This window comes from Cnephaeus nilssonii (genome assembly GCF_951640355.1).
Source record: "Cnephaeus nilssonii genome assembly, chromosome: 22".
In the NCBI taxonomy this organism is placed as follows: Eukaryota; Metazoa; Chordata; class Mammalia; order Chiroptera; family Vespertilionidae; genus Cnephaeus; species Cnephaeus nilssonii.
The window spans coordinates 27,160,102-27,300,357 of record NC_137093.1 but is presented as its reverse complement, the minus strand read 5'-3'; the positions used below and the strand labels follow the sequence as shown (position 1 = coordinate 27,300,357).

Below are 140,256 nucleotides of genomic sequence, written 5' to 3'. Positions count from 1 at the left end.
GGTCCCAGGAGGGATGACCCTCAGGTTTTGGAAGCACAGAAGTCAAGGGAACAGGTGAAGGGGAGGTGCTGGAGGGGCTTAAAGGAAGAGGTGGTTCCCTTTGCTACCAGCAGGGGTTGGTGTGAGACCGTCTCTGGGGTTTGCTGGGCCTGGTCTCTTCCTGGAGGCAGCAGGGCTGGCTCAGGGCTTCCTGTGAGGCCTGGGCAGGCGTGTCCACTCTGGGGGTGTGGGCTCCCCTACCCCTGGCTGTGTGTGCCTCCAGCAGCTGCCTCCTCCCAGCCCCACCCATGGGGAAACCAGGGCACCAGGCTGCCCTCTCTGTACAAGGACCTCAGACCCTGTCAGCGCCCCTGGGGGAGGGAGGGGGGGGACACATTTGCATGAGCAGCCTCTGTCTGTGACCAGGGAGGCCATAAGAGGCCTGGGCAGCCCAGCCCCACTGTGGGCTCAGGGCTGTGAGCACCATGGCCTGGACTCCTCTGCTCCTCGCGCTCCTCTCTCACTGCACAGGTAGGGCCAGGCCTGGGACCAGGCTTCTTCCCTTCCTGCTCAGTCTCCTGGGAACCTGCCCCTGGTCCCTGCCCCTCACTGACCAGTGTCTGTGTCTGCAGGGTCCCTCTCCCAGCAGCTTGTGGTGACCCAGCCGCCCTCCCTCTCTGCATGTCTGGGAGGCACAGCCAGACTCACCTGCACCCTGAGCAGTGACATCAATGTTGGCGGGTACCATATACGCTGGTTCCAGCAGAAGCCGGGGAGCCGTCCCCGGTATCTCCTGAGATATAAATCAGACTCAGATAAGTACCAGGGCTCCGGGGTCCCCAGCCGCTTCTCTGGATCCAAAGACGCCTCGGCCAATGCGGGGCTCCTGCTCATCTCGGGGCTGCAGCCTGAGGACGAGGCTGACTATTACTGCAATGCAGATGAGGGCAGTGGGAGCAGCGACCGTTACCCACAGTGTCTCAGAGGACGAGGAAGTGAGACCAAAACCCCTGGTCCCTGAGGTGATGACTGTCTGCCCTTAGGTTTCAGTCACAGGAGCCCACCCAACGCCCTCATCAGCAACAGGCCCGCCCGGCCCCCAGGGAGTGACAAGGGTCTCAGGAGCCCTGTACTAGGGCCAGGGGCCGAGACCAGCGTGTGTCTCCTGTCATCTCACATCCTGTGTCTGCAACTACACATGGTCACCCAGAGAGCCATGCTCCCCCACAAATTCATGTCATGTGTGTGACCCCGTGTGACTCCGGACCCATCACATCTGACATGTTAGTGTTCACCCTGGTCATGGACACAGCCTCTCCTTTGAACAAACCCACAGAAGGTGGGTCCCAACCAGCACAGACTCTCAGTCACAACCTCCCTCCCCTCTTCCCTCCTCTGCTTCTGCCTCCCTCACCTCCTCTCTCCCTCGGGCTCCTCAGGTCCTAGGTCAGGATTCATCCTCACGTGACGGTTTCAGGAGAAAGTGACAAGTTCCTGCTGTGGTTTCCATTCAGTGAGGATGTGATGGTTTCTGCGTTCACCTGCCCAGACAGTCACGTAGTCTGCACACACATCACAATCTCACATTTGTCACAAAATAGAATAATGAGTCAGAAAGTACAGGTAGGTAAAGTTTTATTTAAAACTAGAGGCCTGGTGCACAAATTTTGTTCAATGGAGTGGGGTTTCTCAGCCCAGCCTTTCCCCTCTCACAGTCCGGGAGCCCTCAGGGGATGACCTACTGACAGCTTAGGCCTGCTCCCTGTGGGGAAGGAGCCTAGGCCGCAGTCTGGCCTCCCTCTGTGGGAGGTGACCGGCTGATCAGGGGAAGGAGTCACTCCCATCACCCCGCTGCTGCTGCCACTGCCAGCCGCCTCAGTCAGCAAGGTGTTTTCATCAACATGGACTCCAGTCCCTTCACCATGAAAAAATGACAACTTTCTTTAGGCATTTTCAAGATGTCTCTTTCATAGGATATGCATTTCTTTATTGTTTTTTTCCTAACCTGAGGATATGTTTGATATGTTTTCATTGGTTTTTAGAGAGCATGGAATAGAGAGGGAAAGACAGAGAGAAACATGAATGTGAGAGGGACACTTCGATGGATTGCCTCCTGCATGAGTCCTGACCTGGGCCCTGTCCCGGGAGGAGCCTACAACCTAGGTACATGCCCTTGACCAGAATCAAACCCGATCCTGCGGCCCTCAGGCTGAGGCTCTAGCCACTGAGCCAAACCGGCTAGGGCAGGATATGACATTCCTTAGCCCCTCCAGCAGCGGGACTTCGTTTTCCCCGCCAGGAGTGAGGTGGAATAAGCTTAGATAACCTTCTTGGATTCTTATTACCCAAGTTACCAAGAACACTGCGAGTGGCGTACGGGGAGCTTAGCCCATGAGCGGTCAGAAGAGGTGTTTCCTCTGCGGCTCACGCACAGGGCGGGACTGCGGGTGCGCCGTGGCTGGAGCAGACCGAGGCCCCTGTCAGGGTCCGCGCCGCGCCTCACCTGTGCCTGAAGCCTCGTCCTGACGGGTCATGACTGTTATGGTGTCAGGGCTAATTAGCATATTACCTTTTAATATCTATAGACCTAAAAACATTATAGGACAACTAAGAAAATCTTAGCAAGAAACACAGGACACAGATATGCAGATCACCACACACGTGATAAAAGCCAATTCCTGAATGAATGAGCTGTGACCCCTCCCACTGGCCAGTGTGAGGCCTGCAAACGCCATGATACTTATGCGTCAGTCGCATCAGATCTCTGTGAACCTGCATGTGCACCTCATGACGTGGGAGGTCTGGTGAAATGTCCTCCTTTGACCTTGGTCCTGAGTGTGTTCCCGGGAAATTCCCTGAACAGCCCTCTGAGTCCTGGTCACCAGATGGGGGTGTCCCTGGGCTGTGACGTGGCACATGAGGGTCCCTGTGCACGCACTTGTGCACCATCTTCACTGGAGGGGAAACCACATCCATCTGTCCTTTGTGTACCTGATGGCGCCTCCCACAGCCGGACTCCTCCTGGGAGTGAGGCTGCAGGGAGCGCTACAGCCCATCAGGTCACAGGACCTGGGACCCGGCCAGGGTGTGTGGCCAGACACAGTCCCCTCTGAGCTTCAGAGCCATCTGGGCTCTCAGGGCTTTGGGCCAAGGGCAGGTGTGTGCTGCCACCAGCAGGGGGCTCTGTGGGACCGCCCTGTGGTCCCAATGCAGCTGCCCATTAAGCACATTAACTAATAGGAGCCTGGGCCTGTGGCTGGGCCTGTGCTCAGTGATGTGCTGTCTCAGCAGGTGCTTCCTCCCAGGACTCCCAAGGCGGGGAGTCCACCTCCATGCCCCTCAGTCTGGGGTGTGAGCTGAGCTCCAGCCCCAGAGCCCAGGGAGGGGCTGGGCAGTCCCTGGAGGGACCCCCATTTGCATGGCAGCCCCTCCTCTGGCAGAGGGTGGGGAGAAAAGGAGGCCTGGGCAGCCCAGCCCCACTGTGGGCTCAGGGCTGTGAGCACCATGGCCTGGACTCCTCTGCTCCTCGCGCTCCTCTCTCACTGCACAGGTAGGGCCAGGCCTGGGACCAGGCTTCTTCCCTTCCTGCTCAGTCTCCTGGGAACCTGCCCCTGGTCCCTGCCCCTCACTGACCAGTGTCTGTGTCTGCAGGGTCCCTCTCCCAGCCGGTGCTGACCCAGCCGCCCTCCCTCTCTGCATCTCCGGGAGCCACAGCCAGACTCACCTGCACCCTTAGCAGTGGCTCCAATGTTGGCAGCTACTACATATCCTGGTACCAGCAGAAGCCAGGGAGCCGTCCCCGGTATTTCCTGTACTACTACACAGAGTCCATTAAAGGGCAGGGCTCCGGGGTCCCCAGCCGCTTCTCTGGATCCAAAGACGCCTCGGCCAATGCGGGGCTCCTGCTCATCTCGGGGCTGCAGCCTGAGGACGAGGCTGTCTATTACTGCGCTACACCTCATAGCAGTGCTCACAGTGGCTCAGATGACGAGGAAGTGAGACAAAAACCCCTGGGCCCAGAGCGGGTGGCTGCCTGCTCTTAAGTTGTCAATCAAAGGGAGCCCACCCAGCGTCCCCTCATCAGCAACAGGCCCGCCCGTCCCCCAGGGAGTGACAAGGGTCTCAGGAGCCTGTGCCGGGGCCAGGGGCCGAGACAAACGTATGTTTCCTGTCATCTCACATCCTGTGTCTGCAACTACACATGGTCACCCAGACAGCCATGCTCCCCCACACATTCATGTCATGTGTGTGAGCCTGTGTTACTCCTGACCCATCCCATCTGACATGTTAGTGCTCACCCTGGTCATGGACACAGCCTTCTCCTTCTCTGAACAAACCCACAGAAGGTGGGTCCCAACCAGCACAGACTCTCAGTCACACCCTCCCTCCTCTCCTCCCTCCTCTGCTGCTGCCTCCCTCACCTCCACCTCTCTCCCTCGGGCTCCTCAGGTCATAGATCAGGGTTCATCCTCACGTGAGAGTTTCAAGCAAAATTGACAAGTCCTTTCTATAATTGAAAAATTAATCAATATATAAAATAAAAAAAAGAAGAAGAGGAAAAGTTTCCTAACATAATCCACTCTGTTAACTCCCTGTCCATCCTAAATAGAGGGTTTCTCAGGGAACAGCTCAGTTCTCCAGCATCGATCCACTTGCTTCTTATTTATTGATGGAATTATTCCCCTAAGAGGTATCCGTGTCTACACCACAGTGAATGTTATAACATGAGTCACATTAGCCCCTAGCTGGTGTGGCTCAGTGGATAGAACGTCACCCTGGGGACTGAAGGGCCCTGGGTTTGATTCAAGTCAAGGGCATGTACCTCTACTGCAGGATGTTCCTTGGCCTGGCTCCTGTTTGAGGTTCCTCCAGGAGGTAACCAATCGATGTGTCTCTCTCACATCGATGTTTCTCTCTGTCTCTCCCTCTCCCTTCCACTCTCCCTAAAAATCCATGGGAAATACCCTCGGGTGAGGATCACCAAACAAACCCACACACACAGATCTGAGTCACCTTGGAAGAGGTCCCAGCATTGGACACAGGTTGTAAATCCCTGTTATCAGCCAGCGGCCAGGTCAGAGGTCAGGACGTCAGAGCCATGGAAAAGGCCAGAGCTTGACCGCGGCAGGAGAGGCAGGAGCGGAGGGGCCATGGAGGGGGGCTGAGGGGGGCCCCACGTGCGGGACTGTCAGGGCACCGCCGAGCTGGGGACTGAGCTCTGTGCTCACAGAGGGAGATGCTGGCCCAGAGCCTTCTGAGCAGAAGCTCCTGCTCCCACCTTCCCACAGGTGCTGGGCCCGAAGCTGCCCTCCCAGGCGGCTCCCAGGGGACAGCGGGGACAGCTGTGTGCCTCCTGCACCCACAGACGGAGCCCAGGCCCCTTATCCCTGCGCAGGGAGAGGTGGGGACAGAAGGAAGTGGGGGCCAGACCTCCACGACCAGCTCGTTATCGGGCAAAGCTGCCAGGGGGGCAGGGCTGCCCCAGTCCACTCTCCCCCTGGCTGTGCCCCTGGCCTGCACCCCTCTCCTCCTCAGGCTTCCCTTTCACTCCCCCAGGTCTGACCTGCGCCCTGTGTCCCCCAGGGGGCGCTGTGGTAGAGGCCCTGCTGGCTGCTCCCTGTTGCTCAGCTGTGCCCCTCCCCGCCCCGCCCAGCCTCAGGCAGGTCTTCTGTGGGAATGAGGTCCCATCTGCAGTCTCTTCTCTGGGGGAACCAAGGCCACGTGTGAAGGAGGAGCCTGAGCAGCTGCAGACAGGGGGGATTTGCATGGAGCCTCCCCCTGGGGGTCAGGCCTATAAGAAGGTGAGGGCTCAGGCCTGGCTGTGGGCTCAGGAAGCAGAGTGTGGGGCGTGTCCACCATGGATCTGGCTCCCCTGTTCCTCGCCCTCCTGGCTCACTGCACAGGTGGTGTCTGAGGGGTTCTGGGGGGCACCTGTTTGTCACCTGGGAGCACCCCCTCGCCTCCCTCCCTGGGCCCGGGGTCTGTGCTGTCCCCTCTGATGTCTGTGTCCCCCCTCCTTGCAGGGTCCTGGGCCCAGTTTGTGCTGACTCAGCCCCGCTCTGTGTCGGGGTCTCCGGGACAGAAGGCCGTCATCTCCTGCACCCGCAGCAGCGGCAGCATTGGGGGCAGCTATGTGCACTGGTACCAGCAGCGCCCGGGCAGTGCCCCCACCACCGTGATCTACAAAGATGACAAAAGACCCTCGGGGGTCCCAGGTCGGTTCTCGGGTTCCATCGACAGCTACTCCAATGCCGCCCACCTGACCATCTCGGGGCTGCAGCCCGAGGACGAGGCCGACTACTACTGTCAGTCCTATGATAGTAGCAATAAGCACAGTGATTCAGACTCATGGGGAAGTGAGACAAAAACCCCCCAGAGCCTCCACCCTGGGCTGCCCTCACCTGCCCCACCAGGGGGCGCTCTCTGCTGCCTCCTGCTGGCAGGTCTGTGTTGAGATGGAGGCTCTGAGTCCCTCTGTGTCATTCAGGTCCCCCCCTGACTTGATGGATGGCGCCCTGTGTCCTGTGCAGTCACTCCCTGGGGGTGGGGGGTTCAGAACAGGGTGCTGGGCCTGGGCACTCCTGACAATGGGGTGGGGCGAAGCCTGGGCGGGGGCTGCTCTGGGCTTTGGGACATCTGGAAGCTTCCTCTGGGCTCCACACGAGAGGCAGCAGCACCCTCTTCTCCAGGCTCTCACCTAGGAGCACCACCTGATGTCTCCAAATAGCCCCTGGGGGTGCCAAATCACCCCAGTTTGAGAAACACGTTGTTAAAAGCTCATGTTCTCAGCTTTTAGGCAGCCTTGGACCTTCAGGCCTGTTCATGCCCATCAGCTGGATGGAGACCAGATGTGGTCTCTCCCTGTGCCTCTGTGTTCCCACCTGTCAGACCAACAGTGACACAAACTCCCCTGAGGTCAGAGAGCCTGAACCCAGTCACGTGCCACAGTCATGTGCAATCTCCTCTCAACCAGAGTGGGGCGCCATGTCTGGCAGAACCAGGAGCCCACATAATAGTTAACATTGACCCAGTGCCCATCCCTGTACCTGCTCCGTCCTCCTTTATTCCCTCGGGGAGGAGGTGACAAGCATAACCCAGGACCAGGCCTCCCACCTGCGAGTCCCCATCTTCCTCCCAGAGAGCAGACAGGAGGGGCAGGCGTGTGAGGAGCCATCAGTGAGGATGGGGGACAGGACGCCCTCCTCGGGCACATGACCTGCCGATCACATGACAGACAATCGACTGTCTGCTCACATTTCACTGAACGTACAGTCTGTGAGGTCACCCGGTGTCACATGACACTCACACAGCCTAAGGTCTACCGTGGGAGCAATAACGGTTAGTATTCAATTCTTAAACCCCAAGTGCCACAGGGGAGCCTGGGGGTCGGGGATAGGGGAATTCATGAAGGGAAAAGGAGAGGCTTGAGGTCTGTGTGAATGAAGCAGGATCTCACACCGTGAGGCGTGGGAAGGAACCGGGTCAATGAGTGCTGAGGGCATAGGGGCCGGTCTGGCCTTTATTCTGCTCCCACACGTCACCCATCCCCCCCCAGCTCCACACCCAGGACGCCCTGTCCCCCCTTCAGTTTCCATCAGGACCACAGCCAGCTTCCTGTCCACGCTCAGATGACAGCTCATCAACAGCCCACAATTCCCCGCATCTGCACACACATCGCATCTCCCATTAGTCACAAAATAGGACACCGAGTCAGAAAGCACAGGAGGTAAGGTTTTATTTAAAATATAAACAAATGTCAGGAAACCTGAGAAAATCTTAACAAGAAACACAGGACACAGATATGCAGGTCACCACATACGTGATAAAAGCCAATTCCTAAATGAATGAGATGTGACCCCTCCCACTGGCCAATGTGAGGCCTGCAAACGCCATGATGCTTATGCGTCAGTCGCATCACATCTCTGTGACCCTGCACGTGCGCCTCATGACGTGGAAGGTCTGGGGAAACGTCCTCCTTTGACCTTGGTCCTGAGTGTGTTCCGGGAAATTCCCTGAACAGCCCTCTGAGTCCTGGTCACCAGATGGAGGTGTCCCTGGGCTGTGACGTGGGACATGAGGGTCCCTGTGCACTCACTTGTGCACCATCTTCACTGGAGGGGAAACCACATCCATCGGTCCTTTGTGTACCTGATGGCGCCTCCCACAGCCGGACTCCTCCTGGGAGTGAGGCTGCAGGGAGCGCTACAGCCCATCAGGTCACAGGACCTGGGACCCGGCCAGGGTGTGTGGCCAGAGACAGTCACCTCTGAGCTGCAGAGCCAGCTGGGCTCTCAGGGCTTTGGGCCAAGGGCAGGTGAGTGCTGCCACCAGCAGGGGGCGCTGTGGGACCGCCCTGTGGTCCCAATGCAGCTGCACATGAAGGACCTTCACTAATAGGAGCCTGGGCCTGTGGCTGGGCCTGTGCTCAGTGATGTGCTGTCTCAGCAGGTGCTTCCTCCCAGGGCCTCCAAAGGGGTGAGCCCACCTCCATGCCCCTCAGTCTGGGGTGTGAGCTGAGCTCCAGCCCCAGGGCCCAGGGAGGGGCTGGGCAGTCCCTGGAGGGACCCCCATTTGCATGGCAGCCCCTCCTCTGGCAGAGGGTGGGGAGAAAAGGAGGCCTGGGCAGCCCAGCCCCACTGTGGGCTCAGGGCTGTGAGCACCATGGCCTGGACTCCTCTGCTCCTCGCGCTCCTCTCTCTCTGCACAGGTAGGGCCAGACCTGGGACCAGGCTTATTCCCTTCCTGCTCAGTCTCCTGGGAACCTGCCCCTGGTCCCTGCCCATCACTGACAAGTGTCTGTGTCTGCAGGGTCCCTCTCCCAGCCTGTGCTGACCCAGCCGCCCTCCCTCTCTGCATCTCCGGGAGCAACGGCCAGACTCACCTGCACCCTGAGCAGCGACCTCAGTGTTGGTAGTCACTGGATACATTGGCACCAGCAGAAGCCAGGGAGCTCTCCCCGGTATCTCCTGAGATTCTACTCAGACTCAGATAAGCACCAGGGCTCCGGGGTCCCCAGCCGCTTCTCTGGATCCAAAGACGCCTCGGCCAATGCGGGGCTCCTGCTCATCTCGGGGCTGCAGCCTGAGGACGAGGCTGACTATTACTGTGCGATCTGGCACAATAATGCTTCCCCCAGTGACACACTCAGATGGGGAAGTGGGACAAAAACCTCGCCCTCCCAGAGTCTTATTTCACAACGTCTGACCCTGTTAACATAACTTCCCTGTGCAAACTTCACGGGGAAGAACCTTCTGGTTCCTAATGGGTCACCTTCCATGTTCGATCCCATGTCTCTGAGTCTCAGAAACACAGAACCAGCACCAACACTCACCGGTCAGTCCGTCCCTGAGAGGTGACCTGTCATCCATGGGTCATAGACCAGGTCCCGGGCGATGGCTGTTTCTGATGTGAAATAAGGAAACAGCTTTGTAACCTGTTCCCAGAGCCCAGGGCCCTCCCAGCAGGCGGCCCGGCCCCGGAGCAGGGACTCTGCGCCCAGAGGTCAGAGCAGTGACCCCTCACTCCCCGGCTCCTGCGCCCAAGGCTCCTGCCCAGCCCTGTGCACACTGACCAGGCCCTCAGCTGCGAGGGGCTGGGGGCCTCAGGCCCAGGAGGAAGCCCAGGCCCAGGGCTGGGGTCACCACTGCTGGGACCCTGACCTTCAGTGCCATCAGGGGAGAGGGGCTGTCACAGGGAAAGGGGGGGCCTGAGCCCAGGAAATCCTCTTTGGGTCTCAATGGGGGGAGCGAGCTGGACTGTGGCTGAGGAATGCTGAGCTGCTCCAGGAAGGATGCGGGTGCCTGGGTCTCTGGGGGAGACGCTCTTATAGCCGCCGCCACTCAGGCCCATGGGGCTCCCGGGAGTGGGGTTCCCTGAGCCACAGGCTCTGACTGTGTCTCTCCTCTCACCCACGGGGCTTTCCAACCACAAGGGTGTGGGTGGCTGTGGGACTTGGGGAGCAGGACCTCCCAACAGGTGCCTGTGTCACTGCCGCTGGGAAGCTGTTGATGAGCCCCGATCCCAGGTCACCTTCTCCTGAACCTGGGTCAACAGACACACTGACCGTTCCCATAGCAACCATCTCTACCGCTCCAGGCAGAGCCCCTACCCGACCTTGTGACCTAGGACACAGGTGATGGATAGTCCCCAGTCAGCCCTCTTCAGTGGCTCTTCATTTGTGCACATGGCATCTTTTTCTTTAATATATATTTTTATTTTGGTTTTTAGTGGGCCACCATCATTCCTACTAAATACCTCCCACTCCTGTTACTATTCTCTAAAGTGTCACCAGGCGGCGCTGTTGACCTTCTCAGAGCTGCCAGGCCTGAAGCCACCTCTAATGGTTCTAACTGAGTGGGCCCTGCGCCCATGCTCCTGGCCTGGGTGTGAGGTGACAGCAGGTGCTTCCCCTCAAGGGACAGACTCAGAACCCACAGCCTCCCCAGCCTCCTCCTCACAGTGAAGCTGCCAACGGGGCCCAGGACCCAGAACAGGAGGGTCCTGTGGGCGCACATTTGCATAATGACCAGCAAACACCCCTGTACCCAGGAGGCCGGGAGGAGATAAAGGGACACCCGAGCCCAGCACGTGCCAGAGACCCAGGCACCTTGGAACGTCTCCACCATGAGCTGGACTCCCCTCCTCCTCCTCCTCCTCGCTCTCTGCCCAGGTTCAGGGCCATTTCAGAGACCAGCCTGTGGGGTGTCCCTCTGCCTTCATTCTTCATTCCTGATTGTGTCTGTTTTGTTTCAGGGTCCAGGTCTTAGGCTGTGGTCACTCAGGAACCCTCAGCGACCGTGTCCCCAGGCGTGACGGTCACTCTCACCTGTGGCTCCAGCACAGGGGCTGTCACCAATGGTCACTATCCACACTGGATCCAGCAGAAGTCTGGTCAGGCGCCCACGGCCCTGATTTATGACACAAACAAGAAATTCTCCTGGACCCCGGCCCGGTTCTCAGGCTCCATCCAAGGGGACAAAGGTGCCCTGACCCTCGCAGGGGCGCAGCCTGAGGACGAGGCCGAGTACTACTGTGTTCTGTGGTTCAGCAGCCATCCCCACAGTGACAGGTGCCGGTGGGGAAGTGAGGCACAAACACAAGCTCAGTGCACCCTCTGCTTCTAGGGCCCCGTCTGCTGTGCACAGGGCTGCGTCCAGCTGGTGTGGGCTCTGAGGTTGTTCTCTGAGGCTCCAGACCAGGCAACCTCATCAATTATTCTAGGCTGTGATCTTTTATGTAAACAAGAGCCAATATAATCAATAGTCTCACAGGAAATGGACAGGAGCAGCAAAAGGAAAAGTTACACTCAGACTCACACTCACTGTCAAGTCTGAATTTCACTTGGCCAGCATTTAATAATCAAGATAAACTTAACAATCTTATCTAATCAAGAGGTAATATGCAAATTGCCCATCACACCTTAACAGTCAAAATGGCTGGGCCCACAGCTGAGGCCCAGTTCCCATAACAAGTCTTAACGAGCAATCAGCAGGGACCTGAGGCTGCATTCCCCACCTGGTGGGGATTGACGAGGGTGTGGCCGGCTGGGTGTGGATTTCACCCAATGGGGATGGGCCTGGCTGGTTCTGGGTCTTTCCTAATTTTCAGGCACCAGGGTGTGCAGGGACTTGAATTTGGATCGTTCAGTGTGCCCCAGGCTGACAGAAGGAAGATTTTCATATACATTTTTCTAATTTTCTTTCATCTCTGACACTTCTATTATAAAGGGCAGATTGCAATATTAAAATATTTTCTCTAATTAATCCCCTTTTAATGTGCACAATTTTATGCACCGGGCCACTGTTATAACAACAGTAGAAATGGAGCCACTTTAAAGCAAAGTTGGGGCATCCATCACAGCTGAATTTTTTCCCTGTCTTCCCTTCACAGATACCCTGTAGGGGGGGTCACAACACCTTGTCTTCCTAAACCGGGTCCCTCTGTCCCAGAGCAGGTTCCCACAGACTCCCTGAGGATTGGGCCCGTGTCCCTTGGGGCTCAGCTGTGAGGACAGAGTCGGGGACCGAACCCCAAGCTGAGATCATGACAAGGTTGGGCGGAGCTTCCCGACGCTGGAAAGAAACAAGAGAGGACCTACCCGGGGCCTCCCTGGGAGCACGGGGCTGCCAGCACCTTGAGCTCAGACTTGAACCCCACCCCTGAGAGGGACCATCTCTCTGGTGCTGAGGGGCGCAGTCTGTGGGACTTTGTGGCAGCGTCTCCAGGACACAGCCCATCAGGACAGTCCATCCTGCTCAGTGTGGGGTGAGCTGAGCCCCAGCACCAGGGCCCAGGGGCTGGGCAGTCCCTGGAGGAACCACATCAGCAGGGACGGCCCCTCCTCTGGCCGAGGGCGGGAGGGAGGAGGCCTGGGCAGCCTCAGCGCCTGGCCCGGGCTTGGGGACCCTCCTGGAGCTCGGCCACCGGCTCAGAGCAGGGATGTGCTCTTTCTCCTGAGAGGACATCGCCAGGGACCTCTGAGCCCCCAGGAGCTGGAATTGGGCTCCATCGCCTCCTGACCCCATGGCTGGGAGGTGTGGGTCCAGATCAGAGCAAACAGAGACGGGAAGGTTCCCTAATGGGCTACCTGGGCCTCCCTCTTCCCCACCCTCATCACTAGTGCATTTGGGTCTGGAAACCGATCAGGGAAACCCCAAGGAAGCTCCTTCCTCACCATGACCAGCTCTGACCCCTGACCTCCCCACTGTCCTGACACATTCAGGTCCAACAAAAGCCACAGCCACTCCCCTCATGGGGCCATGACCTGAGGTCCAGTTCCCCCAGGAAAGTGAGAAAGCAGCACCAACCCCACAGCCTGGCCTCCCTGTCCCAGAGGGAGGACCTGGGCAGCAGGCTCATGGCTGCCATGGAGACGCTGCCCCCCTCTCCTTGGAGCCTCAGCCTCCACCATACCTCCCTCAGGGGAGGACAGGCCCAGGGGTCCCGCACACGCCCTCTGACCCCACAGAGCACAGTGCATCTCCTTCTGCGTCCATCACCAAAATTGCTCCCCAAGCTCACCTTGATTCACCGCTGAGTATCCCCCCCTCACAAGGCCCTGGTCCCGGTGGTGCCATCACTGTCCCCTCCCCTTCCGTGTCCAGGGAGCTGGGATCACAGTGAGCCTCACTCAACAATCAGACACCAGACTCTCCTACGGATAGAAATAGACGAGTGGGAAATACTATATTCAGTTTCCTTATGAATGAGGATGCCAGGTACTAGGCAAATCTTGATCAAAAGTCATGTGTACAAATGCAATTATGTATTATCTACTGAACAAAAGGGAAGGACATTGACAGAATACTTTCTGTGATTACGAAAGAGAGTGATTAATTTCTAACAGGGCAGGAATCACATTAAAAAATAACACTGTGTCCTGAAAATTAAGGAATTCACCTCCTTGGCACAGTCGCTGCTCTAGACCTGATCCTGGGAAGAAAGTTCCATAAGTGACACCAGCTCAGGTCTGACCATGAACGGCCAGGGAGATGAGCCCCGACTCACAGGAGGAGGCGGAGTGGAGCAGAGAGAGTGTCCTGAGGGACGGGGAGGCCACCTCAGGGGGCACCTGGATGCCCTGAGCCAGGGGGTCAGTGCCCAGAGCAGTGGGGAGGCAGGACCTGTCCCTCCTGGGCCTTAGTCAGCAGGGGACACAGTGGTGCGTCCAGGCCTGGCCACCAGGGGGCGCGCAGGGGCCGCTGCTGAAGGGCTGGGCTCCTCAGAGCTGCAACCTGTTCCCTGGCCCTGCCTGGTGCCCTGTGCTCAGGGCTCACAGCTGTGACCTTGCCTCCCCCTGGGCCCCGCACAGCCCCACCCCTGCCCTCACCCTGCCATCCTCAGGCACAGGGACCCACCCAGAGCCCAGGGAGGGATCAAAACCAGGGGTCCTCATTTGCATGAGTGGGCCCTCCCTCCCGCAGACTATGAAGAGGGGAAGGGAGAGATGGGGGAGCTCGGCTTCAGCTGTGGGGCACAGGAGGCAGGACTCAGGGATGACCTCCACCATGGCCTGGGCCCCTCTCCTCCTCACCCTCCTGGCTCACTGCACAGGTGACTGGATAGGGGACAGGGGAAGGGGCCTTGGGAAGACACATGGGCCCTGCCTCCTCCTCTTGTCTCTACACCCAGACTCACCCTCTCTGTGTCTCCCCTCTTCCAGGATCCTGGGCCCAGCCTGTGCTGACTCAGCTGTCCTCAGTGTCGGGGGCCCCGGGCCAGAGGGTCACCATCTCCTGCACTGGAAGCAGCTCCAACATTGGGGATGGTTACTATGTGTACTGGTACCAGCAGCTCCCAGGAAAGGCCCCCAAACTCCTCCTCTATCAGGATAGCAACCGACCCTCAGGGGTCCCCGATCGATTCTCCGGCTCCAGGTCTGGGAATTCAGGCACCCTGACCATCACGGGGCTGCAGGCTGAGGACGAGGCCGATTATTTCTGCCAGTCCTATGACAGCAGTCTGGATGCTCCCACAATGCCCCAGGCCTGTGGGGAAGTGAGACAAAAACCCGCTGTCCCGCTGCAGAGGGACCCGGGGCAGTCCCATCCTCTGATAAGGTGGCTGTGCCTTTGCTGGGGGGCCCGAAACCGGGGTCTGAGGCCCCCCCAGGGGACTCTGTCTGCAAATCTGTCCTCACCCTGTGAACCTGCCCGTCCAGCCGCCCATGGCAGCAGCACACGGTGTGCGTGTCTCAGCCTGAGCAGACCTTCCTGTGCGTCAGGGGGCGGCTGCCTGGGCGGCCAGGACGGGGCAGGGCAGACCCAGGGCCCCGAGTCCAGCTGTGCCTGCGTCAGAGCCCCTCAGGGAGGCCCGTGTGTGTGCTGTGACCTGGGGCTCCCCTCACAGCCTGGGCCCCCCTCCAGCCGGAGAGCAGGCGCCTGTGTGTCCCTGATCTGCTCCCGGGGGCCAGTCTGGCAACTCGGGCTCCGGGCGCCCCGCTGGGCGGGCACTGAGGCCCAGGCTGCCTGTCCCCTCCTGTGCCCGCAGCCCCCGTGCCCACCCAGAGCCCGTCCTGTGGGGCTGAGGCCACAGGGAGCCCTTCTCACCTGCCAGGAGGGCGCCCAGCACCTGCCCCTCAGGCTCAGCCTGTGGCCTCTGCTTCTACAGCTCCCGCCCCCTCCACCCCCCACGGGCCAGGTCCCAGGGCAGCCCCTGGAGCTAAGGGGCTTCCTCCCTCTGCCCTCAGAGGCCTCCCAGCAGCCTCTTCCTGGACACAAGGCTGACACCTCACAGGAGCCCCTCCCCATCAGCGGGGACCTGAGCCTCTTTGCCCTGAAGCCCCGGGTCTGAGCTGGGGACCCTCTGTGGTCACTTCAGCCTGAACCCCGACGAGGGGACCTGCGTCTCTATCAGGGTCACTGACTTGTGTCCAGGCCCCCCCCCCCAGCCGTGCCCCCTCCTCTCGGATGCTCAGTAGGAGCGGCTGAGGCCTTTGTGCACAGAGAGGTCCCTCTGTCCCTGCTGCCCCGGCCCCGGGGTCTCAGGCTGCAGCGCCCAGGGGTCCCTGGGAACAGCCGCTGTCTACGCCCCTCAGTGCTGAGCTCTGACGTCACCTCCTCCTGGGAGCTCCCTGCTGCTCCTCCGGGGACCCTGAGCCAGGAGGGGTGAGGCCCCGTGTCTGCGCCTGGTCTCTGGGGACACACCCTCCTCCCGCCTCAGGGGCTCACCCGCTGCTGGGGGACGCGTCGTGCGTGTGGGTGAGAGTGTCCGTCCCACGTCTGCCAGCTCCTCCCCATCCCCGTTCAGCTTCTGCCTGAAAGGAGGGAATGTGGACGGACACAGGAGGGAATGTTTAACACTGTAAGCACATGTGAGGACACGAAGACAACATTGGTACACGGAGAGCAGAACATACAAATGTCGGAATACAAAGGCGTTTCCAAAACTTAAAAAACCCACGGGCTGCAGGCTCTACTGGTAACTGTGAAACCTATGAAGCCTTTTATGATTTTATAATGAATCACTAACTCAATCAGATCTCCATGGAAACCTTAAATGCCTCACATGGTGTGAAATGTTTGCTGAATGGTCCTCCTTTGAATACGACCCTGAGGTTGTTTCTGGAAAATTCCTCTCTCCGTCACTGACCTGCACAGCCCCCTGAGCTCCTCACACTGAGCAGCGCCCTCCCCTGTGACGTGGACAGAGGCTCACTGTGTGTTTATTGAGCAGCATCTTCACTGGAAGAGAAACCACATTCATGTGTCGTGTGTGCATGTGTAAGCACATCACACAGATGCACCCCTGAGAGTGCACTGCTACGGGGATCAACACAGAGAATCCCATCGCAGTGTCTGGGTTCAGACCTTGGGGGTGGGAAGAGGGACAGGGACCTGGGGAGCCCACAGCCAGCTGGGCTCTCAGGGCTTTGGGGTAGGGGAGGGTGTGTCCTCCCGCCAGCAGGGGGCGCTGTGGGACTGGAGGTGATCAGCACACAGATGTTCAGTGAGACCTTCACACACAGGCACCTGCACTGGGGGCTCTTTGCTGTCCTTGCAGGCCTGGCAGCGCCCCCTGAGCAGGCACCTGTGTGTGGTCTCAGCAGTTGCTTCCTCCCAGGGTCTTGTAAGGGGGGAGCCCACGTCCATGCCCCTCAGTCTGGGGTGTGAGCTGAGCTCCACCCCCAGGGCTCAGGGAGGGGCTGGGCAGTCCCTGGAGGGACCCCCATTTGCATGGCAGCCCCTCCTCTGGCAGAGGGTGGGGAGAAAAGGAGGCCTGGGCAGCCCAGCCCCACTGTGGGCTCAGGGCTGTGAGCACCATGGCCTGGACTCCTCTGCTCCTCGCGCTCCTCTCTCACTGCACAGGTAGGGCCAGGCCTGGGACCAGGCTTCTTCCCTTCCTGCTCAGCCTCCTGGGAACCTGCCCCTGGTCCCTGCCCATCACTGACCAGTGTCTGTGTCTTAGGGTCCCTCTCCCAGCCTGTGCTGACCCAGCTGCCCTCCCTCTCTGCATCTCTGGGAGCCACAGCCAGACTCACCTGCACCCTGAGCAGTGGCTACAATATTGGCACCTACCATATACGCTGGTTCCAGCAGAAGCCAGGGAGCCCTCCCAGATTTATCCTGAGATATAAATCAGACTCAGATAAGTACCACGTATCCGGGGTCCCCAGCCGCTTCTCTGGATCCAAAGACGCCTCGGCCAATGCGGGGCTACTGACCATCTCGGGACTGCAGCCTGAGGACGAGGCTGACTATTACTGTAACATATGGGACAGCAGCTATGAAACTTACACAGTGGTCCAGACCCACAGGGAAGTGAGACAAACCTCCTCTCCGCTCTCCTGGCCTGACCTTGGTCCTGCTGGCGGCTCTGCCCAGTTCTGGCTTAGCCCTGACTGTGCTGGTCGGTGTCCATCCGGTACCGGGTCATCCTTGGACCCGTGGTCCAGACACTGTCACAGCTGTGACGTCAGGTCACGTTTCCATGGATTTGTGGCTCATGTCATGTTTGCCATGCTCACGTTCTCACAGGGAACATTCCTCAGGGATAACGGTTCCCATGGAGACATGTGAGGAGGTGGAATCAGATCCATTCAGGCCAAGCTCAGCTCTGAGTGGAGGAGTGACTGAGGTAGGATCTGGGTCTGAGGGCTCACATCTGTATTTTGCATTAAAAACCAACATCCTATCCTATCTAATAAAGAGGGACAATGCTAATTGACCCTGATTATTTTGCAAAGATGGCGATGCCCACAGCCAATAAGGAGGGAATAAGCTAATTGGCTGCCTTGACCTCAACAGTGGCGGAGCTCACAGGCATTAGGAGGGAATATGCTAAATGAATGCCACCCCCTTCAAGATGGCGGGCCCAAAGTCACAAGATGGCGGCGCACAGTCCCCTCAGCCCTGTTGGGATGGCAGGCCTTGCAGCGTGCTTGCATCTGGAGCCCCCCAGTCCCCTCAGCCTCCCAGCAGCCCAGGACGCCCTGAGGAAGTCCATCTATTATCCTCTCTCATTGTTGATGTTTCTCTCTCTCTCTCTCTGCCTCTTCCTTCCTCTCTGACATCAATAAAAATACACTTTACAAAAGAAAGGAATGTTGGTTCTCATCTTGGGCTCCATGTCAGCTACAGCAGAGGCCCCTGGTCACAGCTGGAGGACGAGGCTGAGCATCACTGACCAGCCCACCCCCAGGCCCCGCCCTCCTCCCAGCACAGCCCGGGGATGAGGCCCTTCCTGGGCTCCCAGTCTCTCCCGGGAGGAGCTGACTCCAGGTTGAATTGTCACCATCACCATCGTCAGAGGTCAGAGTGTGTGTTCAGTGAGCACCAGAGGAATGAGTTGGGAGCTCATCTCCTTGCTGTCCTCCCACCCTCACCCCCGGGTCAGCAGGAGGTCACAGGTTCTGGCAGCTTCCCCGGGGGCAGCACAGACAGAGTGAGCACAGCTGAGTCCCTGGAGGAGTGAAGGTCACTGACCTCACCCCAAGGTCATGTCGCCCTCTGCAGCCTTGGGCGGGAGGGCCTGTGGGGCACTATGGTGGGTGCAGGCCCTGCTCTGAGGCGGGTCCATCCTGAACCAGAGGGAAGGTCATCGGGGCTTCCCCAGCGTTTTCTCCAGGGGCCTGGACAGGAAGGCTGGGTCTCAGGTCCAACCCACATCCCATGGCTGTGTTCTTAAAGGGCCAGACTGATGATCACATAAAATGCCCCCAAACAGGTATTGATGGTTTCCTGTGTGGCTTTTCCCCTCCTTCGATCTGCGATGTCCCACCCACACATGCACTCAATGTCCTCAGCTCTTTGTGTGGCAATTGCATGGTGACCAGGAAGATATTGCTCTCCCCAAAGCCACGCCCACCCTAAAGCCACGCCCACCTCAGCACAGAGGTCCCAGCCCAGAAGACACTGGGTTATCAGCCAGCACCCCCTTCATCAGAGGGATGAGCGCATCCACAGAGACAGGCTTAATGAGTGACTTGCATTTCAGGAGCCGCTCCCATCTGTGAATGGGGATGAGGCCCAGGGTGTGTCCCAACCTCATGTCCCTTCTCAGTTCCCAACACCCTTAGGCCCCTCAGCACCATAACATCTCACGTGAGGGCTCGCTCACAGCTCACTCTTTATGAACGTGGGAGGCAGCATTTCTAACTGTCCCCAGACCATCACCTCTCAGTTACGTCCATGCTGGCACCTCCCAGGACTGCAGAGAGCGCCAGCGTCTGTGCCAGTCAGAGCAGGAAGTGGGAACAGGGACAGTGACCTGGGGAGCAGCAGGCACCAGATGGGCTCAGGACTCTGAACCAGGGCGACGTAGTGTGTCCTGTGGCCAGCAGGGGGCGCTGTGGGATCGCCCTGTGGCCCCACACAGCTGCTCACTGAGGACTTTCCACTCACAGGAGCCTGGGCCTGGGGGCTGGGCCCTGTGCGCCCTGATGGGGACCAGCTGTGTCTGTGCTGGCAGCGCCCCCTGAGCAATAGCCTCTGTGTGGTCTCAGCAGGTGGTTCCTCCCAGGGCCCCCCAAGCGGGGAGCCCACCTCCATGCCCCTCAATCTGGGGTGTGAGCTGAGCTCCAGCCCCAGGGCCCAGGGAGGGGCTGGGCAGTCCCTGGAGGGACCCCCATTTGCATGGCAGCCCCTCCTCTGGCAGAGGGTGGGGAGAAAAGGAGGCCTGGGCAGCCCAGCCCCACTGTGGGCTCAGGGCTATGAGCACCATGGCCTGGACTCCTCTGCTCCTCGCGCTCCTCTCTCACTGCACAGGTAGGGCCAGGCCTGGGACCAGGCTCATTCCCTTCCTGCTTAGTCTCCTGGGAACCTGCCCCTGGTCCCTGCCCATCACTGACCAGTGTCTGTGTCTGCAGGGTCCCTCTCCCAGCCTGTGCTGACCCAGCCGCCCTCCCTCTCTGCATCTCCGGGAGCCACAGCCAGACTCACCTGCACCCTGAATAGTGGCTCCAATGTTGGCAGCTACTACATATCCTGGTACCAGCAGAAGCCAGGGAGCCCTCCCCGGTATCTCCTGTACTACCACACAGAGTCCATTAAAGGGCAGGGCTCCGGGGTCCCCAGCCGCTTCTCTGGATCCAAAGACGCCTCGGCCAATGCGGGGCTCCTGCTCATCTCGGGGCTGCAGCCTGAGGACGAAGCTGTCTATTACTGCGCTACACCTCATAGCAGTGCTCACAGTGCCTCAGATGACGAGGAAGTGAGACAAAAACCCCTGGGCCCAGAGCGGGTGGCTGCCTGCTCTTAAGTTGTCAATCAAAGGGAGCCCACCCAGCGCCCCCTCATCAGCAACAGGCCCGCCCGTCCCCCAGGGAGTGACAAGGGTCTCAGGAGCCTGTGCCGGGGCCAGGGGCCGAGACCAGCGTGTGTTTCCTGTCATCTCACATCCTGTGTCTGCAACTACACATGGTCACCCAGACAGCCCTGCTCCCCCACACATTCATGTCATGTGTGTGACCCTGTGTTACTCCTGACCCATCACCTCTGACATGTTCGTGTTCACCCTGGTCATGGACACAGCCTTCTCCTTCTCTGAACAAACCCACAGAAGGTGGGTCCCAACCAGCACAGACTCTCAGTCACACCCTCCCTCCCCTCCTCCCTCCTCTGCTGCTGCCTCCTTCACCTCCTCCTCCCTCGGGCTCCTCAGGTCATAGGTCAGGGTTCATCCTCACGTGAGGGTTTCAGGTAAAATTGACAAGTCCTTTCTATAATTGAAAAATTAATAAATATTCAAAGTAAAAAAAAAAAGAAGCAGAGGAAAAGTTGCCTAAAATAATCCACTCTGTTAACTCCCTGTTCATCCTAGATGGAGGGTTTCTCAGGCAACAGCTCACTCCTTCAGCATCGATCCACTTGCTTCTTCTTCATTGATGGAATTATTCCCCTAAGAGGTATCCGTGTCTACACCACAGTGAATGTTATAACATGAGTCACACTAGCCCCTAGCTGGTGTGGTCAGTGGATAGAACGTCACCCTGGGGACTGAAGGGTCCTGAGTTTGATTCAAGTCAAGGGCATGTACCTCCATTGCAGGATCCTCCTAGGCCTGGCTCCTGTTTGAGGTTCCTCCAGGAGGCAAACAATCGATGTGTCGCTCTCACATCGATGTTTCTCTCTGTCTCTCCCTCTCCCTTCCACTCTCCCTAAAAATCCATGGGAAATAACCTCGGGTGAGGATCACCAAACAAACCCACACACACAGATCTGAGTCACCTTGGAAGAGGTCCCAGCACTGGCCACACAGGTTGTAAATCCCTGTTATCAGCCAGAGGCCAGGTCAGAGGACAGGACGTCAGAGCCATGGAAGAGGCCAGAGCTTGACCGCGGCAGGAGAGGCAGGAGCCGAGGGGCCATGGAGGGGGATGAGGGGGGCCCCACGTGCGGGACTGTGAGGGCACCGCCGAGCTCGGGACTGAGCTCTGTGCTCACAGAGGGAGATGCTGGCCCAGAGCCTTCTGAGCAGAAGCTCCTGCTCCCACCTTCCCACAGGTGCTGGCCCCGCAGCTGCCCCTCCCAGGCGGCTCCCAGGGGACAGCGGGGACAGCTGTGCGCCTCCTGCACCCACAGACGGAGCCCAGGCCCCTTATCCCTGCGCAGGGAGAGGTGGGGACAGAAGGAAGTGGGGGCCAGACCTCCACGACCAGCCCGTTATTGGGCAAGGCTGCCGGGGGGCACAGGGCTGCCCCAGTCCACTCTCCCCCTGGCTGTGCCCCTGGCCTGCACCCCTCTCCCCCTCAGGCTTCCCTTTCACTCCCCCAGGTCTGACCTGCGCCCTGTGTCCCCCAGGGGGCGCTGTGGTAGAGACACCTGCTGGCTGCTCCCTGTTGCTCAGCTGTGCCCCTCCCCGCCCCACCCCCAGCCTCAGGCAGGTCTTCTGTGGGAATGAGGTCCCATCTGCAGTCTCTTCTCTGGGGGAACCAAGGCCACGTGTGAAGGAGGAGCCTGAGCAGCTGCAGACAGGGGGGATTTGCATGGAGCCTCCCCCTGGGGGTCAGGGCTATAAGAAGGTGAGGGCTCAGGCCTGGCTGTGGGCTCAGGAAGCAGAGTGTGGGGCGTGTCCACCATGGATCTGGCTCCCCTTCTCCTCGCCCTCCTGGCTCACTGCACAGGTGGTGCCTGAGGGGTTCTGGGGGGCACCTGTTAGTCACCTGGGAGCATCCCTTCGCCTCCCTCCCTGGGCCCGGGGTCTGTGCTGTCCCCTCTGATGTCTGTGTCCCCCCTCCTTGCAGGGTCCTGGGCCCAGTTTGTGCTGACTCAGCCCCGCTCTGTGTCGGGGTCTCCGGGACAGAAGGCCGTCATCTCCTGCACCCGCAGCAGCGGCAGCATTGGGAGCGACTATGTGTCCTGGTACCAGCAGCGCCCGGGCAGTGCCCCCACCTTGGTGATCTACAGACATAACCAAAGACCCTCGGGGGTCCCCGATCGGTTCTCGGGCTCCATCGACAGCTCCTCCAGTGCCGCCCACCTGACCATCTCGGGGCTGCAGCCCGAGGACGAGGCCGACTACCACTGTCAGGCCTACCATTATGATAGTACCAATTAGCACAGTGATTCAGACTCATGGGGAAGTGAGACAAAAACCCACCAGAGCCTCCACCCTGGGGCTGCCTTCACCTGCCCCACCAGGGGGCGCTCTCTGCTGCCTCCTGCTGGCAGGTCTGTGTTGAGGTGGAGGCTCTGAGTCCCTCTGTGTCACTCAGGTCCCCCCCTGACTGGATGGATGGCGCCCTGTGTCCTGTGCAGTCACTCCCTGGGAGCGGGGGGGATTCAGAACAGGGTGCTGGGCCTGGGCACTCCTGACAATGGGGTGGGGGCGAGGCCTGGGCGGGGGCTGCTCTGGGCTTTGGGACATCTGGAAGCTTCCTCTGGGCTCCACACAGGAGGCAGCAGCACCCTCTTCTCCAGGCTCTCACCTAGGAACACACCCCCTGACGTCTCCAATAGCCCCTGGGGGTGCCAAATCACCCCAGTCTGAGAAACACGTTGTTAAAAGCGCATGTTCTCAGCTCTTAGGCAGCCTTGGACCTTCAGGCCTGTTCATGCCCATCAGCTGGATGGAGAGGAGATGTGGCCTCTCCCTGTGCCTCTGTGTTCCCACCTGTCAGACCAACAGCGACACAAACTCCCCTGAGGTCAGAGAGCCTGAACCCAGTCACGTGCCACAGTCACGTGCAATCTCCTCTCAACCAGAGTGGGGCGCCATTTCTGGCCGAACTAGGAGCCCACTTAATAGTTAAAATTGACCCAGTGCCCATCCCTGTACCTGCTCCGTCCTCCTTCATTCTCTCGGGGAGGAGGAGACAAGCATGAGACAAAAGATGAATGAACCCAGGACCAGGCCTCCCACCTGCGAGTCCCCATGTGCGTCCCAGAGAGCAGACAGGAGGGGCAGGCGTGTGAGGAGCCAACAGTGAGGATGGGGGACAGGACGCCCTCCTCGGGCACATGACCTGCCGATCACATGGCAGACGATCCACTGTCTGCTCACATTTCACTGAACGTGCAGTCTGTGAGGTCACCGGGTGTCACATGACACTCACACAGCCTAAGGTCTACCGTGGGAGCAAGAACAGTTACTATTCAATTCTTGAACCTCAAGTGCCACAGAGGAGCCTGGGCGTCGGGGGGAATTCATGAAGGGAAAAGGAGAGGCTTTAGGTCTGTGTGAATCAAACAGGATCGCACACTGTGACGCGGGGGAAGAAAACGGGTAAATGAGTGCTTAGGGCATAGGGGCCGGTCTGGCCTTTATTCTGCTCCCACACGTCACCCATCCCCCCCAGCTCCACACACAGGACGCCCTGTCCCTCCTTCAGCTTCCATCAGCACCACAGCCAGCTTCCTGTCCACGCTCAGCACCACAGCCAGCTTCCTGTCCACGCTCTTCCTGTCCATGACAGCACAGCAACCGCCCACAATTCCCCGCATCTGCACACACATCGCAATCTCCCATTTGTCACAAAATAGGACACCGAGTCAGAAAGCACAGGAGGTAAGGCTTTATTTAAAATATAAACAAATGTCAGGACACCTGAGGAAATCTTAACAAGAAACACAGGACACAGATATGCAGGTCACCACACACGTGATAAAAGCCAGTTCCTAAATGAATGAGCTGTGACCCCTCCCACTGGCCAGTGTGAGGCCTGCAAATGCCATGATGCTTATGCGTCAGTCGCATCAGATCTCTGTGAACCTGCACGTGCGCCTCATGACGTGGAAGGTCTGGGGAAACGTCCTCCTTTGACCTTGGTCCTGAGTGTGTTCCCAGGAAATTCCCTGAGCAGCCCTCTGAGTCCTGGTCACCAGATGGAGGTGTCCCTGGGCTGTGACGTGGGACATGAGGGTCCCTGTGCACGCACTTGTGCACCATCTTCACTGGAGGGGAAACCACATCCATCTGTCCTTTGTGTACCTGATGGCGCCTCCCACAGCCGGACTCCTCCTGGGAGTGAGGCTGCAGGGAGCGCTACAGCCCATCAGGTCACAGGACCTGGGACCCGGCCAGCGTGTGTGGCCAGAGACAGTCCCCTCTGAGCTGCAGAGCCAGCTGGGCTCTCAGGGCTTTGGGCCAAGGGCAGGTGTGTGCTGCCACCAGCAGGGGGCGCTGTGGGACTGCCCTGTGGTCCCAATGCAGCTGCCCATTAAGGACCTTAACCAATAGGAGCCTGGGCCTGTGGCTGGGCCTGTGCTCAGTGATGTGCTGTCTGAGCAGGTGCTTCCTCCCAGGGCCCCCCAACGGGGGAGCCCACCTCCATGCCCCTCAATCTGTGGTGTGAGCTGAGCTCCAGCCCCAGGGCCCAGGGAGGGGCTGGGCAGTCCCTGGAGGGACCCCCATTTGCATGGCAGCCCCTCCTCTGGCAGAGGGTGGGGAGAAAAGGAGGCCTGGGCAGCCCAGCCCCACTGTGGGCTCAGGGCTGTGAGCACCATGGCCTGGACTCCTCTGCTCCTCGCGTTCCTCTCTCACTGCACAGGTAGGGCCAGGCCTGGGACCAGGCTTCTTCCCTTCCTGCTCAGTCTCCTGGGAACCGGCCCCTGGTCCCTGCCCATCACTGACCAGTGTCTGTGTCTGCAGGGTCCCTCTCCCAGCCTGTGCTGACCCAGTCGCCCTCCCTCTCTGCATCTCTGGGAGCCACAGCCAGACTCACCTGCACCCTGAGCAGTGGCTACAATGTTGGCAGCTACAGGATATACTGGTTCCAGCAGAAGCCAGGGAGCCCTTCCCGGTATCTCCTGAACTACTACTCAGACTCAAATAAGCACCAGGGCTCCGGGGTCCCCAGCCGCTTCTCTGGATCCAAAGACGCCTCGGCCAATGCGGGGCTCCTGCTCATCTCGGGGCTGCAGCCTGAGGACGAGGCTGACTATTACTGTGGTACAGGTCATTTCAGTGGGAGCAGCTACCGTTACTCACAGTGTCTGAGATGATGAGGAAGTGAGACAAAAACCTCTGGCCCTAGAGGTGATGGCTGCTTGTACTTAGGGTGTCAATCCCAGGAGCCCATCTAGTGCCCCCTTATCCGAGCAACAGCTACGCCCCCCACGCTGTGATTGCTGTCTCCTTCCTCTGCTCAATGGCACCCGCCTGCTCGCTGGCCCTGCCCCCTGCCGGCCGGTCGTTCCGCAGTTTCATAGATTGTCGATTTGCCTATTAGGCTTTCATTTTATAGGATGTCAGTGTTCACCCTGGTCATGGACACAACCTTCTCCTTCTCTGAACAAACCCACAGAAGGTGGGTCCCAAGCAGCACAGACTCTCAGTCACACCCTCCCTCCCCTCTTCCCTCCTCTGCTGCTGCCTCCCTCACCTCCTCCTCCCTCGGGCTCCTCAGGTCTTAGGTCAGGATTCATGCTTCGTGAGGATTCAGAGAAAAGTGACAAGTTCCTGCTGCGGTTTTCATTCAGTGAGGATGGGAGGGTTTCTGCGTTCTCCACATCTGCACACACATCATAGTCTCACATTTGTCACTAAAAAAGGATAATAAGTAAGAAAGTATGGGTAGGTAATGTTTTATTTAAAATACTGGGATGGGGGTCCCTTCAGTTCAGCCTGCACCCTTTCGCAATCCAGGACCCTGTAGGGGATGTCCGACTGCCAGTTTAGGCTCAATCCTGGGTATCAGGCCTTAACCGGCAGTCGGATATCCCTCTCACAATCTGGGACCGCTGGCTCCTAACTGCTCACCTGCCTGCCTGCCTGACCACCCCTAACTGCACTGCCTGCTGGCCTGGTCACCCCCAAATGCTCCCCTGCGGGCCTAGTCACCCCTAACTGCCCCAAACCCCACTGGCCTGGTCGCCCCCAACTGCCACCCCTGCCTTCTTGGACTACACAACTACCCCCCAAAGGCCTGGTCACTCCTCACTGCCCCCCTCTGTCAGCCTGGTTGCCCCTCACTACTGCCCAGCTGGCCTGGTCGGCACCAACTGCCCCCCTTGCCAGCCTGGATGCCCCATGCAGCCTGCTGCTCAGTCGTTTGGTTGCCCCTCAATAACCCCCTTGCTGGCCTGGTCGCCCCATACAGCCTACTTGTTCAGTCATTTGGTTGTCACTTACTAACCCCCCTGCTGGCCTTGTGACCCCAGGCAGCCTGTTCAGTCATGAGTTTGGTTATGATGGTCACTTAGGCTTTTATACATATAGATAAACAAATGTCAGGACACCTGAGAAAATCCCAACATGAAACACAGGACACAGATATGCAGATCGCCACACACATGATAAAAGCCAGATCCTAATTGAATGAGCTGTGACCCCTCCCACTGGCCAATGGGAGGCCTGCAAACGCCATGATGCTTATGGGTCCGTCGCATCAGATCTCTGTGAACCTGCACGTGCACCTCATGACGTGGAAGGTCTGGGGAAACGTCCTCCTTTGACCTTGGTCCGGAGTGTGTCCCGGGAAATTCCCTGAACAGCCTCTGAGTCCTGGTCACCAGAAGGAGGTGTCCCTGGGCTGTGACGTGGGACATGAGGGTCCCTGTGCACTCACTTGTGCACCATCTTCACTGGAGGGGAAACCACATCCATCTGTTCTTTGTGTACCTGATGGCGCCTCCCACAGACGGGACTCCTCCTGGGAGTGAGGCTGCAGGGAGCGCTATAGCCCATCAGGTCACAGGACCTGGGACCCGGCCAGGGTGTGTGGCCAGAGACAGTCCCCTCTGAGCTGCAGGTCCAGCTGGGCTCTCAGGGCTTTGGGCCAAGGGCAGGTGTGTGCTGCCACCAGCAGGGGGCGCTGTGGGACCGCCCTGTGGTCCCAATGCAGCTGCCCATTAAGGACCTTAACTAATAGGAGCCTGGGCCTGTGGCTGGGCCTGTGCTCAGTGATGTGCTGTCTGAGCAGGTGCTTCCTCCCAGGGCCCCCCAAGGGGTGAGCCCACCTCCATGCCCCTCAGTCTGTGGTGTGAGCTGAGCTCCAGCCCCAGGGCCCAGGGAGGGGCTGGGCAGTCCCTGGAGGGACCCCCATTTGCATGGCAGCCCCTCCTCTGGCAGAGGGTGGGGAGAAAAGGAGGCCTGGGCAGCCCAGCCCCACTGTGGGCTCAGGGCTGTGAGCACCATGGCCTGGACTCCTCTGCTCCTCGCGCTCCTCTCTCTCTGCACAGGTAGGGCCAGGCCTGGGACCAGGCTTCTTCCCTTCCTGCTCAGTCTCCTGGGAACCGGCCCCTGGTCCCTGCCCATCACTGACCAGTGTCTGTGTCTGCAGGGTCCCTCTCCCAGCCTGTGCTGACCCAGCCGCCCTCCCTCTCTGCATCTCCGGGAGCCACAGCCAGACTCACCTGCACTCTGAGCAGCGACCTCAGTGTTGGTGGTAAAAACATATACTGGTACCAGCAGAAGCCAGGGAGCCCTCCCCGGTATCTCCTGTACTACTACTCAGACTCAGATAAGCACCAGGGCTCCGGGGTCCCCAGCCGCTTCTCTGGATCCAAAGACGCCTCGGCCAATGCGGGGCTCCTGCTCATCTCGGGGCTGCAGCCTGAGGACGAGGCTGACTATTACTGTGCAATCGGGCACAATGGTTTACACAGTGACACACTCAAATGGGGAAGTGGGACAAAAACCTCGCCCTCCCAGAGTCTAATTTCACAAGGTCTGACCCTGTTTAGATAACTTCCAAGTGCAAATTATACGGAGACAAACATTCTGCTTCCTAATGGGTCACTTTCCGTGTTCGATCCCCTGTCTCTGAGTCTCAGAAACACAGAACCAGCACCAACACTCCCTGGTCAGTACGTCCCTGAGAGGTGGCCTGTCATCCATGGGTCACAGACCAGGTCCTGGGCGATGGCTGTTTCTGACGTGAAATAAGTAAACAGCTTTGTAACCTGTTCCAGAGCCCAGGACCCTCCCAGCAGGCGGCCCGTCCCCGGAGCAGGGACTCCGCGCCCAGAGATCAGAGCAGTGACCCCTCACTCCCCGGCTCCTGCTCCCCAGGCTCCTGCCCAGCCCTGTGCACACTGACCAGGCCCTCAGCTGAGAGGGGCTGGGGGCCTCAGGCCCAGGAGGAAGCCCAGGCCCAGGGCTGGCGTCACCTCTGCTGGGACCCTGACCTTCAGTGCCTTCAGGGGAGAGGGGCTGTCACAGGGAAAGGGGGGTCTGGGGTGATACTGGGAAGAAAGTTCCCTAAGTGACACCAGCTCAGGTCTGACCATGAACGGCCAGGGAGACGGGCCCCGACTCACAGGAGGAGGCGGAGTGGAGCAGAGAGAGTGTCCTGAGGGACGGGGAGGCCACCTCAGGGGGCACCTGGATGCCCTGAGCCAGGGGGTCAGTGCCCAGAGCAGTGGGGAGGCAGGACCTGTCCCTCCTGGGCCTTAGTCAGCAGGGGACACAGTGGTGCGTCCAGGCCTGGCCACCAGGGGGCGCGCAGGGGCCGCGGCTGAAGGGCTGGGCTCCTCAGAGCTGCAACCTGTTCCCTGGCCCTGCCTGGTGCCCTGTGCTCAGGGCTCACAGCTGTGACCTTGCCTCCCCCTGGGCCCCGCACAGCCCCACCCCTGCCCTCACCCTGCCATCCTCAGGCACAGGGACCCACCCAGGGCCCAGGGAGGGAGCAAAACCAGGGGGTCTCATTTGCATGAGGGGGCCGTCCCTCCCGCAGACTATGAAGAGGGGCAGGGAGAGATGGGGGAGCTCGGCTTCAGCTGTGGGGCACAGGAGGCAGGACTCAGGGATGACCTCCACCATGGCCTGGGCCCCTCTCCTCCTCACCCTCCTGGCTCACTGCACAGGTGACTGGATAGGGGACAGGGGAAGGGGCCTTGGGGAGACACATGGGCCCTGCCTCCTCCTCTTGTCTCTAGACCCAGACTCACCCTCTCTGTGTCTCCCCTCTTCCAGGATCCTGGGCCCAGCCTGTGCTGACTCAGCTGTCCTCAGTGTCGGGGGCCCCGGGCCAGAGGGTCACCATCTCCTGCTCAAACATCAAGGGTTCCTATGTGTACTGGTACCAGCAGCCCCCAGGAAAGGCCCCCAAAACCATCATCTATGATAATAGCAACCGACCCTCAGGGGTCCCAGATCGATTCTCTGGCTCCAAGTCAGGCGGCTCAGCCTCCCTGACCATCACAGGGCTGCAGGCTGAGGACGAGGCCGATTATTACTGCTCATCATGGGACAGCAGTATCAGCGGTCCCACAGTGCTGCAGGCCTGTGGGGAAGTGAGACAAAAACCCCTCTTGTCTGGGAGGGGTGAGTTCTCCAGCAGCTGCCTGCTGGGCTCAGCCTGTGACCTGTGGCTTCTGCTTATTTCCTCGCTGATGCCCTGGGCCCAGGTTCATCCGGGGACCCTGCCTGGGGGTGAGCGGTCCTCCCTCCCCTCAGGCCTCAGTGTCACTCAGAGCAGAGCTCTCCCAGGCTCAGGGGCCTGAAGGAAGGGAAGGCCTCTCCCCACCCTCGGGGCCCAGGTCCCTCCCCCTGGGCTGGACTCCCTTGTCCTGTGAGGCTGAGATGAGTGACAGCTGGTCGGGGCCCGCCCCTGCCTGGGGCTCAGCACTGTGCTCTGTGCTGGAAGGGCCACTGGCCCTGTTCGCACCCCATTATGGTTTCCTCCCCTTTACCCAGCGCGGCTGGTGTAGATTTGCTTTGTGATTTTAAGCACAAGAATTGGCCATTCACAGCCATCAAACTATCACACATTGGGGGGTGCCATGGCGGGCGATGAAGGGGGTGGTCCAAGTGGGTGGAGGGGTCCAGGAGCAGAAACTTCCGGCTGTGACTGCCTGGCTCTGGGAGGATGGGCAGCACGGGGTCCCGGCAGGGAGCGCTGTCTTATTGTGTCTGTGAAAGCAGCTGAGAGCCTGGATCTCAGTGTCCTCAGCACAGAAACAGCCAAGCTTGCAGCCCCGTGTGATGGCAGAGGTCACGGAGATGGCTTTGCATGTACACCGACACAGAGTCATCATGTAGTACACTTGACACTAATATGTCGATTACATCTCAATTGAGAAATAAAATAAAATAAAATTATAATAATGAATCTGAATCTTCTGTTCACAGAAACACCAGCAGGTGGAAGTCTATAGCAGCTTTGTTAACCCCCTAGACTGAGAGCAGCCAGGAGTCTGTGCCTGGGGGGCTGTGACAGCTGTGAGTCGCACATTAAGTTACTGATTTATTCACCTCCAGCCTCCATTGGTTGTCAGCGAAAATTGCCTGCATTTGTGGCCCAGAGGGTGAGAGCCCCATCGTCCTTGTGACCTTCGGAAGCTGGAGTCTCTGCTCCCTCACTGTGCCCCCAGGCTGGTCACCCCGTGACCTGAAGCTGCGGGTCCGCTGGTGACAAGGCGCTCTCCAGTGTCTGTGGCCGGTGCTTCTGTTCCTGGGACGATGGAAGCTCCTAGAAACTCCTCGGGGGTTCACTGGGCAGCGACTCGGGATTTCCAACCGGCAGGACCAGATCACAGCGGACAGCTCCCACCTCGCGCCTGGAATGTGAAGTGATGTTAGAAACACGTCTGTTCACACCTGTCCACCCAGAGCAGAAGGCATTGCGTTTCCAATGCTTTTCCACCAACACCTCGACCCACAATTTTCATCAACGTGCATCCTCCTAGGATTTTTAAATCAGCCTTATTGTGACTTTTACATATAATAACATACATGCATTTAAAATATTAATGATTTCAGAGAGGAAGGGGCAGGTAGAGAGAGAAACATCAATGATTAGAGAGAATCATGGATTGGCTGCCTCCTGTGTACCCCCTCTTGTGTACATCCTTCTTGGGGGGATGGAGCCGGAACATGGGCATGTGCCCTGACCGGGAATCGAACTCTCTGACTCCTGGGTCATAGGTGGATGCTCAACCACTGGCCACGCTGGCCGGGCCATACATGCATTTGAAGGTGGCTGAGTGGTGACTAATATATAAAGGTTTAAATAAAGCCCTGTCACAGAAATTAGAGGTTTTAACCCCATTTCTGCTCAGCACGTCCTGCATGTCCCCCTTTCCTCTCAGATGAAGGCCAACGTCTGCCTGTGCGTTGAGAACAGACTCCTAGGAGTGACCTCAGACCACGGTTCATGGAGAACGATGGTGTCAGGAGGGGAAATATTGACAGAAAATAGAAGTTACCCATGACCCCGGACGAGGAGAGCACACGAGGGCTTCTCCCCACCACCTGCCCAGCCCCAGGGAGGGGCCCCTTTCTCCTCGGGGCCCCTGGGACCCACGGGAAGGAGGCCTCCAGCCACCAGAAATGAATCCCATACAAGACAGAGCCCGCGTCCCGCACAGAAGGGGACGCGCCCCCACGGGGCTGTCCCTGCTCTGGCCCTGCCCTGAGCCCTGACCCGGGTCTGAGAGCTGGTGCAGGAGACGCCCCTTGAGTCCTGACCCCTGACCAGCCCCGGGAGCTGTGGTCAGACTCCCCCTGAGGACGCTGAGTAGAGACTGGAGATGCCCCGAGGTGATGAGGAGGCCACGGGAGGGGACCCCTGGCCTGGCCCTAGGGCAGGGGCAGTGGGCAGAGCAGTGGGAAGGCAGAGGTGGTCTCTCCTGGGTTCTGGTCCCCATGTCACTCAATGGTGTGTCTGGGCCTGGACACTAGAGGGCGCTGGGGGTTTGTTCTTAGGGATCTGGGGTGATCAGAGCGGGACCAGCCCCCTGACAAAGTGCAGGACCATCTGCTCAGGGCTGTCAGCTGTGACTCCCCCAAACCTGGGCCCCATACAGCCCCACCCCCGCCCATACCAATGGCCATCCTCAGGCAGAGGCACCTGCCCCAGGCCCAGGGAGGGATCAAAACCAGGGGGTCTCATTTGCATGAGGGGACCCTCCCTCCCGCAGACTATGAAGAGGGGAAGGGAGAGGTGTGGGGAGCTCTGCTTCAGCTGTGGGGCACAGGAGGCAGGACTCAGGGATGACCTCCACCATGGCCTGGGCCCCTCTCCTCCTCACCCTCCTGGCTCACTGCACAGGTGACTGGATAGGGGACAGGGGAAGGGGCCTTGGGGAGACACATGGGCCCTGCCTCCTCCTCTTGTCTCTACACCCAGACTCACCCTCTCTGTGTCTCCCCTCTTCCAGGATCCTGGGCCCAGCCTGTGCCGACTCAGCCGTCCTCAGTGTCGGGGGCCCCAGGCCAGAGGGTCACCATCTCCTGCACTGGAAGCAGCTCCAACCTTGGGGGTAACTATGTGTCCTGGTACCAGCAGCTCCCAGGAAAGGCCCCCAAATGCATCATCTATGGTGATAGCAACAGACCCTCAGGGGTCCCTGATCGATTTTCTGGCTCCAAGTCTGGCAGCTCAGCCACCCTGACCATCACGGGGCTGCAGGCTGAGGATGAAGCTGATTATTACTGCTTATCATGGAACGATAGTCTAGAAGGTCCCACCACAGTGTTGCAGGCCTGTGGGGAAGTGAGACAAAAACCCCTCTGGTCTGGGAGGGGGTGAGCTCTCCAGCAGCTGCTTGCTCCACCTATGAAGAAGGAGGTCGCGGTTCAATTCCCGTTCAGCTTACAGGCCCGGGTTGCGGGCTCCATCCCCAGGTTGGGGTGGGCAGGAGGCAGCGGATCCAGGATTCTCTCTCACCATTGATGTCTCTCTCTCCCCCTCTCCCTTCCTTTCTGACATCAATGAAAATACATTGAAGAAGGTGCTGTGTTGGTGTACATGCAAAGCCATTATGTTGTACAGAGTCATTATGTTGTACACCTGACACTAATATAATGCCAATTATGTGTCAATTAAAAAATAAAATAAAAATATAAGAATGAATCTGAATCTTCTGTCCACAGAAACACCAGCACGTGGAAGTCTATAGTAGCTTAATTAACTCCCTCCCCGCCCTGCCCAGACTGAGAGCCACCAGCAGTCTGATCATGGAGGTCTGTGACAGCTGTGAGTGGCGGGGATGTCCTCCAATAATGGGCCTGATTTTAAAAAAACCATGTGGCTCTGTGGTTGAGCGTCGACCTATGAACCAGGAAGTCACAGTTTGATTCTAAGTCAAGGGCACGTGGCCGGGTTGCAGGCTTGATCCCCAAAGTGGGGCGTGCAGAAGGCAGCTGATCCCTGATTCTCTCTCATCATTGTTGTTTCTCTCTCTCTCTCCTTCTCCCTTCCTCTCTGAAATCAATAAAATAAAATAAAATAAAATAAAATAAAATAAAATAAAATAAAAAAAAAAGATCTCAGCCGGGGCTTTATTGGGGAGCACTTTGACAGGTCTACTTGCAGGGGGCCCCTCCCACAGGCGGCCTTCCAGGGACCACAGGGTTTGTCCCCATGGAGAGGGCAAAGAGGCCAGGGAGCTTCGGGGGGTCAAGGGGCTGAGATATGCGGCCATTGGCTCAGCAGCTCAGTGAGGAGGCAGCTCTGGATCACAGAACCCAGGGGGCAGCGGTGAGTTAAGGTTGTGCGTGGCCTTGAGGTCTGTCTATCCATGACCAGGAGGTGGCACTGCAGACAGGACGCTTTCCCGGGCCAGGACGTGCTTAGGTACTTCTGCTACAATTTAAACTATTGCAGGTGTAAAAATTGCAGTTGGTTGTGGTGATTTTTTTAAAAAGTCTATATATATTTTATTGATTTCACAGAGGAAGGGCGAGGGAGAGAGAGAAACATCAATGATGAGAGAGAGTCATTGATCGGCTGCCTCCTGCACACCCCACACAGGGGATCAAGCCCACAACCCTGGCATGTGCCCTTGACCGGAATCGAACCTGGGACCCTTCAGTCCGCAGGCGGACGCTCTATCCACTGAGCCAGACCAGCCAGGGTGGTTGTGGTGACTTTTTGAACAAATGATGCGGAGTGCTGTGCAGGAAAAACTCCCCCAAACCCTGTGCCGATGACCCGGGCCCCTGTGGTTCATGGATGGAAAACCCCGCTCACAGATGCTCTCACGCATTCTCTCTCCTTCTCTGCCAAAGAGCCAATAATCTGCCATCCTTGTTACTAGTTCAGGCTTCCCGGGACGGTCCAGGCCGCCCACCGACGTTGGACAAGGAAATGCAGGCCCAGACCCGCGTCAGGGACGGAACCCTAACTCCGACCAGCCCCCTGCTCATTCTCCTGCAACCCAAGCCCTCTCGGTCCCTCGGGAAAAGGCAGCAGGTTGCCACCCCCCCCCCCCCCCACACACACACACATTCAAGGTCAGATCTTTTGCCCGAGCCCTTGTCACGATCAGGGGTCCCCAGTATGGACCAGTGACCCATCTGCTTGGCTCGCAAATGGTCTCAGAACCCAGAATATTCCAAACCAACTGTCACGGGCAGCTCTGCCCAGAATCAGCAGTGACTTCACCTGCCCAGCCCCGGGGGAGGCTTCATGCCACAGAGTGGGAGGGCGGCCGGCGGGCCGGGGCCGGGCTGGGCTCACCTGTGGAGTCAGTCGGCCCGGGTGCGAGGCTGACGCGGGATGGGAGCTACTGTCTGTGCAGCCCCGCCTGAGGCCCGAGGGGCCCGCCCGGGCTGCCCCCACACGTGACTTTTCAGTGAATCAGACCTGGGTGGTAGCCAGACTGATGGGCGAAGAACGATGCTTGTCCACAAGGAAATGAAAAGGGAGGTGTCAGAAGAGCGTGGGGGTGAAAGCGGAGAAACCTGGCAACATCGAGTGCTGCCAAGAGTTAGGGAACTGGGACCCCCACGCGGCTGGCGGGGCGCAAGTGAGCCCAGCAGGAACGGGAAGCAGGAACTGAGCACGCGCACGCCCTCTGACTCAGCGGCCCCACATCTGGGCGTTATTGAGAATATTGCATTGTCTGTAGCAGCGAAACGTTGGAAAACGCAATGCCTACTGTACACAATACACACACACACATGGCATAGACCATATACTGGTGTTGCATCTATACCTAGGATACTCACACATGTGTACATACATGTTGATTTCGGGTGATCCTTGAGATGGGTTTTTACAGCCTCTCAGTCACCCAGTCTAGAGAACTACTTGCCTCATGTTGCCCAGGTGGGTGTGACCATAAAAACCTTATTGCTTAAACCGCGCCAAAGGTTCATGCCTATGTAAACACACACACACACACACATACATATAGATCTGTACAGTGGTACATGCATATGATGAACTCTTCAGCAATTAGTAGAAATGATCGGGCTCTCTCTATATGATCGCGGCCACGTCCCAAGAACACAATGTTGAGTGGAAAAAAATGTAGCCAAGTCACATGGACAGCAGGAACCTATCTTAGGTGAAACGGGAAACTTGGGAACACATTCAGAATGCGTGTCACAGCCTAACGTGGCCTGCCGTTAGCTCCGAGGCCTGTCAGTTGGCTTGTAGTCTCTCTCTCTCTCTCTCTCTCTCTCTCTCTCTCTCTCTCTCTCTTTCTTGCTCTCTTAAACTTAAGGCGAGACTCTGTCGTGTTTCCTCCTCTGTGCACTCCTGTCTCCACACCGTTCATGCAGGAGGAGAATTGTACATCCTCCTCGGAAAACAGCGGTTGCGGAAGACGCGAGCTAACTACGACTAACGGGGTCCAGTCATGCCACTCCTAGGTGTATACCCAGGAGAAAGGCACACATACATGTCTGTACAAGCACTCGCACACACGTGCTTCTTAGAACAGTGTCCAGCACACAGCAAGCCATCTATAATAATCTACAATAATAAAAGCATAATATGCTAATTAGACCGGAAGTCCCTCCATCCTTCCAGATGAAGCTGGGGCTGTGAGGGAAGCCCGGGTGCCAGGTGCCGGAGGAAAGCAGGTGCCGGCGGCCGGGGGAAGGAAGGCCAACTCTTGCACGACTTTCGTGCATCGGGCCTCTAGTCAATAAATACTTGAATGAGCGAATGAATGAATGAATGAATGGTTCAGAACGGAAAGATGCCGTGCAAGAGGGGCAGCTGGGGAAGGCCAGGTGGCTTCAGGGAACACCTGTCGGAGTCTGGCTGGCAGGCCAGCTGGCCCCTGGCCAGGGAGTGGGGGCCAGGGCTGGTGCCCAGAAGCGGCCGACCACGGCCAGAAGGCGTGGCAGGCAGGCCGGGGTCTTTTGCTTGGACGGAAGCTGGTCTTGTGGCAGCAGTGGCTGCCCGGCGGACTCATGGGGCCTGAGTGCAGAGCTGGAACCGGCCAGCCAGGGTCACTGAGGGGAGACTGGACCATCCCCCGCACCAATAGCCGGCTCTTGTGCTCCATAAAAAAGGAGAGAAAGCCGGGAAATGCGGGAGAGGCCTTCTCGCGGCTATGGCCTTGCAGTGTGCCTCCAGCACCCTCTATTGGCAAAGCCTGGTACTGCACCAGCTGGCAAAGCCACTGTCTTCATCTAAGCAGCATCTCGCCTTCTTACAAAAATCCCCCCTCCCTCTCCAATGAGCAGCCGCATGCTCTCCTGAGCCATGGCACACACAGCGAACTAGATTACTGTCTCCACAGCTGTACTGACCGTTCTCCTAGCCTCCAACAACCTATGAACATAGCAACCCCGAGAAGAGAGGATGTGGTTAAGAAATACAAATACGTATGGACAGAGAACAAGCCAAGAAAATAAAGGTGCGAAGTTCCTGCAGTTCTTGGGGCATCGGCCATGAAAATGGGGCTGTGCGATTAGCCACAGGCCGTGCAAACAACGATTTTTTTTTCAGTGTAAGGATGTCCCCAATATTTCATGTGACACAACTTACACGAACAAGATTCTTCGCTGTTTCTCTGAAATCCACATTTAACTGGGCATCTGGGTTGCTGTTTGTAATTTGCTACATCTGGCCACCCTCGTCCTGAGGTCATCGTTACAATCTACGACCTATTTCTCCCTCCACCGATTGGATATTGTTATTAGTCTCTGGCCCTCAGCCTGAACCTCAGCCGGTGGCGGCAGATCTAAACCTTCGTGCCTTGAGGCTCTGAGTCCTAAGAGGTCCCGAGAGACCTACCAAGCCCTCGGTGCCCTCAGTTCAGGACGAAGTCCTCCCGCCCCCTCGTGCAGCCGCCGCCTGATTTCTAAGAATCCAATGCGAGGCGCAGCGCCTCTTCCCTGCGGGTTGGAGCGAGCGTAGCGCCCCCTGGTGGGCGCATGGCCTGGTGGGGCGCTCAGCGCTCCAAAGCCGCGGGTCTCACCGTGAGCGCATGCGCAGGACTCCTTGTGACAGAGCCCTTCCCACGCCCCCCTCCCGGTTCCCAGACGCCGGGAGCGTGGCTCTGGGAGAGGGGCCGCACCCCAGAACGGCCTTTGATTCCCAGGGTACATTGCAACCCCCGGAAGACAGACGGCTACCCCTCGGGGTGTCAGCTCCCCCCGCGGAGCCCTCAGGAAGCCGCTCCGCTTGTTGCACGAGCCCGGCCGCTTCTGGGCAATGGGGCACATGTCTCTGCGCTCAGACGGGACCCTGCCCCCGTGCAGGTCCTTGGCTGGGGAACAGGCCCCCTGATTAGACGCGGTGCTTTGGGGGACAGCCGCGGTGGTGGCTGAGGCGCCCCAAGAGCCCAGCATCACCGGCGGGGAAAGCAAATCCAGACCCAGAATCGGTGCCCCTTCTGTGCCGGGGGAGGCGCCATGGCGTCAACTCGCCACCAGGCGGCTCCCGGGAGGGAGGGGGGGCCCCCAGGGAATGTGCTCTACGCGGGGTTCCCAGTTCTCGGCGGGCCAGCCACTAGGTGGCAGCAGCAGGCAGGCAGCGGGGTGAGGGAGCCCCGCCCGCCACCACGGCCCTCGGCTCAGGGGCGCATTGGGCCGACGCCGGCAGCGCTGGGGGCCGGGCCCGCGGGCACCCGCACCGCGTCCCCCTGGCCCCTGGGCACCGAGCCTCCTTTGCAGGGCGCCCCGTGCCCGTGGGCGGCAAGGGGTGGGGGTATCTTTACCCGGGTCCGTCCCAGGGCCCGTCCTCTCCCCCCCGCCCCCCCCCCATGTCCTTTCCAGCCCCGATGTGGACCCCCGTGTCCCGGCTTCTTGGCTCGGGGCCCACAAAACGCCCGAGACCGGGTGGGTGCGTGGGCATTGACCTCCCGCAGCTCGGGGGGTGGGGTGTCGTAGATCCCGGGGTTCGCAGGTTGGGCGCCTGATGTGAGCCCGGCTGGCCTTCCGTCTGCGCGTGGAGAGAGGGGGGCTGGGGATGGATGCAGATGCTGACTTCTCTCTCTCCCTCTTCTAAGGGCACCCCCATCCCCAGGCCCCCCCTGACCTCACGTAACCCGAATTACCGCCCAAAGACCCCATGTCGGTGCTAAGGGCCGCAGCCTGTGAATTTTGGGGTGCACACACATTGAGCCCAAACAGAGGCCCTGTTCTGCCAGAGCCACGTTGCCTCCCCCAGGGAAGCCAGCCAAGGTGGGGTGACCAGGCCTGGCAGGGGGAACCCTGGGGAAACAGGGCTGGGGGCCCCTGGGTCTCGGGCGGCCCTCAGTGGCCCAGCTCTAGACAGGAATTCCTCCCCGGTTTGAGGCCGGGTTGGGGTGCGCCCCACGGGATCACCGGCTGGCACGCGGGCTCTGGGAGGGGGGCAGGGGCCTGGTGATTCTGCCCCGGCCTCAAAGCCCGGAGGGAAAAGGCCACAAATTTCCTCCCCCCTGACCCACCCCCCCCCCCCGCCCGCCTCCCCCCCTCCTCCGGCAGCCGGCCTGCTGCCAAGGGAAGGGGACTCTGCAGGCGCACATGTCACCGAGGAGTGAGGCGGGGAGACAGTCACTTGGAGAGGTCTCCCTTCCCGGAAAGGGGGTGTCGGCAGCTGAGCTGACGGCCAGTGATGGACAAAGGCGCCTCAGGGTTCCCCCCACAGGGGGCTGGCGTGGCTGCGTGGATGTCAGACTTCAGGGCTTGATGGCCAGGAAGCGTGGCCTGCCCGTTTGGAAACCAGGAAAGTGGTAATGACCACGCTTTCTGCTCCCGAAGATAAAAAATAGACACCCGTCTTGGGCTCAACATTTAAGAAGCCGCCTGAGTGTCCAACCCCTGTGTGTGTGTGTGTGTGTGTGGGGGGGCCTCCCAGGACTCTAGGGGAAGGGGTCGCCCCGCCCCGTCCCCTCTGACCCTGGGAAATGAAGCCCCGGCTCCAGGCCGCCTCAGGCGGTCCCGGCCTCAGAGGCCGCTCCAGGGCCCAAGGCAGCCGGGCTTTGGAGCTGCTCGGTAGCTACACGTGGAATGAAAGGCGCTTGTTTTCTTTCCGGGGAAGGAGGGAGCTCACGGGACCCTGTGTGTGTGGAAGGTGGGGGTACAAGATCCCCCCATGCTGGCAGGGCCTTGGGAGCTGGGATCTGAGCGCCCAGGCTGAGTGGGAGGGGGCGAGAGCGCTGGCTTAGGAGTCGGGGGGCAGGGCACCCCCACCCGCCTCCGGTGTGACCTTGGCCAGGTCACATGCCTCCCGGGAAAGGAGAGAATGACCTTCAGCCTTGTGCAGCCCGGTTTCCCATGAGGCTCCTGGGGACCTTTTATTTATTTATTTATTTAAAATATATTTTATTGATTTTTTTTTTTTTACAGAGAGGAAGGGAGAGGAATAGAGAGTAAGAAACATCGATGAGAAAGAAACATTGATCAGCTGCCTCCTGCACAGCCCCTACTGGGGATGTGCCCGCAACCAAGGGACATGCCCTTGACCAGAATCAAACCTGGGACTCTTCAGTCTGCAGGCCGATGCTCTATCCACTGAGCCACACCGGCTAGGGCTCCTGGGGACCTTTTAGATCAATGACAAGAGCGGCCACTAGAGGGCACTGTCGGCATGGGGGTGCGCCTGGGTGAGCATGTGGGCTGTGTGTGCCCCTGTGCGTGTGAGCGTGTGCCTGTGGATGTGCGTGTGGATGTGCGTGTGGATGTGCATGTGGATGTGTGCGTGTGGATGTGCGTGTGGATGTGTGTGAGCGGGAGGGGGCACTGCGCAGGGACACTCGGGAGGTGATGACCAGGAAGCCAGCTGGGTAGGACCCTGCTTGCGGCCCAGGGAGAACAGTCAGGGGAGGGAGGTGACATCCATCCTGTGTGGGCACCACCCAGCCGGCTGTGTGGTGGCGGCCTGGCTGGGGTGCTGACCGCCTGGCCGTCCTGCTCCCGGGCAGCTCCTGACCCGCCTGGGCTCCCCTCCCCAGGGGTACACTCGAGCCCCTGGGGCTTGGGAGAGCTGGGGTGGGGCCTGGCCCAGGGGGAGGCACCGGGCAGTGCGGGCACTGTGCTCCCCGAGGCCCGGAGGGGGTGGCAGGAGGAGCCAGCTTCTCCTCCCAGGGGCTATGGGGCTCGCCCCTGACAATAGACACCTTCCTGCCCCCCTCTGCTGGGCCTGGGACCGCTCCCAGGGAGGCCCCCCGGCCCCTGTTCCAGTCGGGGCTGCCCCCACCCTGACCTCCCAGGTGGGGTGCGAGCTGGGGAGCCGAGAGCCTTGAATGTGCTTCAGGCCTGAGGGCCCCGGAAGGAGGCCTGGAGGCTGGAGGGCGGCAGCTCCTTGGCCTTGACTGTGGCCCCCGAGGCTCCTCAGGCCTCCCCCCACTTCCTCCGCCCGTGGCCGATGCCGCCTCAGGGTGCAGGTCGCAGGGGGGAGCACGGCCGAGAGGGGCCCCCGGGGCCAGGGCGTGTGGGTGCATGTTGGGGAGGGCGATGGGCCTCCAGGGCTGGGTCCTTTGCGGCCTGCGGGCCTGGCTTCTCCTGGGAGCTGCGTGGCTGGCACCCACTTTCTGTTGCCCCTTCTGGGTCCCCCATGATCCCCCGGCTTCCCTCTGGCTTCTGGGGCAGCTGATGAGTCTGAGTCTGACACCCAGGCTCTGAGACGGGGGTGGAGGGTTGCGGGGGGGCACCAGGCTCTAGAGGCGCTGGGGCTGGAGGCCTCCTGTTGAAGCCCCGCATTGAGGCCGGATGGGGGCCTCCGACCTCAGAAACGGGGGACCATGTGCTATTCAGGGTAGAGGGGACACCCCCCCTCCCTGCGCTCTAACCCTGGGAACCACCAACAGGGCCTCATGTGTCCCCCACAGCCGCACAGGCAGCCCCCCAGCCCCCGCTCCCACCCCCAGCCCGCTGACCTCGGGACATTCCCAGGCCCTCGCTCACCCCCCCCCCCCCCCCCCCCCCGCCAGCAGCCAGGCCTGAGCTCACAGCCCCAAGCCTTCTCCTCCCCCGGGGGCTCCTGCTGCCAGGGCTACGTGGGGAACAGCGTGTGTGTGCGTGTGTGCGTGTGTGCGTGCGTGTGTGTGTGCACGTGTGTGTGGAGAGGTCAAGGCCCCCTGAGGAAGGGGTCAGGCCTGCTCAGGTCCCTGGTGGGGGGGCTCCGAGGAGCTGGGAGAGGCCTGGGCCTCCCTCTGGCCCTGCCTCAGAGCAGAGCTGGGGTTGGGGTGGGGCGGGTGGGAGGGCGGTGTCCCCAGGTTCCTCTCTCTCACGCCTGTGCAGTCCCTTCCGTAGGACCAGGGGTGCTCCCAGGCCGGGGGCGGGGGGGGGGTGCTTCCCTGTCTGGAAGGTGCGGGAGGGGTCTGCACCCTCCTTCCAGGGCCTTAGAGGGCCTGACCTCTGTTTGGTTCCTGGGGGGAGGGCTGGGGAGGGTCCCCCTGAAGTCAGTGGTGGGACAGGGATGGGGCCCACAGTGGGGTGCACGCCCAGGTGACCCACACCGGCGGGGGGTGCTGCTCAGCGCGAAAGACAAGCTCTCCCTGGGAAATGTGCTGAGTGAGAGAAGGCAACGGAGGAGGACACACACCACACGAGCTCCCTCATGTGTGGGATCCAATGAACACAATGAACTGACCAACAGAAGGCCCGAAGCCGGGAGACAGGGAGCAGACGGCCACACCTCCATGTGGGGCTGGGGACGAGAAGAGATAAACCCAAGACCTTGTACGCTTACATACACCGCCCATGGGCAGGGCAATAGGGCAGGAAGACCTGGGGGGGGGGGGTGGAGAGGGGCTGGGAGGAGATGGGGGGGTTGGGGGGAATGGGAGATGTCTGTAATACTATCAACAATAAAAAGTACATTAAAAAAATAAAAGAACATTTTCTATCATTAAAGAAAACGAAAAAAAAAAACCTCTTCTGTCTGTCATCTATCTGTCATCTATCATTTATTATCATTATCTATCATTTATTATCTATCATCTATCATTTATTATAATCTATCATTATCTATCATCTATTATCTATCATTTATTATTATCATCTATCATGTATCATTTATTATTATCATCTATCATTTATTCTCTATCATCTATTATCTATCATCTATCATCTATCTATCTGTCTATCTATCTATCTATCTGTCTATCATCCTATCCTCTATGTGAAATTCAAGGTCATATCTGGAAGGACACACACCAGATACGCCCAGGCTGTGGAACTGCAGGCTGTGCTAGAAACGCCTTTATACTTTTATTTCTGTTTTATTTTTAAAGGATATCTGTATTTCTCTGTGTACTCGGGGAAGAAAATGAAGCTGTCTCCATTTTTGAAAACAAAACAGAGAAGCAATGCACTGCATAAATGCAGGGCCCTGGACAGACCCCCTCCAGGCCCCAGGTGGTGATGGGGGGCCACGCAGGGCGTGGGATTCAGAGGGGCCATGGGGAGAGAAAGAGGTCACCCGCCATCTAGCTCAGCCTGGGTGACGTTCAAGAGCAGAGAGATCGCCGGTGTAAGGGCACCACCGAGGGGGGGAAACTGGGAGGAAGAGCGAAGAGCACGGGACCCTGGGGTCCTGCCCGCGTTCCGGGTCTGGGATGCTGATGGATGGGCAGTTCACCCACATGGAATTCGCCGTTTTAAAATCAACCATCAGGCCCGGCCGGCGTGGCTCCGTGGTTGTGTGTCAACCTGTGAACCAGGAGGTCTAACCCTGGGAACCACGATTCCCAGTTGGGGCACAGGCCCGGGTTGTGGTCTCCATCCCCAGTGGGGGGCGTGCGGGAGGCAGCCGATCCAGGATTCTCTCTCCTCATGGATGTTTCCCTCTCTCCCTCTCCCTTCCTCTCTGACATCAATAACAATGTATTGAAACGAACAATCCGGTCACTAGTACATTCACGACAACCTGCCGCCATCGCCACGCTTATCATCACACTTTAGCTTTGAGGGCGCGTTTCATTCACCGATGGCGCCCATCACAGTTGACAACGAAAACAGGAGGCCCGTCGGAATAACAGACGTGGCTCTCCTGGGCGAAGGTGGGGGTGCATCTCGGGCCCCCTGTTTGTTTCTCTGTCCTCGTCGCGTTGTTGACAGCGAACAGTTATTGTTTTTCAACCAGAGACCGAGGCCAACACTCTATTTTAAGAGGAACTCGAAAACAAGCCAAAGGTGCTTTCCCGCCCGGGCAGCGGCACCTGCGTCCTCCTCGCGCCTTCACGCCCCGCTGCCTCCACCTGGGCCCGGAGTGGGGGGGGGCCCTGGAGGCACCTGAAGGCCTCTGACAGGAGGGGCCCCGAAAACGGAGAGAAATCTCTTCCAGGCTCATGGGCGGCCCTCCTGGGTCACCGGCTCCCGGTCCTCCAGCCGCTCCATGTCTGACAGGCTCTCGGCCCTGGATGTTTGCGAGCGAGGGACCCTGAACTGTAGAACTGGAGGTGCCTGTGGGGGGTGGGGTGGGGGGGCAGATTTTGTGCCATCAGCCACCTCCTCTTTCTCCTTCACCTTCGTGGTTGAAGTCCTGCAGCAAACTGAAAGACAGATTTAAAAAGGAACGCGAGCCCTAAGCTGGTGTGGCTCAGTGGATAGAGCGCAGGCCTGGGAATGAGGCCCCCCCCAGGCTCGATCTCCAGTGGGGGGCCGTGCAGGAGGCAGCCGATCCAAGGTTCTCTCTCATCATGGAGGTTCCTCTCTTTCTCTCCCTCTCCCTTCCTCTCCGAAACCAATAAAAATATCTTTTTAAAATATATATATTTTATTGATTTTTTACAGAGAGGAAGGGAGAGGGACAGAGAGCTAGAAACATCGATGATAAAGAAACATCAATCAGCTGCCTCCTGCACACCCTCCACTGGGGATGTGCCCGCAACCAAGGTACATGCCCTTGACCGGAATCGAACCCAGGACCCTTGAGTCCGCAGGCCGACGCTCTATCCACTGAGCCAAACTGGCTTCAGCAAAAATATCTTTTAAAAATAATAATAAATAGCCCTGGCCAATTTGGCTCAGTGGATGGAACATGGGCCTGCGGACTGGAGGGTCCCAGGTTCGATTCCGGTCGAGAGCATATACCTTGGTTGTGGGCACATCCCCAGTGGCGGGTGGTGAGGGAGTTTGCAGGAGGCAGCTGATCAATGTTTCTCTCTCATCGATGTTTCTGGCTCTCTATCCCTCTCCCTTCCTCTCTGCAAAAAAATCAATAAAAATATATTTTAAAAAATAAAGATAATAATAAATAAATAAACATTGAAACAGAAAGGTGAAATGCCCCACAGTCCTGCTGCTTGATGCAAATGGTGGCCCTGCTGTTCCCCCCACTCCTGCAGCCCCTGCCTGTGCACACTGCTCTCAGGAGGGGGCCATCAGCTGGGGCCAGGCCGCTGCTCCCCGCAGGGAGGGTCTGCCACCCGGACGAATGCCCGAGCTTTGCTGCCCCCCGAGCCCCTGGATGCTCTCGGGCGGGTCTCGGGTCCTTGACAAGGGTCTGGGGTTGGGTGACGATGGTTGACCCTCTCTGGTCACGGCCTCTCTGCACAGAGCCCTGAGCTCTCCGCACGGCGCACATTCACGGGACACACTCCTGGGCTGGGTGTCCCGGAACTCCTCGTGGCCTCCGGGCACTCAACTGTGGGCACGGGGGTTGGATCTCTTCTCTGTGACCCCAGAAGATCCACCGCTGCACCCCTGCCCGGTGCTGTGCTGAGCACTTTCTGGAATTACCCGCTAGTCCCCTCACAGCCCCGAGGGATGGCTGTCACCGTCATCGCCTCCACGTGACAGAGGAGGACAGCGTGAAGGCGTCACCAGGCCAAGGCTGTTCGCTTGGAAAGTGGTGGAGCCAGGACTCGGACTCAGGTCTGTCTGGGCTCCACGCTCAGACGGTTACCACACACCGGGACCCAGCCTGCAAGGTGCCCCCAGCACCAGGGGTGCCCCCGAGGCGCTCTCTAGGGGTCCCACCGCGTCTCATGGATGTGTGTCCTTCCAGCCGCTTGTGAGGTGGGCAGGGCAGGACCAACTTCCTCTTCGTCATGGGGAGACAAGGCTTAGAGACATGAAGGAAACGGTCCAAGGTCATACTCAGGTCAGCGTCAGGTCTGGGGTTGGAACCCACGCGTTGGGTTCAGCATTTCTCCCCCGGAACCAAGGTTCTGTGTTTCTCATGATCAGGATCTCCCCCTCCTCCCCCACCCCGCCCAAACAACCATCCATCCACTCACCACCCAACTACTCATCCACTCCGGCACCCACCAATCCACCTAATCACCCATCTATCTATTCATCATCCATCCATCTGTCCACACACCTACCCATCCACCCACACAGCCATCAATCATCACCAATCTCCCCATCCATTCACACACCCACCCAGCTATTCATCTATCCATTCACCCATACAACTACCCACCCACCCACTCACTCACCAACCCACCCACTCATCCACCCACCCAACTATTCATCTATCCATTCACCCATACAGCTACCCACCCATACAACTACCTACCCATACAACTACCCATCCACCCACACAGCCATCAATCATCACCAATCTCCCCATCCATTCACCCACCCACCCATCCACCCAGCTATTCATCTATCCATTCACCCATACAGCTACCTACCCATACAACTACCCACCCATACAACTACCCACCCACTCATTCACCCACCCACTCATCCACCCACCCAACTATTCATCTATCCATTCACCCATACAACTACCTACCCATACAACTACCTACCCATACAACTACCCACCCATACAACTACCCCCACACTCACTCACCCACCAACCCACCCACTCATCCACCCACCCAACTATTCATCTATCCATTCACCCATACAACTACCTACCCATACAACTACCTACCCATACAACTACCCACCCATACAACTACCCACCCACTCACTCACCCATCAACCCACCCACTCATCCATCCACCCAACCACTCATCTGTTCATCCATCCATCAGTTATTTACCCATGCACATGCCCATCCACCCACTCCTTCCTTCCGTCCTCCCTCCCTCCCTCCCTCCCTCCCTCCCTCCCTCCCTCCCTCCCTCAGTTTACGGAGAGCCCTGAAGTTCCCAGCTCTGGGCTGGGGTGAGATGGAGAAAGAGCCTGCAGACCTGGAAGGAGCTTTCCCTCTGTCAGCCCGGGTTCTGGAGGGAGGACCTGAGTCAGGGAGCAGCCAGGCTGCAGAGGTGGCCGAGTTCCTGCCCCTTGGGCTCCAGCTCACAGCACTGACTCCCTGAATGGTGTGAAAAGTTGTATTTTTCTGGGGGAGAAAGTGAGGAGTGAACCACGGGGTCTGGGCCTGTCCACCTGTCACTCATGGAAGGGAGTCCGGGCCATGCCCTCGAGCGGAGAGCTTCTGTAAGCAGAGGTTTCATGACCGTAAGGAGAGGAAGGACAGGTATCCGATGTCATTAGAACGAGTCCACAGACCAGGTAACGGGGAGCGAGATTCCAGCGCCATTTCTAACCCGCTCCGGCCACTCGTTACACAGGCCTCGCGGAGGGACTTGGGAACGTGCCCTCAGGCTCCCCACACGGACATGCACGTGGCGACGCATGTCAGCAACATCGACGGGACCAGAACACGAGGAGAGAGACCGTCAGGGCGAACGGTCACCTGCACAGTGGAGACGTTTGTCAACCAGGTCCCCCCGCTGCCACGCCGGGCTGCGACCTGTCCCAGGAGCTGGTGGCGACTCCCTGGGCCGCGTCCCACGCCGCTTCCCTCCTCCCTCCTCCCGCCAGCCCGGGCCGCCTTGTCCGTGCCCACCGCTTTATACGGGGGAGGTTTGCCTCACTGTTTGCAGAAGGGGCTTGGTGTGCAATTGCTCACGCCTGTTGTTAACGGTAGTGAAACGGGGTTGCCTGCCTCCACTAAATGCCTGGGGGCCTCCTTCTCCTGCTCAATGGCCCAGACACTTCCCCCTGCCCCCTGCCCCCTGCCCCCTGCCTCCTGCCTCCTGCCTCCTGCCCCTGCCCCTGCCTCCTGCCCCCTGCCCCTGCCTTCTGCCCCCTGCCTCCGTGTGGAGCAGGAGCTGTGGGAGAGCTTCCCGGATCTGGACAGGACAACACGAAGGAGCAAGAATCCACATCGGGCCCCGAATGACCGCCCTCCACGCGCGTGTCCCGCACGGCCCCTCCCGGGAGAGACGGCGCTCTGTCAGCAGCGCAGCCTGGGCCCGGTCACGCATGTGGCAGGCGTGCGGTGAGCTCTGTCGGATGGGAAGGGCATCGGGCCCAGTGTGCTCAGTGAGAGGAAAAGCCTGCTTCCCACATTGCACACGAAGGGTGTGATCACTGTACACAGCCACCCAAGTGTCAGGTGCCAGATAAGAACACAGCGTGACCTGCCGTTCCTGCCCGCAGGCAGCCCAGGCAGCAGACGGGGATCGGGGGTCGGAGGGGAGCTGTGGACACAGCTCTCGGGGCGCCCGCACACCCGTCACGGGGGCAGGCCTCTCCGGGGGTCACGCACATCGCGTGCACCGCGGGTAGGGGGTCGTGGATCTGAAATCAGTTCGTTCTTTTGTTCTCTGATGATAAAGTGACGCTCGCTGTTTGAGAACCCGGAGAACAGAGAGGAGTGTGCGGAACGAAATAGAGCAAAGCTCGCCCTCACTCCCAGGCCCTCCTCTGCGTGCAGTCCTGCCGTTTCCACAGAGATGGGCTCGGGTGCCGGAAGCTGATCATTGTTTTAACAATGGAGAGCTGTGGGCAGGGAATCCGGAGGGCTGGTCAACCTTAATTGCTCTAAAGCAGGGGTCCTCAAACTTTTTAAACAGGGGGCCAGTTCACTGTCCCTCAGACCGTTGGAGGGCTGGACTACAGTTTAAAAAAAAACTATGAACAAATTCCTGTGCACACTGCACATATCTCATTTTGAAGTAAAAAAACAAAACGGCAAAAACACCCGCACGTGGCCCGCGGGCCGTAGTTTGAGGACGCCTGGATCAAAGGGTCAGAGCTAATGACTAGATATTGGTAGTTAAAGCAGCCCCCACCTGTGAGTCCTACATTCACTGATTGGCTTTGATTGGAGTTTCCTGCCTAGGGGCAATGGGTGGATCCTATCATTTTAATCTTAATAAAAGGGATGGAAAAGCCAGAGCGAGGAGTCGTCCTCCCACTAGAGTTGGACTACCCCCTGGCCCCCATTTCCCAAATTAAATCTTTTCTAAAGTCTCTTTTCATTTGTGTGCGGCCTTCTCCAGAACCCGAACCCTGAACCGGAACCCTGAATCACGCGGGACGTGAAAGGGGTTCCCACACTCGGGCGAGACCGTCCCTCGTCACCTGCCGGGACCCCACTGTCCCCCACTCTGGGATCTGCCCGCGGCCGGTCTCCAAGGCCCCTGGGGGCTGGGGGCACTAGGCCCTCAGCAGCGTATCGCTGCCAGACACGCACTGTGAGGCATCTCCGTGGGGCTGCTGGGGTCAAGAGGTGAAGGGGGGCACCTTCCCGGGCCGAGGACACAGGGGACACATTCCCTCCCGTGAGGCTGGATGTCTCCCCGAGGCCCCTCCGAGTCCCGGGGTCCCGGGGAGTCCGGGTCCCTGTGCGCCCCGCTCGCCCACTCACCGGCTCATTCAGCGGCAAGAAGGGGCTGGGGCCGGGGCTCAGGGCGCGGCCCTCCCCCTGCGTCCACTCGCTCTGTGACCCCGGTCATCCCCTCCCGGGACCCCGCTGACCAGGAGGCGGCCAGTGTGGCTCTGCGATCCCTCGAGGTGGGGCCCTCGGGGATTCCAGGACGCAGGATGGGACTGGGGAGGACGTGGGGAGGCAGCCAGGGGGCAGCACCAGGCCCCCCCGCCAGGCCCGGAGGGGGCCAGGGTGGGGGAGGGCTCTGTACCCCCACCTGCGAGCTGCACAAACATCCGGGGCTGGCTCTGAAACCGCCCCGTGGGCCCCCTGCACCCCAGCTGGCCCTGTTTGTCGCTGGTCCCACGCCCTGCTGGCCACGGGCTCGGTTTCCCTTCCCCTTCCTTCTCCCCTTTGGTCGCCCCGAGTTCTGGTTTCAACCAGCGCGGGGTTAACTTTAGCCTGGGGATTCCCAGGGGTGGCCAGCTGCAGGCCGGGCCGGCACCCCGCCTCCCTCCTCGCCCCCACCGGCCCCCAGCCTGCTCCCACCTCAGGCCCAGGGCCTTCCCGATCAACCCCCTCACCCGGGAATCCTACAGTTTTCCTACAGGTTCTGGCCCTCAGGACCCCTTCCCCAGCTCCCCCCTGAGCAGAGGGGAAGGCTGGGGCCCAGAGAGGGGCAGGAACTTGCCCAGGGCCACACAGCATGTGGAGGCCGCCCCAGCAGGCGCAGGAGATGACAGCAATGGCTGGGGGGTTGGTGAGCGTCAGGCTGGGCCAGGCTGGCCACAGGCATCGTCTTTAACCTTCAAACCCACCCTGTGGGGGTGGAAACTGAGGCCCACGGAGGGGGAGCAAATCGCCCAAGGTCAGGGCTGTGTGTGGGTGGGGGCCCTTCTCAGTCTGCTCTGAGGTCTGGGCTCCCACTGCTGGGGCTCCCCGGGCCTGCGGCCAGCCAGCCTTTCCTCCTCCCGGCCGTCGGGCGAAGGGGTGGCCACCGGGTCCGCTCTTGGGCCTCTTTTCCGCCCCCCTGAAATGGGGTGAGGGCTGGGGAATGACGGGGGAGGTCACCCCACGTGAGCACAGAGGGCAGCTCTCCACACAGGCCACCCCTGTGTGAGCCCAGGCAGGTCCCACCCTCTGCCGGCCTCAGTTTCCCCATCCATCAGGTGGCAGGACCCCGGCTGGACGCTGGGACACCCCGGAGCCGATTCTGTCTTGCTCTTTGGGATGTGAATCGTGGTGAGCCTCAGTTTTCCTGCCTGTGAAACGGGACGATGATCCTGGCTGCCAGCTCAGAATACAGAGTGACTCAGCCGGGCAGCTGAATGCCTGCGTTTTCTAAAAGGCACAGGGGCAACAGGCCGCTCAGTAGTGCCTCAGGTGCAGCAACTTCTGGAATCACAGATCTGGTCAACGCTGAGGCATCCAGGGCCTCCAGCTCGGCCTTGCCTCCTCTGAGCCTGTCCCTGCTCTGAGCCTGTCCCTGCTCTGACCCTGTCCCTGCTCTGACCCTGTCCCTGCTCCTCAGCCCTGCCTGTGGCACGGACCATGCTCCCACCCGGAGACTCCTGGGCAGCCCCGGGGCCTCACCCTGGGCCTGCATCCCAGCATCCTCTGCTGCCCCCTCGCTGTCTATGTCCGCTCGTCCTTCCTCTCCAGGACGGGCCTGGCCCGAGGGCACGGGCTTTCTGGGTGGGGAGCAGGGTGTTGGGTCTGGGCTGGCTGAGCTGGAGGGATAGAGGGAGTTCGGGGGGGGGGGCTGTATGTGCCAGCTGAGGGGTGCTGCAGTCCCTCCATGCCTTTGCTCCTGCTGACCCCCCAGGCCCTTCCTCCCTCCGTCCCTCAGCCCCGGGGTCCAGCTCCCAGACCCTGTTTTGAGGCTCAGGTTGCTGCTGCCACCAGACCGCCTTTGCTGACTGCCCAGGGCCGTGTCCCCGACCCCTTGTCCTCTCCACTGATGCCTGTGGCGGGGAGGGTCTTGTCTGCACCCTGAGCTCTGGGCTGAGCAGGGGTGAGTCTCCCTGAGCTGGCTGCACCCCAGGACCTGACCTGGGCCGGGGAGCTGAGGGGTGGGAGTGGGTGAACAGCAGTTGCTGAGCCGACTGATCACGGCTGAGGGGGCCACACTCCCCAGGCTCTCAGGTGGGGCACTTGCCCAGCAGACACTGCACCGCTCATGGCTCCTGGCTTCCCTGGGCTGGGGAGCTGTTGGCAGTGTCCCCCAAGAACGAGCTGGTGAAGTCTCACCAGTGTGTGTGTGTGTGTGTGAAGCCAGGAAACTGTGGCTGGGCGCCCGGCCCCCCATCTCCACTCCTATGGGGACCTTGGAGCCCCGGATGACCTGGGGACGCCTCTGACAGGGAGAAGAGGCAAGAAGGGGAGGGTCGGCTTAAAGGGTGGATCAGGGGAGCCTGTAACGGGGGTGCTTGGGGAACCTGGTCACCCTCGGGCAGGGGCGTCAGGCGTTCCCACACTGACCCCCTTGTCACACCTCCCACCACCCTGGCTCTGCCCTCCGCATTAGACCCAGCCCGGGGCACCCAGGCCTGGCGCCCGCTCCTCGCATGGTGAGCAAGCACATTCCAGACCCCACTTTGGCCTTGACTGGGCCAGCCCCGCTCTGCCCGGGACATGGCAGCGGAGAGCGCCACGCCGGCCAGGCGCCCGGCCTCGGGGAGGCTTGTGGGTGGATGGACGGAAGTATGGATGGTGGGTGGGTGATGGACAGATGGACAGACACATGTATGGACAGATAGGCAAGTGGCCGACCCGCCTGATGTCCTGTCCACCGGGGAGGCCCTTGTGAAGTCTTTGGGGGACAGTGAGCTTCTGGGTTCTTGTTATTACCCCAGAGCCCCGGCTCCCAGCACAGTGACTGTGAGGGCCCACGGGTCTCGCCCCCCCGACTTGGCCCAGACCCCCGAGGAGGCCCAGGCCTGGGGACGGCGGTGGAGGTGTGACCCGCACCCAGCCCTGGCCAGCCCTGCCCACACGTCCGAGCTCCAAGGGCCTGACCGTGTCCCACGCTCTGAGCACGACCCGCACACACACCAGCTTCTGGACCCGCCGGTGCGTCTCCTGACGGCCGGTCGACCATGACCTCGAGGCCTTGCCCCGCTCGGGCCTGGACACACGGGCTTGGTGGCCTTGGGGCTGGGCTGTGGGCCCTTCTCCAGCTGGAGACCCCCCCTCACCCCACCCCGGGCAGCCGGGGGCACCTGCTGCGGGGCTGGGCCGGCCGGGGTTTCCCAGGTATTTCGAGCATCAGAAACTCTTGGTTTCGCCAGGCCAGCTGCACTGGGGCGAGGGTGCCAGGCCCGAGGGCGCCGGGGTGCGGGCCTGAGGCGGCTGGGGCTGGGACAGTCAGCGATAACCGTCAACCGCAGGGACCAGCCAACGTCCATTTTCCACCTGGCCGTCCTCCCCCAGGGAGGGAGGTTCCCTAATCAGCCACCTGCACAGGGGGAAACTGAGGCCCCAGGCCAACAGCCCCCGCTGCAGGGACCTGGCCCCTGGCCGCCCCAGCTGCCTGGACGTCACCCCTTGTGGGACCCCAGCCCCCTCCCCCATGACTCCATTTTCTCCTCTGGGTGACCCCGTCTCCTGCAGGGCACCATTCACTAGTGCAGTGGTTCTCAACCTCCCGAATGCCGCGACCCTTTAACACAGTTCCTCATGTGGTGGTGACCCCCAACCATAAAATGATTTCCCTTGCTACTTCATAACTGTAATTTTGCTACTGTGATGAATCGTAATGTAAATATCTGTGTTTTCCGATGGTCTTAGGCGACCCACAGGTTGAGAACCGCTGCAGTTATGAAGTAGCAACGAAAATCATTTTATGGTTGGGGGTCACCACAACATGAGGACCTGTATTAAAGGGTCGCGGCATTGGGAAGGTTGAGAACCACGGCACTAGTCTATTGGGTGGATCCCCATGTTCCCCAAACCTGGGTGCTCTGAGCAGAGCTGCGAGCCCGCACACAGTAGGTACTCAGAGAGAGATGCTAAGTGGGTCACTTGGCTCTGAGTAGGTCTACACTGGGGCCTCATCGGTGTCGGGCCTCGGTCCACACTGGAACGGAGCCGAAGCCCCGTTCTGACTGGGGCACCCGAGGACGGGGCTCCCTGGCTGCTCGAGGGTCCCGCTCTCTCCAGCCCGCTCTGCCCAGGTCTCTCCCTCCGAATGTTCTCGGCCCCCCAGCCCTCTGTGGGGAGCCAGGCCAGGTCTGCCTGCAGGTCCTCTCTCCTCCCAGGGCGACAGGAGACCCCGATATCTCCCCTCGCAGGCTGGGCCCTGGGTGGGCAGGGGCTGCCCGTCCCATTGAGGACCTGGGGGGTCCGGGCTCCGGTCCCCAGCACAGCCCTGGGCACAGTGGACACTCGGTGACATCAGCCCTGACCTGTGTCCCCAGGCAGAGGCTGAGGTGCAGGAGGCCTCTGGGATGCTGGTGTGGCCACGGGAAGAGGGTGGCACCACAAAGGGGTGACTGGAGGGGGAAGGGACCCATGGCAGGTGCCCGGTGGGTCGTGGTGAGCACCCCGGAGTGGGCACGGAGGCACTGGGGACCCCAGCCCTGGGATCCTGGCCACAGGAGTTCCCCAGCCTTCCCCTGGCCCCTGGCCTGGGTACCCCGAGACATTTCCCCTGATTTCTGCCAATTTCCCCAGGGACAAGGGCTGCCCAGGAGACCAGGCCCTTGCTGGCCCCACGCACACCGGGGGTGTGTGTGTCACTGGGTGGGAGGCATCAGGGTCACACTTGGGCCTCTCATGGGCTGGGATGGCGTGAGCTCACACCCAGGGGCTCAGCCAGGGCCTGCAGAGACCTGGAACCCCGTGGTGACCGCCCAAGTGTGACCCCCCCCTGTCCCGGCACCTCTGGGAAGGCCGGCACCGTGTCTGGCATGGTAACCGAGGCCTGGGGGCTGGCCTGGGCCCCCTCCGTTCTCGCCCAGGACACGGAGCAGCGTTTAGTCAGTCAGCCATCCGTTACTCTGAGCCTGGGCGGCCAAAACCGATCTCCCAAACTGCACATTTCTGGGAGCGGAAGGGGCATGCTTATTAGTTACACCAGGAGCCCTGGCCGGTGTGGCTCAGTGGATAAAGCGCTGGCCTGCGGACTGAAGGGTCCCGGGTTGGATTCCGGTCAAGGGCACGTGCCTCGGTTGCAGGCTCAATCCCTGGCCTTGGCCAGGGTGCGTGCAGGAGGCAACCAATCCATGTGTCTCTCTCACATCGATGTGTCTCTCTCTGTCTCTCCCTCTCCCTTCCACTCTCTCTAAAAAACAAACAAAAAAAATCAATGGGAAAACATCCTCCGGTGAGAATTAACTACAACAACAACAAAAATGACACCAGGGAGCAGGCGTGGACGGGGGATGTGCGGGAAACGCAGGCCAGCGGACCCTGGAGCTCCGGGCCCGTGTCCCAGGGCACGCGGTCACCTTGGCTTCCTGGCCAAACAGGATGGGGTTCGCTGTGAGCCCAGGTGACCCAGTGGCTTTTCAGAAAAGCCGATCCAAAGCCTGGCCCTGCCCGACCCCCCTGCTGACGGCCCCCCTGCAATTCTGCGAGGTGGCCCCGCATAGGACAGGGGTTCTCCCAGGTCACCCCAAGGGAGCCAGTCCCCACAAGGGCCTCTGCAGGAGGCGCCTCTTGGGGGCCTGGCCCGGCAGGGTTCTGGTGAGGGTGAGGGGGACCAGCGGCCGGCTCTGTGGGTGCCGCTTGGGAAGAACGGGGTGTGTCATCTGGCCTCAGATGGGCTGGGGTGACAGAGACCCCCAAAGAGGCTGATGTGTTGGGAGGAAGGGGGCTGCCCTGGGAGAGGTCCCTGTCGTGCTGTGTCGTGTCACTGAACCACCGGCACTGAGTGGGCGGCCATTGCTCCCAGGACACCCTGGGGCTGTGTTCACCGGGCGGCCTCGGGGCCTGGCTGGGACCTTTGTGCTGGGAAGGGCCTCGCCTTGTTTGGGGCCCTCGCTCTGCTGGTCTGTGTCCTGGTGAGTCTGTCTTTAGGACACACAGACGGGGGTGGGGGGTGGGGGGGGGGCGGGGGGGCGGGACCCCTTCCCACGGGCCTGGCGGGGCCACACTGCTGGGCGCTGTTGCAGGTCTCAGGACAGAGGCTAGGCCTGGGCGAGAACGGAGGGGGCCCAGGCCAGCCTCCAGGCCCCCGGTCACCGTGCCAGACACTGTGCCGGCCTTTCCAGAGGTGCCGGGATCGGGGGGCCACACTCGGGCGGTCGGGCGGTCACCGCGGGCTTCCAGGTCTCTGCAACAGAGGGAGAGTCTCTCAGCTCTGCTCCTCGGAGCTCCCAGGCCTCCCCCAGGGCTCTGAGCTGTCACCTCCCCTCCCCTCCCCCAGGGCTCTGAGCTGTCACCTCCCCTCCCCCCCTCCCCCAGGGCTCTGAGCTGTCACCTCCCCTCCCCTCCCCTCCCCCAGGGCTCTGAGCTGTCACCTCCCCTCCCCTCCCCTCCCCCAGGGCTCTGAGCTGTCACCTCCCTTCCCCTCCCCTCCCCCAGGGCTCTGAGCTGTCACCTCCCCTCCCCTCCCCTCCCCCAGGGCTCTGAGCTGTCACCTCCCTTCCCCCAGGGCTCTGAGCTGCCACCTCCCTAACCCCTCCCCCAGGGCCCCTCTGCTGGAGACTATTCTAGGCTCTGATTTCTCAGCTGGCAGTGGAGGAAGCCACAGGTCCCTCCCCCATCAGACTCAGTGCCTCCCAGCCCTGGCCGCCAGAGAGGCCCAGGAGTTAGGGGGCTGCACAGAGAGAAGACGCCTGGGCAGCGCTGGGGAGGAGCCCACCCCTGGGCAGCAGGCACCAGAGGCTCCACAAGGCCCCGCCCGGCCCCCATCGGCTTCCCTGAGGGGCTGGGGGAGATGAGTCCAGCCCTTAGGTGCCCACCACGGTGAACCTGGCCTGCAGCCCTGGTGCCCGCCCCAGGCAGGCCAGAGCAACGGGGGTGGGGGTGGGCGGGGGGGGGGAATTCAGACACAAGCCCATGGTCAGTCCCGCCGGCTCATGCCCTTCCGTGGGTGACAGGGAAAGTGTTTCCGGGCTGGAAGCAGCCTGCCTGTGTCGTGGCCCACAGGGGCACAGGGCCACACCGGTGGGGGGCACCCAGGCTTCCGGCCCCAAGGTCAACCCCAGGCCACCCCACCTTTCCCGAGGCCAGACTCAGGAGGCCGTGCCACTGGGTCTCGCAGGTGCTGGGCCACAGCCCGTGGGCAGCCAGGCTCCCGGGCCCCGGGTCCTCCCCCCGCCCGCCTGCCCGAGGAGCCCCCAGCCCTGCCTCTTCTCCAATCCAGGAGGGGTGGCCCAGCCTGGACCCGCCCGGCGCCCTGGGCTGTCACTCCCACGGCCGCCCTGGCTCTGAGCTGGGCAGGGCAGCGCCAGGGTGACCCTCCTGGTCACTGGGGTCCCCTGTCCAGCCCCGGGGTCTATGAGGGTCTATGAGGGACCCCTACTGGGCATCCAGCTGCCACTGAGGTACATACCCTTGACCAGAATTGAATGCGGGACCCTTTGGGTCACGGGCCGACGCTCTATCCCCTGAGCCACACCGGCCAGGGCTGGGCCATTGTGTTCTGAGAGGGAGATAAAGGCCTTGGTGGTCTGTCAGAGGGGCCACCCGCGTCCAGGTGTTCCCCTGATTCTGGGTTACTCCTTCCCCGCAGGGCACGTCCGTGGTCCATGACAGCCTTGGGGGGACACTGGCCCTCACACTGAGCCTCGGCGGCCTGGACGCTGGGCTGGGATGAGAGACCGCCCCTCCCAGAGGAGTGGGGCCCGAGGGGGTCGTGACTGCCGGCCAGGGCGTCTGGGGGGGCCCCCCCTCCGTGCTGCTGTAGCGGCCCCGGCAGGGCAGGCTGGGTCCCGGGCTGGGGCTGGGCAGGCGTGGCACTTGGAAAGCTGGGGCTGCTGGGCGGGGGCCGCCTGGGACCTGAACGGGAGCGGGGTCCTTCGTGGGCCGGTCATCGCTCCAACCCCAGCATCAGCCGTGGTGCCCAGGGGTCCGAGGGGCAGGGGACTGGAGCAGCAGGCGGCGATGGCAGGGAAGTGGGGTCCCGGAGGAGCCAGGGCAGGACAGGCTTGGCGGGATGGATCCGAGAGGCCAAGCCCCCCACAGCTGGACTGTGTGTGACTCTGGGCGCTGCAACCACGCGGGCCGTGTCTGTCCATCTCGGGGTCTGAGGGTCCCTTCTGCTGGGCGCCCCGGGGCCCCTTGCAGAGGGCAGCAGGCGTGGGCATGGGGGCCCGGAAGTTTCTCATCAGGAAAGGGGAGGGTGGAAGTGGCCCGGCGTGGGGGTCAGGGTGGGAGAGGGGGAAGCAGCCTGGGGCTCTCCCTGGCCGCGTGCTGTCCGGCCTGCTGTGCTCCCTGGGAGTTTCCTGCAAGTGGGTGTCGCCGCCCAGCACCGGGCCCCCTTTTCCTGGACCCCAAGCCCCCGCTCTGTGTGCTGTTCCCTCAGAGAGCTTGCCTTGCCTGCAGGTGTTGCTAAGAATTCCTGCACCTGACGGGGAGCAGCTGGGACCGGGAAGGGCGGGGACTGGCCAGGGAAGCCACCAGCCGGGACGGACTTTCTGGTGTTGAACCCTGCGGCGACCCTCGCCTCCCAGAGCCCCAACCAAGGTGAGGTCCCCGCGAAGAGGAGACACTCTCACCACCCCTCTCCCAAGTGCCCTGACACTGATTTTTTTTTAAAGAAAATACATTTTTATTGATTTCAGACAGGAAGGGAGAGGGAGGGAGAAACATCAACGACGAGAGAGAACCACTGATCGGCCCTTCGTAAAAAAAGGAATCATATACCATGTTTATGGATAGGAAGAATTAACATCATTAAGATATTCATACTATCTGTAATTCAATGCAATTCCTATCAAAATGCCAATGTTATATTTTGCAGAACTAGAAAAAATAATGCAAAAATTCATATGGAATCACAAAAAAAACACCCCTAAATAAGCTCAGTAATATTGAGAAAGAAGAATAAAGTTGGAGGTACCATAGTACCTGATATCAAACTATACTTCAAGGCCATAGTAATCAAAACAGCCTGTTACTGGCATAAGAACAGGCATGTAGGCGAATGGAACAGAACAGAGAGCTCAGAAATCAACCCACACCTTTATGGCCAATTAATGTTTGACAAAGGGAGGCAAGCAATGAGGTAAAGATGGTCTATTCAATAAATGGTGCTGGGAAAGTTGGACAGATACTTGCAAAAAAGAAAAGAAAAAGAATCTAGATCACCTTCTTGCACCATATGCAAGGATAAACTCAAAATGGATCGAAGACTTGAAAGTAAGCCTTGAAACCATTAAGATCCCAGAAGAAAACATAGGCAGTAAAAGCTCTGACATTTCTCATAGCAATATTTTTTCTTCTGCCATATCTCCTCGGACAAGGGAAACAGAAGAATAAATAAACCAATGGGACTAGAAGGTTTTTGCCCAGCGAAGGAAACCATCAACAACACGAAGAGACAGCCTACGACACGGGAGAACACATTGGCCAATGACACATCTGATAAGGGGGTCATGTCCAACATGCATAAAAACCTCAGACTACTCAACACCAGAAAACCCAATGACAGAATGGGCAGGGGACCTCAATAGGCACTTCTCCAAAGAGGACATGCGGGTGGCCGGCAGACATGTGAAAGGATGCTGACCGTCACTCATCAGCCGAGAGGTGCAAGTTAAAACCACAGTGAGCTATCCCCCCACACCCGTCAGGATGGCCATCCTCCACAAACCCAGACGGCAGGGATTGGCGAGGGTGCGGAGAAAAGGGAACCCTTGTGCACTGTTGGCGGGAATGCAGATGGGTGAAGCCACTCGGGTCCTCAAAAAATCAAAAATGACTCTTCCTTACGACCCAGAGATTCCACTTCCGGGATTTACCCAAAGAAACCCAGAACACGAATTCAAAAGCACAGGTGCACCCCTGTGCTCATCGCAGCGTTGTTTACCACGGTCAGGAAACCGAACCAACCCAAGTGCCCATCAGTAGAGAAGTGGGTGAATGGGATATGACTCAGCCATAAAAGTGAATACAGTCTTACCTTTTGCGACGGCATGGACGGACCTAGAGGGCGTTATGCTAAGTCCGTGGCCGGCAAACTGCGGCTCGCGAGCCACATGCGGCTCTTTGGCCCCTTGAGTGTGGCTCTTCCACAAAATACCACGGCCTGGGCGAGTCTATTTTGAAGAAGTGGCGTTAGAAGAAGTTTAAGTTTAAAAAATGTGGCTCTCAAGAGAAATGTCAATCGTTGTCCTGTTGATATTTGGCTCTGTTGACTAATGAGTTTGCCGACCACTGTGCTAAGTGAAACGAGTCAGAGGAAGCAAATAGCACAGGAATTCACTTAAATGTGGAATCTAAAGAAAACCCAAACAGAACGGAAGCACGCATTGATAGTTACAGAATAGTCACGGGATGTGAAGTACAGCCAAGGAAATGGAGTCAATAATATTGCGATAACCACGTGTGGTGCCAATCGGGGTACTGGAAACCTTGGGGGGAACACTACGTAAACTATATGGTTGTCTAACCACTAAGCTGTACTCCTGAAACCAATATACAATAAAATCGAAAGAAAAACAAAACAAAACAAAATAAAGGAATAGGGCCCGGCCGGCGTGGCTCAGTGGTTGAGCATCAACCTCTGAACCAGGAGGTCCTGGTTCGATTCCAGGCCAGGGCACATGCCTGGGTTGCAGGCTCCATCCCCAGTGTGGGGCGTGCAGGAGGCAGCCGATCCATGATTCTCTCTCTTCATTGATGTTTCCTCTCTCTCTCTCTCTCCCCTCCTCTCGAAAATCAATAAAAATATATTTAAAAAACACACACACACAAAGGAGTAGTCATCAGAGACAAGGGCACAGGACACCTATCCTTGAAATTATCGTGTTTGCCTGACCTTCTGCCTTGCTGTGTCCTCTGGGTATTTCCGGGTGAGAGTAAACGCCCCTTCAAGGAAAAATGAAGACTCCTTCAAACTCAGAGCCTGGAAGAGACGGTCCCCTGGAGCGAGAGCGGCGAGGAGTGCCAGGCAGGGTCCCTGGCCCCCTTTCCTCTCCTCATCACCAGGTGCCTCGGAAGCCAAATGGTCCAGGGGGCTGAGGTGGGCAGACAGAAAGGGGCAGGACGCGGAATTCCAGCGCGAGTCAGAGCCTAGGCCCACGCTGGATGGCAAGAAGAGAAAAAACGGGCCCAAATTCCGCTCGCCTCCAAGGAGGAGGGGGAGGAAGAGACTCACCGAGGATGGTCAGATAGGTTCCCTCTGCTGAACACAGCCCACAGTGACACAGCCTTGAACATAAACCCCCTCTCGCCCTCACCGCCCCTGCCCAGGCCCACCTGCAGCTGCATGGGAGGCCCCAAGTCCAGCCTCCTTGTCATGGGGGCCGACCTGGCCCATGGGAGGGTGCGGGAGGGTGGCCCCCTCCCCACCTGCAACTCTACTTCCTTGAGGGGTGACCTTCCCTCCATCCGTCCCCCATGGTGGAGGGGGTAGGAGGGAGTGTCTGAGGGTCCCGTCACATCCAGGGACCCTAGGAGCTGTGTCTCTGGCTCCTTGGGGAATGTCCGGTGGAAGGAGTGCGAAGTCCTGTTTACAACCCAGAGATGATGGACACATGATCTACCAGGTGTACCGGTTAATAATGCGGATTTTTCCCAATAGATGGAGTCACACATATGTTGATATATATTTGATTTGATATGCATGCTATTTGGTTATATTGCTCCTTCAGATGACTACTTGTTCTGATCGATGGCACACGCACTGTCTGAGCAGCACTTCAAAATATACGAAGAAGTGGAAAATGGGGTCTCTGAATGGTCTGCCTCAAAACCATGGGGACGGTATCCACAAATGACCTGAAAGATGGGGGAAATGTGTGGCTAGTGATGGACATTACTTTGAATAAAGCACTTTTGATGTTTCTCTTGAAATTATCGTGTTTGCTTTACAAAATCCTCATTTTTAACCGGTTAACAGCTAATCCACATTTTTAACTGGGTCCCCACCCTGGGCCAGCTTCTAAGACCCCGGGTTCTCGGGCCCCATTCTAGGTTCCCAAGAAGATGAATCAGTTCAGAGTCATGCACATGGCTTATTCCCAGAATCATATTATTGACTTTATTTATTATTATTATTTTTAATATTTTTATTGATGTCAGAGAGGAAGGGAGAAGGACAGAGAGATAGAAACATCAATGATGAGAGAGAATCATGGATGGGCTGCCTCCCGCACTCCCCACACTGGGGATGGAGCCCGAAACCTGGGCCTGTGCCCTGACTGGGAATCGAACCGTGCCCTCCTGGTTCATAGGTTGGCCCTCAACCGCTGAGCCACGCCGGCCAGGCCATATTCTTGACCTTCAACTAGTAGCTCCATCCGCCGCCCGTGGCTACTGTGACGTTCGTGTTTGTGGTGGGGTCAGTGGTGGGCTGGCCTCCGAGGGGTTGAAAGGGAGCACAGCTGGCCACTAACTCCACCGGCCTTGACCATAGCTGGGACCCAGATGGGAGAGGTGGTCCCGGGGAAATAGTTCAGGTGAGTGGCCAGGGTCCCGGAACCGAGGGTTCTGTAGTGAGTAGAACAGTGAGGGGCCAAGGGTCAGGGCACACGGCAGTGATGAGATAGGGGCAGGGGGAAGGGGGCCTAAAGAAGAAGGAATGGTCTAGACTGGGAGGATGAAGAATGTCCAGAAGGGGTAGGGAGCCACGGAAGGCATGTGAATGAGGATTTGGGGGGAAGGGAGCTCAGGCACTATCCTGGTTTCCATGGGGACCAAGGAGAGTGGGCCTCAGGGGTGGACATGGTCCACAGGAGAAAAGAATTTTAGGGAAGGTATGAGAAGTGCCCTCTCCTGGGTTCTGCAGCCCCTATAGCTTGTTCTACAATATTCTCTGGGCAATTCTGGGTGAGAGGGAAACCTCTTCAGGGAAACATAAAGACTATTTAACTGCATGCATCCTTTCCCACGGGGTCAAAAGGATCGTCTTCACCTTTGAGGATAGTTGAATTCAAGACCAAAGTCCAGAAACAAAAATGACCAAGAGAGCATGACATCTGATTGACAATGAGAATATTTTATTGAGAGCTGATGAGGTGCAGGAAATAGAGAGAATGGGTGTTGGGGCAGAGAGAGCCTCCTGGGGATCCCGGAGGGTGAGAGGACTCAGGTCCTAGGAACACTCTGAGGGGGCCACTGTCTTCTCCACGGTGTTCCCGTCGTGCGTGACCTGGCAGCTGTAGGCGCTGGCAGATTTCCAGTCTTGGCTGGACACGCTCAGGTAGCTGCTGGCCGCGTACTTGTTGTTGCTCTGCTTGGAGGGCTTGGTGGTCTCCACGCCCTGGGTGACGGGGGTGCCATTTGCCTTCCAGGCCACCGTCACGCTGCCCGGGTAGAAGTCACTCATGAGACACACCAGGGTGGCCTTGTTCTTGCTGAGCTCCTCAGCGGAGGGCGGGAACAGAGACACCGAGGGTGCCGACTTGGGCTGACCTGTGGGTGCGGGAGGGGCAGGAGGGGAGAGGCTCAGGGTCCCTCCTGAAAGCTCCTGACCTTGGTCTTCCTGTGGGGACAGTGTCCTGAGGACCATCAGGACCCCGAGGGCAGGGGCCTCTCTGGATGTGAGCGTCCATGCCACGCAGGGCAGATTGGGGTGTTCCTAACTCAACTCCCCATTTTCCTGAGAAACCCTGAGCCTGTACACCTGCCATCACCGTCCTTGGGGGCCCCATTCTGCCACCCACACTTCTGACTGTCACCCTCTGGCTCTGCCTTCTCCTGGTTGCTGACGGCCTGTCTGTGTCTGTCAGTCTGTTTGTCCCACAGAAGATCCTCTGAGCCCTCTGACCTCCTGCTGGATCCAAGTGTGGACACCTCTGACCTGATCCTTTCTGCTGGGGCTATGTCTCCCGTAACTTCTCTAATGGTGCACACTTTTAGTTGATGAATCAGAAGTCTGTCTGTCCTTGGGTCTCTCTCATCTATAGGCAATGGCTTCCCCGCAAATTGCTCAGATCACTAGAGCTTTCATGACATAGATTCTGCATTTCCCTGAGCAAGTCTGTTTGTCCCACAGAGACCCAAAGGCCACCTTGACCTCATACCTGTCATTCCATGACCCTTCCTCCAGCACCTCTTCCTCCCCCCCGCCCCCCCCCCCGTGTCCTTCCTCCTGCAGGCTTCCCTGGTTCGAGGCTGGTCAGGACCCCAGCACCCCAGCACCATTCCTGGCCCTTGTTCATGAGCCCACAGTCCCAGAGTCCTGCCCTGAACCTCTGACCTGGGCGTTTCTAGTCTTGGTCACCCTACAATGTTCACGTGGTTAACCCCTCAGGCTTGCTTATCCTCCCGTTCCCTTAGGATGTGGGCAACCACTGACCCCCAGAAAGAAATCTGGTACAATAGGAGCCCCTCAGAGGAAGACAGAACAGAGCCCATCTAGAATCCAGCACGGTCCTGGCAAACATAGAAGAAAGCACAGGGCATCCTGTCCATTTCTCAGTCTCTGGGGTCAGAGGTGAACGGCTGATGGTGACCTTGGAGCTAAAGAGGACAGTAAGAACAGAGATGGGAAGAGCTCAGGGTCCCAGGCTGGGATCCTGGTTGAAAGCTCGGCCACAGGCTGAGACAAGACCCCCCAAAAAGAGCAAAACTAGCAGAAAATTGCCGCGACTGCTCAGGGAACTAGGAAGGAGGGGGAAGGAGAGACTCACCTAGGACGGTCAGCTGGGTCCCTCCGCCGAACACCCAACACAGTGACACAGGCTCGTACAAAAACCTCTCTCTGGGAGGCCCTGCCCACCCCTGAGCCCCCACCTGCAGCTGTGATGGAGGAAGCCTGGGCCACTGTCCCAGGCTGGTATCTGGCCTGCAAGGGGCACACACACTGTCCCCCCCCCCCCCGCCCCCCGCCCTCTCCACCAAGCAGCAGGCAACAGGATAGATGACAGTGCATTGCACGGCGGTAGCATTGCTGGAAGCAATTCTCCCTAGGAACTTGGTATCTCATAGGCTGTTTCCACTGTGATCTCCTAGGATTCGGGATGAGTTTGGAGGGCGTTTATTTCACTGTGAGGGAGGTTCCATGGGAACGGGTGGCCCATCTCTCTTCCGTCCAAACACCCCTAATCCCAGGGTGAGAGCATGAGGGGAGGGCAGCATGTATTCCCTCTCCCCCTCCATCCTCTTCCATGGAAGGGCAGGCTGGGCTGTGTAAGATTCTATCCCAACCTATGTCCCCAACCATCTGATCATGACCTCTGGCTGATGGTTCCTAGGGACAGCCTAGATTGGGAAAGACCTGGGGATGTCAGTGTTGGACTGTAGTCTTTGCCACCTGTCCTTTAGGGTGAGCTTGCGGTGTCCCCTGACATCCTTTTCAGGGGTGGAGTGGTGGGGGGTGCTGTGTCATGGGGGAGGCCTAAACATGCTGTAACCCACAGGCCACGTGCCCCCTGCTCTGAGCTGATCTCACCTGCCCTTACTTGGCTCCCGAATTCCAGTGGATACGCTCTCCCTGGGAAGTCACTGGATGCCCATTCTGTGCCCAGGATGGTGCCCTTTCTAGTCCTTCAAGGTCAACTCCTGTGTCCTCTCCACCTGAGATGCTGACATCACCTGCTCCATCCTTAAACCACCCCCAAAATCTCAGGTTGATCTGACTTCAGGGTTTGAGACCTTCATGATGGAGGTCCCAGGCTCAAGCTAAGGCCACCTGGAGCCTGACACTGACCCAAGACAGTGCGGACATAAACTGAGCTTCCCTGTGCCTCATCCTCAGCCCAGGTTCCCAGCACTAGGAACCATGAGTCCCAGGCTCCCGGAGTGGGTAAGGGGTGTGAACGTGATGGCGGAATGTTAGGCTCCATGATATGAAATGCTTCTCTGCTGCAGGACTAGTCAGTGTCTTCCTTAGCTAACGTGCATTGGCAGAGTTAGACAAAGGCACCATGGGAGGCACTGATCAACGCTTTCCATGACTCCATGCTGATGGGCCAACCATGAGCCCCGCACCTGGTAATGGCTCTCCCATTGGGCTCCATGATGGAACAGGGAAGTTCAGTGTCTGTTCCCAATGACCACAGCCTTCCTCCATGATTTCCTTCCCAATATCTACATCTGTAGCCCCCCTTACAATCCTGGGACCCTCTTCAGTTTTCCTCGATTGCCCCTCAGGGTAATCACATCTTTGTCACTCAGCCCTTGTCCCTTTCTAGGTTACAAGGACTGCGTCCCAGGGGTGGTCCTTCAGGAGAAGTTCCTGCCCTGGGAACCCCCTCCCACTGGCACTCAGAGTTGATTCGGGTCCCTGGTGGGAGAGTCGAGTGGACCTCAGGTAGATCCATGTCATGTCATTCGGGTCCTGCCGGTTATTACTGACCCTTCAACCTAGAGACCCATGCAGACTACAGAACACACATGAGATATGTCAGATGATAAATGACCAGGAGTTTATTTGGGAGAAGTAGAAACGGGGAGGGATGGAGACCTGCCCAGTCTGAGCGGACCAGGGCAGGAGCCTTAGGGGTTCAGTGGAGAGTGGGGGAAGGGAGAGTCTGCTGGAGAAGTGTCCCCAGAAATGGAGACTCAGGTCCTAGGAACACTCTGAGGGGGCCACTGTCTTCTCCACGGTGTTCCCGTCGTGCGTGACCTGGCAGCTGTAGGCGCTGGCGGATTTCCAGTCTTGGCTGGACACGCTCAGGTAGCTGCTGGCCGCGTACTTGTTGTTGCTCTGCTTGGAGGGCTTGGTGGTCTCCACGCCCTGGGTGACGGGGGTGCCATTTGCCTTCCAGGCCACCGTCACGCTGCCCGGGTAGAAGTCACTCATGAGACACACCAGGGTGGCCTTGTTCTTGCTGAGCTCCTCAGCGGAGGGCGGGAACAGAGACACCGAGGGTGCCGACTTGGGCTGACCTGTGGGTGCGGGAGGGGCAGGAGGGGAGAGGCTCAGGGTCCATCCTGAAAGCTCCTGACCTCGGTCTTCCTGTGGGGACAGTGTCCTGAGGACCATCAGGACCCCGAGGGCAGGGGCCTCTTTGGGTTGAGCGTCCATGCCATGCAGGGCAGTTTGGGGTGTTCCTAGCTCAACTCCCCATTTTCCTGAGAAATCCTGAGCCTGGACACCTGCTATCACTTTCCTTATCGACCCCGTTCTGCCACCCACACATCTGACTGTCACTGTCTTGGCTCTGCCTTCTCCTGGTTTCTGACTGGGCCTTTCTGTGTCTGTCAGTCTGTTTGTTCCACAGAAGATGCTCTGAGCCCTCTGACCTCCTGCTGTGTCTGTCAGTGCACATCTCTGACCTGATCCTTTATGCGGGGGCTTTGGAGCATCGGACCAAGGGGTCAGTTTTTCACCCCAAATCCATCTCTCCTCTAACTTCTCTAACAGTGCACACTTTTTTGCTGAAGAATCAGAAGTCTGTCTGTCCTTGGGTCTCTCTCATCTACAGTCAATGGCTTCCCCCAAATTGCACAGATCACTAGAGCTCTCATGCCATCGATTCTGCATTTCCCTGAGCAAGTCTGTTTGTCCCACAGAGACCCAAAGGCCACCTTGTCCTCATACCTGTCATTCCATAACCCTTCCTTCTGCACCTTCTCCTCCTCCCCTATGTCCTTCATCCTGCAGGCTTCCTTGGTGTGAGGCTGGTCAGGACTCTGCATGGCAGCTCTATGCAGGCCCAGGAACCCTGCACCCCAGCACCATTCCTGGACTTTGTTCATGAGCCCACAGTCCCAGAGTCCTGCCCTGAACTTCTGACCTGGGCGTTTCTAGTCTTGGTCACCCTACAATGTTCACGTGGTTAACCCCTCAGGCTTGCTTATCCTCCCGTCCCCTTAGGATGTGGGCAACCATTGACCCCCAGAAAGAAATCTGGTACAATAGGAGCCCCTCAGAGGAAGACAGAACAGAGCCCGTCTAGAATCCAGCACGGTCCTGGCAAACAGATAGAAGAAAGCACAGGGCATCCTGTCCATTCCTCAGTCTCTGGGGTCAGAGGTGAACAGCTGATGGTGACCTTGGAGCTAAAGAAGACAGTAAGAATGGAGATGGGAAGAGCTCAGGTCCCAAGGGCTGGGAACCTAGTTGAAAGCTTGGCCACGGGCTGAGACAAGACCCCCCAAAAAGATAAAAACTAGCAGAAAATTGCCCCGACTGCTCAGGGAACAAGGAAGGAGTAGGAAGGAGACACTCACCTAGGACGGTCAGCTGGGTCCCTCCGCCGAACACCCAACACAGTGACACAGGCTCGTACAAAAACCTCTCTCTGGGAGGCCCTGCCCCTCCCCTGAGCCCCCACCTGCAGCTGTGATGGAGGAAGCCCGGGCCACTGCCCCAGGGTAGTGTCTGGTCTGCCAGGGGTGCACCACTGTCCCCCTCCCACCCCCCACCAAGCAGCAGGTGACAGGATAGATGACAGTGCATTGCATGGCGGTAGCATTGTTGGAAGCAATTCTCCCTAGGAACTTGGTGTCTCATAGGCTGTTTCCATAGTGGTCTCCTGGGATTCGGGATGAGTTAGGAGGTCGTTTATTTCACTTTTAGGGAGGTTCCATGGGAACGGGTGGCCCATCTCTCTTCCGTCCAAACACCCCTAATCCTAGGGTGAGAGCATGAGGGGAGGGCGGCCTGTATTCCCTCTCTCCCTTTATCCCCTTCCAGGAAGGGCAGGCTGGGCTGTGTAAGATTCTATCCCAACCTATGTCCCCAACCATCTGGTCAAGACCTCTGGCTTATCTTCCCTAGGGACAGCATAGATTGGGATAGACATGGTGATGTTTGGGTGGGACTGTAGTCTTTGCCAACGTGTCCTTTAGGGTGAGCTAGGGGGTGTCCCCTGACATCCTTTCGGTGAGTGTGTGTCGGGGAGTGGTGGTGGTGCTGTGTCACCGGGGAGGCCTGACCTTGCTGTAGCCCACAGGCCACATGCCTCCTGCTCTGAGCTGGTCTCACCTGCACTTACTCACCTCCTGAATTCCATTGGTAATGCCCTCCCTGGGACGTCACTGAATGCCTATTCTGTGCCCAGGATGGTGCCCTTTCTAGTCCTTCAAGGTCAACTCATGTGTCCTCTCCACCTGAGATGCTGACATCACCTGCTTCATCCTTAAATCAACCCCCAATATCTCAGGTTATCTGACTTCAGAGTTTGAGAACTTCATGATGGAGGTCCCAGGCCCAAGCCAGGGCCACCTGGAGCCTGAGCCTGACCCAAGACGATGCGGACATAAACTGAGCTTCCCTGTGCCTCATCCTCAGCCCAGGTTCCCAGCACCAGTGACCATGAGTCCCAGGCTCCCTGAGTGGGTAAAGGGTGTGAACGTGATGGGGGAATGTTAGGCTCCATGATATGAAATGCTTCTCTGCTGCAGGACCAGTCAGTGTCTTCCTTAGCTAACGTGCATTGGCAGAGTTAGACAAAGGCACCATGGGAGGCACTGATCAATGCTTTCCATGACTCCATGCTGATGGGCCAACCATGAGCCCCTCACCTGGTAATGGCTCTCCCATTGGGCTCCATGATGGACAGGGAAGTTCAGTGTCTGTTCCCAATGACCACAGCCTCCCTCCATGATTTCCTTCCCAATATCTACATCTGTAGCCCACCCTGCCCTCTGGGGACCCTCTTCAGTTTTCCTCCATTGCCTCTCAGGGTAATCACATCTTTGTCACTCAGCCCTTGTCCCTTTCCAGGTGACAAGGACTGCGTCCCAGGGGCCAGCCCCCCAGGAGAAGTTCCTGCCCTGGGAACCCCCTCCCACTGGCACTCAGAGCTGATTCAGGTCCCTGGTGGGTGAGTCGAGTGGACCTCAAGTAGATCCATGTGATGTTATTCCCATCCTGCCCATTATTACCGACCCTTCAACCTAGAGACCCATGCAGACTACAGAACACACATGAGACATGTCAGATGATAAATGACCAGGAGTTTATTTAGGAGAAGTGGAAAGGGGGAGGGATGGAGACCTACCCAGTCTGAGCAGACCAGGCCAGGAGCCTCAGGGGTTCAGTGGAGAGTGGGGGAAGGGAGAGTCTGATGGAGAAGTGTCCCCAGAAGTGGGGACTCAGGTCCTAGGAACACTCTGAGGGGGCCACTGTCTTCTCCACGGTGTTCCCGTCGTGCGTGACCTGGCAGCTGTAGGCGCTGGCGGATTTCCAGTCTTGGCTGGACACGCTCAGGTAGCTGCTGGCCGCGTACTTGTTGTTGCTCTGCTTGGAGGGCTTGGTGGTCTCCACGCCCTGGGTGACGGGGGTGCCATTTGCCTTCCAGGCCACCGTCACGCTGCCCGGGTAGAAGTCACTCATGAGACACACCAGGGTGGCCTTGTTCTTGCTGAGCTCCTCAGCGGAGGGCGGGAACAGAGACACGGAGGGTGCCGACTTGGGCTGACCTGTGGGTGCGGGAGGGGCAGGAGGAGAGAGGCTCAGGGTCCATCCTGAAAGCTCCTGACCTCGGTCTTCCTGTGGGGACAGTGTCCTGAGGACCATCAGGACCCTGAGGGCAGGGGCCTTTCTGGGTGTGAGCGTCCATGCCCTGCAGGGCAGTTTGGGGTGTTCCTAGCTCAACTCCCCATTTTCCTGAGAAACCCTGAGCCTGGACACCTGTCATCACCTGTTCTTGTGGGTCCCGTTCTGCCACCCACACATCTGACTGTCACCCTCTGGTCTGCCTTCTCCTGGTATCTGACTGGGCCTGTCTGTGTCTGTCAGTCTGTTTGTCCCACAAAAGATGCTCTGAGCCATCTGACCTCCTGCTGGGTCCAAGTGTGGACACCTCTGACCTGATCCTTTGTCCTGGTGGCTTTGGAGCATTGACTCAAGGGGTCAGTTTTCCACCCCAAATCCATCTCTCCCGTAACTTCTCTAACGGTGCACACTTTTTGCTGAAGAATCAGAAGTCTGTCTGTCTGCTCTTGGGTCTCTCTCATCTACAGGCAATGGCATCCCCACAAATTCTCTTATCACTAGAGATTTCATCACATAGATTCTGCATTTCCTTGAGCAAGTCTAAAGGGACCCAAAAGTCACCTTGACCCCAATTCTTGTCATTCCATGACCCTTCCTTCTGCACCTTCTCTTCCCCCCTGTGTCCTTCTCCTGCACCTCCTCCTCCCCCTGTGTCCTTCCTCCTGCAGGGTTCCCTGGGGCGAGGCTGGTCAGGACTCTGCATGGCAGCTCTATGCAGGTCCTGAGGAGCCCTGCACCCCAGCACCATTCCTGGCCCTTGTTCATGAGCCCACAGTCTGGAGACATTCCCTCAATCCCTGACCTGCTCATCTCTAGCCTTGGCCCTGAGCGATCTGGCTCATTCTAAAATTTTCACCCGGTTACCCCTCAGTACTTCTTTTCCTCTCTTCCCCTTAAAACAGGGGCCACCAGTGACTTGCAGTTATAAATCTTGTCGTACCGAAGCCCATCAGGGTAATACAGAACAGAACCCAACTGGAACCCAGCATGACCCTCACAGACAGATAGAAGAATCCACAGGACATCCTGTGCATTCTTCTGTCTATGGGGTCAGAGGTGAAGGGCTAGGGTGACCAAGTAGGACAGTAAGAACAGGGATGGGAAGAGCTCAGGTCCCCAAGGGTAGGGATCGTGGGGGAAAGCTTGGCCACAGGCTGAGGCAAGACCAGAAAAAGAGCAAAAAGAGCAGAAAGCAGCCCAAACTTTGAAGGGGAGCAGGGAAGGAGGGGGAAGGAGACACTCACCTAGGACGGTCAGCTGGGTCCCTCCGCCGAACACATAACACTGTGACACAGGCTCATACAAAAACCTCTTTCTGGGAGGTTCTGCCCCACCCCTGAGCCCCCCCTTTTGCCCCCCACAGCTGTGCTGGAGGAAGCCTGGGCCACTGCCCCAGGGTGGTGTCTGGTCTGCAAGGGGCACACACTGTCCCCCCTTTCAGACCAGCAGGTGACAGGATAGAGGACACGGTGCATTGCATGGCAATAGCATTCTTGGAAGCAATTCTCCCAAAGGCATTAGGTGTTTGATTCCACTCTGCTCCCCTGGGATGTGGGATGAGTATGGCGGCCATGTTTGTCACCGTGAGGAGGTTCCATGGGAACGTGTGGCGCATCTCTCTTATGTCCAAACACCCCTAACCCCTGGGTGAGAGCATGAGAGGAGGGCAGTGCGTAGTCCCTCTCCCTCCCTCCCCTTCCAGGGAAAGGCAGGTTGGCTTGTGTAGAAAGTCTACTGGCAACTTCCTATGTCCCCAGCCATCTGATCAAGACTTCTGGCTTATCTTCCCTAGGGACAGCCTAAATTGGGATAGACCTGGTGATATTCCGGTGGGACTGTAGTCTTTGCCAACCTGTCCTTTAGGATGACTTTGGGGGTGTCCCCTGGCATCCTTTCGGTTGGGGGGAGTGGTGTGGGGTGCTGTGTCACCAGGGAGGCCTGACCTTGCTGTAACCCACAGGCCACACCCTTTGCTCTGAGCTGGTCTCACCTGCCCTTACTCGGCTCCTGAATTCCAGTGGATATGCTCTTCCTGGGACGTTACTGATGCCCATTCTGTGCCCAGGATGGTGCCCTTTCTCATCCTTCAAGGTCAACTCCCGGGTCTACTCCACCTGAGGCCTGACATCACCTGCTCCATCCTTCAACCAACCCTTAAACTCTCAGGTTGATCTGACTTCAGGGTGTGAGATCTTCATGACGGAGGACCCAGGCCTAAGCTAGGGTCACCTTGAGCCTGAGCCTGACCCAAGATGATGCGGACATAAACTGAGCTTCCCTGTGCTTCATCCTCAGCCCATGTTCCCAGCACCAGTGACCATGAGTCCCAGGCTCCCTGAGTGGGTAGGAGGAATGAACATGATGGTGGAATGTTAGGCTCCATGATATTACACTGCTTCTCTGCTCCAGGACCAGTCAGTGTCTTTCCTTAGCTAACGCGCATTGTCAAAGTGTGACAAATGGACCATGGCAGGCACTGTGCAAAGCTTTTCATGATTTTATGGTGCGGTGTATGAGCCCCTCACCTGGTAATGGCTCTCTCAATGGGCTCCATGATGAACAGGGAAGTTCATTGTCTGTTCCCAACAACCACAGCCTTGGCTCCATGATTTCCTTCCCAACATTTCCATCGATAGGCCACCCTGCCCTCCTGGGACCCTCTTCATCTTTTCTTGATCGCCCCTCAGGGTACCCACATCTTTCCCACGCAGCTCCTGTCCCTTCCCAGTGAAAAAGGACTGCCTCTCATGGGCCGGCCCCGCAGGAGAAGTTCCTGCTCTAGGTTCCGTCTCCCACAGGCACTCAGAGCTTATTCAGGTCCCTAGTTGCTTGGCTGAGTTAAGGATGGGTAGATGGAATCTCATGTCATGACTTCCCTTAATTGAACCCAAAGACCCAACCCACACACAGAACACACATGAGACATGTCAGATGATAAATGACCAGGAGTTTATTTAGGAGAAGTGGAAACGGGGAGGGATGGAGACCTGCCCAGTCTGAGCGGACCAGGGCAGGAGCTTCAGGGGTTCAGTGGAAAGTGGGGGAAGGGAGTGTCTGACTGAGAAGTGTCCCCAGAAGTGGGGACTCAGGTCCTAGGAACACTCTGAGGGGGCCACTGTCTTCTCCACGGTGTTCCCGTCGTGCGTGACCTGGCAGCTGTAGGCGCTGGCAGATTTCCAGTCTTGGCTGGACACGCTCAGGTAGCTGCTGGCCGCGTACTTGTTGTTGCTCTGCTTGGAGGGCTTGGTGGTCTCCACGCCCTGGGTGACGGGGGTGCCATTTGCCTTCCAGGCCACCGTCACGCTGCCCGGGTAGAAGTCACTCATGAGACACACCAGGGTGGCCTTGTTCTTGCTGAGCTCCTCAGCGGAGGGTGGGAACAGAGACACCGAGGGTGCCGACTTGGGCTGACCTGTGGGTGTGGGAGGATTAGGAGGGGAGAGGCTCAGGGTCCATCCTGAAAGCTCCTGACCTCGGTCTTCCTGTGGGGACAGTGTCCTGAGGACCATCAGGACCCCGAGGGCAGGGGCCTCTCTGGGTGTGAGAGTCCATGCCATGCAGGGCAGTTTGGGGTGTTCCTAGCTCACTCCCCATTTTCCTGAGAATACCTGAGCCTGGACACTTGCCATCCCCCGTCCTTTTAGCCCTGTTTTGCCACCCACACATCTGACTGTCACCCTCTGGCTCTGCCTTCTCCTGATATCTGACGGCCTGTCTGTGTCTGTCAGTCTGTTTGTCCCACAGAAGATGCTCTGAGCCCTCTGACCTCCTGCTGGGTCCATCTGTGCACATCTCTGACCTGATCCTTTGTCCTGGAGTCTTAGGGTCTTTGCCCTCAGGTTTCTGTGCCCCCCCACCCTCCAATCTATCTGTCCTGTACTTTCTCTTAAGTGAGTATGAGTTTTGCTGATGAACAAAATTTCTGTCTGTCCCTGGGTCTCTCATTCTACAGTCAATGGAATCCCTGCTAATCGGTCATATCATTGGAGCTTTTAAGCCAATAATTGTACGTTACCTTCCGAGAGGATGTTCGTCCTGCAGAAACCAAAGGCCACCTTGTCCTCATACCTGTGTTTCCATGACCCTTCCTCCTGCACCTCCTCCTCCCCCCTGTGTCCTTCCTCCTGCAGGGTTCCTTGGGGCGAGGCTGGTCAGGACTCTGCATGGCAGCTCTATGCAGGCCCCGGGGAGCCCTGCACCCCAGCACCATTCCTGGCCCTTGTTCATCAGCCCACAGTCCCAGAGACCTGCCCTGAACCTCTGACCTGTGCGTCTCTAGCCTTGACCCAGAGGGTACTGGATCACCCTAAAATATGCACGAGTTGACTCCCTCAGAGCTCCTTATCCTTTCTTCCCCTTAAGACAGCATGACTATGGACCCCCAAAAATAATCTCGTGCCATAGGAACCCAGTAGGGGAAGACAGAACAGGCCCGTCTAGAATCCAGCATGACCCTGGCAGACAGATAGAAGCGTCTGCAGGGCATCCTGTCCATTCCTCTGTCTCTGGGGACAGAGAGAAAGGGCTACTAGAGGCCAGTGGATGCAAATAGGACAGTAAGAAGGCTGAAAGGAAGAGCTCACTGTCCCAGAAGCCCAGGATCCTGGGTGAAAACGTGGCCACAAGCTGAGAGAACCCCCAGAAAAATAGCAAAACCAGCAGAAAATGGCCCAAACTGCTGGGGGAGGAGGGGAGAAGAGCGAATGAGAGACTCACCTAGGACGGTCAGCTGGGTCCCTCCGCCGAACACAGCACACTGTGACACAGGCTCGTACAAAAACCTCTCTCTGGGAGGCCCTGCCCCACCCCTGGGCCCCCACCTGCAGCTGTGATGGAGGAAGCCTGGGCCACTGCCCCAGGCTGCTGTCAGGGTTGCAAGGGGCACACACATTGCCCCCCCCCCCCCCCATGACACGGCAGATGACAGGATAGAAGACACAGCGTGTTGTACAGAAGCGGGATTGTTGGAAGCAAGTCTCCGAAAGGGATAGGGTGTCTGATGGGCTCTTTACCGCTATGGTCTCCAGGATGTGGGATGACCTTGGAGCCTATTTTTATCACTGGGAGTGAGGACTCATGGGAATGGATGGCACATCTCTCTTATGTCTCAAGTCCCTAATCCCTTGGTGAGAGCACGAGGGGAGGGTAGCTGGTATTCCCGCTCTCCCTCCCTCCCCTTCCAGGGAAAGGCAGATTGGCCTGTGTACAGAGTATTGCCCACTTCCCATGTCCCCAACCATCTGATCAAGCCCTCAGGCTTATCTTCCCTAAGGAGAGCCTAGATTGGCAGTGTTCTGAGTGATGTCGGGGTGGGGGGGGCATGTCCTGTAGGATTGCCAACCTGTCTTTTAGGATGACCTTGGGGGTGTCCACTGCCTTAGCTCCCATGGGTGCAGTGGTGTGGGGTGCTGTGTCACAGGGGAGGCCTGACCTTGCTGTAACCCACAGGCCACACGCTCCCTGCTCTGAGCTGGTTGCACCTGCCCTTACTCGGCTCCTGAATTCCAGTGGATATGCCCTCCCTGGGACGTCACTGGATGCCCATTCTGTGCCCAGGACAGTGCCCTTTCTATTCCTTCAAGGTCAACTCCCGTGTCCTCTCCACCTGAGATGCTAACATCACCTTCTCCATCCTTAAACCAACCCCCAAAATCTCAGGTTGATCTGACTTCAGGGTTTGAGATCGTCATGATGGAGGTCCCAGGCCCAAGCTAGGGCCACCTGGAGCCTGGGCCTGACCCAAGACGATGCGGACATAAACTGAGCTTCCTTGTGTCTCATCCTCAGCCCATGTTCCCAGCACCAGGAACCATGCATTGCAGGGTGTTCCGGGTTCCCTGAGTGGGTAAGGGGTGTGAGCATGATGGGGGCATTGTCAGGCTCTGTGATATTAAACTGCTCCTCTGACACAGGACTAGTCAGTGTCGTTGCTTAGCTAATGTGCATTGGCAAAGCTTGACAAATGGGCCATGGGAGGCATGTTCAAAGCTTTCCATGACTCTGTGGTGAGGAACCCACCACAAACCTTCCCCTGTAATGGCTCTTCCATTGGGTTCCATGATGGACACAGAAGTTCAATGTCTGTTCCCAAAGACCACAGCCTTGGCTCCATGATTTCCTTCCCAGTATTTCCATCTGTAGCCCATCTCCTGGGACCCTCTTGCTTTCTCCCTGATCCGTCCTCAGGGTACCCACATTTTTGTCACTCAGCCCTTGTCCCTTCAAAGTGAAAAAGGACTGCCTCCCAGGGCTGGACCCGCAGGAGAAGTTCCTGCTTTGGGTCACAGCTCCCACCGGCACTCAGAGCTGATTCCGGTCCCTGGTTGCTTGGTTGAGCTACCAATGGGTAGATGGAATCACATGTCATAACCATGCTGCCCTTTATTTTATCTAGAGACCCCTTCCACACACAGAACACTCATGAGACATGTCAGATGATAAATGACCAGGAGTTTATTTAGGAGAAGTGGAAATGGGGAGAGATGGAGACCTGCCCAGTCTGAGCGGACCAGGGCAGGAGCTTCAGGGATTCAGTGGAGAGTGGGGGAAGGGAGAGTCTGACGGAGAAGTGTCCTCAGAAGTGGAGACTCAGGTCCTAGGAACACTCTGAGGGGGCCACTGTCTTCTCCACGGTGTTCCCGTCGTGCGTGACCTGGCAGCTGTAGGCGCTGGCAGATTTCCAGTCTTGGCTGGACACGCTCAGGTAGCTGCTGGCCGCGTACTTGTTGTTGCTCTGCTTGGAGGGCTTGGTGGTCTCCACGCCCTGGGTGACGGGGGTGCCATTTGCCTTCCAGGCCACCGTCACGCTGCCCGGGTAGAAGTCACTCATGAGACACACCAGGGTGGCCTTGTTCTTGCTGAGCTCCTCAGCGGAGGGCGGGAACAGAGACACGGAGGGTGCCGACTTGGGCTGACCTGTGGGTGCAGGAGGGGCAGGAGGGGAGAGGCTCAGGGTCCATCCTGAAAGCTCCTGACCTCGGTCTTCCTGTGGGGACAGTGTCCTGAGGACCATCAGGACCCCGAGGGCAGGGGCCTCTCTGGTTGTGAGAGTCCATGCCATGCAGGGCAGTTTGGGGGTGTTCCTAGCTCACTCCCCATTTTCCTGAGAAACCCTGAGCCTGGACACTTGCCATCCCCCGTCCTTTTAGCCCTGTTCTGCCACCCACACATCTGACTGTCACTATGTTGGCTCTGCCTTCTCCTGGTATCTGACGGCCTGTCTGTGTCTGTCAGTCTGTTTGTCCCACAGAAGATGCTCTGAGCCCTCTGACCTCCTGCTGGGTCCATCTATGCACATCTCTGACCTGATCCTTTGTCCTGGAGTCTTAGGGTCTTTGCCCTCAGGGTTCTGTGCCCCCCACCCTCCAATCTATCTGTCCTATACTTTCTCTTAAGTGAGTATGAGTTTTGCTGATGAACAAAATTTCTGTCTGTCCCTGGGTCTCTCATTCTATAGTCAATGGAATCCCTGCTAATCGGTCATATCACTGGAGCTTTTAAGCCAATAATTGTACGTTACCTTCCGAGAGGATGTTCGTCCTGCAGAAACCAAAGGCCACCTTGTCCTCATACCTGTGTTTCCATGACCCTTCCTCCCGCACCTCCTCCTCCCCCCTGTCCTTCTCCCTGCAGGGTTCCTTGGGGCGAGGCTGGTCAGGACTCTGCATGGCAGCTCTATGCAGGCCCCGGGGAGCCCTGCACCCCAGCACCATTCCTGGCCCTTGTTCATCAGCCCACAGTCCCAGAGACCTGCCCTGAACCTCTGACCTGTGCGTCTCTAGCCTTGACCCAGAGGGTACTGGATCACCCTAAAATATGCACGAGTTGACTCCCTCAGAGCTCCTTATCCTTTCTTCCCCTTAAGACAGCATGACTATGGACCCCCAAAAATAATCTCGTGCCATAGGAACCCAGTAGGGGAAGACAGAACAGGCCCGTCTAGAATCCAGCATGACCCTGGTAGACAGATAGAAGCGTCTGCAGGGCATCCTGTCCATTCCTCTGTCTCTGGGGACAGAGAGAAAGGGCTACTAGAGGCCAGTGGATGCAAATAGGACAGTAAGAAGGCTGAAAGGAAGAGCTCACTGTCCCAGAAGCCCAGGATCCTGGGTGAAAACGTGGCCACAAGCTGAGAGAACCCCCAGAAAAATAGCAAAACCAGCAGAAAATGGCCCAAACTGCTGGGGGAGGAGGGGAGAAGAGCGAATGAGAGACTCACCTAGGACGGTCAGCTGGGTCCCTCCGCCGAACACAGCACACTGTGACACAGGCTCGTACAAAAACCTCTCTCTGGCAGGCCCTGCCCCACCCCTGGGCCCCCACCTGCAGCTGTGATGGAGGAAGCCTGGGCCACTGCCCCAGGCTGCTGTCAGAGTTGCAAGGGGCACACACATTGCCCCCCCATGACACGGCAGATGACAGGATAGAAGACACAGCGTGTTGTACAGAAGCGGGATTATTGGAAGCAAGTCTCCGAAAGGGATAGGGTGTCTGATGGGCTCTTTACCGCTATGGTCTCCTGGATGTGGGATGACTTTGGAGCCTATTTTTATCACTGGAAGTGAGGACTCATGGGAATGGATGGCACATCTCTATTATGTCTCAAGTCCCTAATCCCTTGGTGAGAGCACGAGGGGAGGGTAGCCGGTATTCCCTCTCTCCCTCCCTCCCCTTCCAGGGAAAGGCAGGTTGGCCTGTGTACAGAGTATTGCCCACTTCCCATGTCCCCAACCATCTGATCAAGCCCTCAGGCTTATCTTCCCTAAGGAGAGCCTAGATTGGCAGTGTTCTGAGTGATGTCGGGGTGGGGGGGCATGTCCTGTAGGATTGCCAACCTGTCTTTTAGGATGACCTTGGGGGTGTCCACTGCCTTCGCTCCCATGGGTGCAGTGGTGTGGTGTGCTGTGTCACGGGGGAGGCCTGACCTTGCTGTAACCCACAGGCCACACGCTCCCTGCTCTGAGCTGGTCGCACCTGCCCTTACTCGGCTCCTGAATTCCAGCGGATATGCCCTCCCTGGGACGTCACTGGATGCCCATTCTGTGCCCAGGACGGTGCCCTTTCTAATCCTTCAGGGTCAACTCCCGTGTCCCCTCCTACTGAGATGTTGACATCACCTTCTCCATCCTTAAACCAACCCCCAAAATCTCAGGTTGATCTGACTTCAGGGTTTGAGATCTTCATGATGGAGGTCCCAGGCCCAAGCTAGGGCCACCTGGAGCCTGGGCCTGACCCAAGACGATGCGGACATAAACTGAGCTTCCTTGTGCCTCATCCTCAGCCCATGTTCCCAGCACCAGGAACCATGCATTGCAGGGTGTTCCGGGTTCCCTGAGTGGGTAAGGGGTGTGAGCATGATGGGGGAGTTGTCAGGCTCTGTGATATTATACTATTTCTCTGACACAGGAGTAGTCAATGTCGTTGCTTAGCTAATATGCATTGGCACACTGTGACAAATGGGCCATGGGAGGCATGTTCAAAGCTTTCCATGACTCTGTGGTGAGGAACCCACCACAAACCTTCACCTGTAATGGCTCTCCCATTGGGTTCCATGATGGACACGGAAGTTCAATGTCTGTTCCCAACAACCACAGCCTTGGCTCCATGATTTCCTTCCCAGTATTTCCATCTGTAGCCCATCTCCTGGGACCCTCTTCCTTTCTCCCTGATCCGTCCTCAGGGTACCCACATTTTTATTGCTCAGCCCTTGTCCCTTCAAAGTGAAAAAGGACTGCCTCCCAGGGCTGGACCCGCAGGAGAAGTTCCTGCTTTGGGTCACAGCTCCCACCGGCACTCAGAGCTGATTCCGGTCCCTGGTTGCTTGGTTGAGCTACCAATGGGTAGATGGAATCACATGTCATAACCATCCTGCCCTTTATTTTATCTAGAGACCCCTTCCACACACAGAACACACATGAGACATGTCAGATGATAAATGACCAGGAGTTTATTTGGGAGAAGTAGAAACGGGGAGGGATGGAGACCTGCCCAGTCAGAACAGACCAGGGCAGGAGCCTCAGGGGTTCAGTGGAGAGTGGGGGAAGGGAGAGTCTGACTGAGAAGTGTCCCCAGAAGTGGGGACTCAGGTCCTAGGAACACTCTGAGGGGGCCACTGTCTTCTCCACGGTGTTCCCGTCGTGCGTGACCTGGCAGCTGTAGGCGCTGGCAGATTTCCAGTCTTGGCTGGATACGCTCAGGTAGCTGCTGGCCGCGTACTTGTTGTTGCTCTGCTTGGAGGGCTTGGTGGTCTCCACGCCCTGGGTGACGGGAGTGCCATTTGCCTTCCAGGCCACCGTCACGCTGCCCGGGTAGAAGTCACTCATGAGACACACCAGGGTGGCCTTGTTCTTGCTGAGCTCCTCAGCGGAGGGCGGGAACAGAGACACGGAGGGTGCCGACTTGGGCTGACCTGTGGGTGCGGGAGGGGCAGGAGGGGAGAGGCTCAGGGTCCATCCTGAAAGCTCCTGACCTCGGTCTTCCTGTGGGGACAGTGTCCTGAGGACCATCAGGACCCCGAGGGCAGGGGCCTCTCTGGATGTGAGAGTCTATGCCATGCAGGGCAGTTTGGGGTGTTTCTAGCTCAACTCCCCATTTTCCTGAGAAACCCTGAGCCTGGACACCTGTCATCACCTGTTCTTGTGGGCCCCGTTCTGCCACCCACACATCTGACTGTCACCCTCTGGCTCTGCCTTCTCCTGGTATCTGACGGCCTGTCTGTGTCTGTCAGTCTGTTTGTCCCACAGAAGATGCTCTGAGCCCTCTGACCTCCTGCTGGGTCCAAGTGTGGACACCTCTGACCTGATCCTTTGTGCTGGGGGCTTTGGAGCATAGGCCCAAGGGGTCAGTTTTTCACCCCCAAATCCATCTGTCCCGTAACTTCTCTAACAGTGCACACTTTTAGCTGATGAATCAGAAGTCTGTCTGTCCTTGGTCTCTCTCATCTACAGTCAATGGCATCCCCGCAAATGCTCTTATCACTAGAGCTCTCATGCCATAGATTCTGCATTTCCCTGAGCAAGTCTGTTTGTTCCACAGAGACCCAAAGGCCACCTTGTCCTCATACCTGTCATTCCATGACCCTTCTTCCTGCACCTCCTCTACCCGCTGTGTCCATCTTTCTGCAGGGTTCCCTGGTGTGAGGCTGGTCAGGACTCTGCATGGCAGCTCTATGCAGGCCCCTGGGAACCCTGCACCCCAGCACCATACCTGGCCCTTGTTCATGAACCCACAGTCCCTGAGACCTGCCCTGATCATCTGACGTGGGCATCTCTAACCTTGGCCCTGAAGGTTCCCGGGCACCCTAGAATTTTCAGGTAGTTTCCCTCTCTATAGTCCTTATCCTCTATTCTCTTTGAGTTGGGGGCCCGTATTGACACTCAGAAATAAATCTGGTGCCACAAGAGCCCATCCGGGGGAAACAGAACAGAGCCCCTCTAGAATCCAGCCTGACCCTGGCAGACAGATGGAAGAATCCACACACAGGGAATCCTGTCCATTCCTCTGTCTCTGGGGTCAGAGGTGAATGGCTGAGGGTGACCAAATAGGACAGTAAGACCAGGGACCCAAAGAGCTCAGACTCCCAAGGGCCGGGATCCTGGGGAAAAGCTTGGCCACAGGCTGAGACAGGACCCCCCCAAAAAGAGCAAAACTCGCAGAAAACAGCCCAATCCTCTGGGAGAGCAACAAAGGAAGGGGAAGGAGAGACTCACCTAGGACGGTCAGCTGGGTCCCTCCGCCGAACACCCAACACAGTGACACAGACTCATACAAAAACCTCTCTCTGGGAGGCCCTGCCCCTACCCCTGGGCCCCCACGTGCAGCTGTGCTGGAGGAAGCCTGGGCCACTGCCCCAGAGTAGTGTCTGGTCTCCAAGGGGCGCAAACACTGTCCCCCCACCACCACCTCAGCAGATTGTAGGGTGGATGGATGACACAGCGAGTTGTACAGCAGCACGTTTGGTGGAAGCAATTCTCCCAAAGGACATTTGTGTTTGATATACTTTCCACTGTGGTCTCCTGGGATTTGGGATGAGTTAGGAGGGCGTTTATTTCACTGTGAGGGAGGTTCCATGGGAACGGGTGGCATATAGCTCTTATGTCCAAACAACTCTAATCCCTGGGTGAGAGCATGAGGGGAGGGTGGCCTTTGTTCCCTCTGTCCTTCCCTCCCCTTCCAGGGAAGGCAGGGTGGCCTGTGTACAGAATCTTTAGGCAACTTCCTATGTCCCTACCATCAAATCAGGGGCTCAGGCTGATCTTCTCTATCGACAGCCTAGATTGGCACTGTTGAGGGTGATGTCAGGGTGGTCCTTTAGAATTGTCAGCCTGTCCTTTATGGTGACCTGGGGGTGTCCCCTGCTTTATGCCAGGACCAGAGTGGTTGGGTGTGTGTGTCACGGGGGATGCCTGACCTTGCTGTAACCAACAGGTCATGTGCCCCCTGCTCTGAGTGAGTCTCACCTGCCCATACTCGGCTCCTGAATTCCAGTGGATATGCCCTCCCTGGGACGTCACTGGATGCCCATTCTGTGCCCAGGACGGTGCCCTTTCTAATCCTTCAGGGTCAACTCCCGTGTCCTCTCCACCTGAGATGCTGACATCACCTGCTCCATCCTTCCACCACCCATAAAAAGTCTCACCCTGATCTGACATCAGGTGTTGAGATTCCTCATGATGGAGGTCAATGCCCCTGCTATGGGCACCTTGAACCTGACCCAGGCCCATGAGAACATAAACGGAGCTTCCTTGTGCCTCATCCTCACCCCATGATCCCAGCACCAGTGACCATCCCTTGAAGAGTGTCTCAGAGCTCCCTGAGTTGGTAGGAGGAATGAACATGATGGGGGCATTGTCAGGCCACATGATATTTAACTGTTTCTCTGCTGCAGGACTAGTCAGTGTCGTTGCTTAGCTAACGTGCATTGGCACACTGTGACAAATACACCATGGGAGGCACTGTTCAAAGCTTTCCATGACTCTGTGGTGACGGACCAACAAGAAAGGCCCAGCTGGTAATGGGTCTCCCCATTGGGTTCAATGTCTCTTCCTAAGAGCATTGACTGGGCTCAATAGATTCCTTCCCCAGTATTTTCATCTGTAGCCCACGGCTGCCCTCCTGGGACCCTCATCACTGTTAAAAGGGACTGTGTCCCAGGTGGCGGCCCCATCGGAGAAGTTCCTGCTCTGGGTCCTGGCTCCGACTGGCACGCAGAGCTGATTCTTGTCCCCGGTTGTTTGGTTGAGTTAACGATGGGAGCCAGAATCTCATGCTATGACTATCCTGCCCTTAATTGAACCCAAAGAACTGTCTCACACACAGAACACACATGAGACATGTCAAATGATAAATGACCAGGAGTTTATTTAGAAGAAGTAGAAACGGGGAGGGATAGAGACCTACCCAGTCTGAGCGGACCAGGCCAGGAGCCTTAGGGGTTCAGTGGAGAGTGGGGGAAGGGAGTGTCTGACTGAGAAGTGTCCCCAGAAGTGGGGACTCAGGTCCTAGGAACACTCTGAGGGGGCCACTGTCTTCTCCACGGTGTTCCCGTCGTGCGTGACCTGGCAGCTGTAGGCGCTGGCAGATTTCCAGTCTTGGCTGGACACGCTCAGGTAGCTGCTGGCCGCGTACTTGTTGTTGCTCTGCTTGGAGGGCTTGGTGGTCTCCACGCCCTGGGTGACGGGGGTGCCATTTGCCTTCCAGGCCACCGTCACGCTGCCCGGGTAGAAGTCACTCATGAGACACACCAGGGTGGCCTTGTTCTTGCTGAGCTCCTCAGCGGAGGGCGGGAACAGAGACACTGAGGGTGCCGACTTGGGCTGACCTGTGGGTGCGGGAGGGGCAGGAGGAGAGAGGCTCAGGGTCCATCCTGAAAGCTCCTGACCTCGGTCTTCCTGTGGGGACAGTGTCCTGAGGACCATCAGGACCCCGAGGGCAGGGGCCTCTCTGGATGTGAGCGTCCATGCCATGCAGGCCAGTTTAGGGTGTTCCTAGCTCAACTCCCCATTTTCCTTAGAATCCCTGAGCCTGGACACCTGCCATCACTGTCCTTGTAGCCCCGTTCTGCCACCCACACATCTGACTGTCACCCTCTGGTCTGCCTTCTCCTGGTATCTGACTGGGCCTGTCTGTGTCTGTCAGTCTGTTTGTCCCACAGAAGATGCTCTGAGCCCTCTGACCTCCTGCTGTGTCTCTCAGTGCACATCTCTGACCTGATCCTTTATGCTGGGGCTTTGGAGCATCGGCCCAAGGGTCAGTTTCTCACCCTCAAATCTATGTCTCCTGCTCCCTGTCTAAACTGGGTAGTATATTTTTCTGATGAAAGATAATTCTGTCTGTGCTTGAGTCACTCTCATTCTACAGTCAATGGAATCCCCACTAATTGCTCAGATCACTAGAGCTCTCATGACATGGATTCTGCATTTCCCTGAGCAAGTCTGTCTGTCCCACGGTGACCCAAAGGCCACCTTGTCCTCATACCTGTCATTCTATGACCCTTCCGCCTGCACCTCCTGTTCCCCCCTGGGTCCTTCCTCCTGCAGGGTTCCCTGGGGTGAGGCTGGTCAGGACTTTGCAGGCCCTGGTGAGCCCTGCACCCCAGCACCATTCCTGGCCCCCCTTGTTCAAGAGCCCACAGTCCCTGAGACTTGCCCTGAACCTCTGACCTTGGCATCTCTAACCTTGGCCCTGAAGGTTCCGGGGCACCCTAGAATTTTCAGGTGGTTGTCCTCTCCATAGTCCTTATCCTCTATTCTCTTTGAGTTGGGGGCCCATATTGACACCCAGAAATAAATCTGGTGCCACAAGAGCCCATCAGGGGGAAACAGAACAGAGCCCCTCTAGAATCCAGCCTGACCCTGGCAGACAGATGGAAGAATCCACACACAGGGCATCCTGTCCATTCCTCTGTCTCTGGGTCAGAGGTGAATGGCTGAGGGTGACCAAATAGGACAGTAAGACCAGGGACCCAAAGAGCCCAGGTTCCCAAGGGCCGGGATCCTGGGTGACAGCTTGGCCACAGGCTGAGACAAGACCCCCCCAAAAGAGCCAAATTCACAGAAAATTGCCCCGACTACTCAGGGAGCAAGGAAGGAGGGAGAAGAAGAGACTCACCTAGGACGGTCAGCTGGGTCCCTCCGCCGAACACGATACACTGTGACACAGGCTCATACAAAAACCTCTCTCTGGGAGGCCCAGCCCCTCCCTTGGGCCCCCCCTGCAGCTGTGCTGGAGGAAGCCTGGGCCACTGCCCCAGGGTAGTGTCTGGTCTGCCAGGGGCACACACCCTGTCCCCCCTCTACCACCTCAGCAGATTGTAGGGTGGATGGATGACACAGCGAGTTGTACAGCAGCACGTTTGGTGGAAGCAATTCTCCCAAAGGAACTTGGTGTTTGATATGCTTTCCCCTGCGGTCTCCTGGGATTTGGGATGCGTTAGGAGGGCGTTTATTTCACTGTGAGGGAGGTTCCATGGGAACTGGTGGCACACCTCTCTTACGTCCAAAAAATCCTAATCCCAGGGAGAGAGCATGAGGGGAGGGTGGCCTTGAATCCCTCTCTCCCTCCCACCCCTTCCAGGGAAAGGCAGGGTGGCCTGTGTTCAGAATCTTCTGGCAACTTACTTTGTCCCCAGCCATCAAATCAGGGGCTCAGGCTGATCTTCTCTATTGAAAGCCTAAATTGGCACTATTTAGGGTGATGTCAGGGAGGTCCTTTAGAATTGTCAGCCTGTCTTTTAGGGTGATCTTGGGGTGTCTCCAGCCTTTGCACCCAGGGTTGGAGTGGTGTGGGGGTGCTGTGTCAAGGGGTGCTGACCTTGCTGTAACCCACAGGCCACACTCCCCCTGCTCTGAGCTGGTCTCACTTTTCCTTACTCGGCTCTTGGATTCCAGTGGATATGCCCTCCCTGGGACATCCCTGGATACCCATCGATGCCCAGGACGGTGCCCTTTCTAATCCTTCAAGGTCAACTCCCGTGTCCTCTCCACCTGAGATGCTGACATCACCTGCTCCATCCTTCCACCACCCATAAAAAGTCTCACCCTGATCTGACATCAGGTGTTGAGATTCCTCATGATGGAGGTCCATGCCCCTGCTATGGGCACCTTGAACCTGACCCAGGCCCATGAGAACATAAACGGAGCTTCCTTGTGCCTCATCCTCACCCCATGATCCCAGCACCAGTGACCATCCCTTGAAGAGTGTCTCAGAGCTCCCTGAGTTGGTAGGAGGAATGAACATGATGGGGGCATTGTCAGGCCACGTGATATTTAACTGTTTCTCTGCTGCAGGACTAGTCAGTGTTGTTGCTTAGCTAAAGTGCATTGGCACACTGTGACAAATACACCATGGGAGGCACTGTTCAAAGCTTTCCATGACTCTGTGTTGACAGACCAACAAGAAAGGCCCAGCTGGTAATGGGTCTCCCCATTGGGTTCAATATCTCTTCCTAAGAGCATTGACTGGGCTCAATGGATTCCTTCCCCAGTATTTTTATCTGTAGCCCACGGCTGCCCTCCTGGGACCCTCATCACTGTTAAAAGAGACTGTGTTCCAGGTGGCGGCCCCATCGGAGAAGTTCCTGCTCTGGGTCCTGGCTCAGACCAACACTCAGAACTGGTTCAGGTCCCTGATTGGTTGGCTGAGTTAGGATGGGTACATGGAATCTCATGTCATGACTGACCTACACATTTTTTTTAACCTAGAGACCTGTCCCACACATAGAACACACATGAGACATGTGAGATGATAAATGACCAGGAGTTTATTTAGGAGAAGTGAAAACAGGGAGGGATGGAGACCTGCCTAGTCTGAGTGGACCAGGGCAGGAGCCTTAGGGGTTCAGTGGAGAGCAGGGGAAGGGAGTGTATGACGGAGAAGTGTCCCCAGAAGTGGGGACTCAGGTCCTAGGAACACTCCGAGGGGGCCACTGTCTTCTCCACGGTGTTCCCGTCGTGCGTGACCTGGCAGCTGTAGGCGCTGGCAGATTTCCAGTCTTGGCTGGACACGCTCAGGTAGCTGCTGGCCGCGTACTTGTTGTTGCTCTGCTTGGAGGGCTTGGTGGTCTCCACGCCCTGGGTGACGGGGGTGCCATTTGCCTTCCAGGCCACCGTCACGCTGCCCGGGTAGAAGTCACTCATGAGACACACCAGGGTGGCCTTGTTCTTGCTGAGCTCCTCAGCGGAGGGCGGGAACAGAGACACCGAAGGTGCCGACTTGGGCTGACCTGTGGGTGCGGGAGGGGCAGGAGGGGAGAGGCTCAGGGTCCATCCTGAAAGCTCCTGACCTCGGTCTTCCTGTGGGGACAGTGTCCTGAGGACCATCAGGATCCCGAGGGCAGGGGCCTGTCTGGAGGTGACATCCATGCCATGCAGGGCAGTTTGGGGTGTTTCTAGCTCAACTCCCCATTTTCCTCAGAAACCCTGAGCCTGGACACCTGCCATCTCCCTTCCTTGTGGGTCCCGTTCTGCCACCCACACATCTGACTGTCACGCTCTTGGGTCTGCCTTCTCCTGGTATCTGACTGGGCCTGTCTGTGTCTGTCAGTCTGTCCCACAGAAGATGCTCTGAGCCCTCTGACCTCCTGTTTGGTCAAGTGTGGACATCTCTGACCTGATCCTTTGTGCTGGGGCTTTGGAGCATCAGCCTAGGGGGGTCAGTTTCTCACCCCAGATCTATGTCTCCCGCTCCCTGTCTAAACTGGGTTGCCTCTCTTTCTGATGAACAAAATGTCTGTCTGTCTGTCTGTCGTTGGGTCGTGCTCATTCTATAGTCAATGGCATCCCCACTAATTGCTCAGATCATTAGAACTTTCATGCTATAGATCCTGCGATTCCTTCTCAGAGGATGTTCTTCCTGTCGAGACCAAAGGCCACCTTGTCCTCATACCTGTCATTCCATGACCCTTCCTCCTGCACCTCCTCCTCCCCCCCGTGTCCTTCCTCCTGCAGGGTTCCCTGGGGCGAGGCTGGTCAGGACTCTGCATGGCAGCTCTATGCAGGCCCCGAGGAGCCCTGACCCCAGCACCATTCCTGGCCCTTGTTCATGAGCCCACAGTCCCTGAGACCTGCCCTGAACCTCTGACCTGTGTGTCTCTATCCTTGGCCCAGAGGGTACTGGGTCACCCTAAAATTTGCACAAGGTTACCTCCTCAATGCTCCTTACCCTCTCTTTCCCTTAAGACGGGGGCCACTAATGACCCCCTGAAATAATCCTGTCCCACAGGAACTGATCAGGGGATGACAGAAAAGAGCCCCTCTAGAATTCAGCATGACCCTCACAGACAGATGGAAGAATCCACACACAGGGCATCCTGTCCATTCCTCTGTCTTTAGGGTCAGAGGTGAATGGCTGAGGGTGACCAAATAGGACAGTAAGACCAGGGGCCCAAAGAGCCCAGGTTCCCAAGGGCCGGGATCCTGGGTGACAGCTTGGCCACAACCTGAGAGAACCCCCAGAAAAATAGCAAAACTTGCAGAAAATGGCCCAAACTTTGTAGGGGAGCAGGGAAAGAGGGGTAAGGAGAGACTCACCTAGGACGGTCAGCTGGGTCCCTCCGCCGAACACCCAACACAGTGACACAGGCTCGTACAAAAACCTCTCTCTGGGAGGCCCTGCCCCACCCCTGGGCCCCCACGTGCAGCTGTGCTGGAGGAAGCCTGGGCCACTGCCCCCGGCTGGCGTCTGCTCTGCCAGGGGCGCACACGCTGTCCCCCCTCCACCACCTCAGCAGATTGTAGGGTGGATGGATGACACAGCGAGTTGTACAGCAGCACGTTTGGTGGAAGCAATTCTCCCAAAGGAACGTGCTGCCTGACAGGTGTTTCTACTGTGTTCTCCTGGGATTTGGGATGGGTTTGGAGGGCGTCTATTTCACCTGAGGGAGGTTCCAGGCCTAGGGCCCTAGGCACAAGGGGAGCTACAGCATGCTGGCTTCTTGTAACCAGGAACCATAGGGATCCCCTGGAGTCATGTCTGGACGCACAGAAGCCTCCTAAGAGGCTCCCAATGGCCAAATGTCCATCTTTTGCAGCCACTTTGTTGTCATCCCTAGAGGATACCCGTGGTGCTTCCACACGGAAGATACGTTCACCTGCTAGAGTTTCCCACGCCACTCAGCGGCCATTGTTACCACGGGAGGACGGCGGGGACCAGACCATTGTCCTGTACACTGGGGACCAAAGAGAAAAGTCCCCATTCCTTCATCTTTGTAGGGTGAGAAACACACTGCCAGGTGGAGAAAGATCTGCTGGAGCGACTCCTTTCATGCACACGTAGGGCACTCACAGGAGGAGGAGGGCGAATCTGAACTATCCCATGATGCATTCCTTCCTGTCTGAGGGACCAAGTCATTGGACATCCAAGCAGCTGCTGTCACTCAAAGGAGGTCTATTCGATAGGGGTCCTTGGATGCAAAGTGGGGAACCATCCTGGGAGGCAATTTTGCTAAAGTCCAACCTGGACCTCGTTAAGCTTCTGACGCCAAAACCATTTTGCAGGAACATGAGGAGGAGAGACCCACTCAGATACAGCTCGTGGGGGCTGGGGACCGCATCCTGGTTGTGGGAGAGTCCCCAGGGCCAGCAGCTCAGCCCCTGCAGCCACTTCCTGGCATGGAAAAGCTGGAGTGATTTGGGGGATACTCACAGACCCAACCTCACAGTGCGGAACCTTACTCTGTTCTCATATGTAAACAACACCTAAGATACAACCAAGTAAATACACTAAAATCTGGATATAACGGACTAATTCCGGCACAATGGTGTCCCTATAGAGCTGAAATTCCATTACATAATAACGTAGGTTTTCCTAATACGTATGTAAAAAAAATGACAAATTAGTCAGTCTCCCCGTCTCAGGGGCCTGGAGTGCGCATGTCTCTGACACCAGCTGCACTCAGGGCTGAGGCACAGTGAGCGAGGGGCAAGGGGCCCAGCGGGGGAGTGGGGGGGGGGTGCTGTGTCCCGGGAAGGCTTGACCTTGCTGTAACCCACAGGCCACCCTTCCCCTGCTCTGAGCTGGTCTCACCTGCCCTTACTCGGCTCCTGAATTCCAGTGGATATGCCCTCCCTGGAACATCACAGGATGCCCAATTGGTGCCCAGGACGGTGCCCTTTCTACTCCATCAAGGTCAACACTCATGCCCCCTCACACCTTCCTTGTGCAGGCTGACATCACCTGCTCCATCCTTAAACCAACCATCAGGAAGCTCACCCTCATTTGACTCCAGGTGTTGAGACTCATGATGATGGAGGTCCATGCCCCCTGCTAGGGTCACCTTGAGCCTGACCTTGACTCAGGCCCATGAGAACATAAACTGAGCTTCCTTGTGCCTCATCCTCACCCCATGTTCCCAGCACCAGGAACCAGGCCTTGAAGGGTGTTCCAGGCTCCCTGAGTGGGTCGGAGGAATGAACGTGATGGCGGAATGTTAGGCTCCATGATATGAAACTGATTCTCTGCTGCAGGACTGGTCAGTGTCTTCCTTAGCTAACGTGCATTGGCAGAGTTAGACAAAGGCACCATGGGAGGCACTGATCAACGCTTTCCATGACTCCATGCTGATGGGCCAACCATGAGCCCCGCACCTGGTAATGGCTCTCCCATTGGGCTCCATGATGGACACAGAAGTTCAATGTCTGTTCCCAATGACCACAGCCTTCCTCCATGATTTCCTTCCCAATATCTACATCTGTAGCCCACCCTGCCCTCCTGGGACCCTCTTCATTTCTCCTTGATCCCTCCTCAGGGCCCCTGGATTCTTCTCACTCAGCCCTTGTCCCTTTCCAGGTGACCAGGACTGTGTCCCAGGGCCTGGTCCTGCAGGAGAAGTTCCTGCCCTGGGAACCCCCTCCCACTGGCACTCAGAGCTGATTGAGGTCCCTGGTGGGTGAGTCGAGTGGACCTCAGGTAGATCCATGTCATGTCATTCCGGTCCTGCCCGTTATTACTGACCCTTCAACCTAGAGACCCATGCAGACTACAGAACACACATGAGACATGTCAGATGATAAATGACCAGAAGTTTATTTAGGAGAAGTGGAAACAGGGAGGGATGGAGACCTGCCCAGTCTGAGCGGACCAGGCCAGGAGCCTCAGGGGTTCAGTGGAGAGTGGGGGAAGGGAGAGTCTGATGGAGAAGTGTCCCCAGAAATGGGGACTCAGGTCCTAGGAACACTCTGAGGGGGCCACTGTCTTCTCCACGGTGTTCCCATCGTGCGTGACCTGGCAGCTGTAGGCGCTGGCAGATTTCCAGTCTTGGCTGGACACGCTCAGGTAGCTGCTGGCCGCGTACTTGTTGTTGCTCTGCTTGGAGGGCTTGGTGGTCTCTACGCCCTGGGTGACGGGGGTGCCATTTGCCTTCCAGGCCACCGTCACGCTGCCCGGGTAGAAGTCACTCATGAGACACACCAGGGTGGCCTTGTTCTTGCTGAGCTCCTCAGCGGATGGCGGGAACAGAGACACCGAGGGTGCCGACTTGGGCTGTCCTGTGTGGACAGAGAAAGGGGTGTAAGAGGCAGGGGGAGAGCCCAGGTATTAGGGTCTCCCCTACCCCACGGACGGCCTCTGTGACTGGGACCGTGGTGTTTGTTCACCTTGAGGACCTTCCTTCCTTTTTTGTCCCCTCTTTCTACTCAGCCCCTGGACAGCAGACAGCCCCCACCCTCCCAGCCCCCACCCTCCTCTTCCAAGTCATCACTCCCACGTAACCTGGTTAAGCGCCTCCATCCGTAGCCTCAGTTTCCCCGAGTGTTACCCGGGCAGGCTGTGCTCCCTGCTCCTAGACTCCTGAGTCTGAGTGTGCAGTCTGACCCTGACCTCTCGGGCCCTCAGCCCAGCCTCAGGCCCCACCTCACTCACGCTTCTGGTGCCCCGGCTTCCTCTGAGATCTGGGGTCTGCTCCCAGCCGGCCAGGATGATCCCAACAGCGTGTGGAGAGGCCCAAGCCCGAGCCAGCACACAGTGGGGCCGGGACCCCTGACTCCTTGGGGCACCTGGCTCTCCAGTGAGGGCCGGGTCCCTGCAGCCAAAGCCTAGGGGCTCCTTCTGGCTCTGCCTGTCTCCCTGTGCCTGGTCCCCGGATGCCAAGACCTTTCATCTCGCTGCGTTCATGGCACTGATCCCCCCGACAAGGAGCACAGAGGCCCCACAGCCCCCTCGGCACCTCTGACCACCCAAGATTGACACGGCCGCTGGGTGGTGGCTCCGAGTCCCCCATTCATCATTTCTTGACTCTAACACCCTGCAGGAGGCTGCCCCTTGGGCTGATGGGATACCTGGGTCCCAGGAATTATGGGGCTCCAGGGTCAGTGAGTCTCTGCCCCGTGGGACCCACTCCTTTCTGACCTCCATCCTGAGAGGGTCGGGCTCCCGAGGGGCCAGTTCACCCCATCTCACTCGTGTCTCCGTGACTGCCCCCCCATCCTCGCGGCCCAATAGAGGTTCTGAGTGCTTCAGCCCAGAGTGAGCCAGACCCTCCTCTTCGCCCTCCACAGCCTCTCCTCCAGCTGCCCTTGGTGTCCCTGCAGGCCAGGTCCTAGCCCCAGCTTTGCCCCCGCCTCCTGTGCGGCTCTCCCAGGCTGGAGCGCATCGAGCCCTCAGCCCAGACCATCGGGACTAGGACTGTCACTAAGGCTGCCCCACTGACCCTGGTCAGAACCAGCCTTGGCCCCGCTGAGGGCATCTGCCCTGGAGGGGTGAAGGAGCCCCTTTCCTGGGCCCACCCCAGGACTCTGGGGGGCTATTGGGGTTCTGCTATTGAGGTCCTCCCTGCTGGTTACCCCGAGACCAACCTGCCTTCCCCAGAGCCCATGGAGAAAGTGGGGTGAGAGGGCAGAAGGAAGCAGCCCCCAGAGAGAGCAGTGACTTGCCCGAGACAGCAGAGCGGTGGGATGGGTTGGAAAAGGTGCTGAGAGCCACTTACCTAGGACGGTGAGCTGGGTCCCGCCGCCGAAAACATACCACAGTGACTGAGGCTCGGACTAAAACCCGCCGGACCAGCACCTGGGGCCTGTCCCCCGGGGGCCAGTCTGGCACAGGAACCTGCCGGGCATGACGGATGCAGGGCTGCAGCTGTGTTCTGGGGCGGGGCGGGTGGGCAGGCAGCCCCCCAGAGGCTGGAGCATCCCTGGGTGACTCCATAGCCCAGAGGCATCCCCATGCCCAGCACCCCATCCAAGGCAGGTGGCACCCATACCTTGGCGTGACCCAGTGTGTTCTCCCTCCCCACAAGACTGTCCTGGTCGCCACCCAATCCTCAGTGCTGACAAAGATTCTGAGCGCCTTGTCCCCTCAAGGGGCTGTGTGGTATAGCTCAGACCTCCCGGCCTCCTCCTGGGGCCTCTGAGTGTTCCTTCCCCACAATTCCCCTCTCCCCGGGCCTGCGGACACTGGGTCATTCCCGACTAATGGTGCTTCCATGTGGAGATCCCCTCCCCTTTGTCTCCATACACTGAGACACAGTGTAGTCCACCTCTTTCATGAAGCCTTTTCTGATCTCTCAGACCACTGTCTTTCCATCATTCTGTCCGTCCATCCATCCATCCATCCATCCATCCATCCATCCATCCATCCCTCCATCCATCAGTCCATCCATCCATCCATCCATCCATCCATCCATCCATCCATCCCTCCATCCATTATCAGTCCATTCTTCCAACAATGCTCCCAACTGTTTCATGTGCTGGGATACGATTGGGACCCCTCTGGCCCTCACTCCATCTTTCCTGGAACCTCTCAGGTCAAAGCCAACAAGACCCTCATCCCGCCTCAGTCCCTGGATATCTCTGCCAAAGGTTCCTCTTTCTGGTGACTGTCCTCCCCTTGGTGCCTGACACCACCCACTCTTGCTCTTTCTCTCTCCATGACGATTGACCCCACACCCCCCAAATCCCGTTCTGCCTGTACTCTCCCTCTCTCTCTGCCTCTGACCACACACTGTGCACTCCAACAACTGTCTAGGGGTCTCCCTTCCCTATTTCCAGCCCGGACCTCTCTCTGTGGCTTTAGGTTCACAGGTGCTCTCTGGAATGCCCTGCAGGCACCTCAAACTCCACAGGCCCCATAGACTCTCCTCACACTTCCCCCACATTCAGCTGGCTTCTCTCCAAGCCTGGAGTCATCCCACCATACGTTCCCCTCATCGAATCACCCTCTGTTTTAGACATCCACCAGAAAACAAAAGCCCATTAAGATTCACAAATAAACAGAAACACCCAAGTCACACTCTGCGAGTCAGGATGGCAGGAGTCCTCAGGCTTTGCCTAATCTGATCTGGAAAGGAGCCTGTTGCCCTGGGGCCAGCATTTCCCACCTGAGCAGCAAGCAGGGTCACTGGGTCATGGGTGCATGTAAGATGAGCACGTAAGATTGTGTGAAACAACATTTCATATAATATTAATATAAATTCCACCCTTGCTTCTGACTTAAAGAAAGCAAGCACGCAGCCTTGTATCAGGTTGATTATCTGAGGAAACTTCCTCAACTCCATACAGGGTATCTCCCCAAATCTCCATCATACTTAGAGGCAGAAGCTTTGAAAAAGCACGCTCACTTTTCCAGCATATTCTACAGATTCTCGCCAATGAAATGAGATGGGGGAGGTGTAAGTAATAGGAAAAAAGAGAGAACGTTGTTCTTTGCAGGTGATGAGAGAGTCTACTTAAAAAAAAAAAAAAAAGCTCAAGGACTCAGAGAAACAACTCTTAGAACTAATCTGAGTTCGATGAAGTGGCCCGATACAAGGGCCACATGCGAATATCAGTCGTTTTCCCTTCTACACAAGCAGTAACCATTTAAGACATGAACTGGGGGACATTTTACAGCTTCAACCCACGTGATCTTTCAAAGCCTTAGGAATAAACTTAACAGAAAATGTGCAAGGTCGGCAGAGGTAAAGTCTGAGACAACGGGCCGAAAGGCATCATAGCAGAGTGAGTGCGCAGGGGCCGACCGCGTTCCTGGAGGGAAATGCCGGGTGTTGCAAAGACGCCGGTCCTTCTCCAACGAACCCGCACAGTCCACCAAATTACAGGCACCGAAAGCGGATTACGACAATGAGCGAATTGTTCCTAAAACCCAACAGTGAGAAGGATGACAGAGAATAGGCTCGGCTGTTTTGAAAAAATACATTATAACGATGGTGTCTTTCTCGACCAAATACCCAAACATCCTGTACAGCTACGACCATTAACACAGGGTGCGATGGGTATGGGATTAGAACCGTAGGGAGAAGGCGATAAACCGACGGGTTAGTATTGGATAGAAGGCGCGTTGACATTCAACCAACATTCGACGACCAGCTCCCCATTTGGAAAATAAAGAAGGTTATGTCCTCACCGACATCAACATAAACTCCAGCAGAAGAAAACACAAGCGAACGACCCCCCAAAACACGGAAAATACCAGCGTAAAATAGAACACTGACCTTATGATCTTGAAATAAAGATGGCTCTGCCATGCTTGTCACAGACCACAGAAACCATAAAGAAAAAAAATCACACCACTCTGACATATCACAATTAAAAATGGCTTTACGGCAAAAGACCCCATGAGCAAGAGGCATACAACAATCCAGGGAAAAACATTTCCAGCATAGAGACTGAACAAGGCGGTTGGTCTCTCAAATATGGGAAGAGTTTCTATAGATCTATAAGAACACCCAACCAACTAAATGGAAACACAAAACAAAACACCAACAGCAGGTAAAATTACGGCCGGTAAATTCGCAAAAGAAATAAAACCAGGCAATAAAGAGAGGAAAGGAAAATAAGTTTGATCCATGATCAAATACACAAACACATTCTCATTTTTGCTTGGCAGATGGGCAAAATAGACAGTGGCTGTCCAATGGGTTTTAGGGCAAGATGTAGAGAAATGGCAGGCAGAAACGCTCCGTTTTACCTCTCTATACCTCTGTGCGTCATCTTTCTTTAACAACACGTTACTCTTGTATTAACATTATTTTAGGAGATAAAACATGAAATAAATCTTGTGAATATTTAATAACTATAGATAATTGTGAAGCAAACATTAAAATTAGGCGAAATCCCAACAGCCAGAAACATACGCTGATATTTTTTTCTACATTTTCTGACAAGCCTTGGGAAATGCACTCATATGAAAAAGCCCAATAGCGCCCTGGCTGGTCTGGCTTAGTGGATAGAGCGTCGGCCTGCGGACTGAAGGGTCCCGGGTTCGATTCTGGTCAAGGGCACGTGCCTGGGTTGCGGGTTCAATCCCCAGTGGTGGTGGTGGTGGTGGTGGTGGGGAAGCAGGAGGCAGCCGATCAAAGATTCTCTCTCATCATTGCTGTTTTTCTCTCTCTCCCTCTCCCTTCCTCTCTGAAATCAATAATAATAATAATAATAATAATAATAATAATAATAATAAGTCCAATTGGGAGCATTCTTTATATTTGGCACCCTAGACATCCTTTTAAAAATGGAATTTGCCATATTACTCAAGATGCTTCAGAAACTTAGTTTTGTGCCAGATTCTACATGATGGATGCTCCATGCTGTCATGATCCCCACCCTTTCTGTGGGATGCTTAGGTTCTCTCCCATCATTAACAATGTCGGGCTCATCATTTTTGTTTGTAAACCTTTGGTTATATCTTTGGTTATTCCCCACCCCCAAAGGATGAGTTCCTAGAAGTGGAATTATACAATATAAATAAACACACTTTCCTTTATGATGTATATGTTGCTAGAAAGGTTGTACATCTTAGACTCCCATGAAAAGTCTATGAGAGAGCCCTTTCTCCCATCAACCCCTGCTACCGTCATTTCCAATGCACTGGCCAATGCCAGAGGGGATTTTAAAAAAAGATATTGTTATTGATTTCAGAGAGAAAGGCACGGGGAGAGAGAGATAAAAACATCCATGATGAGAGAGAATCTTTGATCGGCTGCCTCCTGCACACCCGAACCTGGGGATCAAGCCCGCAACCCAGGCATGTGCCCTTGAACGGAAATCGAGGTCACAGCGTCCAGTCCTGGGACTCGTTCATGTCCCGGGGCTGCAGCCCCCTCTCTGGCCTCTATCAATGTCTGGAAGACAGGGATGACACCAGGGCATTACGGGGATCCTGAGAGGGAGGGCCTGCCCCTAAAATGATGGGTACATCCTGCCCCTGCCTCCCAGAGGACTGGGGCGAGGAAAGCGAGGTGAGAAATTTAAGGGGTGCCCAAAGCCTCACTCATTGAGATGAATACCTTTTAATAAAATACTAAACATAAAAATCAACGCTAATAAACCCACAATGGACAAAATGCCAACTCTTCAATAAAGCCAGCGTCTACCCAGGCCCCCACTCTCCACCGACCCTCCCTTCGTCCACATCTTCCCCCAAGGCGCACGGGCTCCTTACCTGTCCTTCAGGCTCAGGGCTGCTTCCCGCCGGGTCTTGGGGGCCTGGGCCCTGCTCTGAGGTGCTGCTGGCAGGGGCAGCAGCCATGGGTGGCCACGGCCAGGCCCAGCGGCATCAGGGGCCAGTGCTGCTTGGGGCCAGGGCTCTGCTCCCTGGAGTCCTCATGGCCCACATGGCCGGTCCGGGGCCCCATCTGCCTTCAGGGTCAAGGGCACCTCCAGCCTGATCTTCAGCGTGAGCTCCCAAGGCTCCTGCAGAGCGTGATCGATCCCCCTCACTCCAGGAGTAACGTCAAGCTCAGGAATGTTGAAACCATCCAGACCTCGGTCACCTCTGGGCCTCAGTTTACATATTTGTGAAATGGGTGCTGTTGGCAGGTGCCCCTGGTCCTCACTGGCAGCGGCCATCCCCGAGTGCCCTGGCCCGAATGGCCCCATCTTCTGCCTGGGTCTTCTCCGGTGCCTGCCCCCATGCGGGTCCTCTCCGGGGTGGTTACCCCGGGGGATCCTCCTCAGAGTGGCATCTGCAACTGCTCTGCTGTGGTTGGAATCAGAGCTCAACCATCTCCCACAGTAACCCTGCTGGCCCCGCCCCTGGGGTGCTGGGTGGGGCACACCTGCGCCTGCCATCTTGCCCCGGTTCCCCAAGGGCAGCTCTGGGTTATAGAGCATCTACCTTGGACCTGGAGGGCAGCCAAGTGCCCAGTGGATGAGGAATTGAATTCCTTGGGGTGGGCCTGGGGTTGCCCTTCTGACCAGGCTCCTAGGCTGGGCCCCTGCACACTCCACGCCTGCCAGTCAAGCCCGGCCCTTCCTTGGCTGGTTTGGCCAAGCCTGGTAAGTTTGGTGAGCTCCTAGGCTAGCTAGGCAAGGGTCCGGCAGGCAGTCATCGATCCCCCCTCACTCCAGGAGTAACGTCAAGCTCAGGAATGTTGGAACCACCCAGACCCAGGTCACCTCCGGGCCTCAGTTTCCTTGTCTGTGAACTGGGGAGCGCGCCTCTGCAGCAGGAGGGCCCGAGGATGAATGGGATCACGCATCTGCTGAGCGCCAGCACAGAGCAGGCGTTGAACCAATGCCGGTTCCCCGTCCTCCTCTCTTACTTTGGGCTTCAGAGCAGTTCTTGGTGTGTCCTTGAGCCAAGTGTCCCTGTCCTACAGGCGAGAAAACGGAGGCCCAAGAAGGTGAATGCAGGACCCAAGGCGGTTCCAGGGTGCAGGGTGCAGGGTGAGCTGGAATCTAGGGGTGAACTTGTCCCTGTGCTTCCAGCCCTCCTCCACCTGGAAGGCTTGTGCCCTGCTCCCAGGGGAGCCAAGGTGTGGGCTGTGCTGGGCAGGGTGCAGGCGGGGCGGGCTGCCCAGGTGCTTGGGGTCGGGGCTTGTTTGGGAGCCCAGGAACATAACACATAATGTGCCGATGAGAGTGGCGCTGTTATGTGGCCCTGACAACGGGGCCTGCTCCCTGCTGGGCTACGGCGATCTCCCCTTTTGAAGATGAGGACATGGCTGTTCAAGCAGATTCCGTACTTTCTGGGTGCCCCGCAGCCACAAGGCCTGCTTTGTGGGTCTCCCCGTGGGCTCACACTGCTGGTGTCTGGGAGAACTCGGGTGGTAGGTTCCTGCCTGTCACACCCAGCACCCGCCCTCTTGCTTTCCATTTGCATTTGGAGCCACAGGATCCTTCATACATCCGCTCAGCTCCAGAGCTGCTGCCCCTAGGGCTCCCGGTTTTCTGCTTCAGCAACTCCAAAGGGGGCCCCAGCCCCCACCAACCTTGACTTTCCTGGGAAGTCCCTTGACGAGTTGCTTGGCCCATGTTTTGCGTCAGATACTCATGAACTCTCCTGCTGCCCTTGGTGAAAATCAATCCAGATGTTTCCATGGGAAGCAGTAACGCATAGCCTGGGACTGCAGTTTGTTGGTATGGACGATGGTTGCTGGGAGACCACTGTCTGAGGATCTCTTTGGATCTGCACGTCTCGTGAGCAAAGGCACCGATTGCCCTTGTGTTGGACCATCTTTTCAAGGATGCTTGTAGAGAGGGTGTCTCCCTCTGGAGCAACCTGTGCTTACCGGCCGGTATGAAAGATTTGGGGGTCCCCAAGCTTGGATGTGCAGCTGTCACCTGGGCCTCTTTACATCATCTTGGGGGCGCTCAGAGGACTGATGTGGGATGCTGATATTCTTAATGATGCTGATACTCTGGCTACTTGAGTAATGAACTATGAGCAACAAAGTGGCCTTTGTCTCTGACCCAGGAGTCTCGTGTCTCCTGCCAGCATCCGGGAACCTACGGCAACCGGCTTTCTTTTCAGCTTGCAAGTAGAGTCAAAATTCTCAGACCCTCTACTGCTCTTGACAAGGGCAATAATGAGCAGGAAGAAAGAAGTCAAGTTGATGGTGATCAGGATTTAACGGTTTGACCAAACTCAACAGAGCAGCTTTCAAGGAACCCCAGGCTGGATCTTCCCACTCCCCGCACACGGCTCAGGCAGCGTCTGGGGGATGAGGTCCAGGGATGAGGGCTGGATTGCACAACACCCCCTCCCCTGGCCTTGGAGATGGTCAAGGCACCGAACAGTGACAGGGTGTGGGTGCCTGCCCCCCCCCGCCCCCGATCCAGTGCAGCTCCTCCCCATTTTGGTGCTTGGCTCACTCCAGCCTCTGACCTTGGGCTCCTGGTACCTTGGGGACCAGGGGTTCCACTGGAATTGTTCCCTTCCCATCACTCACTGCCCAGAACGTGTGGTTGCCCCGGGGACAACCCCAGGGCTTGGGGAGAAGAAGGGACTGTCCCTAAATGTAACATCCCCAGCTGCCCCCCTCCCCCACCCCTGCACCTGCCATGACCCCTGGGCAGACACCACCACAGACCACATCCTCCTGCGGTGGCTGCGGTCGGAAATCCGGGTCTGGCTGGACCCTGGGGACCCTGGAGTGATGGGCTGGGCCTTCCCAGCGAGTACAGCTGCAGCTCTGGCCCACCCAGGCCTGCTCCCCACCCCCTCCCTAGTCTCCTGCCCATCCTCCACCCCACAGGCCCCAGAGACCCTGCCTGAGGGTGTGGGCTCCTCTCCCTGGCCCAGGTCTCCCCAGCTCTCTGCTCCCCTGCATTCCCAAACTCAAGCCGCTGGTCCCTCTCTCACCTTGAGAATGTCATTGTCTTTCCCATGGGGGTCAGGGAGAGGGTGTCCCAGGGTCCACCTAGGGGTATGACAATGGTTCTGAAATCTCTGAGTCCCTCTGCGGGGTCCCCAGGAGGTGACAGAGAAGACGCTGGCTCCTCGGGAGACCCTGGGAATGCAGCCCCCTCCAGCAAATGGGGGGAGATTACCGCTGGTCCTCTAGAGAACAGGGACTCCCCAACCTGGTGGAGGTCCTCCAGCTTCTGCTGATGAGAAACAGGCACAGAGAGGGAGAGTTTCCTTCCTAAGACACACAGCAACCTGGTGTGAAGACCATGTCCTGGGACCAGTGAGACCTGGGAGGATGCGCCTGTTTTGGACATGGGGTGGGGCCAGCCTGGAACTGGGGGCTTTGGGAAATGTCAGTGCTTAAACCTCTAACTCTCCAGGTGCAGCTGTGGGAAGGGCAGCCCGGAAGGAGAGATTCCAGTAGAGGGCAGCAGAGACCAGCAGTAGAGGGAGGCAATGTCTGGCACCTCACCTGGACATCTGGGTTATGTTATGGTGGTCTGGGTTACAGATGGAGAACTACACCCGTGATACAAGACTGGATTCTGTGTTTGAGGCCTTGGCCCCGGGATAATCTTCTCGGCCCCGCCATGATGGTCTGGTACCTGGATGTAGGTCTGAGCCCCGGATGGAGGTCTGGGTCCTAGGAGGGCAGTTCGGGCCAGGGAGGGAGGTCTGGGCCCCGGGGGGCGGTCTGGTACCTCACCTGGACATCTGGGTTATGGAATAGTGGTCTGGGTTACAGATGGAGAACTACACCCCTGATACAAGACTGGATTCTGTGTTAGAGACCTGGGCCCCAGGATTACCTTCTTGGCCCCACCATGATGGTCTGGGACCCGGATGTAGGTCTGAGCCCCGGAGGGAGGTCTGGGTCCTGGGAAGGCAGTTCGGGCCAGGGAGGGAGGTCAGGGCCCCGGGGGGCGGTCTGGTACCTCACCTGGACATCTGGGTTATGGAATGGTGGTCTGGGTTAGAGATGGAGAACTACACCCCTGATACAAGACTGGATTCTGTGTTAGAGACCTGGGCCCCAGGATAATCTTCTCGGACCCGCCATGATGGTCTGGGACCCGGATGGAGGTCTGAGCCCCGGATGGAGGTCTGGGGCCTAGGAGGCAGTTCGGGCCAGGGAGGGAAGTCTGGGCCCCGGGGGGCGGTCTGGTACCTCACCTGGACATCTGGGTTATGGAATGGTGGTCTGGGTTAGAGATGGAGAACTACACCCCTGATACAAGACTGGATTCTGTGTTAGAGGCCTTGGCCCCGGTATAATCTTCTTGGCCCCGCCGTGATGGTCTGGGACCCGGATGGAGGTCTGATCTTCTGATAGAGGTCTGGGTCCTGGGAGGGCAGTTCGGGCCGGGGAGGGAGGTCTGAGCCCCGGGGTCGGTCTGGTACCTCAATTGGACATCTGGGTTATGGAATAGTGGTGTGGGTTACAGATGGAGATCTAGTCCCCTGATACAACTCTGGATTCGGTGTTTGTGGCCTGGGACCCGGATGTAGGTCTGAGCCCCTGATAGAGGTCTGGGTTCTGGGAGGGTCATTCGAGCCAGGGAGGGATGTCTTTGCCCTGGGGTGTGGTCTGGCACCTCACCTGGACATCTGGGTTATGGAATGGTGGTCAGGGTTACAGATGGAGAACTACACCCCTGATAAAGACTGGATTCTGTGTTAGAGACCTGGGCCCCGGGATAATCTCCTCGGACCGCCATGTTGGTCTGGGACCTGGATGTAGGTCTGAGCCCCGGATGGAGGTCTGGGTTCTGGGAGGGTCATTCGAGCCAGGGAGGGATGTCTTTGTCCCGGGGTGTGGTCTGGTGTCTCACCTGGACATCTGGGTTATAGAGTGGTGGTCTGGGTTACAGATGGAGAACTACACCCCTGATACAAGACTGGATTCTGTGTTAGAGGCCTGGGTCCCTGGATAATCTTCTCGGCTCCGCCGTGGTGGTCTGGGACCTGGATGTCGGTCTGAGCAGCTTCTCTGTGCCCTCGCGGGCCCTGTATGGGGCTGAGAAGTGTCAGGTGGGGTGGCGTCTGAGTTTGGAGACTTGTCAGCACTGGGGGTCGCTGGGGGATGAGGAGGGTTTGCAGGTGGCCAGTCGGGAGGTCTGGGAGCAGCTGGGCACATCCACTGCCCGAGGGTCCCCAGGAAGGCGCTGCTGGGAGGGACCGGTGAGACGCAGGGGGGCTCAGACACACCTCAGGCCCCTCCCTGCCCACCTGAGGCTGTAGACACTCGGGGAGGCGGTTGCTGATCTCCCCAGCTTCCTGCCCTCCACGCAGCCCTGTGGGGACTTGAGCTGCTGTGTGCACTTCTGGTCCTGAACTGGCTCCTGAGGGCCCTGTGGTGACCCATCCCCCATTCCTCCACGTCCCCCTCCTGGCTGACCTGGCCTGACCACAGAGGTGGTTGAGAGCACTTGGCCCAGAAAGGAGGGGCTGAGAGGTGAGTGGTGTTCACCAGCGGGGAGGGGAGCGGAGGACAGCACCTGGGTGGTGTTGGGTTCGACAGATGACCAAATGGCAAAATGTTAGTGACAGGGACAGAGACAGAATACCGGGGACCAGCTGGAATGGTAAGAAACATGAATCCTGCCCTGTTCACCGTGATTGCTTTGTTCTGGTTAAAGGAGGCGCCTCTCAGCTGGCTGGGAGGTACACACGGGACCCGGGAGCTCACCCCGGAATGCGGCCCATCCTCCCCACCAGGGAGCTGCCTGTGATCATGGAAGGATGACCAGCCTGGTTGCAGAACCCAGAGCCGCCAGCCCTTTGCTTACCCACAGCCCTTTGCTTACCCACAGGTCTTTGCTTACCCACAGCCCTTTGCTTACCCACAGGCCTTTGCTTACCCACAGGCCTTTGCAAGTCTCCAGCCACATTACCTGTGAACTGCCCATTTGGCACACCTTTTCCCTATGTCCCCTGTAATCCTTGTCCTTCTACCCAATACAAGCAGCGGGCTTATGGGGGGTGTGGAGCAGATGTTTGTGGGTGCCCTGCTGCTCTCCCTGGCTGCCGGCAGGACGGGAATCAACGCTCATATGATTCCTCCCTGTCTCCGCTGAATCGGCTCCAGCGGGGACAGGCAGCGCAGGCCCATGGCTGGTCCGGTTCCATAGTGACCGGCAGGGAGGACCCACTGGCTGTCCAGTTACCCTGCTGGGAGACAGTCCCCAGGCGGGACCCGCAGTGGTGTCTGTACCTCCTCCCTCATCATGTGACACCTCAGGACAGGAAGAAACCCAGAGAGCAGGGGCCGGGTCTCGGGGCCTCTGGGGGTCCCCACTGCCAGGGAAATGTGGGGGTGCCCGAGAAGAAGGGGCTTCGGCAGGGCTCTGTCTTTGCTCACAGGACAGCTGATGCCTCTGGGATGTGGGAGGAGTTTCTAAAGCTGTTGTGTCTATCAGCCTGCCAATAGCCCCGGAGCTCAGAGCAGTCCTAATGCACCATTTCCATCAACAGGAACAGAGGCCCCGAGAGGACAGAGGACCCGCTGAGTCCCCAGCGCTGCGGGGGCCGGGCCAGGCCCAGGGGGGACTCGTGACCCTGAGGCCTGACCTTCAGCTGCTCAGACAGCGGGTGAGCGTGAGCACCAGGCCCGGCGGGCAGGTTTCTGTCCCACTTCCCCATCTGCCTGTGTCACTGTGAGCATCATCACTGCTGTCCCACACCTCACAGTAATAGTCGGCCTCGTCCTGGGCCTCGGCCCCGCTGATGGTCAGGGTGGCCGTGTTCCCCGAGTTGGAGCCTGAGAATCGGTCAGGGATCCCTGAGGGCCGGGTGCTATCACCATAGATGACCAGCACGGGGGCCTGGCCGGGCTTCTGCTGGTACCAGTAAGCATTTTTACTTCCAATGCTGTTTCCCCCACACGTGAGCCTGGCCGTCTGTCCCAGGTTCACCGACACCGAGGGCGGCTGCGTCAGCTCGTAGGAGGCCACAGAGGCTGCAGGAGGAAGAGGAGGCAGCAAGGTGAGGGCCCATTCCCAGGACCCCCTGCCGGCCCCGCCTGCCTGAGCCCCAGGGATTCCCAGGCCCCAGGGCGCCCCTCGAATCCCCCTCAGCCCAGGTGGCCTGGGGCTCCCTGGATGGAGCCTCTGAGCAAGGAGCCCTCCCCTTTCTGCTGCAGGGGAGCCCTCAGGGCCTCAGAGCCCATGAGCACAGGGGGCTCAGCCCCCCAGCCATGAGCCAGCAGCGGGGCCTGAGCCTCCTGCCCCCCAGGCAGCGCCCCTGAGCTCAGAGTCAGCCAGGCTGCTCCAGGCCCTGGGGCTGGGAGGGGGGAGCCGGGCAGCACCTGTGCAGAGAGCCAGGAGGCCGAGGAGGAGAGGGGTCCAGGCCATGGTGGGCGCCCTGACTCTGCTCCCTGAGGCCCAGGCTGCAGGATCCCTCCCAGGCCTCTCTTATCCCCTTGGAGACAGCTGGGGGACATGCAAATCAGCCAGGCCCAGGGGCTGCTGGGAGCTTGTGGGCCCTGAGAAGGGCTCAGCCCAGGGACACAGGGAGGAGGGGCAGGCCCTGCAGCCCCGCCCTCGCCCAGGGGATTCTGGGTTATTCTGGAGCCATCCTGTTGGGGGTCATCTGCACTTAGATGGTTCCTGGCCTCGGGCCTGCGCTGGCCTGGCCGCAGCAGAGCTCAGAGGGGAGGGCTGTGTGCGGGTGTGAGCCCGGGAGAGAAGGTCCCTGGAGACGTAAGGTCCCTCAGGAGCCGCCCCAGGCCCCGTGTGTGCGCATCAGAACCGGAACACGTGCCCCCTGACTAATGGCACCTGGGGTTTCAGCAGCCACTGAGGGGCTGTCCGTGTCTGTGCTTGGTGAGCGCTCAGGCCAGGTCCTAGAGGCTGGGCCTCAGTGTCCCCCTGTGCCTGGTGCCCGGGCAGACCCAGGGCTGGAGGAAGGTGTGACCGCTGGGGAGGGGGAGCAGGAAGGGGGTGCAGGTGGCTGGAGGGGAATGAAGGGCCTGGACCTGAGCTGGAGAAACGGGCAAATCCCACAGGAACCCGGGGAGACACAGCCAGAAGGTCCCAGCAGTGCCCAAGGCGATGCTGCAGGAACCCCTGCTCTGTCTGCAGGTGGGAGGGTGGGGTGAGTCCTCCCTGGGAAGGTTGGAATCCCTCAGGCCAGGCCCTCCCAGGCCCCAGGAGGCTGGAGGCGGTCTCTGCTGCCCCCTGGTGGCCGCTGCTCTGTGGCTGCTGGAGGGGCAGGTGTCCTGTGTCCAGGTGTAGATGCTGAGCCTCCTGCTCAGGGGGAGACTCCCTGATCCCTGAGCTGCTGGTCCCAGGGGAGGGTGGCTGCTCTCTCCATGGCCACGGCCTGTCTCCGGTCCGGGTGCCAGAGGCTCAGGTCGCCCAGGAAGGAGGAAGGGGTGCATTTGGAGGATGGGGGTGGGGCCCCCCTGAAGCATCACGGCTCATATCCCTGGGGTGGGGGTTCTGGGGTGGGACTGGGGACACAGGACTGAAGGACTGACTCTCACTGGTGCTGGCCGCCGGTGCAGGTCACAGCAGCACCGGGGATGGGTCAGCCGGGGTCACGGCTCTCAGAGCCGTTGTGTCTGAGAGAGTTTTCCTTCCCCTTCTTCATTGAAAGACACGTTCACTGGTGAAGACACGGAAGTGGGCGGCGTTTTGTGGTTTGTTTCTGCTCTTAGTTTTCTCAGGGCGTCGCTCCCCTCTCTCCTCGTCTGCCCTGTTTTCAAGGAGGGACCTGCTCGGACCTCTGGGTTCCTCTCTGTGGAACGTGTCCTTCTCCCTGAAGCTGTTTGGGTTTTTTCTTCTGTGCTGCTTTTAAGGGATTTGGTCGGGATTGTGCTGATGTTTTCTGTGTGTGTGTGTGTGTGTTTGTGTGTGTGTGTGTGTGTGTGCGCGCGCTCGGGGCTTGTCAGAGTTCTTGGGTCTGTGGGATCCCGGGTTTCATGGACTTTAGAATCTCTCTGAGGAGTATTTATTTCCTCAAACATTTTCCTACCTCCCCGAATCTCTTCTGCTTCAAAGTCAGCAATCACATGCACATTAGGCTCCTGACGTCGTTGACCTGCAGCGCACAAAGGCCTGTGTTAGTGATGTCAGTGTCTTGTTCTTTCGCTGGTTTTATCTCTTGTCTATGGATTCTCTTCCATGTCGCCAACTGACTGATCTTCTCCTTTCAGGTGACCCACCTTCTGTCAACCCCTCACGTGTGATTTTCTCTCAGACACTGTGGTTTTCATTTCTAACCATTGAGCTGGGTGCTGTGTTTTTGTCTCCCTCGTCTTCAATTACCATGTTCAGTCATTCTTTTCCTCCTGAACAAATGGGATGTGGTTTTTTTGAAGTCCTTGTCTACAAAGTTCATCCTCTGTACAATTTCTGGACTAGGGTGATGGACTGACATTTTATTTTATGTTTTTGCTTATTATGGCTCATATTTTCTTTCGTTCCAGCAGGAAATTGTGATGTGACAGCAGACTTGGTGAATATTTATTTCCTTGTGTAGTGAAAAATACTTGCATATCTATAATATCTCTCTGTGTGTATATATATTGTGTTTGCTGTTCTAAGTTACACAGATTCAGTAATGTTAATGGAAACGCGTTGACCCTCAGCCACCTGGGCTCACTCCTCCCTGGTGGGGCCCGAGCAGCGTGCCCCTTGTGCTCACTGCCCAGCGCTGAGGAAGCCCTTCCCTCCGTCAGCCTGGTGCCCTGAGGAGGAGCATGTCCTCTCTGACGGAGGGACACGCGGCTCTGATTGTGTGTGAGCTCCGCCCGGGCCTCCGGGCTCCCTGGGCAGCTCTCTGTGGCCGTGGGAGCTGCTCTCACAGGTGGAGCTGAGATCTCGTGGGTAACTGCAGGCCCTGGAGCCATGGGCGAGGGAGACTCGCCTGCAGCGAGGCTTTGGGGTGAGCCCTCGGGAAGGAAACGTGAGAGGCAAGACGAGGAGACCTGCCATGGGGTGGCAACCGAGGATCAGCGGGGAGGGCATCCTGAGCTGAGGCAGAGACTCGGGACCTTGGCCTCAGGCGGGCGCTGGGCCTGAGCCTCACTCTGAGAGGGGCATGGCCTTGGGGGAGGCAGCCCTTCCCGGGGAGGGCGCAGGTGGGTGCTGCCAGATCCCAGCGGGGTGTGAGGTGGGTCCGCCCTGAGCAGGGAGGAGGGTGGACTCCTCAGTGCCCACAGCTCGGGTTTGGTTGTTCAGATTCCAGGCTGCCAAGATCCGGGCTTCATGAGCTCAGATGTACAGGGACACCTGGGGACACACTCTGACATGGGACAATGAGAGGCCCCGTTACCATGGGAAGGACAAGCAGGGTCCTTACCCCTGTCTGTATGTCTCCCCCTGTGTGTCCTTCCACCCAGGCCCTCTGTCTCCCACTCACACCCAGGCCCTCTGTCTTTCACTCACACCCAGGCCCTCTGTCTTTCACTCACACCCAGGCCCTCTGTCTCCCACTCACACCCAGGCCCTCTGTCTCCCACTCACACCCAGGCCCTCTGTCTCCCACTCACACCTAGGCCCTCTGTCTCCCACTCACACCCAGGCCCTCTGTCTCCCACTCACACCCAGGCCCTCTGTCTCCCACTCACACCCAGGTCCTCTGTCTCCCACTCACACCCAGGCCCTCTGTCTCCCACTCACACCCAGGCCCTCTGTCTCCCATCACACCCAGGCCCAGACACCATCAGGGCAGCCCTGTCCTGTCAGAGTGAACCCACTCTGTGCCACCCCTGCTGAGCGGCCTGAGGCGGGAGGAGGGGCTCCTGGGGAGCTGAGATGGGGCCCTGGGCCAGGCCTGCTCATGGCTTTGTCTACAGTCCTCCTGGGGCTGGAGGAGCATATGACACAGATGGGAACAGGGTTTCTGTCCCACTTCCCCATCTGCCTGTGTCACTGTGAGCCTTACCACTGCTGTCCCATGACTGACAGTAATAGTCAGCCTCGTCCTCAACCCAGACCCCGCTGATGTTCAGGGTGGCTGTCTTCCCGGAGTTGGAGACCGAGATTCTGTCAGAGATCCCCGAGGGCTGCTTGCTACCCTTGTAGATGAGCGCCACGGGGGCCTGGCCGGGCTTCTGCTGGTGCCAGGAAGTATATTTTTCATCCAGAATCTCTCCAGTGCAGGTGATGCTGACTGTCTCTCCCGGGGCCACTGACAAGGAGTCCAACTGGGTCAGCTCCTGGGAGGCCACAGAGCCTGTAAGAGAGGAGAGGGGGGTTGAGGATTAAGGACCCATTGCCAGTAGTTTCCACGAAGAGGCTGTGCCTGGAGGAGCTCAGAGTTGGAGCCGGTCCAGCTCAGGTCCTGGGGGCAGCACCTGTGCAGAGAGTGAGCAGGGGCAGCAGGAGAGGGGTCCAGGCCATGGCGGAGACGCCCCGGGTTCAACCTCTGAGCCCGCAGCTGGGCCTGTGGCCTCTGGGCCTCTCTTATGCTCTGCAAGGGCCTCCTCATGCAAATCGCCTCCTCCCTGGGGGCCTCCCTGACTGGCTCCAGCTGGGCGGGGAGCAGCTGGGCTGATGGGAATTCAAATAGGAGCCTCCCTCCCAGCCTGCCCCAGGTTCCCGGAGCTCTCCGTGGTGCTGAGGGAGACAGTGCTGACCCCTGACCCTGCCCCTGCACACACACCCCACAGGCTGACCTTTGACCTCCTCTGTGGGCTTGGGGAGAATGCTGGGTCCTCCACTCTGATGATCAGATCGCCCATGTGGGCGGGTTGAGCTCATAGAGACAGTGGTCAGTGGTCCTGCTGCCGCGTGAGAGGCAGGCTCCATGCTCAGACCCAGAGAGGTTGGTCAGGGGCCTGTCAGGTCACCTTTCTTCTTGTTAGAAATAACAGGAGGATTTTGGGGACCCAGAGCGGCAAAAACAAAACTAAACAGAAAGCTCTGATAACACCAGATGGATGCTTCAGGGATAGAGTAATTCTGAACAACCGCACAGAAGGAATATTTTGCTAAAAAAAAAAAAAAAACTATTGAAAGAGAACAAGGAAACAGGTAACAAAGGCAACACATTTGCAAACAAAATACCCAATGGACACCTCGAGTTCAGAGTATACAATAAACTCTCAAAACTAAGCAGGAAGAGGAAAAACACTTCTGTGATCCATTTAGAACATGGGTCGTTGTCAAGAAGAACCATGTGGTGAAGAAGACATATTGATGGCAACAAGCACAGAAGAAGATGCTCATCCTTGGGCATTAGGGAAATGCCAATTAAATACCGTGAGTTCTCAGGTCCCGCTTCTCAGATTGGCTACAGTGAAAGAAGGGGTGACCCCCACTGCGGGCGAGGGTGTGGAGAATTGGGGTCACTCACGCGTGGCTGCTGCTCATGGGAAATGGTACAGACAGTGGGGAGAGAGTGGGCAGCTGCTGAAAGTACTACACTTGTCACTGCCTCACAACCGCAAGGAACACTGGGCATTTGTTTCAGATCAGAGAAGTGACAACTTATCCTCACAGAGAAAGGACAGGAGGGTGTTCCTAGCACCCGTGTGCATGACGTCCCAAGAGAACAGTGAGATGCCCTTGCTGGGTGGAGGGTCAGCGGACTCTGGTCCACCAGAACCATGGACTACGACTCAGCCATGAACAGGAAGGAGCTCAATGCAACGACAGTTGGGAGGAATCTACAGGGGTTCAGGGATGTGAAAAGTGCCATCTCAGAGGCTACACACTCCGGGATTCTGTCTCTGATCCTACAGGCCATTTCTGAAACAAAGACTTTTAGAAATGAAGACGCAACTAGTGGAGCCACGAGTTGAGGGCAGGGAAGGGCACCTTGAAGGAGAGGTGGGTGCTGTTATCAAGGTAAAATGTGGGAGACCCTAGTGGGGAGAGAAGGTTGTTGTGTCTTCATGTTGTTGTGGATCCATGAAGCCACACGTGGGATAAAATCCCATAGAACCAACACACACACACACACACACACACACACACACACACACACAGACACACACACACACACGCACACGCTAAGAAGAGGAAAAAGGGAAAATGAAAGGAAGAGTTAATGGAAAACAACAGCAAAGAGCATAAGGGAGAGAGAAACGGAAGAATTAAATGGAAAGTAATGAGAGAGAGAGAGAGAGAGAGAGAGAGAGAGAGAGAGAGAGAGAGAGAATATGAGGGGGTCCTCAGCATGCTCTCACTCTGGCCCCGCCTCCCTGTCACTGTCAGCCACATCACCTCCACCTCCCCTCCTGGGCAGATTGTCACCTGCTGCATCTAGAGACTCTCCGAAGGCCACCTGCCACTCAAGTAATTATTTGTTTGTTTATTTATTCATTCATTTTTTTATTTATATATTATTTTTATTAATTTCAGAGAACAAGGAATTGGGAGAGAGAAAGAAGCATCAATGATGAGAGAGAATCATGGATCAGCTGCCTCCTGCACGCACCCTACTGGGGATCGAGCCCATAAACCAGGCATATGCCCTTGACAGGTATTGAACCCTCACCTCCTGGTTCATAGGTCGATACTCAACCACTGAGCCACGCTGGTCCGGCTATGTTTCTTTTTGAAAGTGCTTTATTGCGTATAACTGAGGCCACACTAGAACTTTTGATGCAAACTTGACTTTCTGGACTCAGAATCACGGGGCCCCTCTGAAGCCAAAGCCGCAGGTAAGGAACAGACACAGAAAGAACAGTTCTCCCCACGGTCCATCCGTCCCTTTCCCACCAGGGCTGACGTGATGCCCCTGAGGCCCTGACCCTGTCACCCCGTGGCCACAGCAGAGGGTTCCGACGGCCTCTCCGGGGCCCCGTGTCGCCCTGTGACCTGGGACGTGTGCAGGCGGCGCCCTCATAGGCTCGAGCCCGTCTCAGCACAGCAGGGACCACCTGCCCAGCCCCTTCCCTCACCGTCCTCACTGGCACTGGGCGTCCCTCTGTCTGTCCATTAGGCCACTGCTGACCCTCCCACGTTCTGGGCAGCTAGGCCCCGGGAGGCCCTGGGTGAGTGTGGTCCACACTGGGGTTCACATTGAACCCGACCGTCCTCCCGGCCCCCAACCTGCAGGGTGAGGGGTGGGGACCTGCCCTGCAGAGGGAACAGCGGGGCTTGTGAGGGACGAAGTCACCACAGCCCTTTAGGGAACAGCCCTTCACAGGGAGGGGGGACGGGGGTCGCCCTGGGACCATGTGGGTCCTGCCCCTTGGGCTGACAGAGGTCACTGCAGGGTCAGTCCTGATCCATCTCCTCCTGCTCCTCCCGCTCCCTGTCCATCCTCAGTGGCCGGGGTCCCACTCCGTCTCTCAAAGGCCTGGGCAGAGGGGGAGCCAGTCTGGGCCCCACAAGCTGAGGCTCTGATGCAGCAGGAGGAGCCAGGCCCTGCTCCATGCTGGTCCTGCTCAGACCTCCCCACAGGCCCCGCCTCCCTCCTGGGACCCCGCACTGCGCCCCCCACGGGGTCAGGGTCTCTGTCCTGCCTCCCTGAGGACCAGTGCTTCCTGCTCAGCCCCATCCTGCGAGGGCCCTGCTTCCCTCCACGGAGCATCACACGCAACAGCCCACGTCCAAGGTCACCTCTGCAGCCCCGAGGTCTCTGTTCCTCCCTGAGCAGAGCCCCGGACGGGAGCCCAGGCCTGGTGCCTCCTGGGAACCTGGTCAGCGCAGTCCCCCTCGCCCTCAGGGGCCTGGTCTGCGGGGTCTGGTGTGGTGGGTCCCAGCTTCCTGCCCACAGGTGAGGGGGGTCAGAATGTAAGTGTGGGCACAAGGACCTCAGTCATGGCCCCCGTTTGCTCCTCCCCATGGTGCCGTGGGGGGCAGGAGAGGGTGATGGGTTTTGATAGGAAAGAGTCAGCATCTCAGCATCTGGAGAGGGACAGGGAGCAGGTCCCCGAGTCCCCGGGGAGGAGCAGACAGAGGGAGGGAGGTTTTAGCCCCACTTCCCCTTTGTCTGAGTCACTGTGGAACCCCGCGAATTTGCCACCAATAGCATAGTCTGCACCACAGAGGTACTCAGCCTCGTCCTCAGACTGGAGGTTGTTGATGGTCAAGTAGCGGTCGGCCCCAGAGCTGGAGCCCGAGAAGCGATCAGGGATCCCGTCCCCCTTGCCATGGCTTCCATCACTCCTAAGGTACATGATGAACCGAGGGGCCTGTCCTGCTCTCTGCTGATACCAGTGAACAATGTAGGTGCTGTACTCCTGGCTCAGGGTGCAGGTGAGCTTGACCGAGGCCCCCGGGGAGGCAGAGGCAGATGGGGGCTGGGTGAGCACAGGAGGAGCACAGAGACCTGCGGACAGAAAACACAGAGCGATGCCCAGTGCACCCCAAGGTGCAGGCGCCCCGAGGACTGAGCTTGGGGGGAGGATGGGGGGCAGGACCCCAGGGGCTGTGGCCGCTCTGACCTGTGGAGACGACGAGGGGCAGGAGGCAGAAGGGAAGCCAGGCCATGGTGGGAGGGTCCTGAGCGCTGCCCGCGGCTGCCCAGCTGGCACTGGCCCTGCCAGCCCCTGTCTTATCCTCTCTACCTGCAGCTCAGGGGGAGGAGCAGGGATGCAAATCTGTTGTCTGGGCCCAGCCAGGCTCTGTCCCAGCTGCTGGCCCCGCCCTGAGCCCAGGGCCTCCTGCGGGGCCTCCCCTGAGGGCAGAGGGCAGGTGTGGGTTTCACTGCTCAGAGCTGGTTGGCCCACAGAAGGGTCTTCAAAGGAGCTCAGTCCTGCTCTTTGCACTGGACACAGCCCAGGGGACTCTGACCTCTGAAGGCCCCAAACCAGGACCCACAGCGCCCCCTGGTGTCCCCAGGGTGAATGTCACCTCCCTGTGCAGCTGGTTCATCACCAGGACTGCTTCTGAGAGCTCCCTGGAGGCTGACAGGTGGGGAGTGTGTCCCTGGGCCCTCACTCAGCATCACAGGAGCCCACACCATCCTCTGCTGGGGCCCAGCCTCTCCTCCTGGCCAATGAGGAGGGAGCGTCCTTGAGAGGTTAGTGATTTTCCCAGAATCCCCCAACAGAGTGATGGGTCAAGACTCCAATGCAGGAGACTGACCTCAGAGTTTGACCTTTCACCCCCTCCCTAACCTGCCCCACCCCAGGCTCCGGATCCCCTTCCTCCCCTCCCCCCAAGGCCTCCTGAGCCCCCTGTCCCGCCCTCTGTTCCATATTCAGGAGGCCCATCCCCCTGTGTCTGGTCAGAAGAGAGCTCAGGTCCTCACAGTGTTAGAATCTGTGTTTCCCGGGGAAATACGGACTCTGTCGTCAGAGTTGGGGACTCTCTCTCTGCTGCCTCCATGGCCGACCACACAGGGTCACGTGTCAGCAGCATCTTGGGAATCACGTGATTGGTTGGGGTCTTTGAATTCATCTCGTCTTCCAACAGTGAGATCAGGATCCCTGTTCTAACACAGTGAAGGCCATGAGGTTGGACAAGTGTCAGAATAGGAAAAAAACCTTTAATTTGGCGAAACACAGTTGACAGGACAACGTTTTCCACCGAATATCCTGCACAAACGTATGTGCTTTCAAACTTAGTCCTGAAGAGGGTGGATGTAACTAATTCTCCCCACACGCTGGCGACGCTGCACATGGGAGTGAAGTAGGAGGCGCTGGGTGACTCCTTAGCACAGACTGAGGGACCCCTGGCCACTGCTCAGCGCTGGGTCTAAAGAGTGAACTGACATGAGCCCAGGACCCTGCCTCAGACACGCCCCTGCTCTCCCTGCTGAAGGGGCACCAGCTCCCCTCTCCCTTCCCACCCGATGCTGCCCCTCCTCACACCCACACCTCAGGGTCTCCCCAGGGCCCTGCGGGCCACTCCTGCTGCCCAGTCCTCACCCTGAGCTGTGGGGCTCATGACCCCGTGGGAGGGGACCTGTTAGTACATCCCGGGCGACCTGACCTCCATGGCAGGGTCTGTGCGGAGAATGAGGCCAACATGCCCCTTTGTGAGAACAGCAGGTCCCCGTCCACAAACATTCCTTATCGTCAGCCTGCCCTCCAGGTCTCTGCGCACAGCACAGCGTCCTGCCCGGGAGGTTCATGGGAATGACGTTCCCACGGAGAAGGACACTCCCAGCATCATTTATATACTTATTTTTAAAATATATTTTTATTGATTTCAGAGAGGAAGGAGAGGGAGTGAGAGATAGAAATAACAAAGATGAGAGATATTCATGGATTGGCTGCTTCCTGCTTGCCCCCTACTGCGGATCAAGACTGCAACCCAGTCACGTGCCCTTGCACACAATCAAACCCAGGACCCTTTGTCTGCAGGCTGATGCTCTACCCACTGAGCAACACCAGGGAGGGCCAGAAACGTTTATTTAAAGTCCAAAGACCCATTGTCATCCTGACTCTGCGGGTGGTGAATGTTGGGGAGCCCAGGTCCCTGTGAACTGGGGTTCTATGGGACACGGTGGGTTCGCTGTGGAGCTGAGGTGGCTGCTGTTACAGACGTTCCCTCTCACGGTGTCCAGGCCCCTCCCGGGGCAGTTCCGATGCCCCCACACTCCCCATGGCCTCCTGCTCCTGGACAGGACCCGTGGTGACAGGGCTCCACGTGGGATCGTCCAAAGGGCCCGAAGCTGCCCTGCTCTCGCTCCTCACAGACGGGCAGCCGAGCTCAGGGCTGGAGGGGAGGGTGACACGGGGAGGTTTCTGTCCCACTTCCCCATCCGCCTGTGTTACTGTGAGCATCATCACTGCTGTCCCACACCTGACAGTAATAGTCGGCCTCGTCCTGGGCCTGGGCCCCGCTGATGGTCAGCGTGGCCGTGTTCCCCGAGTTGGAGCCTGAGAATCGGTCAGGGATCCCTGAAGGTCGAACGTTATCATCATAGATGACCAGCACGGGGGCCTGGCCGGGCTTCTGCTGGTACCAGTAAGCACTTTTACTTCCAATGCTGTTTCCCTCACACGTGAGCCTGGCCGTCTGTCCCGGGTTCACCGACATCGAGGGCGGCTGCGTCAGCTCGTAGGAGGCCACAGAGGCTGCAGGAGGAAGAGGAGGCAGCAAGGTGAGGGCCCATTCCCAGGAACCCCTGCCGGCCCCGCCTGCCTGAGCCCCAGGGAGTCCCAGGCCCCAGGGCGCCCCTCTCATCCCCCTCAGCCCAGGTGGCCTGGGGCTCCCTGGTTGGAGCCTCTGAGCAAGGAGCCCTCCCCTTTCTGCTGCAGGGGAGCCCTCAGGGCCTCAGAGCCCGTGAGCACAGGGGGCTCAGCCCCCCAGCCATGAGCCAGCAGCGGGGCCTGAGCCTCCTGCCCCCCAGGCAGCGCCCCTGAGCTCAGAGTCAGCCAGGCTGCTCCAGGCCCTGGGGCTGGGAGGGGGGAGCCGGGCAGCACCTGTGCAGAGAGCCAGGAGGCCGAGGAGGAGAGGGGTCCAGGCCATGGTGGGCGCCCTGACTCTGCTCCCTGAGGCCCAGGCTGCAGGGTCCCTCCCAGGCCTCTCTTATCCCCTTGGAGACAGCTGGGGGGCATGCAAATCAGCCAGGCCCAGGGGCTGCTGGGAGCTTGTAGGCTCTGAGAAGGGCTCAGCCCAGGGACACAGGGAGGAGGGGCAGCCCCTGCAGCCCCGCCCTCGCCCAGGGGATTCTGGGTTATTCTGGAGCCATCCTGTGGAGGACATCTGCACTCAGATGGTTCCTGGCCTCGGGCCTGCGCTGGCCTGGCCGCAGCAGAGCTCAGAGGGGAGGGCTGTGTGCAGGTGTGAGCCCGGGAGAGAAGGTCCCTGGAGAGGCGTGAGCCTGAGGTCCCTCAGGGGCCGCCCCAGGCCCCGTGTGTGCACATCGGAACCGGAACACGTGCCCCCTGACTAATGGCACCTGGGGTTTCAGCAGCCACTGAGGGGCTGTCCATGTCTGTGCTTGGTGAGCGCTCAGGGCAGGTCCTAGATGCTGGGCCTCAGTGTCCCCCTGTGCCTGGTTCCAGGGCAGACCCAGGGCTGGAGGGAGGTGTGACCTCTGGGGAGGGGGAGCAGGAAGGGGGTGCAGGTGGCTGGAGGGGAATGAAGGGCCTGGACCTGAGCTGGAGAAACGGGCAAATCCCACAGGAACCCGGGGCAGACACAGCCAGAAGGGCCCAGCAGTGCCCAAGGCGATGCTGCAGGAACCCCTGCTCTGTCTGCAGGTGGGAGGTTGGGGTGAGTCCTCCCTGTGAAGGTTGGAATCCCTGAGGCCAGGCCCTCCCAGGAGCCAGGAGGCTGGAGGCGGTCTGTGCTGCCCCCTGGTGGCCGCTGCTCTCTGGCTGCTGGAGGGGCAGGTGTCCTGTGTCCAGGTGTAGATGCTGAGCATCCTGCTCAGGGGGAGACTCCCTGATCCCTGAGCTGCTGGTCCCAGGGGAGGGTGGCTGTTCTCTCCATGGCCACGGCCTGTCTCAGGACCGGGTGCCAGAGGCTCAGGTCGCCCAGGAAGGAGGAAGGGGTGCATTTGGAGGATGGGGGCCGGGCCCCCCTGAAGCATCACTGCTCATATCCCTGGGGAGGCGGGTTCTGGGGTGGGACTGGGGACACAGGACTGAAGGACTGACTCTCACTGGTGCTGGCCGCCGGTGCAGGTCACAGCAGCCCAGGGGCTGGGTCAGCCGGTGTCACGGCTCTCAGAGCCGGTGTGCCTGAGAGAGTTTTCCTTCCCCTTCTTCATTGAAAGACACTTTCACTGGTGAAGACACGGAAGTGGGCGGCGTTTTGTGGTTTTGTTTCTGCTCTTAGTTTTCTCAGGGCGTCGCTCCACTCTCTCCTCGTCTGCCCTGTTTTCAAAGAGGGACCTGTTCGGATCTCCGGGTTCCTCTCTGTGGAACGTGTCCTTCTCCCGGACACTGTTCGGGTTTTCTCTTCCGTGCTGGTTTTAAGGGATTTGATCGGGATTGTGCTGATGTTTTCTCTGTGTGTGTGTGTGTGTGTGTGTGTGCGTGTGCGTGTGTGTGTGTGTGTGTGTGTGTGCGCGCGCACGCGCTTGGGGCTTGTCAGACTTCTTGGGTCTGTGGGATCCCGGGTTTCATGGACTTTAGAATCTCTCTGACGAGTATTTATCTCCTCAAACATTTTCCTACCTCCCCTGAATCCCTTCTGCTTCAAAGACTGCAATCACATGTACATTAGGCTCCTTGACATCGTCCTGCAGCGCATGGAGGCCTGTGTTAGTGACCTCAGTGTCTTGTTTTGTCGCTGGTTTTATCTCTTGTCTATGGATTCTCTTCCATGTCACCAACTGACTGATCTTCTCCTTTCAGGTGACCCACCTTCTGTCAACACCTCACATGTGATTTTCTCTCAGACACTGTGGTTTTCATTTCCACCCATTGAATTGGGTGCTGTTTCTTTGTCTCCCTCGTCTGCACTTACCTAGTTCAGTCAATCTTTTCCTTCTGAACAAATGGGATGTGGATTTTTGAAGTCCTTGTCTACACAGTGCATCCTCTGTGAAATTTCTTGGCCAGGGTGATGGATTTATTTTTTATTTTTATTTTATTTTTGCTTATTATGGGTCATATTTTGATGTGACACCACATTTGGTGAATATTTCCGTGTTTTGTGAACAATACTTGTATCTATATAATATCTGTGTGTGTATATATAAAGAGTTTGCTGTTCTAAGTTACACAGATTCAGTGAAGTTAATGGAAAGTCGTTGACCCTCAGTCACCTGGGCTCACTCCTCCCGGGCGGGCCCGAGCAGCGTGCCCCTTGTGCTCACTGCCCAGCGCTGAGGAAGCCCTTCCCTCCGTCAGCCTGGCGCCCTGAGGAGGAGCATGTCCTCTCTGACAGAGGGACTCACGGCTCTGATCGTGTGTGAGCTCCGCCCGGGCCTCCGGGCTCCCTGGGCGGCTCTCTGTGGCCGTGGGAGCTGCTCTCACAGGTGGAGCTGAGATCTCGTGGATAATGGCAGGCCCTGGAGCCATTGCGAGGGAGACTCACCTGCAGCGGGGCTTTGGGGTGAGCCCTCGGGAAGGAAATGTGAGAGGCAAGAGGAGGTGACCTGCCATGGGGTGGCAACCGAGGATCCGCGGGGAGGGCATCCTGAGCTGAGGCAGAGACTCGGGACCTTGGCCTCAGGCGGGCGCTGGGCCTGAGCCTCACTCTGAGAGGGGCATGGCCTTGGGGGAGGCAGCCCTTCCGGGGAGGGAGCAGCTGGGAGCTGCCCGATCCCAGTGGGGTGTGAGGTGGGTCAACCCTGAGCAGGGACCTGGTGGACTCCTTGGTGCCCACACTCGGGTTTGGTTGTTCAGAACCCAGGCTGCCAAGATCCGGGCTTCATAAGCTCAGATGTGCTGGGAGACCTGGGGAGACACTCGGGATATTGGATAATGAGGGGCCCCGTTACCGTGGGAAGCATAAGCAGGGTCCTTACCCCTGTCTGTATGTCTCCCCCTGTGTGTCCTTCCATCCAGGCCCTCTGTCTCCCACTCACACCCAGGCCCTCTGTCTCCCACTCACACCCAGGCCCTCTGTCTCCCACTCACACCCAGGCCCTCTGTCTCCCACTCACACCCAGGCCCTCTGTCTCCCACTCACACCCAGGTCCTCTGTCTCCCACTCACACCCAGGTCCTCTGTCTCCCACTCACACCCAGGCCCTCTGTCTCCCACTCACACCCAGGCCCTCTGTCTCCCACTCACACCCAGGCCCTCTGTCTCTCACTCACACCCAGGCCCTCTGTCTCTCACTCACACCCAGGCCCTCTGTCTCCCACTCACACCCAGGCCAGACACCATCAGGGCAGCCCCGTCCTGTCAGAGTGAACCCACTCTGTGCCACCCCTGCAGAGCGGCCTGAGGCGGGAGGAGGGGCGCCTGGGGAGCTAAGATGGGGACCTGGGCCAGGCCTGCTCATGACTTTGTCTACAGTCCTCCTGGGGCTGGAGGAGCGTGTGACACAGACGGGGACAGGGTTCTTGTCCCACTTCCCCATCTGCCTGTGTCACTGTGAGAATTGTTATCGCTGGTACTAAACTGACAGTAATAGTCTGCCTCGTCCTCAGCCTGGACCCCACTGATGGTCAGAGTGTTTGTCTTCCCGGAGCTGGAGCCTGAGAACCGGTCAGGGATCCCTGAGGGCCGCTCGCTATCCTTGTAAATGACCCGCACAGGGGCCTGGCCGGGCTTCTGCTGGTACCAGTGGGTATATCTTTTATCCAGGAAATCTCCAGTGCAGGTGATGCTGGCTGTCCCTCCCAGGGCCACTGACAAAGAGCCCGACTGGGTCAGCTCATAGGCGGCCACAGAGCCTGTAAGAGAGGAGAGGGGGGTTGAGGTTGAGGCCCCATTACCTGTAGGTTCCACCCCGAGGCTGTGCCTGGAGGAGCTCAGGGTTGGAGCTGGTCCAGCTCAGGTCCTGGGGGCAGCACCTGTGCAGAGAGTGAGCAGGGGCAGCAGGAGAGGGGTCCAGGCCATGGCTGAGACGCCCGGGGTTCAGCCTCTGAGCCCGCAGCTGGGCCTGTGGCCTCTGGGCCTCTCTTATGCTCTGCAAGGGGCTCCTCATGCAAATCGCCTCCTCCCTGGGGGCCTCCCTGACTGGCTCCAGCTGGGCGGGGAGCAGCTGGGCTGATGGGAATTCAAATAGGAGCCTCCCTCCCAGCCTGCCCCAGGTTCCCGGAGCTCTCCGTGGTGCTGAGGGAGACAGTGCTGACCCCTGACCCAGCCCCTGCACACACACCCCAGGCTGACCTTTGACCTCCTCTGTGGGCTTGGGGAGAACGCTGGGTCCTCCACTCTGATTATCAGATCGCCCATGTGGGCGGGGCCTGCTCATAGAGACAGTGGTCAGTGGTCCTGCTGCCACGTGAGAGGCAGGCTCCATGCTCAGACCCAGAGAGGTTGGTCAGGGGCCTGTCAGGTCACCTTTCTTCTTGTTAGAAATAATAGGAGAATTTGGGGACTCAGAGAGGGGAAAAACAAAACTAAACAGAAACCTCTGATAACACCAGATCGATGCTTCAGGGATAGAGTAATTCTGTACAACCTCACAGAAGGAATATTTTGTTTTAAAAAAAAACCACAACTATTGAAAGAGAATGAGAAAACAGGTAACAAAGGCAACACATTTGCAAACGAAATACCCAATGGACACCTCGAGTTCAGAGAATACAATAAACTCTCAAAACTAAACAGGAAGAAGAAAAAACACTTCTATGATCCATTTAGAACATGGGTCGTTGTCAAGAAGAACCATGTGGTGAAGAAGACATATTGATGGCAACAAGCACAGAAGAAGATGCTCATCCTTGGGCATTAGGAAAACTCAATTAAAATACCGTGAGATCTCAGGGCCCGCTTCTCAGATTGGCTACAGTGAAAGAAGGGATGACCCCCACTGTGGGCAAGGGTGTGGAGAACCGGGGTCACTCACGTGTGGCTGCTGCTCATGGGAAATGGTACAGACTATTGGGAAAGAGTGGGCAGCTGCTGAAAGGACTACACTTGTCACTGCCTCACACCCGCAAGGAACACTGGGCATTTGTTTCAGAGAAGTGACAACTTATCCTCACAGAGAAAGGACAGGAGGGTGTTCCTAGCACCCATGGGCATGATGTCTCAGGGGAACAATGAGATGCCCTTGTTGGGTGGAGGGTCAGCAGACTCTGGTCCACCAGGACCATGGACTACAACTCGGCTATGAACAGGAAGGAGCTCAATGCAAGGACAGTTGGGAGGAATCTACAGAGGTTCGGGGATGTGAAAAGTGCCATCTCAGAGGCTACACACTCCGGGATTCTGTCTCTGATCCTACAGGCCATTTCTGAAATGAAGATTTTTAGAAATGAAGATGCAACTAGTAGAGCCAGGAGGTGAGGGCAGGAAGGGCACCTTGAAGGAGAGGTGGGTGCTGCTATAAAGGTAAAATGTGGGAGACCCTAGAGTGGAGAGAAGGTTGTTGTGTCTTCATGGTGTTGTGGATCCATGAAGCCACACGTAGGATAAATGCCATAGAACCAAACACACACACACACATGCTAAGATCAGGAAAAGAGAGAAAATGAAAGGAAGAGTTAATGAAAAACAACAGCAAAGAGCATAAGGGAGAGAAAAATGGAAGAGTTAAATGGGAAGTACGAGACAGAGAGAGAGAGAGAGAGAGAGAGAGAGAGAGAGAGAGAGAGACAGAGAGACAGAGAGAGAGAGAGAGAGAAAGAGAGAGAGAAAGACGGAGCATGATGGAAGGTCCCTCCTCAGCTGTTTCTCTCTCCGGCCCCGCCTCCCTGTCACTGTCAGCCACATCAGCTCCACCTCTCGTCCTGGGCAGGGTGTCACCTGCTTCATCTGGAGACTCTTCGAAGGCCACCTGCCACTCAAGCTTTTATTTTTCTTATTTATTTATTTATTTATTTATTTACTTACTTACTTACTTACTTACTTACTTATTTATTTATTTCATTTATTTCAGAGAAGAAGGCAGTGGGACAGAGAAAGAAACATCAATGATGAGAGAGATTCATTGATCAGCTGCTTCCTGCACACCTCCTATCAGGGATCGAGCCCACAACCCAGGCATGTGTCCTTGATGGGTATCAAACCCTGACCTCCTGGTCGATGATCAACCACTGAGCCAGGCTGGTCGGGCTCTTTTGTTTTTTGAAACTGCTTTATTGAGTATAATTGCTGCCACACTAGAACTTTTGATGCAAACTTGACTTCTGGTTTCAGAATCACATGGCCTCTGTGAAGGGAAGGCAACAGGTAAGGGGTGGGGACCTGCCCTGCAGAGGGACCCGCGGGGCTTGTTAGGGACAAAGTCACCGCAGCCCTTTAGAGAGCAGCCCTTCACAGGGAGGGGAGATGGGGGTGGCCCTTGGACACTGTGGCTCCAGCCGCCAGGGCTGACAGAGGTCACTGCGGGGTCAGCCCTGATCCATCTCCTCCTGTTCGTCCTGCTCCTCCCGCTCCCTGTCCATCCTCAGTGGCCGGGGTCCCGCCCCGTCTCTCAAAGGCCTGGGCAGAGGGGGGCCTGTCTGGGCTCCACAAGCAGAGGCTCTGGCACAGCAGAAGGAGCCAGGCCCTGCTCCACTCTGGTCCTGCTCAGACCTCCCCCCAGGCCCCGCCTCCCTCCTGGGCCATGGGCTGCGCCCCCCCACGGGGTCAGGGTCTCTGTCCTGCCTCCCTGAGGTCCAGATGCTCCTGATCAGCCCCATCCTGCGAGGGCCCTGCTTCCCTCCACGGAGCAGCACAGGCAACAGCCCACGTCCAAGGTCACCTCTGCAGCCCCAGGTCTCTGTTCCTCCCTGAGCAGAGCCCCGGACGGGAGCCCAGGCCTGGTGCCTCCTGGGAACCTGGTCAGCGCAGCCCTCCTCGCCCTCAGGGGCCTGGTCTGCGGGGTCTGGTGTGGTGGGTCCCAGCTTCCTGCCCACAGGCGAGGGGGGTCAGAACGTAAGTGTCGGCACAAGGACCTCAGTCATGGCCCCCGTTTGCTTCTCCCCGTGGTGACTTGGGGGTCTGGGAGGTTGATGGGTTTTGCACAGAAAGGACTGAGAATCTCAGCATCTGGAGAGGGACAGGGACCAGGTCCCCGAGTCCCCGGGGAGGAGCAGACAGAGGGAGGGAGGTTTTAGCCCCACTTCCCCTTTGTCTGAGTCACTGTGGTTATCCGTATTGTCCACCAATGTTATAGTCTACACCACAGATGTACTCAGCCTCGTCCTCAGACTGGAGGGGGGAGATGGTCAAGTAGCGGTCGGCCCCGGAGCTGGAGCCCAAGAAGCGATCAGGGATCCCGTCCCCCTTGGTGTGGGTCCCGTTGTTGTAAAGTCGCATGATGTACCGAGGGGCCTGTCCTGCTCTCTGCTGATACCAGTAAATATAGAAGCTGCTGTGCTCCTGGCTCAGGGTGCAGGTGAGCTTGGCCGAGGCCCCCGGGGCGGCAGAGGCCGATGGAGGCTGGGTGAGCACAGGGGCACAGAGACCTGTGGACAGAAAACACAGAGCGATGCCCAGTGCACCCCGATGTGCAGGCGCCCCGAGGACTGAGCTTGGAGGGAGGATGGGGGGCAGGACCCCAGGGGCTGTGGCCGCTCTGACCTGTGGAGACGACGAGGGGCAGGAGGCAGAAGGGAAGCCAGGCCATGGTGGGAGGGTCCTGAGCGCTGCCCGCGGCTGCCCAGCTGGCACTGGCCCTGCCAGCCCCTGTCTTATCCTCTGTGCCTGCAGCTCAGGGGGAGGAGCAGGGATGCAAATCTGTTGTGTGGGCCCAGCCAGGCTCTGTCTCAACTGCTGGCCCCGCCCTGAGCCCAGGGCCTCCTGCGGGGCCTCCCCTGAGGGCAGAGGGCAGGTGTGGGTTTCACTGCTCAGAGCTGGTTGGCCCACAGAAGGGTCTTCAAAGGAGCTCAGTCCTGCTCTTTGCACTTGACAGGGCCCAGGGGACTCTGACCTCTGAAGGCCCCAAACCAGGACCCACAGCGCCCCCTGGTGTCCCAGGGTGAATGTCACCTCCCTGTGCAGCTGGTTCATCACCATGACTGCTTCTGAGAGCTCCCTGGAGGCTGACAGGTGGGGAGTGTGTCCCTGGGCCCTCACTCAGCATCACAGGAGCCCACACCATCCTCTGCTGGGGCCCAGCCTCTCCTCCTGGCCAATGAGGAGGGAGCGTCCTTGGGAGGTTAGTGATTTTCCCAGAATCCCCCAGACAGAGTGATGGGTCAAGACTCCAATGCAGGAGACTGACCTCAGAGCCTGACCTTTCACCCCCTCCCTACCCTGCCCCTCCCCAGGCTCCGGATCCCCTTCCTCCCCTCCCCGCAAGGCCTCCTGAGCCCCCTGTCCTGCCCTCTGTTCCATATTCAGGAGGCCCATCCCCCTGTGTCTGGTCAGAAGAGAGCTCAGGTCCTCACAATGTTAGAAGCTGCGTTTCCCGGGGAAACACGGACTCTGTGTGGTCAGAGTTGGGGACTCTCCCTCTGCCGCCTCCATGGCCGACCACACAGGGTCACGTGTCAGCAGCCTCTTGGGAATCACGTGATTGGTTGGAGTCTTTGAATTCCTCTCTTCTTCCAACAGTGAGATCAGATCCCTGTTCTAACGCGGTGAAGGCCAATAGGTTGGACCAGTGTCAGAATAGGAAAAAACCTTTAATTTGGCGAGACACAATCGACAAGACAACGTTTTCCACCGAATGTCCTGCACAAACGTATTTGCTTTCAAACTTAGTCCTGAAGAGGGTGGATGTAACTAATTCACCCCACACGCTGGCGACGCTGCACATGGGAGTGAAGTGGGAGGCGCTGGGTGACCCCTGAGCACAGACAGAGGGACCCCTGGCCCCTGCTCAGCGCTGGGTCTAAAGGTAGGAAGGGGGTGCGGGGGAGGCACTGTGGGTGGACCCTCAGCTCCATCAGGGCTGCGGGCGGAGCCGCTGTCTGCAGAGGCGGGTGGATCTCTCCTCGAGTGAGGATGCCCGGCCTTCTCCCTGTTAGTGGTCCTCGTGCTGGGATGCGGGAAACTCCGGGGACACAGATCACTCCTGTCTCAGCTGCGCTGCCTCCCCCGTTCCCAGAGGCCACCAGGGCAGACTCTAGTCTGGGGCTCATTCTGCCCCCACAGACCAGAGCTCTTCTAAGAAGTCTGCCCGATGCCTCCCTCAGGAGCGCCCCCTCTGGCTGGGCGCACTGCGGGCTGGGTGCTGGATCTGCGGGATGTGCCCTCTAATGTCCATGGAGGCGCCTCCGTGGCCTCGGGTGGGTCCCCCCACGGGCTCATCTGTGCTGTGAGGAGCAACTGCAGACCCAGAGGGTCCCCCGCAGCTCCGTCCTCTCAGCGCTCTGCCCGCTGGGCTCTTGTTTGCTGTCTGGGGTCCCGAAACTCTCTGATGGGGACCCTCCTCCAGGCGACCCCTCTGGGAGGAAGCGTGGGGCCAGCCTCGGGTCTGCAAAGGGGTGACATTGAGGCCTCCACTGGCGGCTCCAGGGCCTTCAGGACGGAGGGGGCCTGGGGCCTTGGCATCAGGTGGCACTGGGCCTGAGTCACACTCACTGAGAGGGCGTGACCTTGGGAGAGGCACTGCCCTGCCCCAGGGGGCCTCCCAGCGAGGGCCCAGCTGTGACCCCAGGGGCGCCCCGCAGTGGTGGGCGGTGTGTCCCAGGCCAGGTGGCTCCGTTCAGAGTCCTGGGCTGCCAGGGAGCTGGGCTCCAGGAGCTCAGCTGGGCGGGGAGGGTCTGGGGATTCACCCAGAACGTGGTCCAATCGCCACTGTGGACACATTCAAGGGCCGTTATTCTGGTCACAGGGTTCCGTCAGTCTGTCCTGGCTCAGGCCCTCCGTCAGGGATTACACTGCGGCCCAGACACACCAGGGAGCCGGTCCCGCCCGCCCTGAGCCACCCTGTCCCTCCCTCTGCAGAGCTGCCTGAGGCTGAGGAGGGGGCAGCTGGGGGGCCTCAGAAGTGGGACCTGGGCTGAGCCTGCTCAGGGCTGGGTGTGCGGTCCTCCGGGCTGGAGGAGAGGGTGACATGGGGAGGTTTCTGTCCCACTTCCCCATCCGCCTGTGTCACTGTGAGCTTTAGCACTGCTGTCCCACACCGAACAGTAATAGTCCGCCTCGTCCTGGGCCTGGGCCCCACTGATGATGAGGGTGTCTGTGTCCCCTGAGTCAGAGCCAGAGAATCGCTCAGGGATCGTTGAGGTCCTGTTTTTGTTACCATAGATGACCAGCATAGGGGCTTGGCCCGGCTTCTGCTGGTACCAGTTTGCATAATATTTTTTTACGATTTCTCCCTGGCAGGTGATCCTGGCTGTCTGTCCCAGAGCCACAGACACTGCTGGGGGCTGAGTCACTTCTGAAGAGGCCACTGCACCTGTAAGAGAGGAGAGGAGAGGAGAGGAGAGGAGAGGAGAGGAGAGGAGAGGAGAGGAGAGGAGAGGAGAGGAGAGGAGAGGTGAGTGTGGGCATGAGGCTCTCAGTCCCACAGGCCCACACCCCGCAGCGTCCCCTGAGCTGAGCTGAAGGTCATGGCCAGGCTGCTCCCTGGTCCTGGGGCTGAGCCTGGGGCAGCACCTGTGCAGAGTGTGAGCAGGGGGAGCAGCAGGGTCCAGGCCATGGTGAGGCTGCCAGGCTCTGCTCTGAGCCCTCAGCTGGGGGGTGGTCTTCAAGGCTCTTCACTCCCGGGGGGCGGGGCCTCATGCAAATCCACTTCCTTCCTCCTGGGCTCAGGGGGTCTCCCTGCTGAGCAGAAAAGGGCTCAGTGTAGGAGGCTGTGCCAGGGCTCCATGCTCAGGGCCTGCACCAGGTTCCCTCGAGCGCCCTGTGCTGTCCACTGAGAAAGTTCTGTCCGGCCAGGGTGGCCCAGTGTTGGAGCATCGACCCATGAACCAGGAGGTCCTGGTTAGATTCCAGGTCAGGACACAAACCCAGGTACCGGGTCCATCCCCATTAGGGGTGTGCAGGAGGCTGCCAATCAGTGATTCTCTCGTCATTGATGTTTTTATCTGTCTCTCCCTCTCCCTACTTTCTCTGAGATGAATAAAAACATATTTGAAAAAAAGAAAAGAGATAGTTCTGACCCCTGACCCAGCACCCTGGCCTCCTCTCTGAGAATATGGACAACCCTCAGGCCTCCTGTCTGGTGAGGACTCACCCTCAGGGCGGGGCTGCTGGGCTGGGAGGAGCCTGTGGGGCCAGAGGTCATGCTGGGGTGGGAGAGGCCATGGTCCCAGAGCCAGAGGCAGAGATTTTGCTCAAGTGCCTCTCAGGCGACCTTGTTATTGGTTGTTTGAGGAAGAAATAAGAGAAATCTCTGAGACCCATGGCCAGGCCAGAATTCTGTGATGACATCAGAATCAGGATTCACGAAAGAGACCATCAGTCCATTGAGACTCATCTAGAGCCTTCTCCTTGGCTGGGCAAAGCTTTCTAAAGGAACAGGCAACAGAGAGAAGAGAAACGCATGTTAACCCCATTCCCAGGGAATGACCCGTGCAGAGAGGACGGGAAGAACATGAAATTTAACCAAAGAATCACAGCCCATGAGGACACAGGCGGGACCCAAGAGCAGGCGCGTCAGGAAGAGGGTGTATGGAGGCCATGAGCACAGGGGAGGGCGTCCATCCTTAGCTGCTGTGGAAACACCAGCGAAAACCACAGGGAGACACGACCACCCCCGGGTCAGGGGGCTCCCCTGACACAGGAACCCCGGTGCCCCAGGGGCGGGAGGAAGGGATGGTGGGTGCAGGGGCGGTGGGAACGGGAAAGGGTCGGTGACTGTGGGAAAGCGCTTCCCAGCCTCTCGGGGACTGAGCCTCGCCCTCAGCACACAGCCCAGCAGCTGTGCTCCGGGCCCTCCTGTCAGAGGGAGGACTGTGCTCACAGAGACACTGCGCTCAGAGGGCACGGCCCCGCGGGCACCATGTCCACGTGGGACACCTCAGAGGCCTCTGCCCTTCCTGTGGGGATGGTCACAGACGTCCCTCCGCCCAGAACAGGGAACACCGCTCCGCAGTGAGAGGGAAGGAGTGCTTTTACAATGTGTGTGTTTTATTGGTTTCAGAGAGGATGGGAGAGAGATACAAAATATCAATGATGAGAGAGAATAATTGATTGGCTGCATGCTGTACCCTCCTCTTATGGATTGAGCCCACAAACCGGTCACGTGCCCTAGGACAGAATGGAACTCGGGATCCCTCATCTGCAGGCTGTCCCCATGTGAACTCAGCCACACCAGCGAGGGCCAGCAACGTTTCCTTAAAGATCACAAGGCCCATTGTCACCCTGAACTGAGGGTGGTGAATGTGCTGGGAGCCCAGGTCCCTGTAAACTGGGGTTCTATTGGACACGGTGGGGTCGCTGTGGAGCTGAGGTGGCTGCTGTTACAGACGTTCCCTCTCACGGTGTCCAGGCCCCTCCCGGGGCAGGTCGATGCCCCCACACGCCCCATGGCCTCCTGCTCCTGGACAGGACCCGTGGTGACAGGGCTCAACGTGGGATCGTTCAAAGGGCCCGAAGCTGCCCTGCTCTCGCTCCTCACAGACGGGCAGCCGAGCTCAGGGCTGGAGGGGAGGGTGACACGGGGAGGTTTCTGTCCCACTTCCCCATCCGCCTGTGTCACTGTGAGCATCATTACCATCCCACACCTGACAGTAATAGTCGGCCTCGTCCTGGGCCTGGGCCCCGCTGATGGTCAGGGTGGCCGTGTTCCCCGAGTTGGAGCCTGAGAATCGGTCAGGGATCCCTGAGGGCCGGTTGCTATCCCTATAGATGACCAGCACGGGGGCCTGGCCGGGCTTCTGCTGGTACCACTGGACATCTTTACTTCCAATGCTGTTTCCCTCACACGTGAGTCTGGCCGTCTGTCCCGGGTTCACCGACACCGAGGGCGGCTGCGTCAGCTCATAGGAGGCCACAGAGGCTGCAGGAGGAAGAGGAGGCAGCAAGGTGAGGGCCCATTCCCAGGACCCCCTGCCGGCCCCGCCTGCCTGAGCCCCAGGGATTCCCGGCCGCCAGGGCTCCACTCAAATCCCCCTCAGCCCAGGCGGCTGGGGCTCCGGGGAATGGTGCCTCTGAGCAAGGAGCCCTCCCCTTTCTGCTACAGGTGACCCCTCACCACCCCTCAGACCCATGAGCACAGGGGGCTCAGCCCCCCAGCCCTGAGCCAGCAGCAGCGCCCCTGAGCTCAGAGTCAGCCAGGCTGCTCCAGGCCCTAGGAATGGGAGGGGGGAGCCGGGCAGCACCTGTGCAGAGAGCCAGGAGGCCGAGGAGGAGAGGGGTCCAGGCCATGGTGGGCGCCCTGACTCTGCTCCTGACGCCCAGACTGCAGGCTTCCTCCCAGGCCTCTCTTATCCCCTTGGAGACAGCTGGGGGGCATGCAAATCAGCCAGGCCCAGGGGCTGCTGGGAGCTTGTGGGCCCTGAGAAGGGCTCAGCCCAGGGACACAGGGAGGAGGGGCAGGCCCTGCAGCCCCGCCCTCGCCCAGGGGATTCTGGGTTATTCTGGAGCCATCCTGTGGGGAGGACATCTGCACTCAGATGGTTCCTGGCCTCGGGCCTGCGCTGGCCTGGCCGCAGCAGAGCTCAGAGGGGAGGGCTGTGTGCGGGTGTGAGCCCGGGAGAGAAGGTCCCTGGAGAGGTGAGCGCGTGAGCCTGAGGTCCCTCAGGGGCCGCCCCAGGCCCCGTGTGTGCACATCGGAACCAGAACTCGGGCCTCCCTGGCTAAGGGCACCTGGGGTTTCAGCAGCCACTGAGGGGCTGTCCGTGTCTGTGCTTGGTGAGCGCTCAGGCCAGGTCCTAGAGGCTGGGCCTCAGTGTCCCCCTGTGCCTGGTGCCCGGGCAGACCCAGGGCTGGAGGGAGGTGTGACCACTGTAGAGGGTGAGCAGGATGGGGGTGCAGGTGGTTGGAGTTGAATGAAGGGCCTGGACCTGAGCTGGAGAAACGGGCAAATCCCACAGGAACCCGGGGAGACACAGCCAGAAGGGCCCAGCAGTGCCCAAGGCGATGCTGCAGGAACCCCTGCTCTGTCTGCAGGTGGGAGGGTGGGGTGAGTCCTCCCTGGGAAGGTTGGAATCCCTCAGGCCAGGCCCTCCCAGGCCCCAGTAGGCTGGAGGCGGTCTCTGCTGCCCCCTGGTGGCCGCTGCTCTGTGGCTGCTGGAGGGGCAGGTGTCCTGTGTCCAGGTGTAGATGCTGAGCCTCCTGCTCAGGGGGAGACTCCCTGATCCCTGAGCTGCTGTCCCAGGGGAGGGTGCTGTTCTCTCCATGGCCACGGCCTGTCTCAGGACCAGGCGCCAGAGGTTCAGGTCGCCCAGGAAGGAGGAAGGGGTGCATTTGGAGGATGGGGGTGGGGCCCCCTGAAGCATCACTGCTCATATCCCTGGGGTGGCGGGTTCTGGGGTGGGACTGGGGGACACAGGAATGAAGGACTGACTCTCACTGGTGCTGGCCGCCGGTGCAGGTCACAGCAGCCCAGGGGCTGGGTCAGCCGGGGTCACGGCTCTCAGAGCCGGTGTGTCTGAGAGAGTTTTCCTTCCCCTTCTTCATTGAAAGACACGTTCACTGGTGAAGACACGGAAGTGGGCGGCGTTTTGTGGTTTGTTTCTGCTCTTAGTTTTCTCAGGGCGTCACTCCCCTCTCTCCTCGTCTGCCCTGTTTTCAAAGAGGGACCGGCTCGTATCTGGGTTCCTCTCTGTGGAACATGTCCTTCTCCCGGACGCTATTCGGGTTTTCTCTTCTGTGCTGCTTTTAAGGGATTTGAGCAGGATTGTGCTGATGTTTTCTGTGTGTGTGTTTGTGTGTGTGTGTGTGTGTGAAGTGTTTTTCGGGGCTTTTCAGAGTTCTTGGGTCTGTGGGATCCCGGGTTTCATGGACTTTAGAATCTCTCTGACGAGTATTTATTTCCTCAAACATTTTCCTAGCTCCCCGAATCTCTTGTGCTTCAAAGTCAGCAATCACATGCACATTAGGCTCCTTGACATCGTCCTGCGGCGCACGGAGGCCTGTGTTAGTGATCTCAGTGTCTTGTGCTGTCGGTGGTTTTATCTCTTGTCTATGGATTCTCTTCCATGTCATCAACTGACTGATCTTCTCCTTTCCTATGACCCACCTTCTGTGAACCCCTCACATGTGATTTTCTCTCAGACACTGTGGTTTTCATTTCTACCCATTGAGTTGGGTGCTGTGTTTTTGCCTCTCTCGTCTGCAATTACCATGTTCAATCATTCTTTTCCCTCCTGAACAAATGGGATGTGGATTTTAGAAGTCCTGTCTACAAAGTGCATCCTCTGTGAAATTTCATGGCCAGGGTGATAGATTGATTTTTTTTTTCTTATTATGGCTCATGTTTTTCTGCATCCCAGCAGAAAATTGTGATTTGACAGCAGACTTGGTGAATATTTATTTCCTTGTTTTGTGAACAATATTTGCATATGTATAATATCTGTGTGTGTGTATATATAATGAGTTTGCTGTTCTAAGTTACACAGATTCAGTGACGTTAATGGAAACCCGTTGACCCTCAGCCACCTGGGCTCACTCCTCCCTGGTGCGGCCCGAGCAGCGTGCCCCTTGTGCTCACTGCCCAGCGCTGAGGAAGCCGTTCCCTCCGTCAGCCTGGCGCCCTGAGGAGGAGCAGGTCGTCTCTGACGGAGGGAGGTGCGGCTCTGATTGTGTGTGAGCTCCGCCCGGGCCTCGGGCTCCCTGGGCAGCTCTCTGTGGCCGTGGGAGCTGCTCTCACAGGTGGAGCTGAGATCTCGTGGGTAACTGCAGGCCCTGGAGCCATGGGCGAGGGAGACTGGCCTTCAGCGGGGCTTTGGGGTGAGCCCTCGGGAAGGAAACTCGAGAGGCAAGACGAGGTGACCTGCCATGGGGTGGCAACTGAGAATCAGCGGGGAGGGCGTCCTGAGCTGAGGTAGAGACTCGGGACCTTGGCCTCAGGTGGGCGCTGGGCCTGAGCATCACTCTGAGAGGGGCATGGCCTTGGGGGAGGCAGCCCTTCCCGGGGAGGGCGCAGCTGGGAGCTGCCCGGTCCCAGTGGGGTGTGAGGTGGGTCAGCCCTGAGCAGGGACCAGGGTGGACTCCTCGGTGCCCACAGCTCGGGTTTGATTGTTCAGAACCCAGGCTGCCAATATCCGGGGCTTCATGAGCTCAGATGTGCTGGGAGACCTGGGGAGACACTCCGACATGGGACAATGAGAGGCCCCGTTACCATGGAAAGGAGAAGCAGGGTCCTTACCCCTGTCTGTATGTCTCCCACTGTGTGTCCTTCCACCCAGGCCCTCTGTCTCTCACTCACACCGAGGCCCTCTGTCTCCCACTCACACCCAGGCCCTCTGTCTCCCACTCACACCCAGGCCCTCTGTCTCCACTCACACCCAGGCCCTCTGTCTCCACTCACACCCAGGCCCTCTGTCTCCCACTCACACCCAGGCCCTCTGTCTCCCACTCACACCCAGGCCCTCTGTCTCTCACTCACACCCAGGCCCTCTGTCTCCCACTCACACCCAGGCCCTCTGTCTCCCACTCACACCCAGGCCCTCTGTCTCTCACTCACACCCAGGCCCTCTGTCTCCACTCACACCCAGGCCCTCTGTCTCCCACTCACACCCAGGCCCTCTGTCTCCCACTCACACCCAGGCCCTCTGTCTCCCACTCACACCCAGGCCCTCTGTCTCTCACTCACACCCAGGCCCTCTGTCTCCCACTCACACCCAGGCCCTCTGTCTCTCACTCACACCCAGGCCCTCTGTCTCCACTCACACCCAGGCCCTCTGTCTCCCACTCACACCCAGGCCCTCTGTCTCTCACTCACACCCAGGCCCTCTGTCTCCCACTCACACCCAGGCCCTCTGTCTCTCACTCACACCCAGGCCCTCTGTCTCCACTCACACCCAGGCCCTCTGTCTCCCACTCACACCCAGGCCCTCTGTCTCTCACTCACACACAGGCCCTCTGTCTCCCACTCACATCCAGGCCCAGACCCCATCAGGGCAGCCCTGTCCTGTCAGAGTGAACCCACTCTGTGCCACCCCTGCAGAGCAGCCTGAGGCGGGAGGAGGGGCGCCTGGGGAGCTGAGATGGGGACCTGGGCCAGGCCTGCTCATGACTTTGTCTACAGTCCTCCTGGGGCTGGAGGAGCGTGTGACACAGACGGGGACAGGGTTCTTGTCCCACTTCCCCATCTGCCTGTGTCACTGTGAGAATTGTTATCGCTGGTACTAAACTGACAGTAATAGTCTGCCTCGTCCTCAGCCTGGACCCCACTGATGGTCAGAGTGTTTGTCTTCCCGGAGCTGGAGCCTGAGAACCGGTCAGGGATCCCTGAGGGCCGCTCACTATCCTTGTAAATGACCCGCACAGGGGCCTGGCCGGGCTTCTGCTGGTACCAGGAAGTATATCTTTTATCCAGGAAATCTCCAGTGCAGGTGATGCTGGCCGTCCCTCCCAGGGCCACTGACAAAGAGCCCGACTGGGTCAGCTCATAGGCGGCCACAGAGCCTGTAAGAGAGGAGAGGGGGGTTGAGGTTGAGGCCCCATTACCTGTAGGTTCCACCCCGAGGCTGTGGCTGGAGGAGCTCAGGGTTGGAGCTGGTTCAGCTCAGGTCCTGGGGGCAGCACCTGTGCAGAGAGTGAGCAGGGGCAGCAGGAGAGGGGTCCAGGCCATGGCGGAGACGCCCTGGGTTCAGCCTCTGAGCCTGCAGCTGGGCCTGTGGCCTCTGGGCCTCTCTTATGGTCTGAAGGGGCTCCTCATGCAAATCGCCTCCTCCCTGGGGGCCTCCCTGACTGGCTCCAGCTGGGCGGGGAGCAGCTGGGCTGATGGGAATTCAAATAGGAGCCTCCCTCCCAGCCTGCCCCAGGTTCCTGGAGCTCTCCGTGGTGCTGAGGGAGACAGTGCTGACCCCTGACCCAGCCCCTGCACACACACCGCAGGCTGACCTTTGACCTCCTCTGTGGGCTTGGGGAGAATGCTGGGTCCTCCACTCTGATGATCAGATCGCCCATGTGGGCGGGTCGAGCTCATAGAGACAGTGGTCAGTGGTCCTGCTGCCGCGTGAGAGGCAGGCTCCATGCTCAGACCCAGAGAGGTTGGTCAGGGGCCTGTCAGGTCACCTTTCTTCTTGTTAGAAATAACAGGAGGATTTGGGGACCCAGAGAGGCAAAAACAAAACTAAACAGAAACCTCTGATAACACCAGATGGATGCTTCAGGGATAGAGTAATTCTGAACAACCGCACAGAAGGAATATTTTGCTAAAAAAAAAAAAAAAACTATCGAAAGAGAACAAGGAAACAGGTAACAAAGGCAACACATTTGCAAACAAAATACCCAATGGACACCTCGAGTTCAGAGTATACAATAAACTCTCAAAACTAAGCAGGAAGAGGAAAAAACACTTCTGTGATCCATTTAGAACATGGGTCGTTGTCAAGAAGAACCATGTGGTGAAGAAGACATATTGGTGGCAACAAGCACAGAAGAAGATGCTCATCCTTGGGCATTAGGGAAATGCCAATTGAATACCATGAGATCTCAGGTCCCGCTTCTCAGATTGGCTACAGTGAAAGAAGGGGTGACCCCCACTGTGGGTGAGGGTGTGGAGAATTGGGGTCACTCACGCGTGGCTGCTGCTCATGGGAAATGGTACAGACAGTGGGGAGAGAGTGGGCAGCTGCTGAAAGTACTAAACTTGTCACTGCCACACAATCCCAAGGAACACTGGGCATTTGTTTCAGAGAAGTGACAACTTAGGTTCACAGAGAAAGGACAGGAGGATGTTCCTAGCACCCGTGTGCATGACGTCCCAAGAAAACAGTGAGATGCCCTTGCTGGGTGGAGGGTCAGCGGACTCTGGTCCACCAGAACCATGGACTACGACTCAGCCATGAACAGGAAGGAGCTCAATGCAAGGACAGTTGGGAGGAATCTACAGGGGTTTGGGGTGGTGAAAAGAGCCCTCTCAGAGGCTACACACTCCGGGATTCTGTCTCTGATCCTACAGGCCATTTCTGAAACAAAGATTTTTAGAAATGAAGACGCAACTAGTGGAGCCAGGAGGTGAGGGCAGGGAAGGGCACCTTGAAGGAGAGGTGGGTGCTGTTATAAAGGTAAAATGTGGGAGACCCTACTGGGGAGAGAAGGTTGTTGTGTCTTCATGCTGTTGTGGATCCATGAAGCCACACGGGGGATTAAATCCCATAGAACCAAACACACACACAGACACACACACACACACACACACACACACACACACACACGCTAAGAAGAGGAAAAAAGGGAAAATGAAAGGAAGAGTTAATGGAAAACAACAGCAAAGAGCATAAGGGAGAAAGAAACGGAAGAATTAAATGGAAAGTAATGAGAGAGAGAGAGAGAGAGAGAGAGAGAGAGAGAATATATGAGGGGGTCCTCCTCAGCTCGCTCTCACTCTGGCCCCGCCTCCCTGTCACTGTCAGCCACATCAGCTCCACCTCCCCTCCTGGGCAGGCTGTCACCTGCTGCATCTAGAGACTCTCCGAAGGCCACCTGCCACTCAAGTAATTATTTGTTTATTTATTTATTCATTTTTTAATTTATATATTATTTTTATTAATTTCAGAGAACAAGGCATTGGGAGAGAGAAAGAAGCATCAATGATGAGAGAGAATCATGGATCAGCTGCCTCCTGCACACACCCTACTGGGGATCGAGCCCATAAACCAGGCCTGTGCCCTTGACAGGTATTGAACCCTGACCTCCTAGTTCATAGGTCAACACTCAACCACTGAACCATGCCGGTCGGGCTATTTCTGTTTTTCTGAAACTGCTTTATTGAGTATAACTGCGGCCTCACTAGTACTTTTGATGCAAAGTTGACTTTCTGGGCTCAGAATCACGGGGCCCCTCTGAAGCCAAAGCCACAGGTAAGGAACAGACACAGAAAGCACAGTTCTCCCCACGGTCCATCCGTCCCTTTCCCACCAGGGCTGACGTGATGCCCCTGAGACCCTGACCCTGTCACCCCGTGGCCACAGCAGAGGGTCCCGACGGCCTCTCCGGGACCCCGTGTCGCCCTGTGACCTGGGACGTGTGCAGGCGGCGCCCTCATGGGCTGGTGCCCGTCTCAGCACAGCAGGGACCACGTGCCCGGCCCCTTCCCTCGCCGTCCTCACTGGCACAGGGCGTCCCTCTGTCTGTCCATTAGGCCACTGCTGACCCTCCCACGTTCTGGGCAGCCAGGCCCCGGGAGGCCCGGGGTGAGTGTGGTCCACACTGGGGTTCGCATTGAACCCCGACCGTCCTCCAGGCCCCCTCCCTGCAGGGTGAGGGGTGGGGACCCCCAGGGCCTTGTGAGGGATGAAGTCACTGCAACCCTTTAGGGAACAGCCCTTCACAGGGGAGGAGGATGGAGGTAGCCCTGGGAACCTGTGGCTCCAGCTGCCTGGGCTGACAGAGGTCACTGCGGGGTCAGCCCTGATCCATCTCCTCCTGCTCCTCCCGCTCCCTGTCCATCCTCAGTGGCCGGGGTCCCGCCCCGTCTCTCAAAGGCCTGGGCAGAGGGGGGGCCTGTCTGGGCCCCACAAGCGGAGGCTCTGGCGCAGCAGGAGGAGCCAGGCCCTGCTCCACGCTGGTCCTGCTCAGACCTGCTCCCCAGGCCCCGCCTCCCTCCTGGGCCTAGGGCTGCACCCCCCACGGGGTCAGGGTCTCTGTCCTGCCTCCCTGAGGACCAGACGCTCCTGCTCAGCCCCGTCCTGCCAGGGCCCTGCTTCCCTCCACGGAGCAGCACAGGCAACAGCCCACGTCCAAGGTCACCTCTGCAGCCCCAGGTCTCTGTTCCTCCCTGAGCAGAGCCCCGGACAGGAGCCCAGGCCCGGTGCCTCCTGGGAACCTGGTCAGCGCAGCCCCACTCGCCCTCAGAGGCCTGGTCTGCGGGGTCTGGTGTGGTGAGTCCCAGCTTCCTGCCCACTGGCGAGGGGGGTCAGAATGTAAGTGTCTGCACAAGGACCCCAGTCATGGCCCCTGTTTGCTTCTCCCCATGGTACCTTGGGGGGCGGGAGAGGCTGATGGGTTTTGACAGGAAAGAGTCAGCATCTCAGCATCTGGAGAGGGACAGGGACCAGGTCCCCAAGTCCCCGGGGAGGAGCAGACAGAGGGAGGGAGGTTTTAGCCCCACTTCCCCTTTGTCTGAGTCACTGTGGTTATCCGTATTGTCCACCAATGTTATAGTCTACACCACAGATGTACTCAGCCTCGTCCTCAGACTGGAGGGGGGAGATGGTCAAGTAGCGGTCGGCCCCAGAGCTGGAGCCCGAGAAGCGATCAGGGATCCCGTCCCCCTTGGTGTGGCTTCCAGAACTCGTAAGGTACATGATGTACCGAGGGGCCTGTCCTGCTCTCTGCTGATACCAGTAAATAGTGTAGCTCCAGTACTCCTGGCTCAGGGTGCAGGTGAGCTTGACCGAGGCCCCCGGGGAGGCAGAGGCAGATGGGGGCTGGGTGAGCACAGGAGATGCACAGAGACCTGCGGACAGAAAACACAGAGCGATGCCCAGTGCACCCCGATGCACAGGCGCCCCGAGGACTGAGCTTGGAGGGAGGATGGGGAGCAGGACCCCAGGGGCTGTGGCCGCTCTGACCTGTGGAGACGACGAGGGGCAGGAGGTAGAAGGGAAGCCAGGCCATGGTGGGAGGGTCCTGAGCGCTGCCCGCGGCTGCCCAGGTGGCACTGGCCCTGCCAGCCCCTGTCTTATCCTCTGTGCCTGCAGCTCAGGGGGAGGAGCAGGGATGCAAATCTGTTGTCTGGGCCCAGCCAGGCTCTGTCCCAGCTGCTTGCCCTGCCCTGAGCCCAGGGCCTCCTGCGGGGCCTCCCCTGAGGGCAGAGGGCAGGTGTGGGTTTCACTGCTCAGAGCTGGTTGGCCCACAGAAGGGTCTTCAAAGGAGCCCAGTCCTGCTCTTTGCACTTGACACAGCCCAGGGGACTCTGACCTCTGAAGGCCCCAAACCAGGACCCACAGCGCCCCCTGGTGTCCCCAGGGTGAATGTCACCTCCCTGTGCAGCTGGTTCATCACCAGGACTGCTTCTGAGAGCTCCCTGGAGGCTGACAGGTGGGGAGTGTGTCCCTGGGCCCTCACTCAGCATCACAGGAGCCCACACCATCCTCTGCTGGGGCCCAGCCTCTCCTCCCGGCCAATGAGGAGGGAGCGTCCTTGGGAGGTTAGTAATTTTCCCATAATCCCCCAGACAGAGGGATGGGTCAAGACTCCAATGCAGGAGACTGACCTCAGAGTTTGACCTTTCACCCCCTCCATACCCTGCCCCTCCCCAGGCTCCGATCCCCTCCCCCCAAGGCCTCCTGAGCCCCCTGTCCCGCCCTCTTTTCCATATTCAGGAGGCCCATCCCCCTGTGTCTGGTCAGAAGAGAGCTCAGGTCCTCACAGTGTTAGAATCTGTGTTTCCCGGGGAAACACGGACTCTGTGTGGTCAGAGTTGGGGACTCTCCCTCTGCTGCCTCCATGGCCCACCACACAGGGTCACGTGTCAGCAGCATCTTGGGAATCACGTGATTGGTTGGGGTCTTTGAATGCGTCTCTTCTTCCAACAGTGAGATCAGGATCCCTGTTCTAACACAGTGAAGGCCATGAGGTTGGACAAGTGTCAGAATAGGAAAAAAAACCTTTAATTTGGCGAAACACAGTTGACAGGACAACGTTTTCCACCGAATATCCTGCACAAACGTATGTGCTTTCAAACTTAGTCCTGAAGAGGGTGGATGTAACTAATTCTCCCCACACGCTGGCGACGCTGCACATGGGAGTGAAGTGGGAGGCGCTGGGTGACTCCTGAGCACAGACAGAGGGACCCCTGGCCACTGCTCAGCGCTGGGTCTAATGAGGGAACTGACATGAGCCCAGGGCCCTGCCTCAGACACGCCTCTGCTGCTCCCCGCTGAGGGGGCACCAGCTCCCCTCCCCCTTCCCACCCCATGCTGCCCCTCCTCACACCCACACCTCAGGGTCTCCCCAGGGCCCTGCGGGCCACTCCTGCTGCCCAGTCCTCACCCTGAGCTGTGGGCTCATGACCCCGTGAGAGGGGACCTGTTAGTACGTCCCGGGCGACCTGACCTCCATGGCAGGGTCTGTGTGGGGCAATGAGGCCAACATGCCCCTTTGTGAGAAAAGGTGGGCCCCGTCCACAAACATCCCTTATCGTCAGCCTTCCCTCCAGGTCTCTGCCCACAACACAGCGTCCTGCCCGGGAGGTTCATGGAAATGACCTTCCCACGAAGAAGGACACTCCCAGCAGCATTTATTTATTTATTTATTAAATATATTTTATTGATTTTAGAGATGGAGGGAGAGGGAGAGAAAGACAGAGTCATCAATGATTAGAGAGAATCGTTGACGGACTGCCTCCTGCCCCGCCCTCCTGGGATTGAGCCCACAAACTGGTCACCTGCCCTAGGACAGAATCAAACCCGGGACCCCTCATCTGCAGACTGAGGCTCTACTCACTGAGCAACACCAGGGAGGGCCAACAGCATTTCTTTAAAGTCCAAAGGCCCATTGTCATCCTGACTCTGCGGGTGGTGAATGTGCTGGGAGCCCAGGTCCCTGTGAACTGGGGTTCTATGGGACACGGTGGGGTTGCTGTGGAGCTGAGGTGGCTGCTGTTACAGACGTTCCCTCTCACGGTGTCCAGGCCCCTCCCGGGGCAGGTCGATGCCCCCACACTCCCCATGGCCTCCTGCTCCTGGACAGGACCCGTGGTGACAGGGCTCCACGTGGGATCGTCCAAAGGGCCCGAAGCTGCCCTGCTCTCGCTCCTCACAGACGGGCAGCCGAGCTCAGGGCTGGAGGAGAGGGTGACACGGGGAGGTTTCTGTCCCACTTCCCCATCTGCCTGTGTCACTGTGCCCTTTAGCACTGCTGTCCCACACCTGACAGTAATAGTCGGCCTCGTCCTGTGCCTGGGCCCCGCTGATGGTCAGGGTGGCCGTGTTCCCCGAGTTGGAGCCTGAGAATCGGTCAGGGATCCCTGAGGGCCGTTTGCTATCATCATAGATGACCAGCACGGGGGCCTGCCCGGGCTTCTGCTGGTACCAGTAAGCATTTTTACTTCCAATGCTGTTTCCCCCACACGTGAGCCTGGCCGTCTGTCCCGGGTTCACCGACACCGAGGGCGGCTGCGTCAGCTCGTAGGAGGCCACAGAGGCTGCAGGAGGAAGAGGAGGCAGCAAGGTGAGGGCCCATTCCCAGGAACCCCTGCTGGCCCTGCTGGCCTGAGCCCCAGGGAGTCCCAGGCCCCAGGGCTCTCTTCCAATCCTCCTCATCCCAGGTGGCCTGGGGCTCCCAAATTGGAGATTCTGAGCCAGGAGCCCTCCCCTTTCTGCTGCAGGGGAGACCTCAGGGCCTCAGAGCCCATGAGCACAGGGGGCTCAGCCCCCCAGCCCTGAGCCAGCAGCAGGGTCTGAGCCTCCTGCCCCCCAGGCAGCGCCCCTGAGCTCAGAGTCAGCCAGGCTGCTCCAGGCCCTGGGGCTGGGAGGGGGGAGCCGGGCAGCACCTGTGCAGAGAGCCAGGAGGCCGAGGAGGAGAGGGGTCCAGGCCATGGTGGGCGCCCTGACTCTGCTCCTGAGGCCCAGGCTGCAGGCTTCCTCCCAGGCCTCTCTTATCCCCTAGGAGACAGCTGGGGGACATGCAAATCATCCAGGCCCAGGGGCTGCTGGGAGCTTGTGGGCCCTGAGAAGGGCTCAGCCCAGGGACACAGGGAGGAGGGGCAGGCCCTGCAGCCCCGCCCTCGCCCAGGGGATTCTGGGTTATTCTGGAGCCATCCTGTGGGCAGACATCTGCACT

General features: G+C 58.2%; 1 protein-coding gene and 9 gene segments (V, D, J or C); all 10 read right to left on the bottom strand.

The window, feature by feature from the left end:
* Window positions 1–62,243: 62,243 nt before the first annotated feature.
* Window positions 62,244–65,112, bottom strand: LOC307094295 (Ig lambda chain C region-like). The segment is given in 3 exons: window positions 65,084–65,112; window positions 63,784–63,938; window positions 62,244–62,563 (listed from the first exon to the last, which is right to left on the bottom strand).
* Window positions 65,113–65,663: 551 nt separating this feature from the next.
* LOC307094294 (Ig lambda chain C region-like) lies at window positions 65,664–68,595 on the bottom strand. The segment is given in 3 exons: window positions 68,567–68,595; window positions 67,271–67,374; window positions 65,664–65,983 (listed from the first exon to the last, which is right to left on the bottom strand).
* Window positions 68,596–69,146: 551 nt separating this feature from the next.
* LOC307094293 (Ig lambda chain C region-like) lies at window positions 69,147–72,096 on the bottom strand. The segment is given in 3 exons: window positions 72,068–72,096; window positions 70,787–70,857; window positions 69,147–69,466 (listed from the first exon to the last, which is right to left on the bottom strand).
* A 538-nt stretch (window positions 72,097–72,634) lies between these two features.
* LOC307094292 (Ig lambda chain C region-like) lies at window positions 72,635–74,433 on the bottom strand. The segment is given in 2 exons: window positions 74,259–74,433; window positions 72,635–72,954 (listed from the first exon to the last, which is right to left on the bottom strand).
* A 1,704-nt stretch (window positions 74,434–76,137) lies between these two features.
* On the bottom strand, window positions 76,138–78,667 carry LOC307094291 (Ig lambda chain C region-like). The segment is given in 3 exons: window positions 78,659–78,667; window positions 77,761–77,800; window positions 76,138–76,457 (listed from the first exon to the last, which is right to left on the bottom strand).
* A 963-nt stretch (window positions 78,668–79,630) lies between these two features.
* Window positions 79,631–82,008, bottom strand: LOC307094290 (Ig lambda chain C region-like). The segment is given in 3 exons: window positions 82,001–82,008; window positions 81,251–81,402; window positions 79,631–79,950 (listed from the first exon to the last, which is right to left on the bottom strand).
* A 1,033-nt stretch (window positions 82,009–83,041) lies between these two features.
* Window positions 83,042–85,625, bottom strand: LOC307094289 (Ig lambda chain C region-like). The segment is given in 3 exons: window positions 85,580–85,625; window positions 84,651–84,764; window positions 83,042–83,361 (listed from the first exon to the last, which is right to left on the bottom strand).
* An 818-nt stretch (window positions 85,626–86,443) lies between these two features.
* On the bottom strand, window positions 86,444–89,796 carry LOC307094287 (Ig lambda chain C region-like). The segment is given in 3 exons: window positions 89,691–89,796; window positions 88,070–88,225; window positions 86,444–86,763 (listed from the first exon to the last, which is right to left on the bottom strand).
* Window positions 89,797–90,704: 908 nt separating this feature from the next.
* On the bottom strand, window positions 90,705–123,085 carry LOC307094449 (immunoglobulin lambda-1 light chain-like; the record flags this gene model as incomplete). The annotated part of the gene is made up of 4 exons (XM_079763277.1): window positions 90,705–91,024; window positions 92,461–92,518; window positions 122,638–122,924; window positions 123,040–123,085. The coding sequence occupies 4 exons, from the start codon at window positions 123,083–123,085 to the stop codon at window positions 90,705–90,707; spliced, it is 711 nt and encodes a 236-aa protein (XP_079619403.1).
* On the bottom strand, window positions 103,673–108,448 carry LOC307094250 (immunoglobulin lambda variable 3-9-like). The segment is given in 2 exons: window positions 108,403–108,448; window positions 103,673–104,058 (listed from the first exon to the last, which is right to left on the bottom strand).
* Window positions 123,086–140,256: the final 17,171 nt, after the last annotated feature.